The 144,179-nt window shown below is 36.2% G+C and overlaps 1 protein-coding gene across 3 annotated transcripts; it reads right to left on the reverse strand.

The window, feature by feature from the left end:
* Nucleotides 1-11,518: 11,518 nt before the first annotated feature.
* PCDH17 (protocadherin 17) lies at nt 11,519-97,020 on the reverse strand. Of its 3 annotated transcripts, XM_053455445.1 has the most exons (6): nt 96,569-97,020; nt 92,897-95,441; nt 63,097-63,155; nt 62,814-62,986; nt 52,412-52,474; nt 11,848-13,577 (listed from the first exon to the last, which is right to left on the reverse strand). In XM_053455445.1, the coding sequence occupies exons 2-6, from the start codon at nt 95,378-95,380 to the stop codon at nt 12,895-12,897; spliced, it is 3,462 nt and encodes a 1,153-aa protein (XP_053311420.1). In that variant the 5' UTR covers nt 95,381-95,441; nt 96,569-97,020; the 3' UTR covers nt 11,848-12,894. The 3 variants fall into 3 exon arrangements, with proteins under 3 accessions (XP_053311419.1, XP_053311421.1, XP_053311420.1); XM_053455444.1 differs by lacking the exons at nt 92,897-95,441; nt 96,569-97,020 and adding an exon at nt 83,908-87,649 and having other exon boundaries at nt 11,519-13,577; XM_053455446.1 differs by lacking the exons at nt 52,412-52,474; nt 92,897-95,441; nt 96,569-97,020 and adding an exon at nt 83,908-87,649 and having other exon boundaries at nt 11,519-13,577.
* Between the last annotated feature and the right edge of the window lie 47,159 nt (nt 97,021-144,179).

Genomic DNA, 144,179 nt, shown 5'->3' on the forward strand with positions numbered 1-144,179 from the left:
TGCTAGACTTCAGATATGCCTGGCACAGCTTTGATGTGTGTCTTCCTCACAACTGTAAGCAAGAAAGGATGGCATGCCTCCGCAAAATAGAGTGGTCAACGTATAGTTAATCTTATGTAAGTTTAGTTGTAGGTTTTACACACTTTGATGTTAGCCTCTCACGCTTTTCCCTACTGGGATAGGGCATCCATGGGTCTGCTGGACTTGAATTGTGGATACAGATGCTGTTATTGATATAAGCTTGATATACAGGTCTTCAAATGGTGTGGTCACTTTTGGTCTGCCTGGTCTTGCTTTGGGTGAATATGATTTGGTTTCAGAAAATATTTTCAGTGTTCATTTGACTTTTTGGTGCTCGTGAAATGTTTTAGCACTTAACTTCACTAAGCTCCTTTGACATGATTCAAAAAGGTATTTCAAGTAAAGCACTTACAGAACCACTAGTAGAAGCACTAGCAAGACTATACTTATAGATTTAAACTCAGGTGTTAATCATTAAAGGACAAATACAATGCATATGTGTGCAAGGTTGATACCCTTTGAATGAAACATATAGTTTCACAACAGTATAAAAAAACATATAAACAAATGCCATGTGATGCTGTGTGCAGGGTTGATACCCTTTGAACAGTGGCGGGACTACTGGGGTCGCAGGGGTCGTGACTGCGACCGGGCCCTGGAGTTCTGCCAGTCAGGGGGGCCCAAGGGGTGCCGAGCGGTTGCTGAAAACGACCGCTCGGCAACTCTTGGGCCCCCTGACAGAAATCCAGGATGCCTCCGCTCCCCGCCGCTGACGTCATATGCCGGCGCTCACCAGTGAAGCGCCGGCACCCGAGACAAACGCCTCACGCTCCCAACACTGCACTCTGGGCAGCGCTGAGGCAGGCGGCGGCAGCTGCGGCAAGGAGTTGACGGTAAGTGACCTACAAAGGGGGGGTAGGGAGGGAGTGGGTAGATCGTGAGAAGGGGGGGTAGGGAGGGAGTGGGTAGATCGTGAGAAGGGGGGTAGGGAGGGAGTGGGTAGATCGTGAGAAGGGGGGAATGGGTAGATCGTGAGAAGGGGGGAGTGGGTAGATCGTGAGAAGGGGGGTAGGGAGGGAGTGGGTAGATCGTGAGAAGGGGGGGTAGGGAGGGAGTGGGTAGATCGTGAGAAGGGGGGGTAGGGAGGGAGTGGGTAGATCGTGAGAAGGGGGGTAGGGAGGTTAGATCGTGAGAAGGAGGGGTAGGGAGGGTAGATCGTGAGAAGGGGGGTAGGGAGGGAGAGGGTAGATCGTGAGAAGGGGGGTAGGGAGGGAGAGGGTAGATAGTGAGAAAGGGGATAGATGGGTTGGGGGGCCCTTAACAGATTCTCGCACCGGGGCCCTGAGGTTTCGAGTTACACCCCTGCCTTTGAATGAAACATACAGTTTCACAACAGTATATAAAAAAACATATAAACAAATGCCATGTGATGCTGTGATGCAGATTTTAATATAAATGGCACAAGATTTAACAGAAGAGATAAGAACATTTTCCTTGGTTTTAACCACTATTACGCTCTAAAACATGCTCTACATTACAGAGGATGCAGCAGTGGGGATCAAAGTCCAAGGAACATCATAAGTGGTACCGTCCAGTTCCAAGAGCGATCCCTGAGCAATCTCCAGTAAAAAATAGGGAAACAATGTATCCTGCACAAAGGGTTAAGCTGACTCTGGATGATGGATAGTTAAATCAGCGCACTTAAAAAAAAAAAAAAAAAAAAGTATTAAATAAGTAATATGCCGGCCCAAATGGCCACTGTTATTGGAAAGCTTATCATTATAAACCCTTTTTGTAAACAACCTGCAAAACTAAACGTAAAACTAATTTTCTAACAGGTGTTAAGGTATTGTTGAAATGTTAAAATAAGATAATATATTTGGCCTTTAAATGGTGACACCAGTATGGTAAAGTGTCCATAATTTGCTTTGGAAGTATTAGAATATATTATCGAATATAATTGACAAAGATTTAAATATAGTCTTATTTTTCAGACACTGGAATGCTTAAGTGTTCAGGACTTGGAATCCAGCTCTAAATAATTAGAGGTAATTATGTCAATTTTTGCATACAATACCATTGCTGAACTATGATTGCTCAATTGTGAACGAATTGTTTCTTTGATGCAATACTGCATTCTATTTTCATATTTGTAGCATGCTGTAAAAAAGTCTAAATATCTACTGTTGTTTTTCTCAGTAAAATCATAATTTAAAGTTATTTTTATGCATTAACATAGTGTCAGGCCTAACGGCCGCAGCCTATTCACACGACGGGGGTGGCGTGGGTGCATGGCAGGGTGTCAATCCTCTCTGCGACGGTGTTCGTTGCAGTCTCCGTCGTCCAGTTCTCCACTCCTCGCGTCCAGGTCCCCCCCAGCTTTGGACAATGGTGACGGGACGGCGGGCACACCTGCATATTGGGTTCCTCCTCCATACAAACTACAGGTACCTCACCGTACCTGACACATAGCTGGCAACTATACGTTGGTAGTAATTATTTATGGCCTCTACAAGCACCATTTTTATGTTTGTGCTTAGATGTTCACTATAAAATAGTCCCCAACACTTGTCCAAAAGGCAACCCAGGCAAGAACACTATTCGATGCCCCACCCCATTTAGCAGCACCTGTCTGCTACTAATCATCTTAATTCCTATGGAAGCAGTAAGGGTGTACTTAGTTTTTCACACATGGCTTCTCAATTTTGGCTTTACATTTGTTGAATAAATCATGACACAGTGTAGTATCAAATGTGTTGTTGTTCATCTGAGGTTGTATAGACCTCATTTGTAGACCTGCTAAGGAAAAGATGATTGTTTCTGTGTCCTGATATGTAAAACCATAGAATCAATCAGATTTCTCCATTCATTAAGAAACTCTAAAATATTAATGTTCTATCATTTATACCCATCTAAGTTCTGCTTTTCTAAAAAAAAATATCTAGACCCATTTTGAAGGCAACCATTGTATGTGATTCTAGTCTCAGATGATGACGTTTTGATCTTTGTACATGTATATGAACAAGTCACTGGGGAGCTCTTTCTATTGCCCCTTCACAAATGTATACAATGTTATAATACGCCCTCCGAGATGTTGTTTTTCTACTGTATATAGATGCAACTTTTTTAGTCTATCTTTGTAACTAAAATCGTCCAAGCCCCTTTTTAATATTGTAGAACTTCTTTGTAACTTTTATAGTTCCATTAGATCTTTTTTAAAGACCAGTACCCAGAATTGCACTGCATATTCAAGGTGAGGTCTCACTATTAATTTGTGAAAGGCAAGATGATATCCTCGTCCTGTGAATTAATACCCCGTTTCATAAATGCCAATATGTTATTGGGCTTTGCAGCTGCTGTCTGACATTGCAAACTGGTCCTAAGTCTGTTGTTCATAACAATTCCTCAGTCCTTCTTCTTCTTCTTCTTCTTCTTCTTCTTCTTGTATGCAACATGGGAGGTCATTAATAAAGTAACAACTTTTGACTGTGGTTTAGTTGGTAAGCCTTACATACTTTTGAACTAAAACAATTGGGATAACAAATGTGTAATTGACCGACTTCTCTCTCCAATCCAAGAAGTGCAAGGGGATATCAGGATTTAAGGTGACACTAGGAAGGTGTGTTACATACTATTTATGCAACATTACCAAACACCAATGATTTCCGAGGGAATATATGATTATTTTAAAAGCTATTGTTATTCCACATTGATATATTTCATAGCTAGCTTATATCTCTAGAGCATTTGTATTCCTATAAACGTTCTCTCTGATTACCACATCTGTCAGTATCTATCATTTTTCTACAATCACTATTTTTGAGATGAAATTCACTCTCAAAGGACTCATTTAAGTAACTCTGCCAGTAGACATACTTAGCATTTTAATATATTTCTTATATACTCTAAGCACTTACCAATCTTCTTCTGTGTTTTAAAACTCCCAATCATGTCTGCTTAGGAAGTTTTTTCAATTTTATTTTAAAATAAACCATTAAAGTTACTTATATGGTGCTTGCTTACATTTAGCTGAGGATATATATACAAAATAAAGTGCATAATCCATAACGTGGCACACAGCAATGAACAGTCAGTTAAGAGCACCCCAAAGATATGATACACACCTGTGTAGTACCATTAAAAGTTTGATTAAGTTAAAGTTATCATTTGCAACATGTTTGTTTATTGAATGAACAAGGACCTCATATTTTAAAGTGTGATTCAGGGACAGGGGTTTTAGCTTACGCAAGAATATGGTCTCGATGGGCGTGACTTCTGCTTAACTGAAAAACTGACCACCATCCACTTTTTTAAGTCTTCCCCAACTCACTTGATGTAAACCTCTAATGCACATTTTTATAATGTGCTCCTTGTATTACTATCATATCATAGAAATATCAGTCAGTACTAAGTTGGGAGTTATATGAATATCCTACACGAAGTTGTGAGCAAGCTGTTTAAATTGATTTAATAAATATACCCTCTAAAAAGAAACACATGTATGAACATGCATTTCTAGAAGGCACGAAAATGATCCTCTCCCACTCTAGAGATCAGCTTGTATATTCTTTTTTTGACCTTAGCACAGCCCAATTGCTACACACAGTGTGCGGCCACCAGCTGTATATGACTGGCCCCACATGTAATGTAGTGAACAGTCTCTCATATCCAGCCTTTGGACACTTGTCATTGGTGGCCACCAGCCTTAAAGTGCCAGGGCTGCCTTGTTCTCCCTGGCAGTTACTCTGCCTGCCCAAGATCTTAGACAATTTGTATAGTGTATTTATTTTTTAGACTTGAGTTTTTCATTAATTTAGACTTGCATTGTAAACTTGTTTGCGTAAAAGAACGTGTAGAAAAAAAAAAAATAAATAACAGTCATAAGTAGCTATATTGATATGTATATGTTATGTTTCCAATTAAGAAATGTGTGGTAGTATACAAGAATCCACTACCTGCGTTACAAAATGCAATACAAAATGTAAACCTTTTATGGTTAGCCATTTCTGTCATTGATCAACTTACTTGCAAGTTCAAGACTGCTGAGGTTCTTGTGTATTCTTTCTTTTTAAAGGGGTACAAAACAATAAATAATAAGAGTCCAACACTCATGTTGCAAGCAACGATGGCGCTGGGAAAAAGGAAAAGTTGGGATCCATGCCTTTACAAAGAGTTTATACGTAGAATTAACCCCAGATTATGCAGGATGGCTATAAATGCTCTTCCAATGGTTTATACATTTTATTTATATTTTATCTCAATATGCACAGGATGGGGGGATGGGGGGAGGAACGGGATGGGCCCTCCCCATCGACCTGAGTAATAACTGGGCACCCTGTTTCATTGTTATGTATTTAGATGTATTTCATTACATTGTGGAGGTTATGCTTTAACAACATTATTGACCTCCAGGTGAGGACAAATGATTTTTGCTTGAAATGTGCAATTATTTCACTCATAAACTTGCATATTGGCGAACATAGTTAGCATGTGAGGTAATGTGAACTTAATTGAGTTAAGGTTAAACTTAAGGGTTAACCCCTTGACTTCCTAGTAAAAAGGCTGTAAAAGGCTTTCTAGTAAAAGTGTTTAGATCTCAGTAAAAAAACAAAACTAAGTTACAGAGTTAACTGTACTGCGTAATCATTTATAATTTACATATTAATTAAACTAAGCATTTCTGATTGCTATGAACATCATAAACTGGTGAAATATTTTCATCAGTGACATTCTCTTGCATTTGTGCACACAAAAGGAGCATCCCACAAAGCAGGCAGCTTCCATAGAGGCAATGAGACAGAGACACACCCTTATCACAGGAAGCACTCTGTTCACATTTGAGGCAGGAAGTGGAATAAAAGATGCAGCAGAGGTGGAATCTATTCTCCTTAGCCAGCGTATTGAAAGATAATCAGTGGGGAATTTACAACTATGTGACTGGCAATGTCTGCTCACTAAAGTGTTGTGCCTGCAAGTTATCATCAGTTTCCCAAATCACCAAAGCATTAGAACAAACTCTTAAAAAAAAAAAACAACAACTTGCATCCAGGAAATGGAGTATGACTTAACCATTTCAGTCCCCTAGGACGTACCTGTACATCCATAAAACCTGCACCAAGAAGCCCATTAGGATGTACTGGTACATCCTGCTGACACCCACCGGACGCCCACAATGAGGACTCCGCTGGGTTCTCTCATTGCTACATATTGCAATCAGCAATGCTGGGCCATGGAGCACTGATTGCTGATCACGACATAATCAGCACAGACAGATCAGGACACAGAGAAAAATAGTTTCTCCCATTTGAAAAAATAGGAAAAAAAGTTATGGAAAAAAAGAATAAAATAAATAAAATTTATAGGGAGCCCAGTTATGACATCAACATGTATGAGATGATCAAAATAATCTCAAGTCAAACTGCACTTGCAAAAGAAATTTAAAAAATGTAGTAGTATAGGTTTTTATTTAAATCTATTTTGTACTAATAATCATGTTTTATGTATTTCTTTGGTTTAAAAAGACCCTACTGAATATGCAAAAGGGGAACCAAGGTTTAACAAATATATAGTAAAAATGGCAAAAAATTGGTCCTTAGTTAATTAGAAAAAAAACGTGCCTGAAGGGGTTAAAAATAAGCAATACAGTTGCCTGTGACTGTAACATGTGAGTGGGTAATAAAGGGGTGCACCCTTCTTTGCACAATTGGTTAAGAGGGGTGCTTGGCATCCTGTTTTTTTTTTTACTTACATGTAAAATATCTACTTATATTCTGTTTAAAGCTTTTGGGGGCAAGTAATATCTGAAACTATATCATATACATAGAAATCATTTAGTAAAACATTGCAAATCATGCAAATCTACTTATCAGTTATTAAATCATGAATTCTGTCTGTGTCCTTCTAAAACCACATTGCAAGATATTCATATTAACCTTCCAGTCTTTCCAGGTGGCACTAATAGATTAAATATAGGTGATAAAATTAGCTACTTCCCGCTGTTAAAACTTTGTTTCCACTTGTGCTTTTGATTACATCCCTGCAGTTTTGAAAAAAAAGGCCAGATAAAATCATCTTACTTTCATTTAGTATTATCTATTACATGCAAAATTAAGGGGATATATGTGTATGTGTATATATATATATATATATATATATATATATATATATATACATATACTGTATGTTAGCATGGATGTGTACTTGTGTGTGTTTGTGTGTCAGTATGGATGTGTACTTGTCTGTGTGTGTGAGCATGGATGTGTATGAGTAAGTGTGTGTAATTTGTGTGTTTACATATGTTGTATGTTGGAACAGAGGGCAAGGGGCAATGATGGCACAGACTAGCTGTTGAAGTTGGGGGGTCTGGGGGGAATTTTGGCACCAGGGCCCTGTAGTTTCTAATTATGCCCCTGGAAACACTATGGGGTGTGGTGCTGCAGTTTTCTCATTTTACTGGGCGCAGTGTTTATTATTTATATGTTATCGTTAACATGAATTCTGATCCTGAAATGTTTTTACCCTGAGACCTTAAGACTGGTCCTTGGTATGTCTATGTGTGGTATGGATTTGATCACTCTATTATTATTGTCACTTGCTGAACACTTATAAGTTCACAGTTTGATCTGTAATGAGTTTGTCTTAGTAACGTTTTAAAGCAAAAAGTAGGCTTTTGAATTTCAAGAATTAATAAATTAATCTATGCTGCTTTGAATACCATGTTATTTAACATATGCTAAAGTGTTGTATTTAACCATTAACTATGACCTAGCTATTCATTAGAGTTAGCACACAGTTATTTATGGGTAGCCATGTGTCAAAAAGGCAAACAATCCTTAGATCTAATTAAAATGTTAGAGCAGATTGTAATGACAATGTGCAGTTAGTATATAAACCAGTTTATATGCACATATAGGGGTTTTCTACACTAAATCATTAGTAAACAGAAGCATAGGAGATGTGTGGTTCGGCTTCTTAACTACACATTATTAAGGGATGAGCCAGCGATTTTTCTGCAAGAAGTTCGGTCTGGTATAATGTAATGTTAAATGCAAGAGGTTTCTCCAAAGCCCCCCTATGCATTGAACAATGCATTGTACAGGGCCAGCTCATCCCTCATGAAGAAATCTATAAGTGTTGGCCTTTCATGACAGATAGCAAGGTAGAAACCACAACTCTTCACCAAACTCCCCTGCCCATTCTCTGCTTACTAAATAAATCTATCAATATGTATAGCTAGGAGGAAAGAAGAGAAAGAGAAGATGTGATAGGAAATTATACTGGAGGGAGGTTCTTTCAAAGGAGGAGACATGTTAGAATACAAGGTCATTCTCCAAAACTAGAGGTTCAGAGTAGGTTTGTGCATTTGTTTTTGTACAAACTTTATTTTTAATGAAAATTGCCTGTTTTATGCGTTCCTACGAATCAACCAAAACTAGGTGGATCTCCAACGAAACTAACAAAAACAACCTGCAAAAGTGACAAACATTTTACATGATTGGTCCATTCTCGCCACATGTAGCCGCCGCCATTACAAGCCGTTTTGGCACCATTACAAGCCAATGAGGTAAAGTTGGAAGGACTGTGTATAGGAGGGTACATATCAATAATTGATAGTTAGAAGTAGCCAAAACAAACAAAAAAAAAATCAGGGTGTGGTCTCTATTAGTAATGGCTGTGATTGATGGGTCCAACAACCTGTTAAAGTTTTTCCTTACTTGTTTCCACTCTGTCCAATGAGCATTTACAAGGGGAATGAACAAGCATTAGATCTAGAAATGTGCTGACACCTTTTTAACGTGTCCGTAGCAGCAGTTCTAGTGTGAGACGGTGACAGCTAAGCAGAGGATGAGATTGATGCTCGTTGCTCACCTAACATACTGCTAGTCAATTAAAAGTTTCTTTTGGTGCAGAAAGTTTACTGTTGTAGGGAGGATTGGAGAAGCTGTAGTGACTACTGTAGTGTTGACCTTTTCCCCTGTTCCTGAGTAGAGTTTAGTTTATTAAGAAAATTGCCTATTTATGCTACTAGCCAAACCTGTAATTTGTGGACAAGTAAATTTTTCTATCATATCATCTATTATTCTTTGTTGATGAATAAGTATTGGTGACAATATATTATGTATAACATATAATATTGGGAAATTAATGTTCCTATCATTTGCCCAGGCTCAGTGCAGCTCTACTACCTGTATTGCACCTCTTTTGACCATCTTAACTCTGGGGGAATCTATTAAAAAAAAAAAAACAATTCTATAGTGAAAGATGTTTCCAGAAGGTGTCAGGGACCTCCTCCTTTCCAATTCAAAAATTAATTTGCCCTAGGTGAATGGTCAGGAAACTAAATAACTAAATTCATTGGCCAAAAACTAACACAGCAAAAACAAAATGAACATTTTGTCTGAGGCCTGTGAAGCCTGTGTTTTACATCTTTAAAAACAATAAGTGGTTGTATATTTAAAGCATTTCTGCACCAGAATTTTAAATACGGTCTTATCTCCATGGCAACATATAGACTATGTCTATCAGGGCCGGCCCTATAATGGGGCAGACTGGGGCAATTGCCCCAGGCGGCACTTTAGAAGGGGCGGCACTTTGCCGCCCCAAGCGCTTTTTTTTGTTTTTTTTTTTGAAGCGGAGGAGAGAGAGAGGGGCACCGAGTGGTTTTCGCTTACCCGCTCGGCGCCCCTCTCTCTCTCTCCTCTGCGGCGAGTCTCCCTGTTCAGTCCCAGTGGCGGCTTGTAATGCAGAGCGCCGGAAGTGACGTCAATTTCCGGCGCTCAGCATTACAAGCCGGCACCGTGGCAGAGCAGGGAGACTCGCCGCAGGACTGTTTAAAGGTAAGTACCGGGGGGGGGGTCGTAGATTATGGCGTCGGCGAAGTTTAAAATGCCGCCGCCCCCCGGTGTCGGCGGGGGGGGCGGGGTTTTAAACTTCGCCCCAGGCGGCGTTAAGTCTTCGGCCGGCCCTGATGTCTATGATTGAACCATTTAGTTGGTAACAATAATGCTAAACTTACTTTGCCTCACAATTGCCGCTTATTTAGTACTTAGCTACTGTTTTCTAAAGTGAATCATATCTGCAACAATACTGAAACTCTGTATTGCATAACCATATAATTTAAATGTAGACCATTAGTATTATTTAATTCTTGAGTTTATCTCTTAATTTAACTGGCTAGAATGGATGAAGGAAAAAAGCCATCCGTTTAGCTACATCTTATAAGTGACAAAAATCCATTATATATAAAACATTTAATATGGTGTACTATCATTTAATCACAATGCCACTGATATAGGTGAACACAAATGTACTGTCTTTTTCATTGAAACTTATTTTAATAGATTCTTAATGTATGACTGTTAATAGAGTTATTTTACCCATTTTGCTATAGCCTTTGATGAGTAAAGCATTGTTAGACCCATTTGAAGCAAACCACAAAAGATTTCCAAAATACCATTACATTTTAGTTTTCAGTTGGATGAATAAGAAACATACATCATTAAAAAATACAAATATGGATTGTAAACATGAGTTTTGTTTCTTTCTTTTAACTGATAAAACTATGTGTTGACACATCTGATAACTTTAACCTCAACAGGTTTATATATATATATATATATGAACCAATGTTTCTGAGAGTTGTTGTCACTTTAAATTTCTTGATTGACTATCATTTCCTAATGAAAGAATTATGTTGAGGCAAAAAATGAATCCAGCTTTACTGTGGAATTTCAGCTATCAAGCAAAAATCAAGCTATGTCCTCCTGGCAAAAGGAACATTGCTGAACACAGACAAAACACATTTAGGTACATAAATTGTCCAAAATATGTAGAGCATGAAGAATTTTTACAGTCACTTGTTTATGGTATTTTTTTTTTGTACCCAGAAATTGAAATTAAAATAACAATGGAATTTGTCATTAGACAATTGACAAAGCCGAGCTGTCATAAAACATTTCCCAGACGAATGAAAAATGATGTCTCAACCATCCATGAGTACAGTGTCTGCACTTTAACCAGAACATAGATGTATTGGATGTTTGACTACGGTACCGTGAATGGGAAAATATGTATAATGTTTTTAGGAGGTAATACTAACACTGCAGTATCCTTGGGTAAGTCCTTTTTGTCCCTGGTTCAAAGAGACGTGGTAGAATCTAAATTAGTGGAATAGTATGGTGTTTTACACATATCTGTGTAAGTTATATATATTTTTTTTTATCAAGAGGTATTAAAAAAAGACAAAGGAACATTATATTGTTAACAATATAATTTTAGAAATGTTCTCTGGACATGACAATAAGAATTTGGTTTTACAGATATATGAAGAAATATTTTAAAGACATTGTATAATTTGGGTATGGATTTTCTTGGTAAAAGTTTTCCGCACAGCTACGTATAGTACTTCAGTGCTATGTAGATACTTTACTCTAGGTCATTTTATGAAATAAAAATAACAAATGTTTGATCTTATTTAAAAAAAAAAAAAAAAAAAAAAAAACTTTAGTTATAATGTTAAGGAATGTTACTAATACGAATGAAAAATATGTCTGTTGCTATGCTTGTTTTGTTAACAGAAGTGTTCGACAATGTCATGACAGAAGGATTGCTGTGTTTTGTACTCACTTTTGCTCTGAATTAAATCATGTAGACACATTTTGAACAGATTACGTACTACCGTAGCTTGTAGACCATACATTTAACACAGAGACTTTGCTCCGAGGCACTGCGTCCTGTACTCCACACAGAAAAGGAAGCAGGAAAAAAACTCATAGAGTTCGACAGCTACTGAGGCAACACTTGCCATTTACAATATAAGCCCAAATATTTTTTTGCAACACAACTATATATTAATTTAATAAAATACACAATATAGCTCTTATACACTCAACGATTTGGCTCATATGCACTAAAATTGCAAAAAAAGGAAAAAAAAATCATAAAAATGTCATTTTATGTAAACACATTTAAATTTTCTTACATTTGCACATTTAAATGGTGATGTGATCTTTGAATGAATAGGACATTTCACTTTCCTGAGCAATTTTAGTGTCCACAAAGCAATAAAAATAGATATTAATTATGTTATTTATACTTTTACCCTTAAATGGTAAATATCCTTTAGATCCACATTATAATTAAGGTTCAGAAATATATTTATAATTATCTATATATATGTAAATATCTGTGTATATATTTTTTTGTAGGACACTAAAATTCTTATTAGTCAACACTTTTTTCCATTTTACATGTGAATTAGCGAATGCATGTGCAAGACACAAGAAATTGACTATATAGTTTCATATATCACTATGTGTGGCATTGAAATGCACTTAATGACTGATATGTTTTATTGAAAATGTTTTGGAATGTTGTTCTTTTATGCAAAAAATGGATTCCACAAATGGGTGGCGAAGTTTGGTGCAGCTAGGACTACAGTAAAATTAGTTAGGATTTTAATTAGAAGCTAGCGATGCTTGCTTAAAATCCACACATGAATTAGTTAACCCTGTTAATCGATGTTTTTTTCTCTCCGGAAAACAAAGTCATCATCGACTACAGTAGGAAGTTGCAAAACTCCGTAAATGTTTATAGTCCTGTTCCCTTATATATCAGATTGTCATATTTCATGGTGTAGTTTCCTTGACTTTGTCCAACGGAAGGTTGTTGTATGTTTGATTTGTTTTTTGTCAAAATGAAGCCCATGTAATTGGAGACAAACAAAATTCACTGAAAAAGTTGAGGGGCACTTAAACTGTTCTCTTGTAGCCACAAAGCAGCCTCAGTCTATATAGCTCCCCAGCCAATGTGCTGTACCCAGGATAAAATGTATATTTTTACTGGGAAAAAGGCAAATATAACAGGTCCTTCCGCTTACTTTCTTACAGCCACTGCCTCATTTCCTCGACAGTCTTGCAAGAGCTTGTCAATTTCTCTAACAACTTCCTCCGCATCAACTGACTCTCGTCCAAGATCTCGATTTGAATGCTCCAACTGCTCCAAAACAGAGTCCATCTCATTTGAGTCTCGGCTCACTCTGGAATGCACATCTGCAAATACGCGAGCCATTGGATCTGATGCAATATATTGGGGATCTTTTGTCTGTTTACTAGGCGATAGGTATTGACTTTCAGAAGACATGTAATGGTTGGTTGTTTCTGCCAAGACTCCTGATTTAATTTCACAGCTATTCAATGGTCCCTTAGTAGAGGCACAAGGCTCAATGCATGTCTTGGTTGGGCTGCTTGATGCAGAGGGACCCTCTTGAAGCAAGGGACTCAGGGCACGCTTGGCTTTTAAATATGGTTTAACATTGGCAATGAGAATTGTGTGCTCTCTTTTGTCTTTTCCAAAAGTACAAAATGTCTTTTTTCCAGTGGGATTCACAGTTTCATAAGTCTCAGTTTCAACATGAGCTTCAACGGTCGGAACAAAGAGATTTGTGCGGTAATCAGCATTTTCTACCTGGTTTGCTGTTGGGAACTGAGGCATCCAACACCGGTCTGAGTGACCAAGCACTCTGCATTCCTCTGTGCAGTTAATACATTCTTCTTGCTCTGCAAAACAAAACATATTATTGTTACCCAACTAAATAAAGGACTATTGATGACAAAGCAACAATATATTTCAATTTATTTCTCAAGAACTAAATCTTGGAAATCTTTGGCATCATTATATTAATTTGTTTAAACTGTTTGTTGTTAACTCAGCAAAGTTGAGTTGAGTGACAGCTGCCAGCAAAGGCAAAATAAATTTTCCCATGTTAAGCTAGCCTCCCTTCCATTCAAATCCTGAGAACAGGAAGTTAAGATGGCTGTTCCCATGATATATAAGGCTAGTTTCTTATAAATATGTTATTTATTTTGCAAATCCAGTTTCATAAATGTGTTATGTACACTGAATTGTAACTTTGTGGCGTGTTTCAGAAATTCTTACATGAAATGAAAAAATTGAAGTGTCTTCTTCAAGCATGTAAAACAAAGGTATACATACATGAACAATGGACCTGAGCTTTTTTCACAGCTTACAGTCTAATGCAATAAAATGTTTAAATAAAAATATCATCTTTACCAAATTTAGTATCTTTCCACCCAAAGATATTAGGGTACAACATGGAATTTGATGCAGAGAGGAAACATTCAGCACATGCAATCTGACTATATTTCCTGCTGTACGGACTCAAGCCTTTTTCGGTCCTTGGTCTTGAATTGGATTTACATGTATATTTAAATTCCCTCACCATATTAACCTCTAATAATTTAGCTGTTATACTTTAACCGATTGCCCATATTTCACGTAGTTAATATGGGGATATAGTTTAAGCATTAGTCTACTGTTTATTTATTAACCTAATCAAAATAATATTGAAACACAAAGATTGATTTAAAGCTTATGTATAATAACAACGTGCTACAAATTAACCATTGATCTATAAACTTGTAATAGTTTTAATCAATCTTCCTTCACTTTTAAAACGTACATATATAAATACTTAAGGTACTGAATAATCCTTACATTACTCCATCAATCTTTACACTGCTAAACAATGTTTATGGCTGCCAGAACAGAGTAAAGTAATAAGTTAAGCGCAGTGACATGAGGAGACCAACAAACCTAGAAACTTATCCTGACATGGTTTAAATTTAATTTAAAGTACACATTCTCGTTTAAAGCACACACCTCTCAAATTACTTTTTAAAAAAAAAAAATAATTTCACATACTATTCAACTTGTTCGCATATTTCTAACTCGGACTTGTATAATATTATTATAAATATGCACTAGTGGTAATGACTTCCAGTTCTATGCAAACTTCTATTTGTATGAAAGTCTTGTATTCTTGTAAGGAAACTCTACATGAGATTTTGAAAATTCTCATATCTCTAGCTCCCTCACAATAACAATCAGCATCATTTCTTTTTAGTTTAGCTAAAGAATAGGAGGCTCTGATAAATACCACTTCAAACGCTGTTGAGAATGATCTAGTCCACTGGTCTCAGCAAAGAAATTTATACTATACTGAATATCTTCAGGTGGCACATACATGCAAAATTGTAAATAGGTAACTCTTTGTTATACATGAGTCTAACTTCAAACCACAAATCCACATTTCTGTTCATGAGCCACTTCCACTGTATTTATATGTTAGTCCTGTATTCTGGAATAGCATATAAAATACATACTGTTACAGTAAATTATTTCTTAATCGTACTTACTTACCCCCAAACATGACCACACCATGTTCACTCATTGTGTTTCATTTGGTTTCTATAGTGACTGTTGCTTATTGTTTTTATAAATATGGCTCAGCTTATTTAAGCATAAGGATTTAAACCTACATATTAAATCTCCACCCTTCCTCATTTAGTGAGTTTATTAGTGTATATGCTATCCCCGGGACTAAATCCCTTTAAAAAGGAAATGTGTTTCCCATCATTGTAACACAAAAATTGTGAACAACAGTGTCAGTGGCTTTGTTAGAATACAAAGGGCTCAGTACCGTTGCCCAGGTATAGATCAAAATTGTCCACTCAATGTGTCCATTTCCCCTCTGGTACTCAGTAGATTGTTATGAAACATAATCCTTATTTAATACTTTTTCTATTTTAAAGAAAAACTGGAAAGGGGTCACTGAAAGCTTTTAATTTAGCATGATAGCAAACAAACTCCTGTTACAAGCCTATGCCAACTCAAATATTTTCCCATTAATGCTCATCGGTAATGTCATTTGATGAGCCACATTGTAAATAAACCACTGCTGTATAATAACTCCATAGGAGCACCAGAATATGTGAGGATAATAGGATTTATGCATAACAAGCATGCAGGTTATCACTAGGTCACAGATGGCAGCAGAAACTTGAAAATGACAAGTTAAGCATTACTGAGTTGTATTACACCTCCTGTCTACTTTGTGATTCCATCACAAATAGCAGAACACACTTTAAATTTATAGAGGGCACATTTCATTAGTAGGAGGACAAAGTGTCACTGGTGGGTGCCTCACACATGACCTTATCAAGCGTATAATGTCATCTTTTTAACCAATAATCCACACAGCTTGCTAGGTGATATAACAGAAGAAAGAAGAAATTAGTTGCGTAATGTAAAAGGAAGCTAAAAATAACAATCGTTTAAAAAGGAAGTTAAACTAGATAGATGCTTCCTTCCACAATTACTGAAGCTTGTGGCCTATAGGTCTCACTTCATTATATCATATATTGAATGAAAGGTGTTTATTTAGTTTAAAGACCGTAAAATGTTTTGGTGATGCTATTTGCCCATCTATTGCCCATCTAAGTACATGACATATGTAGAAACAAATTAGAATGGAAGAGAGCTTGCATTTCATGATTGAATTATTCAATTTAAGTACAACAAAACTATGAAAAACAATTCAAATGTTCACACATAGCAAAGTAATATAAGAGTATATGTATTATTAGCATAAATCAGCATGGTTTTATGAATCATAGGTCATGTCAAACTAATTTAATTGCATTCTATGAAGAAGCAAGTAGAAGTGTAGATCAGGGTGTTGCAGTGGATGTAATCTACTTGGATTTTGCCAAGGCGTTTGACACGGTTCCACACAATAGGTTAGTATTCAAACTGAAAGAAATTGGTCTAAATTAAAATTCATGTTCTTGGGTAGAACATTGGCTTAGAGATAGAGAACAGAGAGTTGTTATAAATGGTAAATTTTCAAGCTGGTCAAAAGTGGTAAGTGGTGTCCCTCAGGGTTCTGTTCTGGGACCAATTTTATTCAACATATTTATAAATGACCTGGCAGGAGGCATTGAAAGTCATGTTTCTGTGTTTGCAGATGACACAAAACTAGGTAAAGTTATACAGGGCGAGCAGGATATTACTGTGCTGCAGAGGGATCTAGATAGACTGGGGGACTGGGCACTCAAATGGCAGATGAAATTCAATGTAGATAAATGTAAAGTTATGCACTTCGGGGTAGCGAATGCACAAGCAACCTACACCCTAAACGGTAGTGAATTAGGGGTAATGACAAATGAGAAGGATTTGGGAATTGTTATAGACAACAAACTAGGCAACAATGTGCAGTGTCAGTCTGCGGTTGCTAAGGCCAGTAAGGTATTGTTGTGTATAAAAAGGGGCATCAAGTCGCGGAATAAAGATATAATTTTGCCTCTGTATAAATCAATGGTAAGGCCGCACCTTGAGTATGCTGTGCAATTTTGGGCACCTTTTCTAAAGAAGGATATCATAGCACTAGAAAGGGTGCAGAGGCGGGCTACAAAATTAATAAAAGGAATGGAGCACTATAGTTATGAAGAAAGGTTAACTAATTTAAATCTGTTTAGTTTAGAAAAACGTCGCCTCAGAGGGGATATGATAACGTTATATAAATATATTCGGGGCCAATACAAACCATTGTGTGGAAATCTGTTCATAAACAGGACTATGCATAGGACACGTGGTCATGCATTTAGACTGGAAGAAAGGAGATTTAGACTAAAGCAGAGGAAAGGGTTTTTTTACAGTAAGGACAATAAGGATGTGGAATTCTCTGCCTGCAGAGGTAGTTTTATCAGAGTCTGTACAGACGTTTAAACTGCAACTGGATGGATACCTGGAAAAACATTCGGGGATATAATCTTTAATTATGGGGAAACAGCTTATTGATCCAAGGAGAAATCTGACTGCCATTTTGGGGTCAAGAAGGAATTTTTTTCCCTGGTTAGTGCAAAATTGGAAAGAGCGAAGCCGGGGTTTTTTGCCTTCTTTTGGATCAAATAGCAACAAATTAACAGATATAGGAAAGGCTGAACTTGATGGACGCATGTCTTTTTCAGCCAATGTAACTATGTAACTATGTAACTATGTGTAACAGTTGCCCAGGTCATTGTTTCTGGATTATCTCAGAAATGCCCTAGAAGAAAAAAGGAGCCGTAAGAAAACACTACAAAGGAAAAGGCTAGACGGCTAGATGTCCTATAGTAGGTTCCCACTTCATTTGTGCCATTTGAGAGATAATCCTGAATGTAAATGTCACAGGACCAAAACACGTAGATGGGCCATCAACACTAAAAAACGCGAATGGATGCTTCTTGTATGCATACTTTCATAATGCCTCCCATAGATTACAAATGTACACTGCAACAGTGAGAGTACACTAAACACCGTTTAAATACATTTCAAACAAGATTTGTTGATAGTATAACTTTTAAGTATTAAAAATTATTATTAGCCTTTATCAACTTTAATACAAAATGCTAAATCATGTAATATAAGACACTGTCTCTGCTATAGAAAGTATTTTTAACACAAGAAAGCCAATAAATGGGCTATGCAATTATTCACAAATGTTCATTAATTACTAGAAAATTGTACAACGTTGTGTGTTGCAACAATGGGCATTACTTTTCATGACTTAATGAGGACTACCATAAACTAATTATACAGCAAAACCCTCATTTGCAAATGTGATGTAAAGATGTGCTCCAGAAAATAAAGGAATGCTATTCAATGTTTTTTCAATAACAGAAACAAAAGTTTTTCAAATACAATGCATCAAAATGATCACTGAATAACTATATCTTCTCAAAAGAAAAATCCTAATAAAAATGAATATCGTATTTGCCAGGCAAACACAAGTGACTATATATGCAAATTATTGTGCATATGTCAATAGACATGTACGAGGGACATTCCAAAAAGTTTCCACACTTTTATATTTTCGTTGGAAATGGTGAAGGTGGTAGGAGTAGTAATTGTTCGTGTCTTAGCATGTCATGTAACTAGTTCTGTCTGGCAAGCCAGGTGCCCTTGCAGTTTAGTGTAAGAGTTTTCACCTTGGGGTGAAGATGATTGCAAAACTTTTAAATTGAGAAAAGAGAAATGGTGTTCTGTCACACACTTTTTGTGGGCAGAAGGTATACCGGGTGGACAAATTCATCTTGAGCTCAGTATGGGGATAAAGTTCTCTCTCAAAGAGTCATCTATGAGTGGATTGAAAAGTTTGAAAATGGCCGTACTGATGTGACATATACAGAGTGCTCCGGACGTCGAGCTACAGCATGACCACAAGAAATGAAGAAAGAACCCAAGCAAAATTTGCTTGATTATAAGACAAGGCTTTTTTCAGAGCAAATGCTTTGAAAAATAACCATCGTCTTATATTCAAGGTCGTCTTCTAATCAGACCTCAAATAGAGGTCTGACTACAAGACTAAGATCCAGATCCCCCGCAGTGCTGCAAGGAACCCGGATCCTCCTTTCTGGCAGCCGGTGGAGGTCGCAGACATCCTCCGCTGCTGCCGGCAATTCTATGACGGCGCGCCGGCGTCACATGACCTTCCGGTGCTCATTCATAGAAGCCCCGGCGGAAATGCCAGCAAGAGCAGCGGAAGTTTTCTGTATCGTGCAGACCTCCAACGGCTGCCCACACTACACACCAAGGAATCTGAAGCACGGGGAGAAGTCTAGGGAAGGGAGGCAGAGTGGCATATAGGGGGTTAAAAGGAATATAAGGGAGGCAGAGTGGCATATAGGGGGTTAAAAGGAATATCAATGAGGCAGAGTGGTATATAGGGGTATATAAGGCATATCTGGGGGCAGGTTGGCACATAGAGGGGTCATGAGGCATATCTGGGAGGCAGAGTGGCATATATGGGGTATGTGCATAACTGAGGGCAGGTTGGCAAATAAAAGGAAATAAAAACAAAAAATGCATTTTGCGCAATCATAGTTTTTATTAAATATGAATTGTTTACATGTGAATTAATATTTACTAGTAAAACTATTTTCTTATAAAGTAGATTTATATTCAGGTTTTTTCTTTTTTTCCTAAATTAACATTCACATATTGGGGGTCGTCTCATAATCAGGGTCGTCTTATAATCAAGCAAATACGGTAATAGTTGAAGAGGTTGCAGGAAAGCTGAATGTGAGTGTAAGGTAAAATAACCTTATAAATACCTGGCTATATTACTTTTAATTAAAATTAACATAAATTGCCCTCTTATGAATTTGCTTTCAGAACTGTAAGATGTCTCAGGATTTGTGCCACGTATAACCTTTTTATTGGCATTGGTAAATTTTAAGTCTTCTATATGTTTATTTTTTATGAGATAATGATATTCCAAGCAGTTTCACTGTTTTCCATATTGTTCCTGGTTGGATTACTCATTTTACTTTTTTCAATCTTTTGCAGAGCAGAGGCTGTAGACTCCTACAAGATGTACAGTTAGGTCCAAATAACAAAGTATTTTCTATTAAAGTAGTACCACCTCTTACTTGTTTACTGTGAATATGAAAATCCAGATACAGTATATCACTGTAAAATACAGCGGCACATTTTTGATAAGACATCTTCGTTTAACCTAACAATATGATAGTGCTAAATTGAGTTTCAATGACTGGAACCCTACATCTATAAAATCATGCTCTCATAGGTTTTTGGCTGGTACATATTCTTACATATTTTCAACTATACAGAACCTCTGGCAACCGTACGATGGAATACAATTCTCAGGAGCTAAAATTGTAGAAACAATTGGCTTAGCCAGATGGTATCACTGATAGAGTCATTATATTATTTTCTCTCTCTCCTAGACAAAGCTGACTCAATTTCAGAATGAATTACCATACACCTTGAAGTCCTTTTTAAAGTTTTAATTTAAGTGACTTTACCTGTGTATTGAATAGATTACTGTTGCGTAAACTACTGATACTTTAGCAGATTGATGGTTCTTTCTTTAGTGAATCTCAGCCCTACATCCTCTTTATGGTATCTGCTTCACGCTCACTGTCTATTCTAGCTTCAAACAGGCACAGGATTTAGATTCTCATTATAAGAAGAGGGCATGATTTACCAACCTTATTTATGTTTTCAAACTGGGTAATTGTGTATGTGCCACACATGAGGGAAATCCCTTCACCTCCAAGAACTAAACAAGCCAACACATCAGGAACCTACCTGCATTAGTCTTCTTTCTACTGGCAGGTTTATAAGGGGATGCTAGAGTAAAACAAGAGTTATTTGTTAATACCTATACCTCCTAAGCAATTATTGATTACTTGTTATATATCACAGCTGCAAACACTATCCTGAAGTGACAAGAAACTGATTCATATCCAGCTATTACGCTTAAACAAGTTGAATATGAACACTGAGCTTGTATTGATATTATTATGGCATGCTGAATATAACACAGGTTTTAAGATGGGTTATACCATTGTTTAAAGATGGCCCTATAAATATACATTTAAACTGATTAAACATATACTTGTGGCAGCTGAGATCCATTATTAGCTTTAGTGATCAGATTAACAAAACTCTTTCAATCCATTTCCTTACTCTATGCAACAACCAGGTCCCAACAAGGGCATGGGTTGTATAATAAGACGACCTAGAATTATGAAACATGTATCCTATATAATTGGGGGGGGGCATTTAAAAACCATAGCCTGTAAATACAAGTTATATGCAATAATTTAATATATGTTACTAAGAATTCCTTTGTCATTCTGTGTTTTTTATTACAAAAATGTTAACACAGCAGTAGATCCACATCCTTGACACAATGTTAATATCATTCATACATGCAAGATTTTTTTTTTTTTAGCAGTAAGGCGGTAACAGGTAGAAGTAGTAGAAAAGCAAGACCACTGGAAAGTACATGAGAAGAAATGATTGATTACCTGGGGAGTCACATTTACACAGCACGGTGGGGGTTGAAAATGGTAGATTTACAATGATGAAATACAATTTCAGTTCTATTTTTAAATTATATTCCCTGGTGTATGTATGAATGTATGTATGTGTGTGATACATACAGAGACACAGCCTTTGTTTAGTTATATATTATTTCTGTTTCTTCCATATAGGAAGGTTATTTTAATATACACTGATTAATAACCAATTAGAAACCAGTTAATCACGTGATGGGCTAGTGATTGCTCCTGTGCTAATGATAACAGGTCATGGCTATCTACTATGTGAGATGTTTTATATACAGTATATATTTATTTATGAGATATTTAATATAATTTGAAAATATTTCAAGTTATATGAAAGCTTTTTATTTTAATATTTATTTTTGTGTTAACATGAAACTAAGGAGCATTTCAATTCATCATCTTCTTCATCTACACCTTCATTAAACATTAAAACCCCAAAGTAACATGCAATGGTTTAGTTTTTAAATGTGTTAATATATGTCATAATGAATACATTTTGAAAAACCACAACCTATATTGTGACACATTGTGGTATTTCATAGAAAGACCATACCATCCTATAATATATTAACATTATTGAGACAATAGCACCTACAGAGTCCTTATATGCCCCTTGGACCACATATCTGGCCCGTAATGCAGCATCACTAGAAAGTATATTCAAGAACAGTGCAGATATGTAAATAAGCTTAAAAACAATAAACAATAAAAAAACATAAATAGTAAATGTATGACATATGGTAGTGGTGAAGAGTAAATATACCAAGTCAATCTGGTGATGGGCAAGAGTACATTCACCTCATGGTCTGATGGTCCTCTTTTTAATCTTAGACTAAAAGTAACAAGTATTGCATGGAGCAGGCTCTATAGCTTCCTGCTAACATGCCCTCAAAAATAAGATAAATAAAACAAAATGTGTGTCAATTGGATACCAGCTGATCTATTGCTAGAAAAGCTGGTTGGCACACTAAATTGTCATGAAGAGTATTAGACACTATACCACAGACAGCCACATCCCTGGCAAATCCTCCCCAATAAAAGAAGAAGAATAAGGGATAAGAATAATAAAAAAAAATAAGCCCACATTTTGTAAATATTATTTTTCTTTTTATAAATGATCTAATGGCTGACTGTGGACCACAACACATGTCACCCACAGCCAAGCTGACAAGTGATGGAGTTGTACGCCACAAAAAGTGGATGCAGCAGAAGAGTGAAAATGTGTCACTTTTTCTACACTGAGTTTTTTAGTATATTATTATTTAACCCTTTATTTTCTGCGCGCCTATCCTGTCCTTTGCTGTGTACTGTTGCACAGTGAGATGTGTATCTCATGTGTACATTTCAAGAACTGTACAATAACCTATGCATGTGGCACATTTATGTAATCTGGAGGGACAGCTAAATAAATTATGGTGAATAATATATTTTGAGGTATTATGGACAACTCAACTACCTTATCTACTTTATCAACAAAAGAAAGGCCTCTCTGTCCTTGAAAATGCGATGTATTATTGCGTTGGTACAATAAAAAGTAAAAAGGGGAATCTTGGCTAAACAAACATATTGCAAAACAACAAAAAACATATCGTTTTTGGCTATGTAGTACCCTCAGTAAAAATGGGTTAAAATATCTGTGCATCTTTTAGCTAAAGACTACCATACTTGACATTATGTTTTATCTGCTATAAACCATGAACCGGATATGCACATGACTACAGCTTTTGTTACTGCACTATATTTTTATTTGTTTGTGGGTTAAAGCCATTAACAAGTGTCAAACAACAAAACATGTGTGTGTCAGAACTGACTCTGGCACTAAGAAAACCTTTGTACCTTTTAGAGGACAATGAAAATTCTAACCTTCAATTTAATGTATTTTTCAAAAGTAAAAAATAAATTTACAGAAAATGACAGCTATCGGGAGTCAAGGTTATTAAATGCAACCATCTTACACAGGACTATGAATTCAAACAGCAGGTAACTCAACACTGAAAAATATTTGGCAGATGGATGTGAATAATGGACAAGGCCTTCTTTCATTATGAGAACACTTATGGGTAAATGCATTACAAATAGAATTAGGCTGGTCTATCTAATTTTACCATCACAGATATAGATAAATATATACCGGAAATGTGTGCTGCGTTGCTGTTATCTTTGACAAATTGAAACTAAAAATTGTGATAACTATATTAAAGACAAATGTTTAAATAGCCAACGATAGTGTCTTGGGAGCATGCAAATCGAAAACACTGTTTACTTTAACATATCAATATACTATAGATCCATGTTTTTTTTATAGTAATCGCACCCTCTGATGTATTCTTAAGGGCTTTAGACCACATTAAATCTACTTTAGGTTTACAATTGCAAGCTCTTGTGAGCACAGAATAATGTACATCCTTATGGTACAGTGGTCTGTTGGCGCTTTATAAATAAAAGAAAATGATATGGCAGTGAAAATATCGCACATCAGTGCTGTGGTTGGTTTAAAGTAATATGTTAGCACATCTTTGCCAGTGCATTGACTTTTTCCCACTTTGTTACCCATGGGCAGCATTCAATTTTTAATTTTAACTATCCCACAGATACTTGATTGGATTGATATCTGGAGATTTCAAAGCCAAGTCAACACATTGAACTCATTGTTGAGTTCCTAAAACCATTCCTGATCCATTTTTGCTTTACGGCAGGGGTCTTTATCCTTACGAAACAGGCCAATGTCATCGGAAAATACGGGTGTCCATGAAAGGGTCTCCATGGTCTGCAACAATACTTAGGTAGGTGGTACATGTCAAAGTAAAATCCACATGAAGCCAAGATTTCCCAGAAGAACATTGCCTAAAGCATCACACTGCTTCTGCCGGCTTTCCTTCTTCCCATATTGCATTCTGGTGCCATGTGTTCCCCAGGTAAGCAACTCACACAAACCAGCCATCCAGCACTGACTCATCTGCGTCTACACTCACCCATACACAACAAACTGCGAAGCACTGTGTGTTCCGACACCTTTCTATCAGAACCAGCATTAACTTTCTCAGCAATTTGACCTACAGTACCTTGTTGGATTTTCCAACACGGGCCAGCCTTTCTCCCTCCACGTGCATCAATGAGCTTTGGCCATCCACTGCCCTATCGGCGGTTCACCACTTTTTCTCCAGTTTTGGAGATGTTCTGACCCACTTATCTAGACATCACAATTTGACCCTCGTCAGAGTCACTCAGATCCTTAAGCTTGCCTATTTTTCCTGTTTCTAACAAATCAACTTTGTGGAAGAAATGTTCATTTGCTATATATATATATATATATATATATATATTATTTTTCTGGTGAATATTACTTACTAGTATGATTTGTTTTATTTTTTTTCTGGATAGCCACATTTCTTTCTCATTTCCCTCTTTCCCCTCTATAGTGGCTCCACTATAAACAGGAAGTGTATGTTTGCTAATAAAACGTTATTGTTCTGCTGGCAAATGCATGATTTGCTCCCACTACTCCATTTGATTTCAAGTACTGCTCATCTCCCTTTGCTATAGAACATGTGCAGGATACTTCATAATTTAAGCAGCTAGGGTAAGGAGGAAAATTAGATAGAAGTCTAATGTTCTAATGTCAACTCAATCCATGCACTGGTATGCATGCAGTAGAACAAGCTAGTATACAGTATACATCCAGTATACATTTTATGTGAAAATAAAGTGGTGCTTTTCAGTGCAATGTTGCCATTATTATTTACTTTAAAAAAAAACTCTAGAACTGAAGCCATGCCTAGTTTTAACTAGGAATTTCCTAAATGAGCTGACATTGAGACTCTTCAATTATTAACCATGTAATAGCTCTTCATATAGACTCTAATGTACTGAGAGAGAGATATTTTAAATTAAGTCATGTGTATTCGGGCAGACATTTTAACTGTTTCATCTCAATGGAAGAAGCAGCAATTAGGGCACGCACATATAGTTAAAATTATCTTTTAGTTATATATTGCTGACAATTTACATAGCATTTCTTACAATACATATTTTCAAGAGGTATGACAAAGCTAGAAATGACAGACTAGGAAAAACTAATACCGTAAGTGAAAAGGGCCTTGCTCTTTAATAAGCTGAGAAAATCAGCTTATTGTTTGCCCGTTCTCTACCATCCTGAAGCAAAATAGGCTTTGTTCATGAAGATGGGTAGAGTCTTCATGGCTCAATTAGGTGTCAGGGCAGGCCAATGGTAGAACTATAGTGCTTTAGCAGACTGAACCTTCCCACATTTTAAAATATCAGAAAGTCTTCTGTAGTCATATTGTAATCATAGTGAAAACCACATCAGAACGACGTCACCATTTTCTTCAGACTCACACAGACCATGAAACATTATTACAAGAGGTTGTTATTCTGTTCTGAACAAGAAAATTGTCTTAAATGAAAAATGTTCTATAGTGAATAGTGCATTTGTCAGTAGGTTTCAAATAAATAGAAAAAAAATAATGGGATTTGTGCCATGTTGTAAACGTTAGGGGTTATGTGACACTTCTGATGCGAACAATAAACTGAAGCGGTGCTTCTGATTGCAGCTACCTACTTAATTGCAATTGATTTGACATAAATAATCCAAAGTAAATAAATAGTTCTCTGCACTTGTTTGCAGTTATTAAACCGAGACATCTGCAATATTCACACTATTGGCTTGTCTATTTATTGTTTTTAATTCAGCTTGTCAATGCTTTAAATTGCTGGCATTAGCATAGTGATTGGCAGTAAAACAAAATGAACCTCTGCATTTGAAGACTTTGCGTAAGACACATTACATTTCTGAGCCAGTGTTGTAACCTACATTTTGAGAAAAACACCAAATGTTTGTTTCAGCAATGAGTTTGAAATGATTCTCTGTCCTGGGGCTGTCCAACTGGTGGTCAGCACCAGCATTAAATGACTCTGAAAGTCCATTGTTTAGGGTAGTGAACAAGTAGCTATTCAAAGTGTGCTCTCTACCTGATGAAGAGCTAATTGTTGTCAGGGCCATCTTTAATTTTCATGGTTATAAAATAACACATAACAAAAGGCACAAAACATGTTGTACTCACAGGAATGCTCTTATATACAGAAAATAGCAGGCGAAATGCATTAAGGGATATTTTGGTTATTTACAAATTAATATAATGAAGCAATCCTGGTTACTGTAACCATCTTGAATAGTAAATACATTATCATAAGAGATGTCATGCACAGAAATGAATTATATAGAAATAATATTCTGCCGTTGCTCATGCACCTGCATTTAACACAAAAAGTGGCATCATGCAAAGCAGAACATCTCTCTAGTGCCTCTGAGATACACCCTGCCACAGGGTGTACACAGGGGACCACTATGGTGGCTCTGCCATAACCTCGTTATTCTACCCAATTAGCGTTTTTGGGATTCTGGGGAAGTGACTTTGCAAGGGGCATAGATACTCATGCATCACCATAAAGCCTTAAGTGGGCTAGGAGTAGAAAGGGAAGTGGGCAGGGAGTGGATGTGACCCAACCACTCCATATCAAACACAGAGCGTTCACAGATATGACAACTAAGATCTGTCCAATGTCCTTAATACATAGCAAATATTTGAAACAGGAAAAACAAAACATAGAAATTAAAATAAAATATTCATAAAATTCAAGTGTACAAAAGCCCACCATGTAGAGCATTCAGCATTGTAAGATGTGCTCATTTTCCTTTCTGTCATTCTATAATTCTGCTACAATTTAAGGTACCATTTTTCAATTATTTTTGTAACATTGAATCTGAGCTGTAATGTTTGAATCTTCATACTGCAGATTCAAAGCACTGTATCCAATTTAAACAAAGAAATCCAGTGGACCAGCCTTTTTGTTCAGTATTGTTTTGCTTTTCTATGCAGCTCTGCAGGACGATAGATGCAAGACAGTTAATTTGTTGTTTCAGAGGGAAAATGTGAAACATAAAAAGATTTGTTCCCAAAAGCTTTACATTTTCTGACGCCGAGGGAACTAGGTGTATTTGTAAAACTAATGCCTTGGGTATGTTACCAGAGTTACTTCTGAATAAATATCTGCCTCTGTGTAAAACACACATAATTATTCTGGTGTGGTGATGAATCTCAGTGGTATATACATGAACAAAATAAAGAATAAGAAATCTTCATTACCGTTTTTGTTAGAAGGAAAAATAAAATTTGTGTATCTAACAAATAATACTGACATGAGCATAAAAATGATTTAGGAAAACAGCTATTGAAAATGGAAAATTAATATATCCCTCCCTGTAGACAGATAAATACAGGGTTTTCTTTGGGATATATGGTTATTCTTCCATATCGGGGAACAAGATTGCAGTTTCTTCTATATTATACTGTTCTATACTGGATGCATAACACTGGAAACAGTATCTATCTCTTTATCATCTATCTAGCTATCAATCTAAATTCTCCATTACTATAATCAACCATGTGATTTCACCAAATTATATGCTTATTATTATTCAAGCTCTTAAAAATCCATAAAGTCAGAGCTGGTCTGCCATATATATATGAGCTAGACAGCTATGTAGGACACTGAGCTGCTGCTATCATGTTCTCTCCTATGTTAGAAAATACCCTCAGGGAATTCTTCAATTGAGACATGGTTCACCTAGGGAGATAGAGATCAGCTCTGCATCAAGTTCATAAATATTTCCCATTGCTACTTGAAATGTTATGTTATCTTCATCACTTTTTAACAGCATCAGATTGCCCAAACATATATGAGATATCTACTACATAATATTTAATATAATACATGATTTATAACAAAACAGAAATATATGATTGAGAATAAGAAAGTATTCAGATTTATAAACTTGTAGATGACAACCACAAAGTACTTGGGATTTTTTTGTGAATGTGATTTGTGCACATAGTCTCTCTAACACCTCGCTAACATCATCATCCATGCCTAAGGAATTCTCATATTTGCAAAACCTTGAATAAATCTCCTGGAGACTGGTCTGTCAAACTGGATCTTTACATGGGGTGAAGAATATCCTTCATGCATGAAAAATCCAAGTAACATATGTCAGTATTATAGCTGGTGTTCCTTTCAAAAATGTACAGTTGTGTCCAGGTATATAATAGTTGAGAAACTAAAATTCTAGAAGAAAGTAAAAGTGGTTCAAAAAGTGTCTAGCTGTATTAGTAGCACAAGAGATACATTCTTGAAACATTTTAAAATTTACAGAACATTATTATTATTATAAAATTAAAGGATCATAAACACACAAGGGTTGTAAAAAGTAAGAGCCTAACTGGCATTTGGAAGGAAAAGTCAGAGTTATTAATGTTGAGGCATGGTTTTCATCTCAAATTTTTACTTAATTATAGTACCTGAAACCCCAGTGTTCATCATCAAATACATGACTGTCAATTCTGAATGTTCCATATAGAGCCAGGAAAAAAAGTGATTTTTTTTAAATGTCATCACCATAGGATAACAAACAGGTGTTAAAATACATATCACTCTTTAAATTACAGACTGCATCATTGTGAACATATGACTCCCTATCTTTCACTCTTGAAGGCAATACTATTCATGCTTCTGCTTGTGACACGTGACAGAACTCATTTGAAGCAAATTAATTGGTACTTACACACATTGTCCACCATGGAACTATTAAAAAAGCTTCTATATCAGTTAATTGGTTAAAACCATTACTTTCAAGTTAGGGATATAGGGTAACTAAATAGGGATGAAGGGATATATTTAATTGGGAAATCAACATTGCCTGCAAGCCACACTTTTTTTGAACTGTCTGGGTATGTCTGGTTACATGTATAGAAAGATTTGAGTGGGACATTTTCCATATCTTTGTTTGAGATCTGCTTGTCCAACTATGTCCGTACTTCCTTGAACTGTATCTTATTTTCTGAATATACTCTTATAGGATTCTAATACCACATGGTTACCATCTGGGTTTACGTTTGTCAGCATTACAAGGGAACTTACTAGAGTGCACTTACCTGAGGTCTGTCTTCAGTATCGACTACTTTAATGTATTAGGCCATCCTACTTACATCTACTTCTAATAGCTCTCTGAATAAGATTAACTACAAGTATAGCTATTAACCTCTTAATAACAAAGCCTGTACATGTACAGGCTCAAAATGCATTGTTTTCAATGGGTTTAGGGACCGCCCATTGTCCTTAAGAGGTTAATAACATTACAAGTCTGACATATTTTTATTATTTTAACTTTTAATTGTTTAAATAGATAAAAAAAATAAATGGACATCTGCTTTGTCACAGGTCTAATAAATGTCAGTGAGCAGCAGATAGGTGTACTTCTCTAGCACTTAGGGGGTTAAAGTTAGAGAAACTTATGGAATTTAATATCAAATTTGCAGCCATTACGGTGGAATTCTGATTGGATTAAAACGGTCTGTTACAAAGACAGGATAAACATCCTGATGTAACATGACTTCAGTTTGAGATATAATAAATTATATGAATGTATATTTATAACAATGCCGGATAAACTGAATGACTCACCATAGTAGCTACATATTTCCTTTAACAATACAGCAGAATATTTCCTCCACATATTTTTGGTATCCTTCTGGGAAGAAACTAAAATAACTCTAGAATAGTATTTGCACATAAATAAATGCACATAGTGATGTGTTGCCTGGGTACGTGAATGTAAGAGGTCTTTTATCAGCTGCTTCCTACAGTGATATATGGTTTATTCATTAAAAGGACTAGTGCATTCTAATAATAACAGTGGTATGGTATTATTTTCAATGTTCCTTCCTGTAAGAAGTTATTAAGACCAAGTGCATGACATTTCAGACAATGAGGAGGCTAACACAATATGTCTCCTTCATTTATTAATGTTAGTTAACAAGCAATGGACTAAAATTGCAGAAACATTTATTTTTATGTTGTCATTCTTGAGTACTGGGATTGTCAGTTTAGTTGTGTGCAGTTCAGTAGCACCTCACATGCATTTTATTTTATAAATTACCAGTTCTGACCAGAGGAATTTTTTGAAAGAATTTGAAGTACATGTTTTTGCTTATCAAAAACATCAAAATAACCATATGAGGTAATGGTCAACAAAAGTATCACTGACAAATTGTCACAAGAAAATGGTGACAGCCTAGTCGACTCAAAACGCTATTCACATTCAGGAATTCTGGTCCTTGGAGGTATTATATTTTGTTAGGTTGCCCGTGAGCCCAACTCAACTAATACACCTTTCAATGACCTTGGGGCCTAGCTCAGTTTTGTGTATGTTTGCTCCAGGTACCTCAACATACACAAATATAGCCACAGGTAGCATTATAGTCTGACAGTGCAGCAATGGGAACTTAATTTGGCACCGTCCTAGGGTCCAGTATCCACCTCTAATTCTACATTAAAATTTTACTGTGTTAAAAAACATGACCAAATGAAAAAAGCATATCATACTTTTTACTGGGCTTTTATTGAGTTTACTGAATTGGGGCTAAATCCATCCAAATGTTACTTTTGTTGCTATTTAGTTTACAGACCTTTTTGTATTTTACAAAAAAAAAAAAATCAAGGATGTATCTCACAAATAAAAACATTTGAAAATGGAATAAAGGTTGGAATGATTAAACCATATGATTCAGTTCTCAAACAACATAACTTAATTTATTTTATCAATGACACTGAAAAGTGCATTGAAAGCATTGTCTTCAACTTTTGCTGATGGGATAAAAATGTGTAAGGTAATAAAATGAGAAAGGATGTTTGTTCTCTGAAAAATTGATTTAGACTTTATGAGGGAATGTGCCAGTAAGTGGCAGTTTAGGTTCAACAAAGGTTAATGAGAGGTTGCACATTTGGAAACAGAACAAGAATTCATCAATAAATATTGTAATTAGTATTGCCTTGTTTTCAGTGCTTATTATTCCCTAGAATATTGACAGGATACGCATTACAATTTTAGTGATTATGGTATACCAGATATACTTCTGAGATTATCCAAAATAATTTAATATGAACAGTCTAACAAATATCTGAAATACTGTATCTTACACTTGCCTTCCCTATAGGTACTTGTAGTTTCTCATTAGGTGGACTTTGTGGTTATGCACTAATTGGAAGAGTTGAAAATAGCAAGGTATGTAGATTCTAATATGTTATCTTTTTTTTTTTTGTAAACCAGCGGCTTCCTCCGTGGTGTCCTGGTAGACTCATGTTAACCAGTTCCAAATACTCCTTCAAGCCTTTAATGTTACACTATGGTTCTTTTTTTGCCTCCCTGAGCATTATGCTTGGAGTCATCTTGGCTGGGCGTCCACTTCTAGAGAGAGTAGCCACATTACTCAATTGTATCTATTTCATAAACAATTTGCCTAACTGTATACATGTAAATTTATTATCTCTTTGAGATTACTTTGTAACCCTTTCCAGCTATACGCAAATCAACAATACTTGATTGTAGCTTTTTTCTGAGTTTTCATTTTTGTGAGGAGTGGTTCACATCAGATGCTTCTTGAGAATAGTATACTCAAAATGTTTTATGCCAAAGTAGCTTTAAAACATACATCCAATTCCGTTTTATTGATTGGACTCAAGGTTTGCTAACTCCTGACTTCAATTAGCTTTTGTTGAAGTGATGAGCCTAGGGGTTTACATACTGTGAATGTTTCAATGATGTATTCAATATGGACATAAACAATAATAAGAAGAACATATACAATAATGTGTCTTACATAAATGCTGGTAATTCCAAAGGGTTTGCATACTTTGTTTTGCAACTGTATGTTTAGATGTGCGTTTGTTTATATATAGTCTCTTACATTAAAAAATATATAGATTCATATTTAATTACTATTAACATTAAAATGATGAAGTGCATAAAGTTGACATAGATGTATGCAAGTGAATGGATTTACACTGAATTCAAATGAATTCTGAAACAGCTGGATGCTTAGATGTTATTCCAGCGATTCCAGCTATTTAATGCACCTGTGCACCTTCAGGGAATGTTTTGGTATCCAGCTGACACACTGCATAGAGGACTAATATTAAACACATAGTGAGAGAAAAAGATTGGCAACCAGCAGAATACCCTGTGAGTACAAAAAACCTAAAGAGAAATTGGGCAGAAAACTGTCTAAGAGAAAATTTGGCAAAAAAACAAAACCCGAAAAATAAAATTCAAATTTAAAATTATGTTCAGAGGCAAAGTGAAAAATTATTGTTATTATCATTATTATTTGTTTTAACCATTATCATTTAAAGGTAACTAAAATCGGTAAAAACTGTAACAGATTACATATAATCTACATGGTATGTGGTATGATTTGCAGTATATAATCTATACAATATATAAGTATATCAATCTATAAGATTACAACATATAGGGAACTGGAAACAGTTTTCTTACCTTGAATAACGTAAATAATTCAGTGTTGCCTTTTAACATATTATGTGTGTGTGTATATATATATATATATATATATATATATATATATATAGTATAGTAGATTCCATAGAGCTCTTACAGTGAAAATTAACAATAATATTAAAATTGACAATATATATGCAGAAGAAGAGGGCCCTAATATACTGTAAATATATATACATACATACATACATACATACATATTTACCCACACACAATGGACTGTGCCAGATGGGAACCTAGAAGGTAGTAAACATATCATACAAAATAAAGGATAAGTAGGATTAAAGTAAAAATAAATAGCCAAAATATCTGCATTGCAGTATCTTTGAAATGGCATTATTTATCTTTTTTATTATTATTGTTCTATATTTTTAGACAACGGCACAAACATACTTTAAGTAAAGATAACATTAGAAGTAATTTGTTGTTCCCCATTTATTACCCTTGAGTTTTCTCCTCTCCACAAATAATTTACTTGATAAAAGGAAAGAGTTGTTTATCTGCACAAAGTATTATATCATCTTCTTGCAGCCAGAAAGTAGACTCATACAGTGTCAGTTTTCTTTGGACTTACAGAATACAAAACAATTTTACCAGTTAAGTTACGACTGTATGGAAGCTTACATTTTCTTCTGTATTGTATTAATTCAATTATTATTTGTAACAGTTACAACTTTACTGTATATACTAATGTTTCCCATCTTCACTTATCTGATAAAAATGAAAACCATATTTCATCTTATGTTAGCCTTCATGAAAATGAGCACATCAGCATATGGTATCTATTCCGCTTTAACTTAAACAACGGAAAACAAGGACTGCATAAATTTAGGTAGAGATTTTATTCCTGGCTTTGACATAGCGTGGGACCTTAAGGGAGTAAAGAGGGAACTGAAAAGTTATAGGGTTGTCTATCATAATGAAATACCATTATAGTTATCTATCCCCACACTCCAACTGACATACAAAAGATTTTATAACTTATAACATTTCTGAATGCAGTGTGTATAAGCCAAGTCTTTCTGATCATCAATTGTGAGAATGCTTCATTTCAAGGCGCAAAATACGTTGTTAAACGTATAAATGCAGAAAACCCAAAAAACTATGACCATAATTAGGAACTCTGGGTTTCCAGGTCAGTTTCTATAACAAGAAGCACAACATTTTAAACGAGATCAATATAAGTACCTCAAAGATCGAGACCATAATTGGCATGTGTATACAGGACAAGCTAGTAGGTCTGATCCGATGCATAATAAATAATATTTTTTATTTTTATAAACCACGCTGGAAAAAAGTTAGTTTCTCCAGCAGGTATCTTGATACCAGTGACCCAGATTCAACCACTGCATCTGCTGTCTCATATGTGTCCTTTGAAGATATGCGTGTTAAATTACCCATGTTACATGTGCCAAGTGTAAAGTCCAATATTTCAGACAAACAACAAGGAAGCTCAAATAAAGGGCTCATGGAGGATATAGCAATCAATGCATCATTCACGACATAGAAAAAGCTTCCATTCCAGATAGAGGCAGTAGCCTCTTAGATAAATTAAACTATTTAGCTAAATGGATTTTCAACTACAAACTATAAAACCTAAAGAACTCAATTTTGAGTTTGATGTGCTGTGTTTTGTTTAATGAAGTATATTACAATATTGCATCAAATAAAAGAACATTACATGTAAGGTAACTGTAATGATGTCATTTATATTTATTTTTTATTAAATATAATAATTTATAATTAACAATAGAAATACAATTTACAGAAAATTATTGATATAATTTTAATGTTTAATAAAACTGCTTATTTAATTAAATGTATTTTTGCATGATGATGTGTTTATTTATGTGTTTACAGAGACATGGCACGACTCTTCCTGAAATAACATGTATTTAGGACAATGGTTACTAATATCTATTTAGGATATAATCTACAGTATGTATGCATAGTTGCTGCTTTATGGTGTGGTTTTACATTATTCCTTATGTCAAACTTTGTTATGTTATTCCTGTTGCTTTAATTGATATTGCACATGATTTTAGATTATTCTCTCCCTCTTTAGGTGTATATTTCTGACTTTTGCCAGGAAGCAGTTTTAGATGAATTGATGTTTTAATAAACAGATATTTTTTATGAGCTTATCCAGTGGAGTCGGTGTTCATACATACAAATAACTGAACATCACAGATCAGCACAGCAAATGTACTGACCTGATGGATTATAGGAGAAAATAAAAAGAGCATAAAATGTCCTGACCTGCAAAGTGAATAACAGTCAAAATAATTTGACTAGTGTCAAAAACTTGCAATGTATAAATACCTGGGAGATTCCCAAGGCTGGCAGCAAACAGGAAGGGTCGAAGCTGTAATAAGGGGTATGGCAAGCTGTGTATAGGGGCAGGGCTACCCTCAGTTTGACTCTGAAGGGGTGAAAAGTAGGAGGGAAGTAGGCAGAACCTGGACAGTGACGAGATATTTGCATACAAATTATATAGCATGGATTGACTCAATCCAGTTTACATACATTATTATCTAAATACTGTGTAAAACAATCTGCATGCATCAGCTAAATAATTTGACAAGCCTTCAATTCACGAATAGCACATTATTGAATGTAAAAAAGAAATATGTGGGAATCCATATTACATTTATAGTTTTCTAAGATGCACAGATTGATTTTGACTTTACTTCAAACAGAGTGTCAACAGAGTGTAACACCTCTACATGCTGTTCCTACCCAGACAACAAGCATAATTGGCGCCTGATAAATTATACTTATTCTGTAATTTGCCTGCTTTCCTAAATGATGCTTCCTATCATCAATGTTGTTATCAACAAAAGTATTTTAAATCACTATTTATTATTTAAAAAAATCTCACAAATGTTACCTTCTGAAGAATCAGCTTGAGCAGATGCTAAATTGTAAATGCATCTTGTAATATTTATTATAGCTTGGTACAAAATCATCCAATTTGCATGAAAAAGGAACATGCATTGGTTAACTTTGAAATAAATTTGATTTAGTTTGATTTGAAATAAATCTGCAAAAATATAAAAAGTGAAATGTCTTAAGTAGTGGTTTTGAAAAGGTAATGTTCGAGTGTATCTCTATACATCCTCAATTGTTCCATGTTTAGCTATATAAGCATATCCTCCATTTCAAGTGTCCGAATCTATACACTTATGTTGAGTATGTGGCCAGAGACGAGGAAGATCAGAAGATCTCCCTAACTTGCCCATGAAGGTACCGTTTGTAAATGCTTACATCAGTAACAGCATTCCTGGGAAGTTGCCTACTTTGAGCTCTCTCTCATCTGGGGGAGTGGCTTTGTGAAAGGATGGGGCTAGTTGTATGTGAAAAGTGTGACTAGCCATACTAGCCATGTTTGGGGAGCACACATTTGAAACTCTCAGGGAGCTCCCTTTTCTGCCTTCATATAGGGGCAGGACCAACCACATATAAGGGTAGAGCTAGCTGGAGCAGAGCTAGCCCTTAGTAGCCTTTTGTAGGAGTTAACCCCTTAAGGACAATGGGCGGTCCCTAAACCCATTGAAAACAATGCATTTTGAGCCCGTACATGTACGGGCTTTGTCATTAAGGGTTTAACTGGACTGGGAGCAGGGGAAAGTTAACAAGGAGTAGGCAGAACATGTGTTACATTTGGGCATAGCCACATGGCACTGCTCTGTCTGGAGAAAGAAGAAGCTGACCTGGACACAGGGAAGCCTGGCTTTACTTGTAAAATATGGCTACAACTAGAACAATAAACAATTGACCATGGCACTTTAAGGCCAAAGTATCTGCAATATCTACAATATACAGTTCAATTATTCATGAAAACACAGGAACTTGAGTGCCATCTCCTGTCCATCTTCCTTGCTTTCTAATTTTACAGCTTTTTAACTCTAATATGGCCCATGTGTAGTTCATATATATATATATATATATATATATATATATATATATATATATATATATATATGTGTGTATATTTTGTTATATACATTACAAGTGTATATAATTATAAAATATAATTTAACTATATTAGGAAAATATGTAATTCAAATAGTTTTTATGAATGAATGTGCCTCATGACCAATAAAGAAAATGATTTTGTTGTTTAACATATGATTTGTTAGCAAAAGCTATTTGTAGCAAATTAGGAAATGATAGTCTTATAATATAAAAATGATAAAGCACACAAAATGTTGAAAGGTTAAAATATTTATACATATTGCAATGGCTTTAGCTTTAAAATCCAATTATGCAAAGAAAAAAAAACTTATGGAACATATGAAAATGTCTACTTATTGGTATCAGTACAACTGCTTGGCTGCACATTTTATAGGTAAAGGTCACTGCATATTTTAGCCTCCAAAGGGTATTTTATTTTTATACACTTAGCACATGTAACATTACACATGCAAGCTGAGAGTGCTATATACAAGCTATTATCAAACAAGCAGCCTGTAATTAGCTGTTGTGATAATGGTAAAAACTATTCAGGAATTATAACAAGCCTTCTGCACTTACTGATTAGTACTGCTGGTTACACTTCTGAAAACTCTGATTACATTAGCTCTAGAGAAAGAGGAGAAACATCATAGATAGATAGATAGATAGATAGATAGATAGATAGATAGAAATTTTCCATGCTTTACAATGGCATACTTAAGGGGAGGGGAGTACTCATTAGGTGGGTACCACAATGGCACACAGGGCCAGTCCAAAATTGTTCACAAAGGGCCAGTCTGACCTGTACTTTGTGAATAATTCTGGACCGGACAGGGTTGGTTTTTACACATGGCTTCTCCATTTTGGCTTTATTTTTGTTGAATAAATCATGACACTGTGTAATATGTCATGTGTTGTTGTTGATTTGAGGTTGTATTTACCAAATTTTTAGACCTACCAAGGAAAATATGATTCTTTAGAATTCAAAGAGGGTGGACTTTCTTTTTCATACAACTGTAGTTACTGACTGTAGTAACTGGGTGACTGAGGAGTAAGAGGAAATGTTGGGGGATGTCCACAGTAGGTGTGAGGCTAGGAAAAATGAAGCAGAGGTAGCCAAGGAGTTAACATGTGAGAAGAGAGTCCTGATGATATAATTGTGTCTTAAGTGTTTTTTTTTTTTTTTTTTAAAGAACTGGAGGCAAAGGGAAATTTCCATATACCAAGGGAGGCATTCCAAAGGATACTTTATCCTAACACACAAAGGTTACTCTTCCTTCCTCCATTGTTGTTACTCTTTTTGAAAAGCTTGGGGTGTAAGGTTTGTATAAATGTCTCTAAAGGTCCTAAAAAGTGCATTTAAGCAGCTAAAATGTATGCATTAATTACATTGTAAATAAAATACATCCTTATTCTTGCAGATTTCTTGCTCAGTAGGATAGACTGTAACCAAAAGGTCACAAAGGCAATCAGTTAAGTAAAATTAGTCATTTTCACAAAAACAGAATTCGTTTGGCTATAGAAGATATTTGGCTGGGTTACTAATACTTAGCATGGGTAAAATTATATAGAATATATAAGTAAGGGAGGTATTTTAGGAACGAGTGTGCTTTTAATAGAAACCACAAAAGTCAATAGCTCAACAAAGAATTTGCAATTTACAGCCTTTTTTGGCTCCTTGGCTCCAAGGTTCTGTCTAGCCATGGCATTTGGTACAGGATGTTGTTGTGTGAGTAGACATTAATCTAGAGAGCTATGGACTGCTAAACTGCAGCAAACCTCTCATTAGTATTGTGACAGAAACCACATTTTCTTATGTCAATGATGTGGACTCTTAACACTGCATTTTACTTAGCAGCCATAAATTGTTGTTTTTGTGCACAGAACAGAGCTTTCACTTCTTTGAATGGAGACTTTTGTCTTATTATTTATTTGAGTGGGTATTTCTACTCATAGCAATTGAGAAAATGCAATGCAATTTTTGACTTGGCACATATTATTACATGCAAATGTTGTGCTTCTAAACATCAACATTTGTGCAGAATAATACATTGCTATCCTCCTCTGGTCAAAGGAAAACAGCAATGCTAACCAAGTATGTACAGAAAAAAATATATTAATATATATTAACCTCTAATCGGACATGGATGGCTAGCTGTCAGTGATAGGAGTTGCAGTCCAAACATAGTACAAATATGTTATTACTGAAATATATATATATATATATATATATATATATATATACACACACACACATTTGTGCCACGATACTGGTTGATTTGCTTAAGTGATTTTGCGGAATTTAAATATCTTTAGCCGTAGATATTAAAGGGCAGCTATTTTTTCAAATGTAACTTTAATAAAATGTTATTACTCAGTTTGAACCACCTTGAATAAATTCTAGCTTACTGGCCCTGAAATATTAATCAAGGCCGGTAAACCATAATATAAATTCTGCCTGCTTACTGCAACCAGTGGATCACACCTACTCACTGCATGAAGTGCAAATTGAAGCCGTATGTCATGATGATTGGTAATCACAGGAAAGCTCTCCCTGCCAGATTAAAGCTTCTTATAATTATGAAAAATAGTATTACCTTATGAAATAATTCTTCTTCTTTCACTTCCACTTGAGCGCATTTTAAAATAGTTTTTTATAGAAACAAAAATGCTCATAGTTCTCAGACTATGTCAGAGAAATTATACTATATTAACACCTAAGTTTCTCTCCGAACCGCTTATGTGAAAGTGTGTTGATGCTTAAATCAAGGCACTACTTTTTTATACTGTTTGTTTTAAAATAAAGAAAGAAAACCAGTACAAAGCAAAAGCACAGGCGTCGGCAGAGGTTTTTGTCGGGAAATTAAAAAGGATTCATCATGCCACTACTTAAATACCTTCCAACATTTTTACCACATGCTCCTTTCTTTTATTATTTTACACTTAGTTTACATTTTTATATTTGATGTAAACATTTCTTAATTTCTTTGGCACCTGGTTTTGGTTTCACATGTTTAAAAGCAAAAGGGTGAGAAAAAGACCCCTCTCTTGCCACAGACTAAAAGCTAAACATTATTATGAAATGTCAGGGCCTACATGATAGTAAGCGCTGCATAGAACTCCCAGTGGACAACCGAAAATAGCATGCCAATAAAGTGTAAACTCTTGTTGACTCACAAAGCAATGTTGAAATTCAATTATGTAAACAAAAAAGGCATTCATTTTTTTTAAAAAAAACAGTGCACAAAATACTAATAATATAAATTGTTGTGCATTTAAACCGTATCTGCAATTCATTTTTATAGTTATATACAAATCAGAATACTAATACGAATACGAATACTAATAGCATTACATATTGAGACAGGTTGTCTAGAAATCCATTTGATGACTTATCAAGAAGAAGACTATTGGTAGCCTGCACTAGTCAATTTGTAAATCCTAGTTATTAAAAGGGAAGGAACATATGTCAAATACAATATGAAACATTGTAGAAGAAGATTCATATGAACGGAATTATGCTACTCCCACCTCTAGACTTAATCTGTATTTGTTGTGTGTACTGTTACATTCATCTTAAAGAGGACCTGTCATGAAAAAATCTATATACTGAGTAAGTGAATTGCTTGCAAATACACACACAGTAGATACATAGATAAATATTCACTGAATAGATACAATTAACTATTATACTACATCCAAAATAAATGGACATCATATGGAAATTCATTTTCAGTACAGTAAAAGATCAATAGATTATTTCTTATGATCAAGTTTCAAACACTGCCTGGTGAACGATGGCCCTCAAAGGTATTCTGAAAGATACCACATTATTACCATAAGCAGAACCAATGTGTAGACTCCAGGCTAGAATATCTGTGGGATTTCTAATATAGAAAAGCATAATAAAATGCCACTCCCTTCATTTTCTTTCTCAAAGTATGGGGTGCAAGTATTGTTTTGTGGTGAGCTAGTAAGCGCCGCTCGCAAGTTATTGGAAACAGTGGTTTCTGCTTAACATTCTATTCATGTTAGCCTCAGTAGAAAAAAAAGTGTATTCTTGCTGTACTTTTGTAATGGAAGTTTCTGGCACAAATATGTGAGTGTAATCTTTTTTATGTAAATGTTCATGCAGCATATTCTTTTGTCCATACAAATATTTAACATTTTAATTACAGAAAAGCATAAAAGAGAGTTGCAAGATGAAGAAAATCGTAACTCTCCATTAGCTTCTTAGTATAAAGGACACAACTCCTGTGATCTTCTTCATTTGAAAAGTGTTCCAGAATCTATAGTTAAGACTCTAAAATTGAACGTTTCATCAATTAAACGAACAATGTCACAATATCTTTTTGTCGTCTTCACAGCATATAGTATTAACACTTGTAGCATACAACGGTAACAAGTGTAGCAGGGCCATAGAGTACCCACATTTGTAGAGTGGGTACTCTGACGGGAGAAATAGTTAGAGGTATGCTGCAACTTAGAACAATAAGTACTGGGAACATCACTGGCTATATAGTACTGGTGACCCAGCCGACACTTTTAGTTGACCTCATGATAATTTCAGGTTACACCAAAAGCTAGACAGTTGAACTTTGCCCACAGTTCTAGACTTTATAGTTTCAAAACACACACACATTATATATATATATATATATATATATATATATATATATATATATATATATATATATATATATACAGATAGATATATATAGATATCTATAAGGGTTATATATATATAGGGTTGCTTTCTTTTTAGTACATCTTGCATTGAATGTCAACAATACTGATTAAGCATAGGAATGAAAACAAAAAACCTTTTTATAGCCAATGTACGAATATTCAAAGCTCCTGCAGTTGTCTAACAATGAAACCTGCAATTGGCACATGTAGTTGCATACATTTATTCATCTTAAGGCATCGATCTTTAAATCTTTTCACAAAGACATAAAAAAAGGAAAGCGGAAACTGGAGGTAATCATTTATGTTTGATCATGCAATGATCATTTGTGCTTCTTTGCATAAGATTTCATCTTTCATGTCTTTTTTCATGTATAAAATAGCTCAGAAGCTGCTCTTCTCTCCATGAAGCAACATCAAGCATGGCATTAAATCAATCTCCACATGTCAAACAGGAAAACACAGAAATAATGTTTCTAGTCCATTGCACATTTCAAGGGAAAAAAGGAAAGGCAGATGTGAAGGTCTACACAGATAGACTGAAAATGCAAAATAATGTAACAGAATTTCATAAATGCATTAACCATATAAAAACCAGTATACAGCAGGCCTGCAGAACCACATAATGGGCCTGATTCAATGACCCATCTAAAATCTTAAAAAGATTTCATCAAGGTCAAAAATACATAGTTAGGTATTCAATGACTTGACTAACCTCAGGTTAGCACTTTTTAATATAAGACTGCAAGTGCTAAAATAGGCTACACAGAAATCAATTGACACATTCAAACCCTAGTAATTCAACGAGGTTTGCAATTTAAAAGAAAACCCTTGCAATGCTGACAGATCAAAAAGCAATTAAAAAGTATCCTTGCAATATTTTATTCCTTCTTAATGATCCTTTTTTCAGAAGCAGTTGTGTGCACGCACACGCGCACGCACACATTATATTACACGTCTTATTATTTCTTTACATACACATACTTTGTATGTACTACACATACATACAAAGTACTTTGCAAAAGTTTTAGGCAGATGTGAAAATGCTGTAAAGCAAGAATGTTTTCGTTAATAGACCTGTTAATGGTGTATTTTTTATATTTAACAAATGTAAAGTGAGTGAACAGAAGAAAAATCTAAATCAAATCAATGTGTCCACCCTTTGACTTCAAACCATCATTATTTATGTATGTTATGTGTCAATGAATCATAGAGGATCATCGAACAGGAATGTGAAAAATAAACCCCCCCAAATCTTATGATTATGTCACATTGATGTTAAGTAGAACTATCAGTGTTCAATTGTGGCAATGTGTATTTCTATGCTATCAACAGCATCTTAAAACGTGGTACATTAAGATCAAAGATGACAGCTTTTCTTACGTTAACTTTAAGACATGTCAATGTAAGTGTAAAGTGAAAACCCAACACTTCTGGTATGCCTTCATTAGTGTGCTGAGAACACATTTTTGGAGTAAACATTATTAAACCTCTTCATGACCAAAGGTAGTTCATACCCAAGAGAAAGAAGGTGCAAATTCTTATGATTTTTTTAACATTATAGATGCCACTGCTAATGAATGCCCACTTTACATTCAGCAACATCCGATGAGTACAGTGGCACCTTGCATACATAGGTTTTGTATAGTTAAGAGGGCGAAATCACTTACATACAACACTTTAATTCTTTAGATAATGCAAAGGGAAGCTTAGCATTAACCATTGACAAATAAAAAGACACTATACAAGTCTTAAAAATGTAAAGGGCAGAAAATTAAACTCATGACAGGTCAAGTGTTTTGTTCAATTGCTCATTTATGTCAGTATTAATTTGTATATCATTTGCAATGCTTTTGTTTGTGTTTTTATTGTTATTAATTTGTTTACTTTTAATTGTAATGTCATTGTTAAACTTCTATTTCCCCCTCATTGTAACGCCATTACACATTGTAATAATAATAATAATAATTTTAGATGTCATACAAATACGAATTCGTTTTGGTTATCTCTATACCTTCCTTTTTCATATCTTCAATACTTTAACTTTTTATAATTTAACAAAATTATTAAATATTATTTTTAAGCACAAGACAGATAATGATTATTACAAAACAATGAGCATTTTATGTTTGTGTGGTTGTTCTTAGTGCATGTGCAATGCATTGTGAGTCAACAAAATGTGACAGGTAAGGTTAGTGCAAAAAATAGAAACCAAATCCTCTGTTGAATTACATGTTTTTTCCCGTCCAACATCTGTTGTTGAAATATAATGCTCATATACTGGGGAAAAAATATTACCAGATAAACATTTGTTGCTCTACAGATATTTATTTCATTTATTTTGCCTTCATGTATAAGCTCCTAACATTTTTCTATAGTTTTGACTCGTATATAAGAAAGCCTTATGTACCTGTAGAAAATTATGGCACACTTTTATTGCAATTCATACAATATCATTACCAGAATAAACTGAAAATAAGCTATTATTTTGTCATTCCCTTTTGATGTGGAACAGCTTGTTCCATTATCCTTTTTAAATTACAAAAAAAAGCAGGTTGCAAAAGTCAGTTACTCAAAATAGCCTATAAATCAGTAAATGACAAAGGCAAAAATATATTGGGGGAAAAACCTGAAATTGCACTATTTTCAATTTGACCTACATGTTACATAATATAAACATTAATTTCAAAAGTACCTTTAAGATTTCTAAGGGATAGTAACGAAAAAAAACTAGTTACCCTCCCTGTAAAATGTATTGTATGCCCACTATGTCCTCTTTGATTCCCTTCTTAGTAGACTAGACCTTTTTAATGCAGGTGCTTATAAAAAAATGCATAATTCAGGTTACAATAAATGTGATCTTGACATACAGAAGCACTCTTCATTGGACAATGAGTACTATTACATTTCCTTTGTTCAGGTTTCTCTGTAGTATAAGGCTACCAGGAGTGTACCTAGAGTATTTGGCATCTGGGGTTGATCCTTTATGTGGCACCCTCCCACAAAAAAATAATGTTGGCAAGAATATTTATTTCACAAATTTGTAAACTGTATGTCAACTCGGAAAAATGAGAATTTTGAAAAAAATGAATTATTAACCTATTAATAAATTAAATAAGTTTAAATAAATAACTTCTACTGAACAGATATGGTACAGCATAATGCCGATCACTATATACTGAGCAAGACATTGATGGTGGTACAGCGTAACTCCCATCACTATACACTGAGACAGACATTGACAGTTGTGCAGCATAACCCCATCACTATATACTAAGCCAGACATTTATGTGGTAGGCATCTGCTCCTAAAACAGCCTGCCTGTGCCACCGCTGCCCCTAAAACAGCCTGCTTGGGCCACCACTGCCCGAGACAGCCTACATGTGCCACCGCTGCCCCAGAAGCAGCCTGCCTGTGCCACCTCTGCCCTTGAAGCACTTGGCTGTGCCACCTCTGCTCCCTTAACAGCCTGACTATGCCACCCCTGGCCCCCTAAACAGCCTGCCTATGCCACCGCTGCAACACCTAAATAGCCTTCTTCACCTATTCCCTGCAGAATTAACTGGTCCAGGGGCCAGCCAAGCATCACTGGGGCCGTGCAGATGTCTATGCAGCCCAACTGTGTGAGTAAACAGTCTTTTCCTGCCCAGGGGAAGCAGGATGCTTGGTTGGACCTCCAGCCCACCGGGCACCCTCGTGATGAGTGGTACCAAGGACAAACTGCCCCCCCCCTTAGGTATGCTACTGCTGTCAACTCAACTGTGACAGGGATGAGTGTGTGATTAACAGCATGTATTTTTTTAATTGGGGAATGACATTTGTTGCGTGGTGCCCGCATTCACTCACACTCACTCTCTCACATTCTCATTCATGTGTACTCTCTCATGCTCTCTGAATGCTTTCCTATAATTTTTCTGCTTCTGCCGGCCACTTCCGCATCTTCTTCATCTTCTCTCTTCCCTTCTGTCTTTAATCTGCTATCTATCCTTCTTCTATAACCTGGCGGGAACTTCCACCAAAATAGTGACACTTGAGAGGACATCTGTAAGTACCGTCATTTTGCCTTCACTTGCAGAGGCAAGCGCTGCTATTTTGTCGGAAATTTCCAGCAGGTTATGTCCCTGGAGATACTGACAAAGATAACAGATTGAAGATAGAAGAGAAGAGAGAAGATGAAGAAGATGTGAAAGTGGTCCGCAGAGAAGATAGGTAAACTTTTAGAGATTGTGAGAGAGAAAGTGAATGAGAATGAAAGTGTGAGAGAGCGAGTGAGCCCATGAATTTCAGACAAAAATTCTGAGCCTTTTGCTTTGTTTTTATCCGATTCATGGGGGTCAGTCCTCGTTTTCAGGGACGGGGTCGTACGAATATATGATTGGACCCATTGCGTGCCATCTGTGAGATAGGAAAATATCCCAGCAATTTGTGGGTATACGTAGTGTGGCTGGACATAACATATTTCACTATGTAAAAAAATGACATGATTATTCAATTAATAAAATATTGCAAACAAATTTTCTTTAAATGTATTTTCTTACAATCACAACAAGTACTCTAAGAGAGAAAGTAGAAAACATATACAGTAGGTGAAAATAACAAATGTAGGGCTACCAAAGGAATAAAATAGAATAAGATTTTAACATCTGACACAGATCAGTGTGTTACTTCTCTAGCCTTGATGTATGTCTAAAAAATTGGTTGACTTAGAACTTATCCTGCCAAGGCTATAAATTCCTGCAAGTATACTGAAACAAGCTCTGTGTAAGATGACAGCATCTTCAATTCCAGTGCATGTTATTTCATCACAGGCTGCAATAAATTCTGTATTGTGACATGTTAGTTGAATATATCTGACACATATGCACTGGTTCTTTGAACAAATAGTTAATGTGCTCTGCATGTAATACTGTAAATTATCCCCTGTGCATTAGGCTTTAAATAACCTCTTCCATGTAGCATATAAACATCTCAAGGTTCAATGTTTCCTTTTGGGAATGAACTGAAACTTAAACAGACCCTTCTTTGGGGATTACACACACTCTTAATTTAATTCTCTCTTGACACTTGACCAATTATATATTATGTTGATTTGAAGAGCGATGTATGACTAGACCATTTTTTTCATGTAATTCAATACAACTAATGTTAAGTGTTAATTCCTTAATTGACTTTTTTATGATTCTCCGTTACTTGTTTTATATAACCATAATAATAAATAATAATATTAAACTACATTAAACAAATTCTCAGGTTACAATTTTATTAAATTATAAATCATAAAATCAAGCATTGATAAGCATAAGATCAAGCATTGACAACCGCAACATATATATATATATATATATATATATATATACATACATACATACATACATACATAAACACACACATCATGTAGCCAAGTATGTTTGTTTCTTTACATATTCTTATTTACAATGCAAGAATTTTTTTTTCAAGGAAGAAGCTGTCACCTGGGAAATGACACTGTTAACTTTGATGCATTTGTTTCAAAGAGAATAAGTATACTTTTATTTCAGAAGAAACCCATCAAAGTGACGCTAATATAACATACAACATCGGTGCTTTCTGATTTCAAGTTTATTAACAAGTAAGCTCATTTTTGGCGATTTCTTTTATATCAATCACATTCAAGATAGTGATATGTAGCTAGAACATTACATTTTCTTTTAAAGATCTGCAGGGAACTCTTGTCAACATGTTCTAATTAGTTCATGTCACATGTTGTTGAAGTAATAGATCATAGAACTAAATATTTATTATTTGGATAAATCCCTGTTATTTTACTTAAAAAATCTAAGGGTCAAGTTAAATTTTAAAAATGGTTATTATTTGCATATCAGCCTGAGAATGTCATACTAGCATATGTTTATTTTTTGCAGTCATATCCTGTAACATGCAGTACCCCTTAAACAGGAAATCAGTTATTCACTTCAGCTGAATACAGTAAAAAAAAGGAGAAACGTATTTACCTTATAAGAAACGCAATTTAAATAAGTAATCAACATGTCACAGGACCAACAGAAACAATAGGAGGAAGTTCATTTCTATAGAAATAATGTGAACATTTTGGAGAGTCCCTTGTGCTATTGAAATGAACTTTTGAATGGCTTCAATAAACTTTTCATAGAGCAAGGTAGTCTTTCAACAGAAATGAGGCTGGTAATAGAAATTACAGTTGTGCCAAAAAGAACACATCCTCTTTGAATTCTGTGGCTTTACATATAGGTTATAACAACAATCAACTGTTCCTTAGCCAGTCTAAAAATTAGGTAAATACAACCTCACAAGATATTATACTGTATCATGATTTATTCAACAAAAATAAAGCCAACATGGAGAAGCCATGTGTGAAAAACTAAGTGCACCTTATGATTCAAGCTTCTCTTACAAATAAAATGTTAGGCCAACAATATTACAAATCTTAATATTTATTACATATATTTATACAGACTGTGTGTAAGGATGTAAGATATCAGAGCTAGAGTATTTTTAAAGAAAAAAATCTTTAGGCTTAAACACAAGACTTCAAAGAGCAGAAACATAGAAGAATAATCTGAAATCCTGACATTATCCCATGTAGCAAGAAGATAATCAGTGGTGTTTAATGCCCTTTGTGCAGAGCTTCTTATCCTGTATATGTGGCATATAAAAATATTTTTTGACTGTTTATACATGTCAGTTCCTGACAACAACACTGACTAACTTTACAAACTTCAGTTCCTGTAAACAAACATAGAATAACCTTTACCAGTTTAATTAGGTGGGAAACAATTTGTTTTGATAATTAGGATTCAACTGTGTTATGTGTAAATTCTGTATTATTCAGCTTGCTGTAAACGGAACTGCGATTTGATAATGGCTCACATAGCTTTAGGCACAGATTTAGAGTATTAAAGGATAATGGAGGACTTATTAGATTAGCCTATGCCATGATCATTTAGTGTCCTAGAAAATTATTAGTACTGATAGAATTTATCTCTGTCTGTCTTCACAGGATTTTACAAGAGCAACAGCCTCTTTATTAACTTGCATTGTTCAATAAAAATATTTAAAGTGAAGAAATAATTCTGCATTTTGCAGGATGCACAACAGCATATATTGTGTTCTTTTGAAAAAAATAGATACTTAGAATAGATTGACCATAATCAGACGGCACGCACTTCCTCCATCTTGATTTATAACAAACAGGCTCTGCAAAATGGATTAAATAGTTCATAAAAATATACTTCATGATATAACTCCAGATTATCTTTCTTCTATTGCTGCTTTACTAATATGCCTTCATTTTTTTTACATTAATGGTCTGAAATTATGACTTTAACCATTTGATTACTGACGTATCTTAAATAACTACAGGTGACTTTAAACATCAACTACAGCATTTGTGTTTTTATTATTTAGTTTGTACCGTTAATGACTTAAAGCATTGGTTTGCAATGTAAGGTTCTTTCTCTGGAATTATTTAGTTATCTTTAAATAATTTGAAAAAGAAAAAATAGGTCACATTGTCTTGAAATTCCCACTTACTAAGTAAAAAACACAATAAACTTGACCTAAGCACTGGTACATTTCATAGATGTACATAAACATACATTTAATACTAAACTGTAAGATATTATCATATTAAAACCATCCAGAACATTTAAGTATGGTAATTTCACAAGAAATAAAGCTCTGGTTAGAATTCATTTTATAAGATCACAGTAATGAATACTAGTTGATAATGTAAAAGACTGTGGAAATTTAAAAAAATGTAAAAAAAAAAAAAAAAAAAAAAAGCTACAAATGGAGTCTGACAAATTATAAAGAGCAAGTGAAAATATGTTGGTATAGTGTGGAAAGAATAGATACAGAAACTATTTTGTACTCAGGGGTCCTAATTAATTTTCAGCCTGGCCTCTGCCCCTTAACATTTATCTGGACAAGAGGTTTCAGTCATCAGGGTAGTTGTAAAATTCTGGTCTAAGGTTCTCCCTTCTACTGTACTTCTCCACTTTCATGTTGTTTTGGTTAATGAGTGCTCCTCATGACTTCACTGCTCATTGGATATTCTATATTCTGTAAACAGTTGTGTATAAACAACCATACATACAACACTCTTAAATTTATGGTTGCCATGGAAACAAGATATCCCTTGAGCGGTGCACAAGTTGTCTTATTACCAGGAAGCTTGCCTGAACCATTTTGCTATGTATAGATGCTCATAAACATTGCCTTATGGTTCTTTTTTTATAGTGTACTGAACTGTAAAATTGGGAACATTCCAGGCTTTCTTGAATGTGTCTACGTTTTCTATGAACAAGAAAGATACAAGGATATCAGAATATGGAAAGAACCACTAATGCTCAACAGCATATAATACATGCACACATTCTTACAATATGCCTGTTAAAATGTGTAAAATACAGCCACCTGTTTTGCAATTTTTGTGTTTAAATATATTTGTCAACTTCCCAAATTATCCCTGTCCTGTAATAGAAGCTTACATTCTCACTGCTTCAAATGTAAACATACCATAATTGTGTGTGTGATAAATTTAACAGGATTAAGTATATTATTTACCAGACAGCCTGCACTGTAAGACACACAGTAAGATAATTTATATAGAAACATGTAAGACTTGGCCCTTGATCATCTAGTTTTATCACATGCATGTTAAAATTCCGTTATTGTATTAGTCTTTACCACTTCTAATGCAAGGCTGTTCCATTTATTTACAAGCCTCTCAGCAAAGTAAAACTTCCTTACTATATGTCTAAAATGCTGACTATAACCTATTGTTCTAACATTTCTCCTCCTTTGAAAGAAACTTCCCTCCTGTTAAATCCTTTTATGCAGGGCCGGACTGGCCCACCAAGATACCGGGAAATTTCCCAGTGGGCTGGTCGCTCCGTGGGCCGGTCACGGGAGACAAACCTTCAAAACAGCTGCTGAGCGGCTGCGAGCGGTATTGAAAGCGGCACCCAGGCCGCCTCCTCCCACCGCCGGCGCCTAACGAAGTTAAGTTAATGGCAGTGCCTCAGCACTTTGTCCCACGTCTTAAAAGGGGTGGGACGAAGAGCTGAGGCACGACCATTGGGCGGTGCGGTGCGGTGCGTGGACACCGGCCCTTTTAACTTCATGAATGCCGGCCTCCACCCGCTACCCTCACCAGACACCAGAAGCAGTGGTAAGTCGGGGAGGAGGGGGTGTTATATGGGGGCTTATATGGGGTGCCCCATGATATGCCTTTTAACCCCCTTCATGCCACTCTGCCTCTAGAAATGCATTTTATCCCCCTATATGCCCCTCTGCCTCCAGAAATGCCTTTTAACCCCCTATATGCCACTCTGTCCCATGATATGCCACAATTTGTGTGAGGCTGCTGGGGAGATCAGTTCAGACATTACTACAGCAGGCTGATTCGCCTAACAGCCAAGTGAGTAGCCTCTCTAGTGTAGAAGGTGGCAGAGTGGCATATCTGCTCCCTGATATGCCACTCTGCCACCCAGACTGACCAATGCTTCCCCAGACTTGTCCCCTGTGCTTCAGACCCCCTTGGTGTCTAGTGGGGGCAGCCGGTGAACATCTGCGTGATGCACGTAGACAACCTCTGCTGGTACCAGGCATGTATCTCCATCCCACATGACTCCAGTATTAGACTTGTAGCAAGCAAAATCAATTTGGACAAAACATACATTTTGTTTTTGCAGAGTTTGTTTTCAAAATTTGTTACCCTGACCATTCGCTTTGGACCAAATTCGGAGCCCTTTCTTTGATTCTAAAGCAGAATTCAGGGGGTGTTCTAAAGGGTGAACTCTCTGTCACCATATGAACTCACCTTTGACTTAGAGCAGCAGCTTCTTAAGGTTTAGGAAGATCTCCAGTCCACCACCACCACCAGCAACAATAGCACTAAACCAATAGACACTTACATCCAGCAACATGCTATGTGACTATGTGGACCATTTTGATGAACTGATCCATCAGAATAAGGAAGCTGATAAAGCAGCAGCAGTAAGGCACTGGGAGGTAGAAACATCCAGCCCCATGGTACAGGACACTGAATTTCCCCCAAAATTAGAAAATTATACAGCATAAAAACATACGCTCAAAGATGCTAATAAACTCCGGATAAGTGAATATACTCCATGATCTAAAGTTATCAGTCAACAAGAAATATTTAATAAAGTGTGATACTGCAGAGCTTTAACTCGAGTGAAAAACATCCTCCTGTAGTTTAGCTTATCCCTCAATATGAGCAATCTTATGCTATATTTCTATAGAATAAAACACCAAGTGGTTATCATTTTATGGAAAGGAATATCATAACACCTACTTGGGTCTCAAGGATTATCAAGGATTATCCTAAATTGAAGTAGAGATTAACCTTGTTTAAAATACATACAGAAGTGTAAAATTCCTGTATAAGAATACGGTGGCCAGTAGCCATTTGCCATTACTTGCAGCTGCCATTTTTGTCCTTTGACGAGTACCCATTTTACAATTTTTCATATTACTGGAGTGAAACCTCTTATATTTAACCAAAATATTTTTATAATTTTCACTATGATAAAATGTTTTAAATTAAAATCCTTACCTGTCCATACAGTCTTGCACGCAGACTTTATAGAGCATCGATCCGCATTTTTACAGCAGGGATCTGTAGTGGTAGGTATATACCTTTTATTTACACAAATTTACAGACAATGTTTCCAGGCTATTCCCCAAGCCTCACCAGCAAGTTTGCAGCCTGACCTTAAATGACACTAAATTGGAGTAGCAATGACCGAAGGGATCAACTTCCCTGTGAATTATGAAGGGTCGATAATGACAAATTTCTCCCGCAAGAAGTTGGCACTGTATAATGCATAATTCAGTGAGGTCTCTTAAAAGAAATGATGTAGCAATACATTTAATAGAACTAAAGCTCTTCTTGCAGCAAAAAGGTGCTGTAGTGGACCTTCATAACTCATATAGAGGAAAGGGAGTTGAATTGCGACCCCTCCTGAAAACTCGTCTCCAAACTGCTGTAGTGAATACGCCCCTTAGGATTTAGTTTATACATTTTGTAGAGTAGTTAAAATATTTTAGCGTGCCAACTATACTGTACATTATGTATGGTTTACTTGTTGTATGCAGTAATGTAGGTTAGGAGTGACAAAAACATGGTTTTAACTAATTTTGTTCCAATAAACTTCCTTTAATATGCAGCCTTGGAGGCCGCCATTCTTGTACGGTGTGATATTTTCTGGTATTTCATGTTAAAAACAATACTGATCTGATTTTTTGGCATTAGTAAAGAGGTTCATCCATTCATAGACTTTAAATAGTCTGAGTACCCCATCAGAGTTTATCACTCGCAGTATGATAAGGAGTCAGTTTTTTAAAACGTATTTGCAATCTGGTAGTAGTCATAAAAAAAATGTTTTTTGGCTTGTGTATCTGTGACAAAGAATTCTGAGATTTTTATCTTGTGTTATGAATCGTAATGATCAGAAGGGTCAACATGGTTTCTTACCACCATTTACTTACTAACAAAACAAGCAAGAATGTTCAATAATACATATATTTGTTATTTAGTGCAATACAGATATTATACCTGCTACTTTAAGCTTTGAGTCAGCCAGTGTCATATCGATAAGCATATGTAATAATAACTGTAATTTTTTGCAGAGCAAAAAAGTGACAAAACACCGTGGTGGTATTATGTGAGTGTTTTATGCAAAGGAATAATGATAACAATGAAAGCAACTTTAACCTTCTGCATTTAATGGCAGTATTAGCTTAGCATTTAAAAGCAGCTCTAGTAAGTATGTTAATCATCCAGCACACTTCTACTCTATGGAAACAGACGATAAATACTAGTATGGGAAAATTATTTTTTCATGTTTCTAAGGGCCCACTTTATGTCAATCACTTCTCTGATGAGATAGTAAAACTTACACTATATTTTTGATGGTAACTGCCAAGAAGTATTATCATCAAAGTCCTTCTAATTTGGCTTGGTTTACATGTTAACCTTTTTACACCATAAACACCAGCATTTTGCTTTAACAATCCTATCGAATCAAATAACTCTTTAAAATGTATTTATATAAAATACAAAAATGGATACTGTCTTATAGGTTAAAGAATAGATGATACAAAATATTAATGATATCCACTGAAGCCTGTAGAGATATCTTCTTCAAATGATGATGTAATTGATTATATCTAAGTAGTATGCACTTTTTTTCCATACAAGAATTAGCACATTTACAAATATATTTGCCCTTGTTTACATGCCCATCAGCCCATCAAATTATTCTGTATGTGAAGTCATATATCATCCCTACCATCAGTACTGATGCATTGTTTTCATGGTAGAATGCCTTGGGAGTATGCCTGTGTGCTTTCAAATATATACACAATCCAGGTTCTCAAGAATTGTTGAATGAAAATTATAGGAATTCCTAATTTGCTATATTTTGCCAGGGACTGGGGATTACTACACCTGTAAAAAGTCCTTCTCGGACAGTAATCATGCACGTGGGAAAGGAAAGATTTCCAGTAACTGAGCTGCTCATTGTAATTCTTCACACCTTGCTGATGGCAGCTTATTAGTGTGTTTTGTTCTGAACACCCACAGAAAGGTAGCTAGGCTAATATACTAAGCAAATACAATAAAATGGGGAGATTCATTTATTTGCTTGAGGCTTTGTCCCAGAACTATATTTTTTTAAGAAAATACAAACTATTTAAATCTAGTAGCTAGTTTCATATGCTGCGAATTGTCTGTAACGTGGTGACAGAAAACGATGCCACATTATGGATTAATGATGTATGCAGCCTAAGAAATAATTTAAATGCACTCAATTTATTATTACCACTGGATGCCAATAATCTAAACAAAACCTACATATCTGCATTATATTCATGTTCTTTTTCACGTTTGACATAATTTATAGATTTCAGTTAGCCGTCTGGTTGCCAGAGGGATGAGACAACAATCTATGTAATTGAGTATTCTCGGTATAAGTGTCATTTTAAGTTAATAATGGTTATACATACATGATTCCCCAAAGGCCTGTGAGTAGCCTAGTAGGCAAGACAAATATGCAAATGTTTAACCAAATAATCAGCAACAAAAGTGTGTCCATACTTCTTTCATAATTGAGGGGAGCAATATATAAAATGTGTATGTGCCCTGAAAAAAAGGTACCCCTATGCATTTTAGCTATTGAACACCCAAGATAAATGACCTATTGTAGGGGGAAACAACTGTGGCTTTTCATGGAAACAATAAATACTAATGGTAAACATTACACAATGCATTTTACATATTCTTTTTAATTGCTTTCTTGCTGGACTGCTAATTTGATGGTCAATTAGAAGTATACCCTACTCTAGAATGAAAAGTCTAGAGACAAAACAGTTAAAAAGAATATGTAAAATGCATTGTGTAATGTTACCATTAGTATTTATTGTTACCATGAAAAGCTACAGCTTTTTTTTCCATATTAAGTCACTTATCTTAACTATTCAATAGTTGAAATGCATAGGGTGACATTTTTTCAGGGCACATATACATTTCATATATTGCTGCCTTGCATTATAAAGGAAGGTATGGAGACACAGAGAGGAAACTGTTCATCATCCCACATACTGCAGGGCAGAACGTTATATGTGCTGGGGGAACTCAAGTGGCCCGCACAGAGCCTTGCACTTAACCTCACTGAACCCATTTAGGATGTACTGGAACAGGCTCTCTTGTCCAACATCTGTGTCTGACAAATGCCCTTTTGGGCGAATGGGCACAGACTCCCACAGACACACTCCAATTTTTTTTGAAAAGCCTTCCCAGAAGAGTGGAAGCTGTTAGCACTGCAAAAGGTAGGACAATTACTGCCCATGGTTTTGGAATGGGATGTCCAACTAGCTCATATAGGTGTGATGGTAATGTGTCACCATACAATGTGGTCATATAGTGTAGCTGCTATTATCTATTAAGAAATATTCTACTGCATTGGCTTGGATAAAATTCAGGTATAGTTGTATTGTGTTAGCTATGTAAAGAAAATAAACAGATTTGGTAAAAGTGATACCCTTACCAAGGAGTGTGTGGGGTTCTCCAATATTATCTCTCATGGAATAATGAAGTGGTAGTCTTTTTGCCCCCTATTCTCCCTGACAATGAAATGGCTATGTTAGGCTAGTTTTAGCCAATAATTAGACACATAATAGGATGCTCCCTAATCTATAATTCTCTTTTTTGGTCCTTTAAGGTCCTAATGTTGTGGCTTAACCCTCAATGGGATTTTAGAACAGCACATTAAAACTTAAGCTTCAGTTATGTTAGGGTTCTTCCACAAAAATTACAGGTATCAGGAGAGCTGTTATCCTCAAAACTTTACCAAGAGAGTAAGTGTTAATAATCTGAGATACATCTTTGTTTGTGAACAATGTGATAATCCATTTATAAAACTTTAATTAGTAGTAAGTGAGCATTTTTATGATCTAAGTTTCTACAAGTTTAAAAATAAGACCAGATGGCTTTAACTGTAACATCATGAAGAGGAGTAATCCAAGTACTCAATTATCAAGAAGCAAAGCCCCAGTGCAGCTATAAGCAATGGTCACTGTCGTCCCCTCTTGGGGATGAAAATATTACAAGTAACAAAATGATGAACCAAGCACACATGGGTTAATAGCAAGTGTACAGCGACACTACATTTAATTAAATAAGTCAAGAGCAGAAGTGATAAGACCACAAACATTTTGGGCTAGTGTACCCCTTTATCAATGTGCAATGTCTCTGCCTAGCCTAAATTAGTATAACATGACAAGTTAATATTGGTATCCATGTTACCTCCATTCCAAATCAATGTCATAATGAATACTATATACTTCTACTGGAAGGAATGGAACTCCTAGGTGCCTGGCGATTATAGTACGCGGTTGTTTTCTAACTAGTCTTTCTGGGGCAAAACCGGAATGTTTCTGATTAACTGCACTTTCCAGAGACACATTCAATTACTGTTGTAACTTTGGTCATAGCAAAATTATCTTCATAAATGGGAAAACATATATGTGCAATTTTCTGTAGGTACTAGCTGGCCGTCGTAATAGAAGACTTGCCTGCAAAACATACTCAAGCAGTTCACCAAGTTAACTGTGTTTCTAATAATAACAGACATCCTAACCCATACTACTATAATGTCCATATGTACTGTACTGCAAAATTGTATTCTCTAAAGCACTTAGTGATAACAGTTTATTGTATTTCCGTGTACAATTTCCCAGTATTATTTCACTAAACTGATTACCGTATCACCAGACAGACAGAGTAGACAAAAATGAGGAGAAGGTATGTCCTTTTTTTTGGGGCACAATAAAAAAAATGACTTGCTGCTTTTAATGCTAATTAGTTCAATGTTTTTTCTTACGTGAATACTTACCGCCTGCAAATTAGACATGCATTTTATCGTATCGTATCGGCTTATATGTTCACAGTTCTACCAGAAATCAATACTTTGGCCCGTCATTGTTTCCTGTACATTGTTTTGCATATCATACTGATCTTTCTTTGTCAAGCATAACACAATCGATAAAAATAACAATTATATGGATGAGAAGATGAAAACACAACAAAACTGGCCTCTAACACCATTTAATTCACCGAAAGAACGGTTTACCGAATTTGAATTCTATGTTCTCCCTAGTTTCTAACGAATCATTCTTGTCATTATACCAATTTATTCTACAACAATGCAAAGCAAATGACAGGTACATAAACAGAATGCTCCCTTAGTCCCCAGGGGCTCAGCAGTTGTGTGTACAGCACTTCAGATTTTATCCTGCATCTGAAAGAAATGATCTTTCCCTGCCCTCTCTTTCATTTCAATTTAAAAGTAGCATCTGAAACGCCAACTGTTAGCCTTAGATAATGATGCTGACACAAACACTCTTTGACTTATTGAGCACCAGTCTCTCCCTGGCTTTTATTACAGCACTAAGGAACACCGCATTGCTATGCTAAACACCTGCACCTTAAAAGATTGTGAAGTGAAAACAAAGAGCAGTCAATAAGATGTGTGTTAAAAATTAGATTGACTTGCAGTAAACCTTTTAAATGGTACCCCGGTGTTCTCAATTATTGGCTGTTTTTTTCCCAATAAAATTAGGGACACTTGAAAAGGATGAACCAAGCTTTATTCTCTTAAACTTATTTCCACTGGGATTTTGGGGAATGCAATATAAAGTGGTTTTATGTTCACTCCATGGACAGAATTAAATGAGGTTTTTATGTGGTGTAAAGGTCACAAAGAAGGCGATATAACAGAATTATTAGATCTATTCTCAAACTACCATTAGACTAATTTTAGTAAAGGAATAATGTGTCCCATAGTTTAAAGAGCAAAATGTCTTTAAAATAACACATAATATGCCTTTACATAAACAAATCTCCCATCCTTCAGGTATGATTTCATTTGCATTTTAATAAAGAAATTAATAAAAATGGCTCGTTAATTCTCTTTTACGTCTCCCGGATGCAAACTATAGATATAGATGAATGATGTCAAAGTCGGTCCTTGGGGAGGTTATAATCCTTGCAAAGTTCTAGGATGTCTCTAATTAACATAAAACTAAACAATTAATGCTGCCAATGACAAAACAATATACTAAGTAGTTGTTGTTTCTGTGGCATCAAAGAGCTGGTGTTGGATTTCTGGATATAACCTGCAGTAGTCAATATCTTTGCTAGCAAAATAGATTCCTAGCAATTCATATACATACTGTATATACAAATTTAATTAGGTATGTTTCAGTTTATACCATTTTTGGCCTACTTCACTGGTGTCCATTTGGCAACAACATTTTGTTACACGTCACTTGTGTTTAAATAGTATCGGTCTAAGGTATACCTCAAATATCGCAAAAAGTCTTGCAACATAATCATGCTGGGATGTAACAAATAGGGCCCTGGTAGTTGCATGTGTAATGTGACCCATACTAGCCACCTGCTAGATACATACAACCATATACTGTAATTTCATATCAGCCTACAATCTTTAGTTATGTGTTTCCAGATGGTAGTGCTACACTTCACTTTATAATATGTAGATGTTAATAAGTTGACATTTTAAAGTGGATAAAAATTACCATGATTTTTTTTAATATCAGTTACTCTCTCCTCTAAGACCCCAATAATGTCTCCTATTAGTTGTGATTGGATCAGCAGTTTCAAGAATATTGTCTTACCAGGTTTTGCTTCTTTGATACAAAGTACAGTGTGTGACGCACACAAGTTATAGCCTGAAAAAAATGATTTGTACTGTAGTGCAAAATAGATTGCTAGCCATTGATACTAGGTACCAACTCATTGTGACATATTTTTAAACTTCATTTAACTATCCTCGTAGCATATGTTGTTGTATCAAATAACCATGCTTTATCAATGGACCACAATGTGAAACACCATTCCTGTGGTCTTCTTTACGGACTCTCAGTTAATTTCTAAACACACTTTTTTTTTTTAACTCTTTTGAGTAACCATAGCTAGTTTCCTATACAAAGTGTACTTTCATGAGCATATACATAATGAATAATGTTTCCTTTGTTACCTTTATGTGGTCTCCTTATGTTGAATAATAGTACTCAAAAGTATATCATACACTACTGGCAAGAGTTTTGCATTATTCAGAATCTGAATGGAAATCACATAGACCTCTTTTGCTGGCGATGAAATGTGCATGCAAAGAATGGCAATCCACAATAAATGAATACCATACAGGTACAAGAGGATAAAATCCCCAGGGATATTAATATATGTCTGATGAGATGTAATAATGTCAAAATAATTAAGGTTAGTATTTTAGTTTTTCATATACATTATTACTAATGTGAAGTAAACATCAAAAATGCATTTCAAGTAAGTGGTGCCCTGTCTCGTATTTTTTGATGAATCACCTCTTAATATCTATGTTCCTTTTATAGAGAAAACACATATCGTTGTTATCAACAAAAATATTAGAAGCAAAGTTCAAAATGAAGTGGTCAATGCACTAAACTCAGAGCAAAACTGCCACTAATGACTCTATCAGATGCTTTTAAAATGCTTAATTCCCCACTGAGAGGTACTACACATGATTACGGTCAAAAAGCACTTTTTTTTTATTCTGGGGTAGAGTAGAAAAATTATGATCAAGTGCTTTATTTATTTCTGTGGCAATAGTAATAGCAGTAATGTTCTGAATTCCATTTCAATGAGGAAAGCATTTGTAAAGAAGGTTTCATTTGTGTACGAAAGAAAAAGCCTGCTGCTTAGAATTAACTATAGCGTGAAATGTCTTCTATAAAAAAAAAGCCACAACATATTTATATGGATCAATGTCCAATTATACAGAAAACCACCATGGTAAAAGGTCAAAAAATAATAATCTTTTCTGGCATTTATGACTTGGAAAGCAAGGTCGTGTGCAAGGTCAACACTCAAAATATACAATCTAAGTTACAATGCAGTATTTTAATAATTCTGCCTAGTACAGTTCTGCAGATCTTAAAACAGAAAGAAAAGGCTAAACATAATATCATGCAGCATATGTGCAGTTAAGTGCGCTGCATTTTTGATGTGATACAGCATCTTAAAACTGAGTTCCACGTCTCTGCTTCATTTAATTGACCTAATCTGTTACAAAAAAAAGTCATTAGGAGGGGGGGAGTTTTTGATGAATGTAAACTTAAGAAAATATGAATGTAAAATCAAAGAAAAATATTGACCAGCCATGCGGAAAAGGCTAAGTAATTTCAAATCATAATACATTTGGATACATCACTTGGAGGTAGACATATAATTGCTAACAAATACTTCTAAGTACAACTCTTTTGACTGTCCTTCAAACGAATAGGCTTAGGTAGGAGTTTTAATTAAGCTATAGAGTAGAAGGTTCTCAGTTATGCGAGGGGGTGCAGGGTAACAAGAATATTTCTTTTTGGCATTGGAACTGGAGCAATCAAAAAAGTGGTGTCTGCCGCCAGTGTGCTATTATGTCACTTTTTTCTTCCCTTATAACATACACTCTCTCTCAATTCAAGAGACACTTAAGCTATGAAAAACACCTTGAGAATAGAAGTTCTAACTTTTCACCCTGAGGTTATGATGCCTTGGAGAGGTTGCTTCCCATTTAAGTGGGTAGATTACAGCATTACCTACCTAAGTACTAAAATACTCCTAAACAAGAAAAATTATACAACTTAAATGTTATGCAAAAAATAGGCACAATTTTCCAATAATGAAAGTCTTGGACAAAATTGCCCTTCCTCTTTACTGGACCATAGAGATTAAAAATGGTTAGTTTTCCATGCCTGCGATATGTAATGCAAGATTTACCTGTCCTATTAAATAGGAAAGACATAGAAGCATTACATATACATATGAACAAATTTATTTGGCAAAATCAAAGGCCAAGAGTGTCCCTCTGCCAACTCCAACAGCTAAGGATATTGGGTTGCCCGAATCTACCTGACATAGAGGAGACAATTTGGCAGCTAGACAGTGCTTTGTAATAGACTGTATATTAACAAAAAAGACCAATATACCACTACCTTTTGGAACATTGTTTGCTCACCTACCTTTAGTGTGCAGCCACATATTGTAAAAGTGTAGCATGTTGCCACATGCCTGTGATTTATCATACAATGAACTACACATTCCCATTCAGTAACATATAGAGGCATGCTGTTAGCCACACTATCAAACACCCCTGCTGATTACCCCACACACCTCAGATGGGGTGATCATAAGAGAGAGCTGCACTAGGCCCAGGCATACCTTAGGGGCCCAGGCATACCTTAGGGGCCTACAGCAGCATTCCTTTGTGCCCCCTAAACAGCCACCATAGTCTAGAGGTGAAGTCCACAGGTGCTTCCTCACAAAGGCCTGCACAGCATCTACTGTCAGAAAGCACCAGGATATGATATCATAGGTGGCACGCAGACTGAGGAGGTTCCAGTGGCACATCTTCCTCAAACTCAATTAAGATTGGGTTGGGTTGATAATAGGAGAGGCCTACCAAAAGTCCCATTATGTTTAAAGATGACCCTGCACACGCCTACTCACATCCACAATGAAAAACATACTAACTCACATCAAGATGCATAATACTACGCTCTTTAAAAAATAAAAAGTTTATAGTTAGACACGATAATGTTGAGACCATGAAAAACACAAAAGGCTGGAAATGGGTCATGATAAGCATGATCAGCATTAGACAATCCCAATTTCTTTGACCTAGTTGCTATTTTTACATCATATTTTTAATAATAAATAATATTTTTAATAATTAAAAAAACATGTGTGGTTACAGTTGCCTTTTTTGTGCGAACACATTATGTAGAGCATGTGCACTGTGGGTGCACATTGGGTGCAGAAGAGTTAACTCATGAAAAATACAAACAAAAGATACATTTACTGTTTTGACATTTGCATAACCAAATGATTGTGCGGGTGTTTTTAGCAAATGCTTCCCTTTCAGGAATATTCAAAACTTCTAAAAGCACAGAGCGGAGTCTTGGTCAGGAAAATACACAATAAATAAAAGCGTATCCAGTTTACTTTAGTTTCATAGTTGCCAACCTATACAGTGAAAACAAACATGGCTTAGAATCGATTACTGTGAGGAGCCCTGGAGGTGCAGTTGCTATGAGTCTATTAATACTTAAAAACAGTCCTGAGGTTATAGAATACTCTAGTGACATAATCAGGCCTAAACAATTCCTTGCTGATATTGATTTGTTTTATTTGATTTTACTTTTTTATTCCTTGGCCTGCACTGGAGGATTGAACATTTATTTCATGTTTATGCTAAAAAGATATTGAACATTTGCTGCTAGCCAATTGACGTGTGTATTTTTTTAAATGTATTAAGTAGCATCCCTGAAACGCAGCGCCTAAAAGGCAAACATAGGAATAATCTACTGTGATGCCTACTCATTTACTTCATATCCCAGATGTTGCTCACCTTGATCGAGTGACTGGCATTTAGCGGAAGTTGTTTTCATTTTAAGAGCTTCCCTTACAGACATATCACAGCAAGAACCTTTGTTGGTATCTTGATCACTATCGGCTTGATCACTATCTCCGTGGCCACTGTCCCTTAAGCTGGCTCGTTCTGGGTCCTTAAATGTTGAGCTACTGTTACAACAGGAAAGAAAAACAATTTAAGAGGCCATCTATTGGAAAATATGATCTGCTACTGCACAATATAGATGATAATGTATAAAATATTATTTAAAGCACCTTACCTTTGAACAAACTGCTGTCTACTGCCCATGTAATTGGGCTCAGTGGGGAAATTGTCTGTCTGCAAAAGAGAAAAAAATGTAATATATTACTGCTCACTGGACAAATATCCTACCGAGCAGTAAGAGTTCCTAATATATAAATGATTAATGATCCTGATATTCTATTCATCTGCAAATTTGTACATTTTAATTAAATTGAAAAATTCTGGAACACAGGCATACGTTTGGGACAATTAAATTACTCTACAGCACAAATTACCTGTTAAAATAAACATTAGGCCACTTTCCACCATTAGACATGGAAAACAAAAATGTCGTTGTTTATGTGTTTTCATTACTTGGTTATTATAATTGAATGTTTGAGTGAACAGAAAAACATTACCTGATTGCTGAATAACAAAGTCAATTATTTAATGTTGCACATTTTTATTAATATCAGTACATCATCTCCTAAGATTTTTGGCGCCGTTCTTGCTATCTCTCGTTATTATAATGTAAAATTGGGAAACAAACCAAATCAGTATAAAAAATTAAGGGATATTGTTTTACAATCTCTATTTTATGTTTTTTTGTTTATTATTTGAGCAAAAGCGATCCCTCCACATATGGATAATTTCATTTTCATAATAAAGTCTCATCCATATTAATAGGTGCTCCTGTGAAATACTGGTGCATGGAAACAATTATATTAATGATCATGGTTATAAAGTGCAAACAGTTATTTAGTAGTTGCTTTTATATTGGGAGTATACTTCCTAAAATAAAGTATGTTTACAAGTCTGCACATGATATATAGTCAGGATCCTGCCAATTAGAAGCGAAATCCCTTTGGTTTTAAGAGGCAAAATGCAGTTTAATTGCAGAAGGAAGAGAACCAGAACAAAAATACGCACTTGTGAGTGCCAAATGCTTTTGGAATAGATTGCAATACAACTTATTGCTCGACACTTTGGCATTTAAAGGGTGTGTTTTCTGCTGTAGTGCTGAAGCTATGACAGGGTACTCATGGTTCCATGCATCATTTCTTTTCACACCATGCTTTTTTTTTCCCCGTAAAACACTTAAGCGCCTCGGAGAGAGAGCACTTAATTAATGAAGCAGAAAGCCTAAGGTAATGTTTAATGTTGCAAGGCAAGTGTTTACATAAAAGGCTAATATAAAAAATTGCACTCCCCCCACCCTGTGTTAATTTTGCTGGTGGTCTTCTTTCATTGGAAAGGTGATCGGTAATAAACATGTAATTACTTTGTTTGTAAGGCATTAGGAGATTGGGAAGGGTAGATTCTTATATATTTTGCTTGATTGCCTTCACCCATCAACAGCTGAAACATTTCATTATGAACTTATCTGATGGACTCACTTATTTTCAAGTAAAACCAACATTTTCCCCTTTCATTTGCTCACTAAATGGAGGGAAGAAACAGATTTGGGATAGCTAAAATAAATGAGTTATGTTTATGTTTAAAGTAAATATCAATAGTAAATATCAATAGCAAATTATAGGTGTTGCTCTGATTTTGCAACAACCTATCAGTGTCTGTGCTTGCATCAAGTGACAATGAAGCCTTCTCTGACAATTTATAAATTTATAAATAAGGCAACATTTTACAGGATTAAATAATTATTTTAGGAAAGGGTTTGGGAATCTAAACAGTGATAAGAACAATAGTTCCAATGCAACTAATTGGACATTACAGAGACCAATCATGTTTGTGTAAGACAAAGATCTGCACCAAGGCATTATCTGAATATAACCAAAACTGGTGGATGTAGCAAATCAACGGACGTTGTATATGATTTTGGTAAAACTTCATCATATCTATGAATAGTATAACTTGTAGAAATATGATCAGGCCTGATGAGTGACAGCTAATATGAGGAAGCAATATTGCATTCCAGATTTACTTTTATTATACTATGACCTTTAGATTCTTATCGAAAACAGCACTGGAGAGGCAAAGTTTATAATTGCATTAACATCAATGTTTTGATCCTGTGACATTGGTGTCTGGACCATACACTAAATAAACATGGGAGATGTATATATATAAAAGTAACATTTCTCAGACAACTTTATATGGAGCCAGGCTAAATAAGGCCATACTATATCATGTCAGTTGCAGTGAGATGAGATGTTTCTTTAACCTAATAAATTGAACTTTGATGTACTGGCACTAGAAAGAAACAAGACAGAAGGTTTATGTATGGTGTATCCAGTCAGTGTTCTCATGCTGAAGGACCACATCTGCCTGATGTCACCCTAGGCCACCAGTGCACCTGGCATTTGCCCAGTTTACCACATGGCCAGTCCAGGCATGATCATAACCATTTCTCAGTTTAAGGGTCCATGTTTATGAGTGGTGCTTTTATAAAGATATTATATAGGTGAAGATTAACCAAACTTAAAGGATTTAAAGGAAAAGATTGCAGATCAGTTGAACATCATTGTAAACACTGCTCACCTAAAAAAAATAAGCCATGTTAATGTTTAATAAAATAGCTCACAAAAACATTCTATTGTTTGCATAGGTGTTTTTGTTCCAATAAAATGTATATGAAAGCCTGAAAATAAACTTTGGTGATGGAAAAACATATGCAAGCATTCATGTAAACTCCCAACCTAGTCCTTAAACAGCACTACATTGGTACAGTTTGCTAGTTTCTTTAATATATGTTCTTATTAATAATATCCTATAAGTAATTCAGAACAATGGTGTCTAATTGGCAACCAACTGAAGCCATCCAGGTGCTTTATCAAGGTATCTTGCCAGCGTGGTCCATAGGTGTTTTGGTCCTCACTATGGATTCTTACGGGTGCATTCACTGCAATCACCCAATAGGACTCCATGAATTAGCTTCTAGAAATAATAACTATGAAAAATAATAGAGTGTGGTGCACCATGTTACACAACACATATAACAATACAAAATCTTGTTACGTTGTTTTTTTTTTATATAACCTAATCGGTTTGATCAAATCTGAAAACGAGATTACAAGAATTTTAAGCTACTAGTCCAAAGCAACACTATTTAGCTGTTTGAGTTTCAGAAAACAAATCAGCATAGCATCAGTGAGAGTGCATTAAATCTCACTCACTTATCTCAACCCTGTAATTTAAAATGTCACACATTGGAAAAACACTTGGGGATTTGTCTGAGGAGTTCCACCTGTGTAAAAGAACATCTGCACTGAGCAAATATGGTTGGCTAGCAGACAAAATTTCTAAACTGATGATTGTTTTTATTTGGTTATTCACAAAGAAAACATTGTACGAGTATTTCCTAAAATGTATTGCTGTTTTGGTGTTTTAAAAGGGCTTCATACTTCCTTGTAGTTGAAAGAGTTATGATGAAAATGTAATTCTAGTTGTACGTGTTTTTCAATGTTAAAAATAATCCTAGCATGCTCGCTCTTACTTTTATGTGCGGCTTTATTATACGTGTGTACAATTTATCATTGATTATTATTAGAACTACTGAAATAAATATTTACTAAGCACCTATACTATCACTAATGGGACATAAAAACTTAGAAGAACTTGATTATCCAAATCTAAGAATGTTATAAAGTTATTTGTCAAATAAACTTCATTAGCAACTCTGTTAGAGTGTTTCACAGTGTTTAGAAAAGCTCTAATGACACCAAAAGGTCAATGAATTGAATCCTCAATTATATTTCCAGTGAGCAGATGGGTGCACTGAAACTCAATGATTAAATTTGAAACGCTTTAGTGCACCTTTTATCTTCATCCTCCACCCTGCTGGCATTACCTTAACACTACTAACCAGAGATCATGTTTACAAGAATTAGCCAACTGGAATGATATGTAATATCCTATTACACGTGGCTTATTAAATCACAAACAGGAACAAAAAACATAAAGCTGTTTTCTGAAGACCTGACAGAATGAGGACTATTTAATGGATTTGAGTTTTTTACAGTAAAAGGTTTTATACATAAAATCAGAGGTTATCTCTAAGACTATTTCACTTTTCAGTCTAGGGTACGTTATTACATGTATCCTTTATGTCTCTACAAGCATGCATATGTTAAAGGAACAGGCAAGCTTTTATTAAAATTGTACTATGTAATATTAATATTACACAGAGAAGATAAATGAGAAAATAAGGATGCCTTAAACCTGAACTTTAACTTAACATATTTTGGTGTTCAGCAGCAAGGAAGGCAGTGCAGAGGGGTTAGCTGGTGGCGCTGCCCTGGCGTAGGCCTAGCGTAGTGTCAAAGATAGATATTCCCCTCTCTGTCCCCACTAATCTCTACGTTTAGAAAGCAGGATGCGCACATTTTTTATTGGCTGTCTAAGAAAACAAAACGGCAAAAGGCAGAGTGGCCATATTGGTCACTTGTATAGATGAATCTAAATTAAATAAAAGGTAGATTCTGTCTCCAAATAAAATTGGTATAACTGATAAATCCGTTGCAGGTAAGACAAGCTCAGCTGCAGTTTTAGATGCTAATTAACTGAGGCAAGTTCAGACACAAAGGAAATAGAGAAAAGAAGGCCATTGGAAAAAAAAAAAGAAAAAAAAACTATATGGTGGTGTTAAGGGCATCAACAAAAAATGCAGGACACTGAAGTTTTGTTGTTTAATATGCAACTCTACCACTTTGTATTTTAGTGCAAAATGAATCCTATTTAGGATTGCGTAGAGTAAAATTGAGTTTGAGTGAGATATAAGTAATGACTTTGAAAGAAGATAATGTATTAATGTTAAGTGACAGTATTCATGGGAATTAACTGTGTATCACAGTCACACAAATGCAGCTTTCTAAGATGAGTCCATGAAATTTGTTAACTAATCTTGGAGTTTGCAGAAGATTTGATAGCTTAAAATCTCTGATTTCACTATGTATTATAAAGGACCAGCCCCTGTAAGCTGCTATTGCAAGAATACCGAAATTACCCTGTAGAGTACATTGTTAACTCGAAGAGTAGTCTTTTAAGAAATGCCCAACTCTTCTGCAAGTTTCCTGGTATGTTAATACTCCCTAAACTCCTTGTTTTTAATAGGACTGAAAAGTAAAACATGATCAAATATTTCAATATAATAATAATTAAATGCCATAACACTGTTGCTCTACTGCAAAAGAAAGATGTTTTTGGCAGAAGGTGTCAACATAGAAATAACATATCTCTTCAAGCAGGAAATATCTGAAAAGCTTATAACGGTACTGCTTTTATGAACAACTTGTGTCTTATCCTCAGAAACTTGTGTTCACGCTGTGCATAATCACATATTAAAAATTAAAAAGCTCTTTAACAGCATAAAAGGTTCACTCTTTGGTTTTAGTAGATGGTAAATGTAGCTTTCTCTGCTAAAAAAAAAAATCTAGTTTGTTTAACTACATATTTTATACAGTTTAAGAGCTTGGGAAAGTTATTCTTTGTCGATAAGCAGCACATCTAGTACAGCATGTCTGGTTGAATTGCTCACTGTAGCTTCTAAGCTTAGTGAATATTTTGTTGAATACTTTAAATGACAATCCATTTCATGTCATGCTATTTCTCATCAAGTAAATGATCCGCAACGATTATGATTTAAAACCCATTTGTTGAATCTAGTGTAAAAATAAATGCATGAACAATTAAAATGAATTTGGATCTGAAGTGCCATACCCTGATGTGATAAAATAGCTTCTATAAAATAAGGTATTAGCATGGTAGTTTGAGCAACAACAATGGACTGGTAAATATTACAAATATAACAGAAATATCAATACATCACAATTTAGCTTTAAAGGATTACTTTCCCTACCCCAGATCCATCATGCTATCCTACACTCATTTACATTCTATTTTCAGCCACCTTTCAATATTTTTCCCTTGACCTTATAACCCCTAACCATTCTTAATATTAATTTATAAACTCAGTATCAAAAAATCTACTTGCATTTCACTTACTGATCAATTTCCATTGATTTCAACTATTCATATCAACAGGCAACCATTCATATTCTAACACTGTAGATAAACAGCAAACATATAATTATAGCCTAAAACTAAAATCTGTCTTCTTTAATTTAAATGTGTAATGGGTGATAAATGAGAATTAAAAATAAATTCAAGAAACTGCTGAAATTACCAATTATATTTTTAATATAAAAAGCCATAGGTGGTTGACAGCTGATCTTTATGATGATGAATCAGTGGAATTCCCTCTACTGAACTGGTTGTCTTATTCACGCCAAAGGCATTATACTTAGATTGCTAAACTAACAGATTTTCATAAATTTGTATTTTCCCCCAGGTAAAGATTCACAACTTGAAAATCACTAATGTAATGCAAACTTTTTATATAATGTTCAAACTGATAGTTTATCAATATCGCCAATGCCTTGTACATTTGAACCCAGTGGCTCATCTCCCTCCTTCATGATGGCTTTGCTTGGTGTACTGGAATGCAAGCATTTAAAGAGACTCCAATTCCCATATGCATTTGCCCCCCACCTATTTTCCTTGTAGTTAAAATACATACCTCCAGTCAGCTCTGGCACTCAATATATATATATATATATATATATATATATATATATATATATATATATATATATATATATATATTTCAGTCATGAGAAAAAGAAAGTACACCATCTTTGAATTATATGGTTTTACATACATCAGGGCATAATAACAATTATCTGTTCCTTAGCAAGTCTAACAATTAAGTAAATACAACCTCAGGTAAACATGACAAATTACACATTGTCATGATTTATTCAACAAAAATAAAGCCAAAATGGAGAAGCCACATGTGAAAACCTTAGTACACCCTTACTCCTTCTATAGGAATTGAGATGCTAAGTAGCTAACATGTGATGCTAATCAAATGCCCTTAATTGATTGATCATAAGGAAGTGTGACTAACTCTATAAAAGCCACAGTTTTAGCAGTTTGTTGGGCTGGAGCATTCAGATGTGAAAACACAATGCCAAGGATGAAAGATATCAGCAATGATCTTAGAGAAGCAATTGCTGCTGACCATCAATCTGAGAAGGGAATAAGGACCTTTCCAAACAATTTAAAGTCCATCTACAATAAGAAAGTAGATTCCTAAGTGGAAAACATTCAAGACAGTTGCCAATCTTCCCAGGAGTGGACGTCCCAGCAAATTCACCCCAAGGTTAGACTGTGCAATGCCCAAAAGTTACATCTCAGGCCTGTTAGTATGTTAAATGCTATTAAATTCATTACAGTACAATTAGAAAAAGACTGAACAAGTATGGTTTGTTTAGAAGGAGTGCCAGGTGGAAGACCCTTCTCTCTAAAATGAACGTGGCAGCACAGCTTAGTTTTGCAAAGTTGCATCTGAACTTTCTTTTTCACACATCTGTATATATCAGAACACTCTGTCCAGAAGAGTGCAGTGCTAAGAACAGCTAAGATACTGTGCCAAACCCTCAAACTCCCAGTCCCCAAAGTTGAGGAAAAAGGGAATTATATATATATATACAGAAAGAGAGAGAGCATGATAGAGAGTGTGAGAGAGTGTAAATTAGTGGATAAGTGTGTGAGTGAGCATCCATAGCCATGCATGTATTTGGTGCTGCCACCAAACCTGGTGTTCGCACAACTCAAACATACTTAGCATCACAAGGAAGAGCAATGGATGCAAAGGGGGTCTGGTTATACAGCAGATTTAACCATTGCTCAGTCTGTTAGAGAAGGGGCTGAAGGGCTTATCTTCCCCATGTATACATTCAATGGGCCAACCTCACCAGGTGATCAGATGTCCTGTAGCTGTGGGTATAAATGTAGCTTATTCTAGTTCTTTTTTTCTGCAACTTGGTTTGACCATCGGCCTGCTGTTGACCTTGTTTTGGACTGCAACTTCTTGATCCTTAGTTACTCTGCTTTACATCCTTCTGACCTTTAGGCAAGTGTCCAACCCGTCGTGGATTCGGTTTTGGCTTTGTTACTTTTAATACCAAAGGTATAGACTGCTGGTATTCCCTACTGAACCTGCTTCCTTACTACTGATTTGCTGCTTGTGCTCCTGTTTCTCAGACTGTGAGCACTGGCACTCATCTTGGCTCCTAAATTGTATATTGACTGACCCTGCACCCAAGCTACACCCGCCCATAACGATTTTAAAATAATCAAAATATGTATAATTGTAGTTCCATGTGAATGATGACAAAGGTAATTTTCCAAATACTACTTGCATTTATAACTGTTTGGGGGAAAATTCAACAATATCTAATTAAAACATATGATACAGTTTATGCCGAACATACAAGTCAAAATGATTTTAAATCATTTATTACTGAATTTAAACAAAATTTGTAGTGTTTTTTTTTTTTAAATAACAATAGTAGAATATTATGAAGGTATTATTTCTTCAGGAACATAATTTCCTACATTATGGGTTTTGTCATTTCCTCAACTGTAATGATTAAGAGATGAGCAAAGAACACACAAGGTACTTTACTGCTGAAGCTATTTAATCTTGTTCATGATCATCAAAGCAGAATTGTCCTTATGATCATCAGATCTGCATATCAAATTACACAGAAGTTATGCAAAACTGCGTAGATGGTATCAAGTTTTCAGGCATTCGGATTATCTAAATACACTGGTATCCACTTTCCACTCTCAATACTGCCCTGTTTAAAACCTATTATTCATACAATGTATTCAGTAGCACTAAATAAATTAGTATAATTAAGTGCGTTAAAACAGTTCTTTATGTATTAAGATATGTGTTTGCCTACCACACACATCAGAAGTACAATGCTGTACACTGAAACAATATAAAAATCAATATGTGTATAACTGAGTTGTTATAAACACAAATAATGTACTTTACAAATACTTATAAACACACTTATAACACCATGTAATACAATTTGGAATAATTTAGTTCAATGATATTGAATAGTTCTTACAACAAATTGCATACATAAATGGTTGCTTAGCAATCGGCAATGATCTGGGTGGAAATATTTTATGAAAAGACATTGATTAAGTCTCTTGCTTAAATAACAATTACAATGAAGAATACAAGAAAAAAATAGGATGTTGTCCCAGCTGACGCATAGATTTTTTTTTTCTAGAAGGTACAATAATAATGGATTTCAAGAAGCGGTCATTATTTTTAAATAAACTTATATTTGAAAAAAAGGATAATATGTATAGAGCAGTGAAGTAGTTGGATGGAGCTTTGAAGACTTGTAATTGATGTTTAATGCACCAGCCTTGAAAACACTACAAAGGCTGTTTTAAGCAGATAAACAGAGTAAACAGTAACATGTATTTTAAATGCTCTTTTAATGTTTTTCCTTTTAATTAAAAAAATCAAATTAGGACACAATGGTTCATTCTTGTAAGTCATAAAGGTTTCTGATATGAAACAGTTTCTTGATGCATTATTCTACACTGGTCTAGTCTTGGCCATCTTTTTTACTCAGCTTAAGAAGGAAAAAAGAAAATCGGGAAGAACACAAGAGTTGAGTAACACAACATGGTTTAACATTGCTAAGAAGTGTAAAGTTGAGCTATAGCTCTTGGGAAACAGTTTTGTAGAGAGCAGTAACCATATTCTAAGTAACTACCCCAGTTTTGTTTGGTTCGATTTAGTAGCCATCATCAGACAGAATGTCTGAGGAAGACCTTCTAGGATATGATTATACCGTACAGACCCAGTTATATAATGTTTACTCCATGCAGGTGCACACACCCAGGTAACAAAGACACGTGATGCAATGTTACTTGGCCCCACAGTTGCAGATCAGCAGCTGGGGTGTAGTGTATGGTGTATGGAATATGTGTGCAATGTATAGCGTTAGAGTAAGTTTTCATGTAAGTATGTTTGTATGTTCATGTCTGTAAGTGTATTTTTTATGAGGACAGCAAGGAATACTGCACCCAGGCACCACCCACCCTAGGCTCATCCCCACAATGAGGACTATAAAGAGTAAATTCAAATTATATAATGGAATCCGTGGCACACCTTACTGCTCCCCTTAAGATAAATAATGGGCAAGTTTTACGAAGCTGAAGCTAAGAAAGAAGGAAAAACGTGGAAGGTGTGGGGAAAGCGACTAGTGAAACAAATAAAAGATGAGGAAGAAATAAGTCTGAGGAGAGTGAGAGGAAACATAAAAGAGACCAAACAGCTGTGCGTTAAGTAGGACAGAAGTGGACACAATAAAAGGCTGGGGAACTGAAGACAAAGGATATGATGACAGGTTGTGTAGACATATCAGGAAAAAGAAACAGGGAAGCGGAAGTAAGGACACAAAGTGACAGTGCAGAAGAAAAAAAAGATTAAAAGTACAGAGGGAGTTAAGAAAAGTAATTAGAGTTCAAAATAACAAATATTCCTGCAGTTGGTTATTTTTTATGCGTTTGTGTATGTTTGTTTAAGATACTTAAAATGTAATATCTACGTTCTTCTAACAAGTAAATTGTGTGTACAACTACGTTTTTATGACATTCATAATTTCTAATGAAACACAAACAGGGTACAAAAGAAACCAAAGAACAGTATACCCACCTCAGCAAACTAATATATTGAGCATTTAGTATTGCATTTATTAGAGGACTTTAAAAAGTCACGATGAGTAGTATTTAAATGATCTTAATGTATTCCCTTTCTCTAATCAAAACAAAAGCATATTTATGCAGATTAGTTACATCTAGGCCTAATTTATCCAACCGATATTAAACCTTTGATCACCAAGCTTGTTAACGTAAATGGTTCTTTATTGTTATGATTCCTTTTCTCATAATTGCACAGTTTAGCTGCCCACTTTTTTCCCAAATAAATATATGCTAACACACCAATCATATTCAGCAGAGATACACTTGAGGCTAAATGAACTGTAAGAGTATTTGAATGCAACAAAACAATGTGGAAATATTCCAAAAGTACTGCTATAAATATCAGTAACTACAGTATCAATTAGAATTAGTCACTGCACCATGCAAATGATATGCTCATTACATAGTATATCATACAGTAGATTTGTTATGGAGCACTTGAAAGCAAAGGTTACAATTAAAAGTCATTTCAATAACTGTACAGTAATCAGTCCAGCACTGAAGCAGTTAACAGCAAATTGAAGAAGAAAAAAAACATACTGGACCAATATGATGTTTACTTTTGAATTATTGGCCCCTAATTTTTGGTGTTCTGCATTCAGACAGTTCTGAAATCTTAATTTAGGATTTCCCGGAAAAATCAAATTGAACGTAGGATGCAAGTCAAATATTGGCTGGATGGCAACCTTTAATTCATCAGTTTGTTTCCATAATGTACAGCGACAAAAAGTACCTAATGTGATTGTGCAGTAATCAGATTGTTGTGCTTGTGGTGAGAACATCTAAGCAATCTGATCTGACACGTCGAGAGGAAGCTGAAATATACATGCTGAGTTCTGAAAATCTGCTGTCTGGACAGATCAATACAGACTGGTGATTTGGCCAGCCCACACACAAACCAATTTATGTACAATCTGATCTTTGTGTAACCCAACTGTTATCTAGAGAATAAATAAAAATAAAATCAGAACGTGAGAATACTGTGCACCTTCATATACAAAAGGTTTATAAAGAGCAGTAGACCCTTTCCCTAAAAACAGGGAAAAATTAGGCTCCCAGATACACTGCTGCTCAAGCAGTTACAACGAAAATATCTCTGATTTCCATACTTGGCCAATTTACAATATGAAGATGTTCTATTTTTCCATGATTCTATGTTTTATTACCATGCTGGTATGGCCTCCACAGTATACTATACCTGGCACCACCTATGAGAAGGAGAACCAGATTATGGCACTATATCACACCACTCAATAGAAAAGAAGGCAGACACTGTGGTCCTGGGAAATAGCCTCCCTAGTGTAGCTTCCAACTGTACTAAAACACTCTATATATATATATATATATATACCATAATATCATCTGTACAGGGGATTGACCTTTTTATGTTTACATGAGTTACATAAAGAATGTTACCATTCAGATTACACATAGAACACACAGTTCAAAATAATCTTCCAGCTAACTAGTATTCTATCTTTAAATGAAATTCATTCATTAGTAAACACATTGAGAAAGAATGGAGAAGATGAAGCAATTAAGCATAGTCAAATCTATATATATATATATATATATATATATATACACATACTAAACATAATCTTGTAATTAGATTTAAAAAAAGAGCAATTAAATAAGAGTTACAAATAACAATATAACATAGGTTAATTGCCTAGATTTCTAGAATGATTTCTACTTCTGTAATATTTATATTACCAATTTGCTTAAAGGCAAACTGGGTTGAAATGCTATAGCTCTCATTCTGATTTAATATATACATATATTATTTTTACAAAGTATAATGTATAAATTGTAGGCCATGAGAGTATAAAGACATGTATGTGAAACCAGAGGAAAGACATGTCTAACACAACAATAAAGTGAATCATTTTACCATATGCATATCTACAAATTCAGCTTCACCTATGCTTGTTTTTCATAAATAAATATTGCTAATTAAATGGTTACTATTTAGTACTAATGTGCTAAATTTAAATGCAAAATTTCTTCCCAGTCAGGCTCATAAGGCTCCTTCTGCTCCTGTGATTCATGGAGTACCACGTCTTAGGCGAAACCAAGAATACCTGATGCTTTTGGTCTTGGCACTGTTAACACTTGCCATAATAACTTTAGTAATTTATTAACAAGTATGTAGTTTGTTTCTGTTTAAAACTGGTATCTTGTGCTTATTTGAATGCAAGTATTTATTTCATGTGCCCAACCACATTTCAAGATGTAACTATTTAGATTCTTATGAAATACATCCATTGTACAGCACTGTGGATACAATGGTGACATACACAATAAGTAATAATATACATGGGGATATAGTCATCAGTGTAGACAGCAAGGGGCCCAATCTAGAACTAAATGTTGCATTTTCATATCTTAAATACCTGCTGGATGGAATTCACCATAGTATTTGATCACCTACGCCTACACCTACACCTACATAGTATTTGATCACAGTATAATGAGTACGGATTACAGCTGTAAATTCAAACTTACACTGCAATAGAACCTGAATACTAATCATTTGCATGAAAAAAAAACACTCAATATGGACTTTCAATGATAATGTCAATGATATTTCTTGAGGAATAATGCATATGCACCAGGGGTAGAACGTCAGATACTGGTGGACCTCAATTGCCATAAAGCTTTACATGTTGAGTAACCTACAGATGCTTATGTGAGTTATTGTTTAATAGCAGTTGAAGGGCCTTATTTGTTTCTCACCCTTAGTACAAAATACATTTACGGTTATATAAGAGAAATAACAGGTCACGGCATTAAAATCCACATATTCCATAAATGTATATATGCCATTTCATTGTTATAGAAATGTCATTGACAGAGACCATTTAACCTAGAAATGGTCATTGCTTTTTCATTAGCCCTTTCATTGGCCCTTAGTTACAATAAAGTTCGACAAGTATAACCTGGCAGAGCGACTAAAAAATAAAATGAAGAAGGTTTTTGCAGGATTGCGTTTGCTAGCTATAAGCAATACTCTTTGTGTCGATGGCTTATAGCCAATAATGTCCTCTGATTTTCTACCAACTTGGATATAAACTTAAACCGGTCAAATTGCTGAAAAGATAATGAATTAGTCAATATTTTGCAAACCACATTACATAATAGGAATAGCACTGTGCCACATTCAATTTGCAAATAAAAAAAGTACGTATCAATATCGGACAATCCATGTCACCTGCAATTAATTTTGTAGGAAAACTGATTCTTGTTTTGATAATGACTGTTTTCAAATACTTGGCATCTAGGCTCAAAAAGCCAATACATACACAATGTGTATTCATTATATAATTTGGTTATTAGGCTGTAGCTCTCACCATGCTCAATTTACAATTGCCCAGCCCTACACAGACCTACATTCTTATAATAATGTAACATATTGTGTAACATACAGTATATTTATTTTCATCATTGGATAATATGTATTGTGTTTAGGAAAGGACAAGCTGGGGGAGCAAAGGGCAATTGTGCCCTGGGCTGCTTTAATTTAAAGATGCTGGGCCACTTTGACAAATATTCTCCGTCAATACCTTGCCGTCAGAGTGGATCAAATCCACGTGGTTGTACAATTTATTTATGCAATGGGTAATGTTCATGATTAGGATTCAGTGAGCACTTCTTTTGCAATGGTATCATTGCTTTTTTCTAAAATGTTTAATTCTTTGTATGTATAATGTAGTTTTGGAATTGGATTTAGTAGAAAGGGCCAGAATCTAGTCTCGTTTAATGAGAAATATAACCTCAGAAAATAGATATTGTACATATGCGATTGCCCTAAGAATTTCTGAGCAAATTCTATTACCTGAATTGAAAATGATTGTTGCTTTTGATCTTCAGTTAAAGAATTTAGCAAATTGCGTTAAGGATCAACCTTGCATTTACACGCTGAAAGTAGTTAGTACTCTGTTAGTACTCTAGTTAGTACTCTGGTTGAATATTTTGTGTATTCTAATGTTTCATTACATTCTTAAAGTAAATTAAAACATCATTAATAACTTTTACACGGCATGAAAGATTGTCCTTAGCTATCAAGAGGTTTACCACGCCGTTGGTTCTCATATTCTACTAGACATGATCAGCCAACAGAACCCCCAACCCAATATTCTTGCATTTCATTATAACCTGCTTTTACCATAAGGAGACCCAGTAGATATTAACATGCTAGCCTCCACTAGAAGGACACTAGAAACTTTTGCTGGTGCTGTTCCACCTAGACTAAACAATAACTGAGCTCTCTGTTAAGAAAAACAGCTTAGCAGATCTGTCACTTTATTTTTTCCTCTGAAGGTTTAATCACATAGAAAATGCAGAATTATATGAGACTCCTCCAGTTTCTATGGTGATAGTCTATCAATGTATGCTTTTGCCACATGACAATTAGGCATTTCCTAGAAATTATGAATGAGACAAATTTAGGCATGGTTAAATCATTATTTTTGACATGAGTATGGGAATGCAACAGTACTAGAATACTGTTTATAATGCTGCATTTATTTATCAAGATTTTGGCACAATAATTAGTGTGCACTTAATTATCAAAATTCAGAGCAGTAGGTGGGACAGCACCTTTAAAAGCAAAAAGTAGATTTACTGCAAACCTAACTTTTGTCAATAGGACCCATACATTTATAATGCATGTGGAGTTAGCGATTCATTTTTGTTGCTAAACAGTAACTTCCTTAGCGTGCAACCTGATGGCATTTCTTACCCAACAGAGTCTCATATATCATGACATACAGGACTAAATAAATCAAGCAATTTGTCCACTTCAATCACTGGACTTTAGACATTAAACTAAAAGAAAAATGGCGAGTCATGTGGTTTACTGAGAAAATGTGGGATCTGACATCTTCTAATTAAGAATGATGGGTCCTTGGTTTTATTTTTTCATTAGTTTTTGGTTTATATATAATTCATTGTTAGCATTTGATAAGATGTGAAATACGGCAAATCATAAACTCTTTGATACAAGGGCTGCTACAACAGTATGTGGTTTATTTACGAATAGTCAGAAACTCAAGAAACGAAAGAGCTGTTTGTATTATGCAATATCCAGAAGCAAGTTGGGCAGAAACCACGGTCCGGTACCACAGTCCAATTCTGTAAAAAGTTGTGCGCTAAAATTACATACAGCAGACTCCCTTACTAATTCAGGGCAATAAAATATGAAAATCATAATTTAATTCAGAAATCATAGTCTTCATCCTGGCCCATACTATCTGCACCCTGGGATTTACAAGTGAACCTGTAAATTTGGGTACAGACTATGGAGTCCTAAATACTTTCCCTCTATAACACTCCCATATACTGTCACAGTATATACACCGAGTATAAACGTTAATAATACTTCATTTGGTAGACACAATCTGCACAATTAGAATTACTGAGCAAAATACAAAGATGTTCATCCAGAATGAGAGTTCATAAACCTAACAGAGTCACTTGTACGTTGAGAGGACTCTATATGTATATTTATAAGGACCTCTAAGCAGCCATTCTTTTAAAATACTATTTTTGTACAGTTACAAGGTTTATGATCATTACATAAGTTATGGTGGGTAAAAGGTGATGGAAACCCTTCCACTTAAATTTAAGGGGTAGTAGAAGTATTATTAAACACTCATCTACACACACCAGACAAGCCAGAAGGCTTGCTTTTCCCTCAGAAATCTCATGGTGCTTTCACAACCACAAGGGATTCTGGGTAGGCACATGCAAACAAGGTTAACAATTAAGGTTTATGATCAAAATATAGGTTGCATTGGTCTTTTATATATTGACAGATGGGTAAGAAATATTAGAATTTCTTATATTGAAGGATTCTGCAATTGTGTCCATTGCAACAAGTCAGTTCTATATAATGCGCCATTAAATGTGAGAGGACTTTTGGCAAATCTCACTAATTTAACTTCACATTATGAAGGACCAGTTGAGCCATTGTTGCAGAAGAAACTGATTGGGGTTGTCCTTTCATTATTTATAGGGTAGTTCCTGAGTTGGAGTGTTTTTTTCTGCAGAATTCTGCAGATTCCACTTTGGTGAATGTTTTTTTAGAGATTAATATAAAGAAATAATATAATAAATGAAACAAAGAACTGAGTCTCAAATGAAAATGTTGTAGGTCTGTACATCTTAATTATATTGTTTTAGAAACAAACATTCTATTATATCCCTTAATATAGAACAAAAATAACTATTGTTGCCACAGAACAACAAACTAGTATAGGAAATTGATATTCTTTCAGTGATATGTTTACCAATAAATCCTACAGAAAATAAGCTCCCTTTTTGTACTTTCCATTGATTTACATGCAGGTTCTAAGTTCTAACAAAGTATTACAAATAAATGAGTCTGTAGTTTTATAACCGTTTACGTATTATTGACATGCAAAAGGTTAATAGTGTGGTATCTGGGAAGGACTGCAATGATCCATTCAAATGCATCACAAATTACAATGATCATCAGACCCACTACAAACTTCAGGTTACTCAATATGTGGTCCTCAAGGGCCTCAACTGGATAAACGGTTGCCTTGTACGTGTAGTAAATAAGATTATTAAACGCCAAATGAAATAGCTATGGCACAAAAATACACATATGAATGGAATCTTATTACATATATAAGTGCTGAATACATACAATGAATAATCATTGTGTTCGAAGATTAACGTTGACGGCTGTACATGAAGAAGCCTGAAGCACAACTATGCATATAAACATTATACAAGCTTGGACAAACACAGGATGCACTTCTTTCCTGCCTACCAAAAAGCAAAATAAATACAAGTGCACGACTTCTATTTAAAATAAAGAGGTGGGGTCAATTTTTTTTACACAATATACTAAATACAATCACCAAATATTATCTATTAACACCAATAAATTGCTATTAAAGTATGTGTTTTTTTTTACTTAATATGTCTGTAAACTACCTTACCCTAAAGCTAATAGTAAAACGGTTCTATTTTTACACTGGTATGAATAATTCTTAATAAGAACATTAAATAAATGTTAAGCATAATATATATATATATATATATATATATATATATACACACACATACTGTATATATTTACAGTAATACAGTATATATGCCGTGTTTTGAAGGTGATATTAAAATATGTATAGCAATAATCTAGTAGTATGAAAAAATATAAGAAAATATGAATAAGAAAAATATGAATAGTATCTGATCATATAAACAAAAATCAATTATGAAGTGAAGCTAGTGATATATTATGTACAAATACAGGTATAGATATTTTGAAACTTGGAATCAGGTTTTGTCCATATGATATGAAAATCTAAAATGCAGTAGTAAAAAGTAGTAAAAAAGCAGACTTCCGGGTGTCTTTCGGGGCCAGCGGGGGACATCTACGCAATACGCGTATACAACGCGTATACAAGTTGTATTGCGTAGATGTCCCCCGCCGGCCCCGCAAGACACCCGGGAGTCTGCTCCGGTAAGTCCGGGGGGGGGCAGAGGACAACCTCCCATGCCGCCCCCCCCGTGGGAAGTGCTGGCAGGGGAGGCTGTCTGAGCGTATCGGGGAGTAGGATGCAGGTCCCCTGCACCGCTGCGGGGGATCTGTATCCTAACCCTGCTGCCTGCCCGGCGCCCGGGACTGCATGTCCCGGGCGTCGGGCGCTAGACCCCGAATATAGGCCGCACCCCCACTTTAAAGACTTAAAGTGGGGGAAAAAAGTGCGGCCTATATTCGAGCCAATACGGTAAATCTGGTTGAAGAAAGTTTGGTTAGAGAAATGTTAAGTTAAAGAAATGCTGTATGGAGTTTCATAAATATGGCCAAATGTGCCATGCTCGAGAGGTAGTTAAGAAGGAACTTTCTATTCCGTGGTTTGCACAGGTAACAAAAATATCATTCCTTGAGCTACGAAGTAGGTTTCACCTGTAGGAAATGGCCCATTACTGAAAGCAAAAATGTGGGATGTAATATAAAATGTTGACAGTTAATATCTTCAATGAATGGTTGTATAAATTTTCAGCATGAATGCTATCGTCGGTAGAATGCTCATACACAGAGAAATCAGATTGCTTTTTAGATACTCAGCAAAAGTGCTATGAGTTGTGTTTCTCTCAGTTCAGTTCTAGATCAATACAAGATCCAAAAACAACATTTATAATATTTTTCTTTATATATATATATATATATATATATATATATATATATATATATATATATAATTTTTTTTCTATATAACTCTACTGCAAATATACAACAGATACTTGAAAGGTATCTGCTCATCTTAAAAGTAATTTATTAAAGAATAAGGATCAAAGCACACGCTTGTCATAACAATTGCAAAGACTGTTCTTTTGGGCTGAGGAAATAATATGAGAATTTTAAACTGGCACAAGAAAAACCTTCTCATTATAAAATCATGTCATTTATGCACATGAAAAATAGATTACCGTTTTTGTTTTTTTTATTTTTTTTAATACAATTCCAGTCCAATAAATGAACAAATGTTTACATGTTGTCAACTACATTCTATGCCATAGTGTTTAAACATACATTGCGATGTTGAAGTTTGTATTCTTCCATTGGCTTTTCCTATCATCCTAAATACCGCCAATTTATAAGACGTTATTTAGTAAACGGACATCTTGGCCTTTTCACTTAAATCTACTGGGTGTTAATTGGTGAACTTTTGTTTTATGTAAACCTGGAATGTTTCTTTTTTTCTACTAAAGCATTAAACACTGTGTTACTGAGAAACCAAGTGACAGGTGTTTTACACATTCACTTAGATAATTCACCCTATGTACTGTAATATTACATTGTGATAACGCAACACTGACTTCAGATCAAGGACTGTTCAGATCCAACAATGTTCACTCTTATGCAATGGCGTATTTAATATATATGAATTTGGCACCTACGCAAAAATATAATCATAGTACTATTCTCCCTTTTGCTGAAATAAATATATGGGTCTCGCTAACAAATGCAGGTGGGTTTAACATTTTTAGAGAGAACTGTGTTTCTGTCAAGAGAAGCATATTGTGTTTTGATATGTTATACATCCTGTTTTTCATGTAAGGAAAAAGTTCGGATTAATTATGAACACTTCCTGGTAAATGACTGACGTTAACAACGGTAAGGTAGGTGTTTGATCTCACTACAGCAAGGAATGGGATGCCCCTGTGAAACAGTAACAGCAGCAGGACACGAAAATCAGCTACCGGATGCTTAAGTAAATGTATATTTAGGTAACTGTTCCTTCCTATTCAAATAATATATTGTTTTAATTATTTGGCTACGCAGACTCTGCGTTTTGTACAATGAGTAATTATGGACATTAAATAAGTTATTTACCTTTAATGCTTTATTTATTAAGCCTTTCGTTGTTTATTTCTTAAAATATTACAAAAATACAGTTTTGGCTTGACAGACTATTATTATTATTACATATTGATTTATATATTGCCGGTGTATTCCGCAGGGCTGTACAGCGGGATCCTTTATCTGACATTCTATATATGTACTCAATGCACATATTATTTACATGGCAATTACAGAATCACCTTATACCTCTTTATTCGCATCACTTCCATCTCTCCTGGGCGTGGGTTTGTGGCTTAAAATAATTACCTAAAGCAGATCATTTGTAAAGTAAGAGGAATTCTTCCATTTTCACTTAGACCATCATGTTATGTTTATCAGTTCACTCCAGTTAATTTCAGTTTCAGTAGCTGATATGTAAATCAGGAAGCTCATTAATAAATTCAAATCAGGGTGGGTTTTAGACATGTCCATACTGACATAAACATGTTTTGTTATACTGGACATACAGTATATATATATATATATATATATATATATATATATATATATATATATTTTTTTTTTTACACAGCTGTTTGTCACATGCTTTCAATACCACAACTATTTCAAGCTTCCATTCCACCCCCTGATTCTGATTGGCTACTCAACAGAGGTGGACTTAGCAAAAGGTCTTTAAAGACAGTAGGTAATTAGTAGCTGTGCCACCAATGCCAGGTAGCTCGAGGTTAAATTCTGTGTTTAAAAGAAATAAAATATGCAACACGGGTGCGTAGTACCATAAAGTAACCAAATGGAGATATCTCATTAATAATGCACATATAAACATTATTGTTAATCTTAAAGATTCGTTGTCACAATTGTTGTTAGGCATAAAATAATAAAAAAAGAAAACCCTACCTGCGATATTGATATCCGTGTTGAAGAATTTGCATCTTTATTTCTAACCGGTGCTGAAAAACTGGGACATCCAATAGTTTCTTGAGGAACAGTCATCATATTTGATGTAGGCTTCAAGTACACCACTTCAGTGTGGGAGGAACTTAGGGGCAAGCTGGTTTGACAATCGAAATACATTGGAGATATAGCAAGCGATGGGCCACTTACAACATTCATTGCATTCCTTTCCTCTACTTCGCTTTGCACCAGCATAATCTCATTTTTGTTTAGTTTTTTCTTTTTTACTTTCATAAACGGAGGCTCTATAAGTTTATTGTTATATGGTGTTAGTTCTTTGGTTTCCTTTTTACACAAAATAATTATTGATACTATTGCAGCAAGCAATACTATGGAAATTGTGATTAAAGTGACAGTAACCGGCAAATAAACATCCCAATCCTTGTGTTCTCCAGACAAACTTGTCTCTCCTTCCGGAAGACAAGCAGTGTTTATTTTGATAATTAGCTTTGCTATAGTTGAAAGTGATGGTTTACCATTATCTGTCACTTTGACAATGAGTTCTACAGGAGAAATATCTTCCCAATAAGGATTTCGAACTTTGATCTCGCCAGTCACCGTGTCCAGGTCAAAGAAGTGCTCTTCATTCCCTTGTAGAATTTCGTATGTTAGTCGGCCACTTTCGCCAAAATCAATGTCCATTGCTTTTATTGTGCTGACAAGGTATCCCATTCCTGCATTTCTAGGGACGTGGATCTCTGCTGTATCATTCTGCAAAGTTGGCAGTACAATGATGGGTGCATTATTGTTAACATCCAATATGGTCACTCTCACTGTAGTGTTACTTTCTAGAGGAGGGGAGCCTAAATCTTTTGCAAGCAATTTAAATTCAAAATATTTTGTCAATTCATAATAAAAAGTCCTTAGTGCATAAATTGCCCCATTTGCAGGGTGCACGGAGACATAAGTGTAGACTGAAACACCATCAATATACGATGGCAAGATTGAATAAGAAACAGTGCCATTTGGCCCTAAATCTGGATCATGGGCAACAACTGAGCCTAAATACTCCCCAGGAATATTGTTTGCAGACACCTGCAGCACATACAAAGATTTAAAGAAACGTGGTAGGTTATCATTTTCATCCATGATTTTCACAATAAAGGATTTTGTGGAATTTAAGGAAGGGCTGCCATTATCTTGGGCAATTATTGTCACATTGTATTCATCTTGCACTTCACGATCAAGAGGCCTGCTGGTTATAACAGTGTAGAAATTGTCATAATTATCTTCAAGTTTGAACGGCTCATTGCCAATGACCCGACAATGCAACTGACCATTCTTTCCGGAGTCCTTATCGGTAACCCTAACTAATGCAATAACTGTACCAGGAGGAGATGCCTCACTAATTTCACCTGGCCGTACCGATACAAAACTAATTGTTGGGGCATTGTCATTTTGGTCAGTAATTTTTACCGTTACTTTGCAATGCACAGGTATTGGGTTAGGTCCTTGATCTTCAGCCTGGACATCAATTTCAATGAGTCCATTTTCTTCATAATCTAAGTTACCTTTTACTTGTATTATACCACTTTTGGAATCAAGTGAGAAAAGTTCCCAGATGCGATCAGAAGCATAACCACTGAATGAATACAAAATATCCCCATTGGTGCCTTCATCTGCATCAGAGGCATTGAGGTCAATGACAATTTTACCTAATGGAGAGTTTTCTTCAATTTCAACAGTATAAGACTTGGATTCAAAAACAGGGCTATTGTCATTGGAATCAATAACTTTTACATTTATTAGCAGGGTAGCTGATCTAGGAGGATTACCACCATCAACAGCAACCAAAATGAGTCTGTGATGAGATTGCTCTTCTCTGTCCAGGGATTTCTCAATAACTAGCTCAGGAACCTTTGTACCATCACTCCTGGATTTTATATCCAAGGAAAACAAACGATGATCACCATGCATGATCATGTAAGTCTTCAAGTCATTATCTCCTAAATCTGGATCTTGTGCTGTTGTCAGAGGAAATCGTGTCCCAGGCAATGCATTTTCTGAAATCTCAATATCTATCTGCTCAGAGGGGAATTTGGGTGAGTTATCATTAATGTCCAGTATCTCTACTTTAACCATACATATTTCTTTATCATTGACAAAGACTTCTAGAGAAATCAAGCATTTGGGACTTTTCTTGCATAGCATTTCCCTGTCAATCCTCTGTTTTGTGAACAATAACCCACTATCCTGATCAACACCCAGTAATTGCGGGGCAGAATTCTCCAACAATCGAAAATTAGGCTTCTTTCCTTTTTCTGGCAACTCCAGATTACCATCATTATTAATATTGCCAAGGACAGCCCTTGCCCCTCTCTCTTCTAAAATTGAATAATTTAAAGTACGTAAAGAAAGGGCAAGACCCCAGAGGGAAAAGACGGAACAGATGAAGAGGAGCATCCCAGTGGCCATCTGTTTACACATGCTAACTTTATTGTCTTCCCTTTTATTTATGTCATGTCCCGGTTGAAAAAAATAACACAATATTAGATCAGTGGTTTCTGTTTCCTTGAAAATTTCATTTTCTCGATAACATTGTGAAAACAGATGGAAATTTTCCTTTGTCTTAGAAAAGTAGACAAGCCTTAGTCTACATGTTCAACTTGGAGGCAAAGTGTGAATCGTAAAAAAAAAAACAGGTCCATATATTAAACAATCAAGAATGTTAAGATTTTTGACTGTGTCCATAATTGAATTATGAAACATACAACGTTTTTAAAAGATTCAGAAGTGCCCATAACACATCATATTCTTTGAAAATAGCTTTTCAATATGAATGTCTAACATAGATTGTCTGCCAGCTGTCCTCCTAAAAGCTGTCAATTTTTATTTTCCTTCACATTATCTTTATTTGCAAGCAGGAATTCATGAATATTAAATAATGCAGGGATTTGCAAGCTATCTGGAGAAAATCCAAAATGCAAGCACCCATCAAAGTTGATGATCAATTGCAAAGTATTAAAATCACAGATTGGATTCAGTCATTTCACAGTTGGGCTTTCTCTCTCTTCCTCTCTTTCTGTAAGGCCAGTAGCCACATCAGCTTACAACTGACAATTGTATTCAGTTAAATTCCAGTTTTCAGTCTGCAGTCTGGAACAAATCAACGGGTAAACCATGGCTGGGCGCACAGATTATAAAATAGAAAAAAAAAGAATCACAGTTGAATAGAGAACAGTTGCTGCATTCATTGCTAGGTTTTGTCAACTGCTCCGTTTTCATTTTTCGATGAGCATTGCCTTCTTATCACTTCCTCCCTAAAGTCTTCAGCATTCAGCTGATCTATCCAACACAAACTTAAATCCAGAAAATCCACATTTTAATACATCTGTATAAATATACAATGATTGCTGCGCATGATGTGTACATGCAATCAATAGCTACAATGTCCCTACGGACTCCACATTAAAGCAGGATCAGCAGTGTTGTGTGCTTCTGAATGATTAGCTTGTAAATATATCTGGAATGTATATATATATTTTTTTTTCTGCTTATCTTCACAGGCAAAGCAATAGACGATACAAAGAATTGAAATCATTCAGCATCTGGTGAGCTTATAGTTAATAGGACATTTAACTTCAGGCATTGAAGATCATCAAATGCTTTGATGTAAACGTAACTAGTTGCTTGTGTTCTATATTCTCTCACAGTACAGATCCAAAACTATATCTAAATGTAAATATTTTTTTCCAGTTCTGGAGATACCAAGGATTGAATCAGTGTTACTTACACTAGCGTCCTTGCAAGAGAGATGCAGAGAAGCTACAAAGCACAGCAATCCAACCAGTCCTGAGCATTATTAATTCTCTTCAGCTTACGCATGTAAACGCCAGGGATCTTGTTTTGAAATAATAAATCACACGATGAGAAAACCACGGAAGAGATTCCAAAAAATCAATGGTGATGTGTTGTTTTCTCCCCCCTTCAGCTCTCTTTTTGTGTTTGTTAAAGTCCACAATGCAGTTAATTTTGCAATCTGCTGCAGCCTTTTGTATTTGCCTCTGCTGGTACTTCGGTCGTTCAGCCACAGCATTCAGGAAAATTTTGCACTACGGTACATTACATTTGTTATAAGGGAATTCAGCAAAAGCTTAGCAACATATTGTAAGTTGCTAAAATTCAACAGTTTAGAGGCGTCTTAAATCCTCTGATCCTCCATTTGCCATACGCCAACCTTCACTCTGTTCTTCTCTTTGACTGACTTAATTTCTTCTTTTTCTTTCTCTCTCTTTTTTTTTTCTTGAGAAAGCCCAAACATAAAGATCAGCTTATTACTGCCACCTACTGGTTTTCTCTTTACAATGTACTTGTTTGATAATAAACCTGGTTTTATCATCATACTATAGATATACCCCAAGTTATCGATTTGTAATCTATATATATATTTTTTTTACTTTAGCTGTGAGATTTGTGTTTTTATTTAATATTTAATATTCACTTTGCACTGAATCATTTACAATGCCAACACATCAGTCTGCTATGATAGAACATCCATGAGTTTTAACTAAAAAAAACTAATAATAATTTACATTTCATCCTTCCTTTGGTTTTGACTACCTCAGTAAGAGATCGTGCATGTGCCCAGAGCAAGGTTAGATCAATTTCAATTCCAAGGTGCATTAACTGTTTAACCTCTTTAAAGGTGCTAGGAGGGGGCAGGGTGTTATGATGCAGTGCAGATGAACACTCAGAAAGCCAATGTGACAGCGACGTTCGTGTTGGCTTGCACAAAAACCTGGCCTCATACAATGAGATTTGGCATCTGGGGTTATAAGAGCAAGCAATTAATTTCCCTCTTAAAGTTTAATGTGCCATGTCCAAATCAGATTCTCCTCCTATTCACTGTTATCAATGCAATGATTGTTTTAAACTGCACATGTCGCATTTCATAATGTGGCTCCGAAGATGTCCTATCAAACTCAGCCCTGGCTTGTTCTGGATTAATTTATATTCTGAAAACAAATCCAATCTACACACATATACACTTTATTATTGTGATCTCAACGTTTACTGGGTTTGGCGCAGCATTGAGTTCTAAAATAAACTAAATTTGTCTGGTAACTGCACATTCTGCCATATACATGCTATTTGCTGCATAGTGATTCATTGGCTAGTCTATGTGTTATAGGTTACTTGCAGTGAGATGGAACTGCTATACGCTCACATGATAGGTTTTTTTTCTACGAGATAAGCAATTCTTTTCCATCATTTATACAATTTATCTTTGAAAGTCTATTTCAAAGACTTTCCATTTATCTAGGAAATTCTATTACGGAAAACAAGGATGGAAAAGAAAAGATCACCAAAATGAAGTTAGAAGAATCTAATTGTGTTCTTACAAGAAGCCAATGTAGAAGAGCTTGTAATGGGACCAGTGTATGCATGTGTAGGCTGGCCCTTTGGTTTCTATCACCCTAAATCTGGTAGTTCCCCCCCCCTATATGCTTGATTACCAGTATAGTAGAATGCATTAGCTTGGTGGCCCCAAAGATTTCTTGGTCACCTATATTGTAGGGGTCACCCAACTATGCTCACAGTGTTAGTATACACATGCACAACAGGTGCCATTCGACAATTATTTATTGAACCTGTAATGGCACAATCCTACTGGACAGTTGTGTTTGGCTCAAAATGATAAAAACAGGGAGCTAAGCAAAGTTCACAGAAAAAAATGGAGGCAGAACTTTAGTAACATGTAGTTATTAAAATACAGGTATTAAAACCCAGCATAAGCACCAGTGTTTTGTTAATTAATTTGAGGTTGCGGTTGGTATATATCAAAACAATCACAAATAGACTCTAGAAAATGAAAATGATACAGCAACGTTGCAGCGTCAAATTGAAGTGAGTGTGCAAAAAAACACATCACACCGACAAATGACAAAAACCTCTTCTAAATAATTAAGGACCCTGTTGTATTTCCATTGTTAACATCTTAGGCTATTACAATGACCAGATGGCCCCTTTAACCAGGAAACTATAACAAAACACATCTTCCAAGGCGATGTGAACTAAAGTACAAAAGTGGTGTAAGTAATTTCCTATATGTATCCCCAGGAGATTTTATCGCCTAAGTAAGTTGTCAAATGTTATAACACGTATTGATAAACCACACAATTAAACAACCCCACTATAAAGGTCAAGCTTAGCCAATACCAGTATGAAATGCTCAAAATTGGACAGTTAAGGTTCCGATCTCTTAACTGTTGAAAAAAAAAATGCTGTTGGAAGGAATAACACTCATTGATTAATCTACTCACATTATCATAATATACTCCTGTCTTATTTACTCTACTATGACATGTACAAGGTACGTTTCACCAAAGAGCCTGCAAGATCACGAACAACAATGGGAAATGTAAACCTTACCGGGTTACATTGGAAATAAAGTAAAAGTTTAGTCAATGCACAAATAATTCCTATATTATCCCTGACTATAAAGAATTATTCACATGTGCACTCCCCAGTACTGAAAAATCAGAGGAACATAAAGCAAAAATCTAGTGAAATGTAAATACTTAAATCGGTAAATTGAAATGATCAGATTATGCTAAGAAAGTTGACAGTGAATATACATGTTATATTTGGTAGTTGTTATGTGTGTAATCTGATTTATTGGAAAATTATGTTTATGGCTAATCGACTGTAGTCAGATACGTGTTAGCCTGAAAAGTGTATATCATTAAAAAACGTTTTACAACTGTTGGATTACATTAGAAGCAATATCCCAAACCAATCAAGTAGCAAAAGGGGAACAACATCTCTGAATCCGACTGATTTTTTTCTTAGCCTATCTTTTTAATTTTTTTTTTCTGGCATACTCTATTTCAACCAACACAGTGGATTTTGAAAAATACATTGTTGCTGGGTAAGCAACAATAATCACAGTTAACCTTCTATGTGCCAAAGGGCTAGCTAATACATTGCAAATCATTGGTTATTTGTCTAATATATATATATATATATATATATATATATATACACACATATATCAGTGTCAGTAGATATATATATATATATATATATATATATATATACACACACACACAGTTACTGCTTGCACAAAAAAAATCAAAATGATCAGAGTAAGGCATAAACGTCACAGTCATAACTCATTGGAGAAAAATCAATATTTTCAATACGTGTCAAAGATTAAATTAATATCAGGTAAACAATTCACTGCCTCTGACACAAGTATTATGATTACTTTTATCCTCTAGTATGAATATCTTTTAAGAACCTAAATATTCAAAGCTGGGTTCTGCAACATATCGCACACTCCTTCAAGTGAGAAACCCTGAACATTACTGACCAGTGATGTGACCATATTCTATATTGATGTGTCTCTTACATGTATTTTTTTTAATTTAAAATATACATTTTTTTTTTCTCGATTCTTCAAGGTTGAGTAATGGAAAACTTCCAACATTTGAGATCAGGCTGTCTAGAAAATGTTCTACAACTGTGACTTTGACAAATTGTATTTAAAAAAAAAATACTCAAAAGATCCCATGTGTGGTATGCTATAAATGTTAGAAGAAGAATATTGAGCATCTAATCTGAAAGTTTAATATTATTATCATGTGAAAAAAAATATCATTAATAGTGACTAATTCTCCGGCGAAAGATAGCTATCTGGCATTTTAATTGAGATGTAAGATTATTTAATCTCTTAAGTATGCACGTTTTCAAATCGATGGCTCTTAAGAGGGAGAAGGGGGTGAGGAGGAGGGTTGGTGATATATTGTGCAGTGATTTACATTGCATTGTTAAGATATGCATATGTGCATGAGTACTTATGAGTTATGTTCTTCTTATCATATGTTTTCTGCTGCAGGACAAATGGAAGCCTTTCTAAGTGCGTGCAATATGAATTAGATATCCAAACACCCAGGGACAACCTATTGTGATTTGTCATTCCACGGGAAAGCAACAAAAATAATCTTAACAGAAAAATAGTTGCTTTACGCGAATACAAATAAAAACTATCCTTAGATGATTGTCTGCCAGCCAGACTGAAAGTGTTTTTGTTTTTCATGGTCATTAAGCAGAATTTATTATTTCAAGCCAAGAACACAACATCTCAGACATATATCACAGTTCTGAGGTTGAGAATTTGATTTAACAGCGCTGCTTTACATGCTCACTTTGACATTAAATGACACCCACCAGTTGCAGGATGAAAGACAAATTGTGAGGGGAAAAAAATGATTTTCATTGGGAAAAAAAAACCTAACCTACGCAACACATCATTTCTACTTTGCACAGGCTCAGATAATATGAAATGGATATTTTTTTCATGGAAATTACCAGGCAGTAGCCTATTTATTTAGAATGATGTATAAAAGTGGAGAGTGACCATATCACTGCTTTGTGGTTACCATGCCAGTGCTCAAGGAACCTGAAAGGTTCTCTTCTCCAGAAATGACTGCTCTTTGAGGCACCGGGGTTTTTAAGTTTCAGCATATCCATACACTAGAGAGGTTTTCTTTATGGCTATTTAAGTGTTCAGAGTGCATTTCCCCTAAAAAGCTGCAATAGCTGAAAATCTCTACGAAGAGTTTTATTACCCTTATATACAATTGGTGATTCATCATAAAGGCTACTAAGCAAGTTGCATTAAAAAATATACAGGTATATATATAAATATTAAAGACAGATAGCTAGATAGACATCTAATCGCCATCTTTATAATATATCTAATACATATAAAATCTTCCAAATATTTTTCAATTTTCACAGAAATCAAGTTGAGCAAACTGCCTGCATTGACATAAAGTAACAGACCCCCCCCCATATACATTAATAAATATTGCAGCATTAAGTACGCATCACAAAACATTAAAAAAAAATGCAGATCTATGTCTGTTTCAGCAACACAGTAATGCTCACACTTATACAAGACACTGCCCCTTTAAACTGGCCATACCTGAATTATAGACATCCGATTGGAAGGAGTCTCCGTTGCATTGCTCACTGGTCCAGTAAAACTGTTGTGGCAGCCAACATGGCCTTGAGGAACAGTCAGATTATTAGATGTAGGTTTCAGGTACATCACTTCTGAACGGGGAGAACTCAAGGGCAACCTGGTTTGATAATCAAAATACATTGGCGATGTGGCAAGTGATGGGCTACTTACAACATTCATGACATTCATTGCATTTCTCTCCTCTACTTCACTCTGTACCAGCATAATGTCATTCTTATTTATTTTTTTCTTCTTGCTTTTTCCTAATTGAGGGTGACTGTACTCTGCTATCCTGCAGTTGTATGTCCTGATTTCTTTATTTTCCCTTTTGCATTTGACAGCAATGGTGATCATGGCAGTCAGCAAAATTATGGAAATTGTGCTTAACGTAACAATAAGAGGCAAAGACATATCCCATTGGTGCTGTTTTCCGTTTACCCTGGGTTCTCCTTCAGGTAAAGATCCAGTAAAAGATTTGATGATGAGTTTTGCCACAGCTGAAAGCATTGGTTTACCATTGTCTGTAACCCTGATCACAAGCTCTACAACTGGTGAAACTTCTTCCCAGTATGGATTGAGTGTTTTGATGTCTCCTGTGACAGGATCTATTTCAAATAGGTGCTCTTCGTTGCCATATGCAATTTCATAGGTCAGTCTTCCACTTTCTCCAAAATCATTGTCCATTGCCTTGACCGTGCTCACCACATACCCCACACCTACATTCCTTGGTACATGAATCTCAGCGGTATCATTTTCCAAGATGGGTAAACAAATGACTGGTGCATTGTCATTAACATCCAATACAGTCACTCTCACTGTGGCATTGCTTTCTAAATGAGGCGACCCTGAATCTTTTGCAAGAACTTTAAACTCAAAATACTTTGTCTGTTCATAGTTGAAAGACCTAAGGGCATATATCGCACCATTAGTGGGGTTGACAGAGACGAATGTGTAGATGGATACATCCCCAACATGAGATGGCAGTATAGAATATGACACTGTGCCATTTTGTCCCAAATCTGGATCTTGGGCCAACACTGAACCCAAGTATTCCCCAGGAATGTTATTCTCAGATACCTGCAATACGTACATAGCTTTGGTGAAATGTGGAGGGTTGTCATTTTCGTCTAAGATTCTAACAGTGAAAGACTTTGAGGAGTTTAATGGGGGATTCCCATTATCCCTAGCAATTATTGTGACATTATATTCATCTTGTACTTCACGATCAAGAGGTCTGTCCGTTACTACAGTGTAGAAATTATCATAGTTCTCTTCCAGCTTGAAAGGGACATTGCCAAGAACACGGCACTGTAGCTGACCATTTTTCCCAGAGTCCTTGTCAGTGACTCGGACTAAGGCAATAACGGTTCCAGGGGGTGCAGCTTCACTAATTGCTCCCTGCCGAACAGATACAAAACTAATGGAAGGGGCATTGTCATTTCTGTCAATCACTTTTACAGTAACTTTACAATGTGCTGGGATTGGAGTAGGTCCTTGATCACGTGCTTGAACGTCAATTTCAATAAGTCCATTTTCCTCATAGTCCAGGTTACCCCTCACTTGTATCACACCTGTTTTAGCATCGATTGAAAAAAGCTCCCTGATTCTGTCTGGCGCATAGCCACTAAATGAGTATATGACTTCACCATTGGACCCTTCATCTGCATCTGTAGCATTCAGGTCAATTACAACTCTGCCTAATGGAGAGTTCTCTGGGATTTCTACCATATAAGATGGTGCTTCAAAAACAGGACTATTGTCGTTGGAATCAATAACTTTTACATTTATTTGCACTGTGGCGGACCTGGGAGGATTCCCTCCATCAATGGCTGTAAGAATTAGCTTATGATGACTTTGCTCTTCTCTGTCCAGTGGTTTCTGTATAACCAACTCGGGAAATTTGGTCCCATCGCCTCTAGATTTCACATCTAAGGAAAACAAACCATAGTCATCTCTGGTGATCTTGTAGGTCTTTAAGCCATTTTCCCCTGAATCTGGATCATGAGCACTAGTAAGTGGAAATCTGGTGCCAGGAGATGCATTTTCTGAGATATCAATATCAATTTGCTCAGAGGGAAAATTAGGAGCATTGTCGTTAATGTCTCGGATATCAACTTTTATCATGCATATTTCTTTGTCATTTGCAAACACCTCCAGAGACAACTGGCATTTTGCACTTCTTCGACAAAGTGTTTCACGATCAATGCGTTGTTTGGTATACAGCATCCCACTGTCCTGATCCACATCCAGTAAATGAGGTGCAGAATTTTCCAAAACTCGGAAGGTGGATTTTCTACCCCTTTCGGGGATCCCCAGCTTTGCATCTTTAGTGATATTGCCAATGACAGTTCCAGCTCCCTCCTCCTCTGGTACAGAATAATTTAAGTTTTTCAAAGTCAGGGCTGGTGCCCACAAAAAAAATAGCAATAAGATGGAATGGTACATCCCCAGATATTTTTGTAAAGATTGGGCTGTTGGCTTCACTCCTCTTCTCAGTCCTCTGAACCTGTTGATTGCAAAAACACCTGCAGTTAGATAGGCAGCAAATGGACCATAGCAAAAAGGCTGGCAGGGTTAAATCAGTGATTGTTTTCGGCTGCAAAGACAATTATTCACTGCTAGACAATCATTTTGCTAGAAGCTTTTTCTAAAATATTAATTGGAAAGCATAACTTAATTTAAAAGGCTTTTGAACATAACCACGGTGTTCAGTAATGCATGACATCAAGGTAGCAATACACTTTTTTCAACCATTCTCAAAATTTTTATCATTCAAATGTAAGCCTTTTTCCTCAATCTCTTATTAGACAAAACAAAATATTATAATTAGAACAAATGCTAGCAATTTATAGGATTCTGCTGAAGAATTACCTTGGCAGAATAGCAACTGCTGAAAAGAATTATTGCATGAGCGCATGAATAGTATGAATGGGGAATTGAAAATTAACTTATTTTGCATACATTTATACATATCTTAGTAAAATGACATACAAAAACATTATTTTTTTTTCACGAATCACATATTCACATGTTGATTGCCGGTATCTCATAAGGTATGTTATATATTTCTAGGCTTACAAGCTATATAGATGTTCTGCCCCTTTTCCATAAGGAAGAGCAAATCAACAGGCAAAGCATGGCTGGATGCACAAATGGAAAGGGGGGAAAAATACACTTTAGAGGAAAAAAAAATGCAGTAGCTGCATTCAAGGATATTCTTGAAATGTATTCACAAAACACCTAGCAAAATATGGAATAATAATAGATCCCTATATAAAGGACCCGGTAAACACACACCTAAAGCAGACATGGAAAAAGATGCATTTGTGTCTTTTTTCCCCCCAGAATTATAGCATTCAGTACTGAAAGTAATTACCAAGCAAACTGCATATTGGAAAATGCCTGCTTTCTTTTAACATATGAATGACACATACAGAATACAGATGCTTTAATAGCAGCATGAGTCAGAATGAGAGAGGAAGGGGAAAGAAACAACGATTACTATTTTTAAAAATAAGAACAACTTACATGCATGAACAAGGTGCTTACTGGGCAATGTTATATTATGTTATGATGTTTTTGCAACATGATCACTGCAGTACGTCTACGGGAGAAATAATAAACGAGGATTACCTTCTAATAGCACAAGGATCCTGGACCTAAGGAAGGAGGCTATACATGAGCTGGATGATCAGTGCTGATCCTTTACGTAGCTTGTGCCACCAACAGCAAATGTGCAAGCCAGAAAAACATCAGAATCCTCCAAGATGTGCAGCACCATGGGTAGCTCCAAATCACTCCCAAAGTGAGCCCTTCATCCCTCCTTTTTTAATTTCTTTAAACTATTAAAAGCATCTGTAAGATGGGTGACAGCCTTTGCAATTCCCTCTGCTGGCTCATGGTAGCTTAGAATTATTTTTGTTTCCAGAGTGTTCTTAAACTATAAAAAAAAAAAACAATAAACAATATATCCATTCGAAATGAGCAGCACTTTATACAATTCAACAATTGAGTCGTAGTCTTAATCCTTCATATCCTCCTGCATTGTCTTCTCGCCGACCGTAGTTCCGAATACCTCTTTTCAGACTGACTCTATTCACCTCACGCCGCTGCTTAAACATTGACACTGTTCTCTCGCCAGCCAGTCAGAGCTTGAGATGTAGACCCGCCCGTTGCACTGTCGTCCAATAACAGGCGAAGGGCTGGCTTGGCGGGCGTTCCTAGAACGGGAACGCTTTGTGTCATTGATTAGATCGGTTAGGTCTGAGACGGTAACGATGTGAGAAGGGCTGCTTGTAAAACGCTGCCTTTCATTTCCAGTGTCTCTTATAGCAGACTGACTGAGAGAAGGCACTTTATGACACTTATTGGGGGTGTATAGAAAATCGATACACCTAATACGTCACTGGGGACCTTATTTCATCTTAACCAAACTATATTAAAAACAAATTAAGGCGGTTTATTCATCGATGTAATAGAAATAATGCTAAAACGGGTTTTGCATCCATCCTGAAGACCTAACTTACTCCGATTTAACTATTTTTAAGCTTATGTGTTTCAGAAATGATACATACATTGTGGTTATGACGTCAGTAAATATTTTTTAAGAATGGTATGTTCATTGTATGTAGAGTTAAGCTGCAATAAAACAGGCATACATGTGACAGCTTGTGATATGCAATGTACCTGCTCTGTAACCCCATCACTGCCAAATGAGTTTGTTTATCTAGAAGAATAATGTTTTTGCAACAATTGTGTTTAAATAATGATCCTTTTCTTTTCTGTAGTTTTGTAGAGAAAAGCATCCAAAGAAACCATTTTCCAGAACAAGTTTTAATTAGGTGCTTGTCTCACGTGCATATTTGGTCATGTGACCAGCAAAGCGATTGGTATGCATAATATGTTATATTTCTTCAGCAATGCGGTGTATGTGACATGGCTATCTAAACATCACCTTGTCTACTTCTGTAGCAAATATTTGTATTTCTTCATGTATTTTCTTTCTTGGATCACGATACTAGAATACATTCTGGACATGTTGCTTGTATTTAAGAATTTACAATTGTCACCTATACAAAATTACAAATAGGATATTTAAACAATTGGATACAAATCTTTTTCTCTCTAGATCTGCGTGTTTTCTATAAATAGTAATAAAGATCCCAGAGGTGGTTGTTATAGGTTGCTATTTTATTTTAATGTGTGTATTTTCAGGATGCCCCACATATATACCATATTATAATTTAGTAAGATATATACGGTACATGGCAAACTAACATATCTGTACACCCAGATCAGGTCAGGAAATGTGGCAATCCAGTGTGTACAAGGTATGGTGGGCACTATGTATAAAATGTCAGGGCTGAACTGGGGGATAAGTGGGTGATCCTGGCACAGGCACATGTTTTGTTTTAACATTTACGCACTGTGCGACTGCACCTATTTAGTCGGAAGCCACATACTGGAGAACCTGATATGCTGCTGGAGGAGCAGTATGCGGCCTGATCAGCCATCTGTGTCACCTCGATCAATCAGCAAGAACTGTTAAAACTTTGTCCCAGAACCACTTTTTTTTTACATAAACGCCAGCGTCCAAAGTGGTAAGCAGAGATAACAATGGGTGAGGTTAAAGAAAATGTCAAGGTGCTCATAGATGGAGTCAAAATGTACCTTAAAAATGTATAAACACAGGGAATCAAGCCATGTATCAAGCAATGATCATAACCCTTCAATTCTGAGTTTGCTCCCATCTACAGATTCTGCAGATACCCATAACTCAAGAGCAAATACGAAAAGTTAGAACATCATTCAGGGTAAACAATTTCTTATAAGTCTCAGATACATTTAACTGAGACAACCAACATTACTTGAATTCTGAATTATCAAAAACTGGTACCATGCAATTATTTGATGCTGCTTCAGAGGATGATGGAGCTACCTGGTTATCATACGAAAGGGACATGAGCAAAGTATTTTACAACCCATGGTAATTATTCTTGTGAAATGTGTGTATAATGCTTAAGCTTAAAATCTGTTAAATGCACACTTTTATCCAGTGGTGATTTTCTACAAAAGTGTCTAGTTTTGGCATTGCACAGGCTTAGTTTACACTGACATCTTTCTACTGCAATCACTGCCAGGCTGTCCTTATTAATTGGGCTGTCAGGCAAAAATCTGGAGGAAAAACAATATTGTTGTTAAAAAAAAATAGTACAGCATGAAAATGTAATTAAGGATAAAAGTACAAGTCCATCAAGATCCACCTTGCTGTTGATCCTGAAGAAGGTAAAACCCAATTGTGCCTCAAAAAGAGGGGGAAAAAATCCTTCTTGGCACCAAAATGGCAATCTGATATCTCACTGGATCAACAAGCTATAGCTGATCCTGTCCTTAGAACAGTTTATAAGGACTGCATATTACACTCTACTTCTCTATAACTCATCCAGCTCATAGTTCAAGGCATCTATAGTATTCTACGATATCTGTGGGTGAGGAATTCCACATCTTTATTGTTCTTGCTGTAAAGAACCATTTTTTATGCATTATTTATTTGCATATTATTTATTTGCATATTGTGCCACAATAACATTAAGGAAGAAACACAAAAGTTTTCTATTTACTTGTGTTTTTTTTATCTTTGTACACATGCATCTTTAAACACTGTTTAAATGGCAATTTGAGTTGCATTAAACACTCTTTAGATGACAGATATCTTTTAAGATCTGTACTGAGGTATTAGGAGCTAAGGTCACAACTAAAGCCAATCCCAATCTAAACGCGAGTTCTTTAGGAGATTTATTTTAGGCAATGTCAATAATAAACTCAATATTCCCATTTATATTACACACAGAAACACTTATTACCAGGCTTCAAGAAACATTTCCAATAGATACATCATAATGACAGCGCTAAATGATTTGAGATTGAAGAAGTACTTCCAATGATAAATGCTTGAACATGCACCATTGGTGACACTTGGTTTTCCACCAGAAATAGGTGAATATTGAGGTGTCCCATTTTTTTGGTGCAAAACAAATGCATTTATTTTTTTTCAATAAAGATGCATTGGCAAATGGACAAAAATATAGACACAAAAATACAAATAATTAAAAAGATTAGGAACCAAATTAATTCAATTTAGGAATAAAAGTCAAGATCCAGGTGTGCTAGCCTTTGTGTATGGAAAATGTAAATTATATGTTTATGCATTTGTTTATATGATTGATATTCACCAGTTGTTGATAGTATAATTATTTGTATTTATACAGCCTAGGGCTTGACAAATCCCAAGGCTCAGACAGGCATGGTTGCTAAAAATACAATTGCAGATGCCTGTATTGAGCATTTTTTTATACAACTCAAAAAGTTGGTTCCTAAATATGGGACACCTAGATTTTATGTCAACAATTGGCACAGCCAAACCACAGCTAACATATCCTACAATTACAACAACAAAAAAAGAATTGATATGAACTGTGTCCATCTGCTTCCCCACGTGAGTTTGATTTCACTAAGTCTAAGAATTCTTAACACGCATAATACTTACCGAGCCTTGAATTCAATGGGGGTGATTTATAATGGTGTTCCAAGCCCAAATGTCTGCTAGTAACGGAAAATTTGCACCTTCATCAAGTTTTAACAAAATAACTGACATAATTAGCAGGTTAGCAACCTCAGTTATAAAAAAGTATCAGAAAATATGGATTTTTTGGATGCAAAAATAAACTGCCAATTCTCACCTTGCAAAACACCAATGCAGACACAATTGTAGAAAGACAGTATGCCTCCAGAGGGGAGGTGGGGGCTTCCTGTCATTTTTCACCTATAAACTAAGACCTACATATATTTTTTTTTAAAAAAAAAAGGTCTGCATAGGATATAATACAGGGCTAGGTTAATTGTAACCCTTCATTAGACAATGAGCCTCACATTTCACCATGGTGAAAGTGCCCCTGTTGATGACAGGTATCGCATAATAATACAGTTGACATGAAATTTCTTAGAAATACCATGAGAATATAATTTCAAAGGTATTATCTCATAGATCATGAGTAATACAATTTAGTCCATTGATTATTCTGTCAGTGCTCTTTGCAATTGTCTTGTGGTTTCTACAATACAATGATATCTGGTCCAGTAAAATAAATAAAAGTTGGTGGTTGTCGATGCAATCATTATTCATTTTATTACTTACAATACTGTCAGCATTATTGGGTTCTGGACGGGGAAAAGACAACTTTTGGGTCAACAATGTTGAGAGTCAGTTCCTTTTCATTTTGTTTAGTCATCCAGTTGCCACTGGTATGGCGAACACAGTGTATAGAAGATATAGTGTTGTCTCCTGCCCACCTTGTCAACTCATACTTGGTTAACAGGTCTATCTTATTCATGAAACCATTCAACAAATAACAATTCACTACGGTTCATAACGGATCAAACTTAATTGTGAAACCTAGCATTAGGTTGCAATAGCAACTTTATCTGACATTTTACTGCATGCATATCGGCTTGGGCATTCTTTAGTTATGGGAGTTATTGGAGACTTCTATATCATTCACCCCCTTCTTACACCTACCTTTACTGCAAGGAGTATGTTTCTTGCACATGATAATGACAAGCAGGGGCCAATCACATGTATGTCACCTGAACAGTGATGTTATGATACCATACATGCAATTGGCTGCTGATTTTAATGGTAGTGCCACTGACCATGTAAACGCTAATGTTTCACGGTTTCAGTCGAAGCAGCCAGAAGAAAGACTTACCGTATTTGCTCCATTATAAGACGACCCTGATTATAAGACGACCCCCCAAAATCTGAATATTAACTTAGGGAAAAAAAAGAAAAAGCCTGAATATAAGACGACCCCAAAGGAAAAAAGTTTTACCAGTAAATGTTAATTCATGTAAACAATTTTTTTTAATAAAAGCTACGATTGAGAAAAATATTTTTTTTGTTTTTATTTCTTGTATTTTCCAACCTGTCCCCCAGTTACGCACATCTGCCCCCAGGCTTGCCACTCCAATATGGCACTGTGGCCCATGATATGCCTTTTAACCCTCTATATGCCACTGTGCCCCATGGTATGCCTTTTGACCCCCTATGTGCCACTCTGCCTCCAGAAATGCCTTATACCCCTATATCCCATTCTGGCATTTAGGGGGTTAAAATGCATATTATGGGGCAGATTGGCATATAGGGAGGTATAAGGCATTTCAGGAGGCAGAGTGGCATTAAGGGAGTTAAAAGGCATTGTATAGAGCACTCTGCCTCCAGAAATGCCTTATACCCCTATATGCCACTCTGGCATTTAGGGGGTTAAAAGGCATATTATGGGGCAGAGTGCCATATAGGGAGGTATAAGGCATTTCAGGAGGCAGAGTTCTCTATTAAATGCCCCCTTAACGCCACTCCAGAAATGCCCTATGCCCCCATTTAACACACACACACCCTATACCCCCATTTAACTAACACACACACACACATACTCTCTCTCTCTCTCACCCCTCTCAGCCCTCTCTTACCGGTGCTTCCAGCCGGGGCAGCGGGTTGACGTCGCCTTCCGCGGCAGCCGGAAGGAGGTGGAGTTGGCAGCGGGGGTTTGTCTGCGTCCGTCGCGTATACTTTCCCGGGCTGTCAGAGATCAGAGTTCCCGGCACCGGTGCGGCACCAGTGCGGGGAGCTCTGATCTCTGACAGTCAGGGAAGGTCTACGCGACGGACGCAGACAACCCCCGCTGCTAGCCACACCTCCTTCCGGCTGCAGCGGACGTTGTCTACGCGAATCGCGTAGGCGTCAACCCGCTGCCCCGGCAACACAGCAGGAAGCACCGGTAAGTGTGTGTATGATGGGGGGGGGGTGAGACAGGAGGATCCAGGTCCCCTGCAGCGGTGCGGGGGATCTGGATCTTAGTCTCCTAATCAGACCTCTATTTGAGGTCTGATTAGAAGACGACCCCGATTAGAAGACGAGGGGTATTTTTCAGAGCATTTGCTCTGAAAAAAACCTCGTCTTATAATCGAGCAAATACGGTAAATAAGACAGAGGTCTACTTTTATAAGGCATTGGACTCCAATCAATTAAAATTTGTAGACTAAACTGTTCCTTAATGAAAACTGTTAAGCAAATCCTGCTTTCATAAGTGAGGTTGGCAAAATGATTCCCATAAGAGTTTGGTAGTAAAAAAAACCTCTTTACTTACCTGCTGATACTTATTTCTTTGGTCTTGCAAAAGCCGTTCACCAACAGTTTAGGAGAACCTTGTGATCTTCTAAACCTTTTGGGCACCTTAGAAAATCAGCATACGGGGTGTTTTTAGTTCTTGTTTTGACCCACAGTGTCAAATAATACAACCCAACTGTATTAAACCTGTGTACCGTTATATCTGAAGAACACAGATGATAATCCTCATACACAAATAACAGTTACCATTATGTGTTTGGTGCATAGTCACAATATGTCAAATTGTATACATTTGTTATATTCTGCAGCACTGTACAATGGGTAAATAGTACATAAAAACTAATGTATAACAACAATTTGACTTACAGAGGAAAGAACGGCCCTGCTTAAATGAGTATTTACACATTTTCATTTTGGCAGCGTTCCCCGTGACTGTGAAAATATTTTATATAAACCTTGCACTTGCCTCTTGACTTGGCTGCCATTTAAATGTTGTAAACACACATATTCATGTGTGAGATAATATTTAATGTGTTAAGGTTCTTCCAACGATGTAGTGTATATTGCAATTTAATATGCACATTAAATGTAATTTCAGTATTAAAAAAAAAATCCATTAATTGTAATTCAATTAATAAATGTAAATGTAACTACATTTAAATTGCTAGGTAATTATATGGTGGATTGAACAGATTCTATATAGACAAATATATATTTACAGAAGCACTACGGACCTCTTTCCCTGTCTTACTAACTTCAGCTTTCAAAGCAGTGGAGTAGCTTATGAACGTATGAATGAACTTGAGTTTGCTTGTCACTTCAGTCAGGTTAGTCCAGAGAGTGGAACACATATCCTTTTGGCTGAATGTCCAAACCAACATTTTGCCAGACTGGTTTTTCCAGCAGCTCCACTACCCATTACTACATGTGAGATGGACAAGGATGTAGCATGGGCAGGGCATGACGCTACACATCAGATGACACAATTAAAACAAAAGAAAGTCTGCAATAAATACCCCAAAAAGATATAACTGTGCAGCCACACACAATACATGTGAATGCAAAACATACCATGTGAGTGTTAAACCAAAAAAGAGAAAGGGTGGAGCACAAATCAAACGAAAACGTTAATAAAAAAACTTTTATGCAAAAAAGGAGGCTACATTTTCTTAATTTATGTTCTTCTCCTTCTTCTTATACTATCCATTTATTTCATAGCATAATAAGGTCCTTGGAGATAAAAAAGCAGAGAAATAATCAGACAATATCTTTAATGCACCAAATATTAAAGTGAAACAAAGACAGACACTTACTTTATTGTAGGAGCGTATAAATTACACTATAAACCACACATAAATGCCACCAACAGGGCTCTAGGTTTTCACTTTCGACGCTGTTGTGTGTTGGAGTCTTCTCCTTGCTTATAGGTACCTCTGCGATCTCGATTCCTACACTCATGGCACTGTGTTAGAAAGGGTTGTCCAGGAGTGAGACCCTTCAAGTGCAACACATCCCTTAACACTAACTCATTCACAAAATTAAAGGCTTCCTCAGCAGATACACTATATGGACAAAAGTATTGATCCCTGTTTTGCAGCCTCCTGAGAAGGCTTTACACAAGATTGTGGAGTGTTATGTGAGAATTTGTGCCCATTCATCCAGCAGAGGATGATTTGTGAGGTCAGCCACTGATGACTGAGAATGCCTGGCTTGCAATTTCTGTTCCAGTTCATCCCAAAGGTGTTCAATTGGGTTGAGGTCAGGGCTAACAGGAACTAAGATATAAAAAATCTCTGAAGACACAGTTGTCATAATTTACATATACACAGGCGTAACTACAGGGTCTGTGCCTCCGGGGGGGGGGCGGTGCAACCCCTTCTTTCTGTCTCCTTGTACTGGTTCAAAATTGTTTAGAAAGGGCCCATCCGACCTCGACCGCACCGATCCAGGTCGGAAGGGCCCTTTCTAAACTATTTTGAACCGGCACTGGGAGACAGGAAGATATCGGGGTCACCTTACGTCACTCGAGTCCGCAATGAAACCGATGCTGCTCGCACACTGTGCGCAAGCAGCCAGAGAGAAAGCTGCAGGAGCGGTGAGAGGTAAGCGGGGACAAGAGGTGGGACACATGTATATGTGTTTATATATATGTATGTACTTGTGTGTGTAAGAGCATGGATGTGTAATTGTGTGTGAGTATGGATGGATGTGTAATTGTGTGTGTGAGTATGGATGTGTAAGCGGGGTGAGAATGAGTGTGTGTTAGTGAGTATAAGTAAGTGTGTGTAATTGGTGTGTGTTGGAAGAGTGTGGCAAGGGGCAAAGAAGGCAAAGACCAGTTGTTTCGGGGCAATGATGGCACAGACTAGCTGTTGAAGTTTGGGGGCCCCGGGGCAATTTTCACACCAGAGCCCCGTGGTTACTGTATAATTTTTTATAACACAAATTCTGTTTGTATGTTACAATGGTTATGTGTTGTTTTTCCTGATTATGTGTATTTTTTAAAATGTGTTGGTTAATTTGCAGAATATTTCCTTAGTTTCAAATTGTTGTAAACGCATGTAGTATTTTTTAGTCCAAACTAAACATGTGCAATCAGATTCTGAATCTCCAAAATGAGCAAGAACCCCAATGAAAAGCAAAAACAAAGCAGAGAACTTTTTGTTGCTTGTCATACTCACTCTCTCTCAATGTCTCCGCTTCTTCTCTTGTTTTTCTGTCTTCTTTCTTCATCTGCTTCCACAAAAGGATGGGAGAGTGCTTCAAAAGCTCAGGTGCGCCAAGGCTCCGTTCACAACCTACACATTTTCTTTAGTTTTAAATCTAAGTCAATAAAATCCAATATACCTTAGTATTGTGGATGATGGCCCTTTTTTGCATTAACCAAGTAACTCAAATGTATGTATGTATATAGTATGTATAGTATTTATATATATATATATATGTATATATATATATATATATATATATATATATATACACACAGTATTGATATATATATCTATATACACACACACACACACACATATACATATATAGGGGAAAACATCATTTCACTGCAACTGACTATATACAATGAAGAAACCTACTGACGGGTTATTCTGGTACTCTGATAGTATAAATAAAAGTATGGCTATGTCTGGAAGGTTAAGGTTACCATGAACTGCAAAGAGCCTGTCTTTATAAAGTGCAGCCGTAACAAGGGAAATTAATGCACAATTAAGGACTATCCCTGGAAATTCAGAACACTTGGCAGGTACCACGAATAAAACAGTAAAGTCTTGAAAATAAAGTTAGATTATTACATCCACAATCTCTCTCCAGGGCAAAAGCTCATTTCATCAACATTTCTTCTCTAGGGTATAAGTTTATTCACATTGTCTTTTAAAAGCAACATATTACTTCATCTACATTGGTTCTCTCGGGCAGTGAGCTGCTTCACCAACATTGTCTCTCTAGAGCAGCCATGATTACTTCATCTATTTTACCTCTCTGGGGTAGTAGTTTTTCAGCCCCCCTTAGGGATTCCCCTATTCAATTCCCAGTGTAGATGAATTCATTTCAACCTTCTATTTCATCTCATTTATTTCCCCAGTGTAACACAAAGGTTCTCCTTGTCTCTGAACAAGTTCCTTATCTTCCCCTTCACAGTGTTACACAGATATATTCTGCACCTATCACTCAAAGGCAGCGCGTCTCCCTTCTTTAATTAAGAATCGCAAATCTCTACAAGTAAGCTATAGTCTGCAAACAGCCAATCATTGCTCGCCTCTCATACTGTCTTACCCTGGCGAGGACTAAGAGCTGGTTAGTGATTGGTCTTTTTTTGTCACATTCTAAGTATTGGCGATGAGGGCAAAGGGAGGGTATTAGATGCAGCAGGGAGCCAGGGACTCGTAGCGCGTGGAGCAGTCGAGTCGACTAGTCTGAGGGAAAATAGTGTGATTGTCCTTCCGAAAGGCTGCTCTATGAAGGCCAACAAGAGGAAGCTAATGTGGCAGGATGGTGGATATCAGCTCAGAAAAACTGGGCGAAAGGCTAATTACTGTATTAATATTTAATATGTACATAAATTATAAACTGGACACGAAGAGACTAATGGAATATTCTAATCGGTCTTCGTCCAACCAATGAAGGAATGTATAAAACAAGACTGGTCATTACTAATACTTTGATGGAAATATAAATTTTTGCTATTAAAATCGTTGCCATAGTGATATGACTACGTTTCAGACCGTTGCACCTACACATCACATTTTTTGCATAACCCCCATATTGTGTTAAAACGCTGTTTAGTGAATGCTGTAAAAAAATATATATATGTAGATATATATATATATATATATATATATATATATATATATACATAGCATTCAACAATAGCTTTTATGACACAGTGCAGATTATGCATAAAATGTCATTTTAGTGCAAAGCCTGAAACGTGGTCTTATCACTATGGCAACAGTTTGAATTGAATTTCTATAACCAGCATAGTATTAATAATATATAAAACTTTACTTATATTGTAAAATATAGTGCATGTATAAACAATTTAAAGTATTTTTATTTACATTGTAGGATAAAATATACATTATTTATGAAAACATTTTTGTCTTGACAATTTAGCAGATTTTACTTTAAAACTCTCAGGCACACCCAGAATATATAATACAGACATAAAACACTGCCTATTCATTTTTTTCTATCTGAAAGTCATTTCATTCATTGATTTTAATTTCAGGAAAAGCATAGCGATTGACTGTTACCAATTTAATGAACTATATAAGTGTCACTTAAATTAACAGTAGCGGACCAGCATCACTTAACCAAATTGATTTCAAATTTATCATTACAATTGTTTGGATTACACCTATGCCAACATGCAGATAACAGGTAAAAAGTTGTTTGTTTAGTGTTTAATCATATAACTCATGTAGGAAAGACCAGTTCCTACACGCAGCAAAAGAAACAAAATAGTTACATTTGTTTTATAAAAAAAATGGTCTTTACATCTCTGCCAACTATCGTCATAACTGTCCAGTCCTGGAGACATGACAAACTGAATGTTTAGGGAAATCTAAATTAAAGCCATCACACACACTTTAAAGAATATGATAGTTGAGAGGCCCCTTTAATTTGTGGTCGCTGGGATTTCTGTCTCTCCATGTGGTGTGTCATTCTTGTTCAGGTTCTTGGCACACCTGTGGCACATGCATTTATCAAAGGCCTTTGTAAACCAGGGTTGTTGCAAGCTTTCTTAGCTGGAGCCTTATTTCCTGTTCCCAATTGTTTCTGTATTTGTTGACATTGAATATCATCTTGATTTGACCTGGCCTTAGACTCAAACTATGATACTCTTTTTGCTAATTGGGATGATCTGGATTTTGATCTTTGGCCTCGACTTTGATTATTCTTTCTTGTTACCCTTCTGTAGGTCTTCTGGTTTCCTCCCGTGTATGAGCTTGGCTGGCCTGATCCCATCTCAGTCTCTCCCTGTCTCCTGCCATCAGCTAGACCCTGTCTCAGTATCCGATTTGCTCCCGGTCTTGCCTGTAGATGGTACCCTAAACATAAAAACAGAATAAAGGCTACAGCCATCTGCTATCAGGCGCACCTTAATCTGCCAGCCTCACACAAGGACCTGGATGAGTACCTGCCTGACCCAGCACCTGTAGATGTGGCATTATACCTTGCCCATGCCAGAGAACTGGCAGTGAAAAAATGCTTTATATAAATTCTGTCTAAATGGTTTATTGAATCTTCTGCTGGGTTGGGGGTTTTCTTCAGGAGGCTGATGGTCGCTGGGATTCCTGTCTTCCCATGTCCTCTGTCATCCATATTCAGGTTGCTAATGTACCTTTAGCTTACCCATTTATCAAAGGCCTTAATAAACAGGGGTTGCTCCCAGCTTTTTTTGCTAGAGCATTATTTCCGGTCCCTGACTGCTGTTCCAGTGTTTGTTGACATTGTATATCCTTTGCTTTAGGGCTGCAACAACTAATCGATAAAATCGATTAGTTGAATCGATTTTATCAATTATAAAATGATAATAGAGGTCGCATACTAACACTAAGATCCAGATCCCCCGCAGTGCTGCAGGGGCCCCGGATCCTCCTCTCTAACAGCCGGTGGGGGGTATCTGTGCGATGAAGTTCGAATCCGATTCTTCGGTTCATTCAATGTCACTTACAGCAGTTACTACTTCCCAGTCCCTCCCTGCAGTCATTCTGATGATTGGCCCCGCCCCTTTCTGCTTCCCAGTCCATCCCTGCAGTCACACTGACGATTGTTCCCACCCATTTCTGCTTCCCAGTCCCTCCCTGCAGTCGCACTGATTATTGGCCCCGCCCCTTTCCTTATAGAGCCCACACTGCTCAGCAACTCATCTAACGGTAAGTATAAGATTAATATTTGAGCTGCTGAAAGTTAGGGGAGGTGGGGGTTAATTTAGGGGCAGTTATGGTTAATGGGGTTTTTAGGATTAATTTAAAAGCAGTTATGGTTAATGGGGTCTTTAGGGTTAATTTAGGGGCAGTTATGGTTAATGGGGTGTTTAGGGTTAATTTAGGGGCAGTTATGGTTGATGGGGTGTTTAGGGTTAATTTAGGGGCAGTAATGGTTAATGGGATCTTCAGGGTCAATTTAGGAGCAGTTATGGTTAATGGGGTCTTCAGGGTTAATTTAGGGGCAGTTGTGGTAAATGGGGTCTTAAGGGTTAATTTAGGGGCAGTTATGGTTGATGGGGTCTTTAGGGTTAATTTAGGGGCAGTTATGGTTAATGGGGTATTCAGGGTTAATTTAAGGGCAGTTGTGGTTAATGGGGTCTTTAGGGTTACTTTAGGGGCAGTTATGGTTAATGAGGTCTTTATGATTAATGCCGAGGACTGAGGGTTAATTTAATTTATTCAATAAGGTTAGCTTAAGGTGCAGTTAGAGGTAAAGGGGGGGGGGAACTAAGGGGAATCTAATTCCTGGGGGCAGAGAAGATTAATCCTGTATATATGTATAAAAGTATTGTGTCAGTGTGTGGAGTCTGAATCTAAGAGTGCACTATAGCATATCTAGTGGGTATACGACATATCTGGGGAGGACGGAGTGACATATCTGGGGGTATATAAGGCATATGTGGGGAGGGGGCGGAGTGGCACATCAGGGGGTATACGGCATATCTGGGGAGGACAGAGTGACATATCTGGGGGTATATAAGGCATATGTGGGGAAGGTGGAGTGGCATATCTGGGATGCATGTGGCATATCTGGGGGTATGTGACATCTGGGAGGTAGTGTGGCAAGCCTGGGCTCAAATGTGCATAACTGGGGGGCAGGTTGGGAAATAAAAACAAGAAATGCATTTTTATCAAAGTTTTTTTATTCTGCTGTTTGTTTTTAACATCCTCTTTGTTTATTAAATTATTGTAAATAAATTACATGTTTTTTTAATCAGATTAATCGAAAAAATAATCGGCCAACTAATCGATTATGAAAATAATCGTTAGTTGCAGCCCTATCCGGGACATGAGGTACCAAAAACCCCTGGGATTGAAGGGGTTAACATCCTGTTTGTTTATTTAATTTTTTTAAATAAATGAAAAATTTACATTTATGTTTTTTATCCGATTAATCGAAAAAATAATCGGCCAACTAATCAATTATGAAAAAAATCCTTGGTTGCAGCCCTACTTTGGTTTTGAGCCCTGTTCTTAGACTCAGATTATGATACTGTTTTGCCTGTTAAAGCCCTACGCAAGGTGAGCAGGTGTCCCTGCACAGAGACTCCCGCCTGACCCAGTACCTGCAGATGCAACATTATTCTTTGCTCCTGGAAAAATATATAAATCCTGTCAAAAGAATTTCTCCAGGTGGTCTAAACAGCTCTTTAAGACCATGCATCAATTGTTGCTTAGATTAGATATTGTCTAATGAAAACATTTTAATTAGATGAGAAATAACGTTATATACCTACTGAAAATATTCCTTCTGAAGATGGAGATTACTCTGGAAATTCAATGCCATTTTCCCCAAACCATACTCAAAACTCAGCATATTGTGGCCTTTAATGAAGCTGATGAGTGTTCTTTCTTGAGTATGGTTTGGGCAAAGTTGTAGTAAACCGGTTTGGTGATCTCTTGGGTGTGCTATTATCTTTTGTCATTCTCATCCTGGTTTTTGACCTCAGCCTTTCTATTTATTTTCCAGAACATTTTTTTACATAGCTGTAGTAGATATAAGTTATTGAAGAATGGGACATGACACAAGTAGTGCTATTTTATGATAGATAGAGAGAGAGAAACTTTCAGATAACTGTTCTCAAATAGAGCTTTGTCCATCTGTTGCTTTGTGAACTGTGTTCTGACAATATGCAGAATGGCATATAGTGGGCAGGGCAGGAGTTGGTTGTGATTATTGGAAGAGATCCTGCGCCTCAATAGTGTGTGAACACTTGTTCTGTTTTGTGGCAATTATAGTGAGCCTGATCTAAGCTCACATTATCTATAGTAAAAATCAAGTGAAGCTGGTGAAGCGATGTCTGTAACTATCTCATAAAAGTCAGTGTTTGTACTGCTGTAACCAGGTCATGTTTATGTTCAGAATTGTGATTTTGTGAGTGGGTATTTTTTTCATTGCACCTACTATGTGTCATAAAAACAGAAAATGCTAGGTGTTTTTTCTCCTTATGTCAATCCTTTTATACTCATAGATTAACCATCATTGTAAGTGGTATATTATGGAAACCAGTGTATAATGAGTATCACCATTTTTTTCACAATACATCTGTTGCTTTGTGATTTGCACTATTTTGAGTGACTTCACTGATGATTTAACACTTCCTTGCTGTTGTAATTACTAATTTAACACTAATTTTGAAGCACCAAATAACACTTCAATATAACTATATACATATAAATATTTTATATGACCATTTAGAGATACTCAGTATATAATTTAATATTCTGGTTAAACAAATATACCTTCAATAACTAACTACAATGTATAGAAATTGTAATTCCCAGTTATTGTTCCTATAAAGTCTTCTAATATTCTAATTCTGAATTTGCTATATGTTCTTTTGACCATGCTAATTTTTAATAAATAGTTCAGTGAAGAGCTCTATAACCATTTGTCATTAAAGATGTTCTCGTAATTTAACGCTTACATAAGAATAAGGGCATTATACATATATACATAGTTCTGAAAATCAGTCATTAAAATGTACTTTAGTGGCTGAAGATACCTGTTTGGTTAATCCTTCCCACAGTAGCTGACTGGCATCCTTGTTGTGTTTCTGTATATGCAAGAATGTCTATGCGGCTACTTATACACCTTGGCCCTGGTTTAATGGCCCATTTAAACCCTAAGAGCTATTAACATTGCTAAAAGAACATGGTTTCTGATGCAATACCCCGAATAATCCACAAATAGAATATATGAATTATCTGCTTGCACATTGATGCAAGTGCATGTCACCGTAAATTTTGCAAGTTGTTCATTTGTGTTTTAAAATGCAAAAACTGCCAGATAAACAGATCTCTGCTTTTTATAATTGAATTCTGTATGTGGAAAAACAATTGTATTTTTTTTAATGTGCCAATGTACTGATTTCCTAGCTTGTCCATAAACAGAGATCAAAAATGAAATCCTGTTATGCTTATATATCATATGTATATTGTAAATGAGAATATCAGATTGGGGCCATTTAAATGGAGTGCAGGAGAAAAGGATTATTCAAAAGTTATTGAAGGCAATAGAAAACCTGTATTAGGCTTGTCAGTAAGAGCAAACTATTGAACAAACCACTGTGGTACTCTGCAGAAGTGGCCAGAATATTGAAAAACATTTAGTAAGTACAAAAAAAAGTGGGAAAGATGGTCAGATCTATTAGATTATCCCCCTCCGTACCTGGTACTTCCTGGTCACACGTCACCACCAGACCGGGACGTACCAGGTACGTCATCCCCAAAAAACGCCTCCACATCGCCACAATCGTGGTGATTGCGGGGGCGCCGTTGCTGCTGTCTGCCCAGAAAGGGAAGACCGAGCCAGCCCCGAGCCTGTGATTCTGTAGGCTGAAAACGAGATTGCGGGAAAACCAGCAATTGTGTTTTCAGCTGTCACAGGCAGCTTCAGGAAAGGGGGTTGAGTGTTGATTGGGTCCCCACACAAGTGTGGGGACCTGACACAACACCCCCCCCTGCTGCCTGATCGCTCCATGAGAGCGAAAGTGCAGCGTTAACCCCTTCAATGCCGCTATGTGTATGACACAATCGCGGCATTGCAGGGGTTAACATCTGTCCCCACAAGCTTGTAGGGACTAAATATCCGTCAATGCTGTGCTCCAATGGAGCATCAGCATTGAAAGAGTTAAAAAAAATAATAATAAAAAATAACAGCACTGACCTGAAAGTCCAGGGTGCTTCCAGGTAAAATGCTGTGAGTTTAGTAAGTCGGCTGATGATGATCAGATCACTCCTGGCCAATAGGAGTGATCTGATCATTATGGCAGCCCCTGGACGACCCTGCCTTAGAAAGAGAGAGGGGTCATCTAGGGTAATTGTGGAAAAAAATATTAATTAAAAAAAACCATAATTATTACCTGATCACTTGTCGGTGACATTTTAAGTCACTGATTATTGATCGGTCCCCCTGATGAATGTCAGTGGCCTAAACTTGTCACTAACAAGCCTAAAAACTGTCAAAATTATCCTAGTTGAACACCTTGACTTGTCTGCTGTTCATAAACATATACTTTTATGGGGTAATTTACAGTGGGGGTTTCCAAAATGTCCCAAGTGGGATATGGGCCCAGCAAAACAATTTCTGAAAATTTGCGCATGTTCCAGTTTTCGCCTCATGGCTTCCTCAAAAAATGCATGAACCATGCATGTGAGGCCTTGTTGGAATCAGGGGATGTTGGTGAACTGTTTTTTTTCTGCAGTTGCACATATTCTATACAAAATATAATATACAGAGGGTTGTAGTCATTGGAGTATATTCGGAGCAAGGTCTTGTTAGCAGTGGGGTACCTCAAGGATCTGTACTTGGACCCATTCTATTTAATATTTTCATTAGTGATATTGCAGAAGGTCTTGATGGTAAGGAATCGCCACAAATATTTGCAACAAGGTGGATGTTCCTGGAGAGATAAGCCAAATGACAAATGACTTAGTTAAACTGGAAAAATGGTCAGAGATTTGGCAACTGACATTTAATATGGACAAGTACAAGATAATACACCTGGGGCATAAAAACCCAAGGGCACAGTATAGAATATTTGATATCGTCCTAACCTCAACATCTGAGGAAAAGGGATTTAGGAGTAATTTTTTCAGATGACTTAAAGGTTGGTAGACAATGTAATAGAGCAGCAAGAAATACTAGCAGAATGCTTGGTTGCATAGGGAGAGGTATTAGCCGTACAAAGAGCGAAGTGCTCATGGCATTGTACAGAGCACTGGTGAGACCTCAATTGGAGTATATATATATTTTGTAGAAAGTTCAGAGAAGGGCTACTAAAATGGTTCATGAATTGCAGGATAAAAGTTACCAGGTTAGGTTAAAGGATCTTAACATATATAGCCTGGAAGAAAGGCCTGACAGCTATAACAGCCTCCACTCTTGATGTACCAAGACATTTCAGACTTTCCTATGTTTCCAACTTTTCTATTCCAGTATGTCTGTGCCACAGTGCATAAAGCAAGGTACCTAAAAATATGGATGGATGAGTTTTTGCAGTGGAAGAACTTGACTGGCCCACAAAGAGCCCTGACCTCAACCCAATTGAACACCTTTGGGATGAACTGGAACAGAGATTGCTTGCCTGGTCTTCTCGATCAACATCAGTACCTGACCTCACAAATGCTCTGCTGGATGAATGGGCAAAAATTCCAACAGAAACACTCCAAAGTCTGTGGGATTTTCTTTTCTTTGTGAAAGGGTGATAATATGTGGTTTTGTGTGTGCATTGTTACCAGGGTACATTTTAAACTCATTGTGCTTTTCTTACACTAATATAAAAGAAACATCAAAATAACAGTTCAGTTTCCATTCCTTTCAAATTATTCCTCAACACCTTTTGTTATTTTGCATCTGACTTTCTAGCCTTAATTATGCTTTTTTATAGTACAATGTAATCTATTATCGAATACCTAAAGGCTGGAGCAAAATGTACAATATTTTAAAGATAAAACTATTCTTTAAATATTGTAGTGCTGTAATTTCATGCTGATAGAATCATGGGAACCCTAACTTGTCTTGCCTTCAAGACTAAGAGGCTTACACTGTTCTGTCTCAACATAAATTGTTCTTGTATAAAAGAACATACAAAATAAATTTAAGATGGACAGCCACTTAATACAACGTGTCCCTGCTTGGAAACACATCAAGTTTTAGCTCTCTGGTGCAATTACAGAGAATAAAATTCTTCATCAGAAACCCTAGACAAACGTTTTGACATTTGTGGGCCTCATCAGTGGGATCCATTTGGTATCCCTCTAGGCACAAGTGTTCAAGGAGGCCCATGTCACCTTTACACTTGTTGTGGGCCACAAGAAATTCCTGAAGGTTGAAATGTTATACACAACAAATTTAAGATGCTCACCAAGAAGGGATTGCCACTTCATAGCCTGTCCTACCATGTGTCCCCACTTGGGAGTGAATCAAGTTTTAGCTTCCCTGTACCAGAACAGATGAAAATGTCCATAAATATATCAGTCTGATCCTGCCCCAAGGGCAGTCCAAAACTGGAAAAATTTGCCCTGCGTTTCCTCTGTTCTTCGTGGATCTTTTGGGGTCCACCCCACCCCAGATGTGGACTCTTGTGCCTTTTTGATCAGTTGTACCTAGAGGGATACCCATCAGAGCCCACTGAGAAGGCCAATAAAGGCCAAAATGTATGTCTGGGATTGTCGATTCCCTTGTGCAGGGGAAATGTGCCTCACATTTCAGTTCTGGGCTGCTTTTGGGGCAAAGGAACAGGAGAGCTAAAACTTGAGATGCTCCCAAGTGGGGAGACGGTAGAAAAAGCATCACAAATTTGAATTGTACGAGGGACATTTGAAAGTTTCTGCACGTTTATATTTTCGTTATAAACGGTGAAGGTGGGAGGAGTAGTAATTGGTCGTGTCTTAGCGTGTCACGTGATTAGTTCTGTCTGGCAAGCCAGCTGTCCTTGCAGTTTAGTATACGAGTTTTCACTCTTGGGTGGAGATGGCTTCGAAATGTATAAATTGCACAAAAGAGGAACAGTGTTCTGTCATATGCTTTTTGTGAGCACAAATTCATCTTCGCATGTGTGCTTAGTTGAAGAGGTTGCAGGAAAGCTGAATGTGAGTGTTGGATCTGCCTATGCCCTGATTCATGATAGCCTTAAGTTTAGTAAAGTGGATGCCTAAGCAGCTGACAGAGAAGCATAAGTGCAATAGCTTGCCCTTTTTTTCCGACACATGGCCCGTTATTGTGAAGAAGGTGATGATTTTCTGCAGAAAATAGCTACTGGTGATGAAACGTGGGTTCACCATTATGAGCCCTAAAGCAAACGGCAGAGTATGCTGTGGAAGCATCCATCATGATTATAAGGTGAAAGTAGTGGTGCATCAGTGGCTACGCATTCAACCAAAAACACTTTTTGCTGATTGCATTAAAAAGTTAGTACAACGTTGGGAAAATTGCAAATCACAAAGAAAGGTGACAATGTAAAAAAGTGATGTAATTTGTTTTGTTTTAAAATAAATAGTTCCTAAAGAGTATCAGTAGTAGTGGACATGGGTGTGCTAGTGACCAACCTCTTGCAAATGTGGGATGGAAATAGTGACTCATACAAGTTTGCTGCTACAAAGTTACATGATGTGCCAACGTTGATGCCACTGGCATCTTACTAAGTAGACTTAATTGAGTTTTTCCTATTACAGCAAGTCTAAACCACATCTAATACAATCAAAACAAACCTGTGCATCTAATAAGATCATAGTAGACAAATTAAGATTAATTAAATAAAATGTTTTTGTATCACTAAAGTGATACTTGGCAGGGTATGAGGGCAGAAGAAGCTAAAGTGCTCTCTTCCTTTTGTCATAAGTGTGAGCATGGGTTCGAGAAGCTGTGTTGACCCTAAGCACAAGGCCAAGTTGACTCTCCAGTGGTTACAACAGAAAAACGGTAATAGTTCTGGAGTGGCCATCACATTCTGTACTTAATGTCATCGAGCTGGGGAGATCTCAGGCATGTAGGACGACCAAAGACTTTGCATGGCCAGAGGGCATTTTGCCATGACGAATGGGCAGCTATACCACCTGCAAGAATTTGGGGCCTCATAGACAACTATTACAAAAGACTACATGCTGTCATTGATGCTAAAGAGGGCAATGCACAGTATTTTAAAGTAAGGGTATGTAGATTTTTTAATCAGGGGTCATTCATTTTATTCTTTGTTGCCATGTTTTGTTTTATGATTGGGCCATTCTGTTATAACCTGCAGTTGAATATAAATCCCATAAGAAATAAAAGAAATGTATTTTGCCTGCTCACACGTTTTCTTTAAAAATGGTACATATATTATTAATTCTCCAAGGGTATGCAAACTTTTTTGCAATATTTTTTCACCAAGAGTGTTTGCATCTACAGTTAGTTTTGTTATTTCACTTTGTGTGAGAATATGTGAAACTGTGTTTGAGATTTTATTTTGTTTTTGTTATTTTTTGCCAACTCCTAATTCTGTTTCAGGGTTCAGTGTATAATAACCTGGGAATTCTCATTTATATACTGCTCACAAGAGATAAGCTGGGGTTTCCTTTTCTGCTTTAAAGAATGGCATTGTTTTCTCAACCTTATGATGATTATACATGTTTGCTAATAGGCTTTTAATAAATCGCAACATCAGCACTATGGAGTAGGGAGTGAAATTCAGGATCGTCTCCATAAGGACACAATCATATCAAGAAATATTTAAAAAAAAATAAAAATTAAACATTGATAGTTTTAAATGAAGAAAAAGTCCAGCTGAGTATAAGTTGCATGTAGGTTTGATGGATAATTTGTGATTGGGTCTCTAGGCATCAATTACAACTACTTTTGTAAATGCTGATTGTATAGATTTAGAACTGAGTCTTCAGAGATGATCTCCCTGTTGAGCTGTGTAAGGAAGATTGTCCAACATTTTATTCAGTTACTAACTTTACAGTAGTTAATATTCATAATGTTTTTTAAAAATATGTTATTGTTGCACTAAAATGTTGTATAGCACATGAACAAATGGAATCATTTAAGTGGCACTAAATGTTTTTAATTCTTAAGAAAATGATTCAGCACTCCTTTATCTATATAGATTCCTATAGTAGCTCTTTTAACCCCTTTGTGACAATTGACGTGCCATCATACTCCACAGAGCTGTACAATGTGTATAGGTATATATTTACATACACGCTTGATTACCCATGTAATAAGTAAAACAAAATCTACCCTATCTTCATCTCCAACTCGAATCTACAACCTGCCGACAATTTAAGGGTTAAGTAATCTGTGATCTGCTTGTTTTTGCAACTGACACCAGCTTTACTTTCCTGGGGTCAAGTGTATGTGAGTAACATTTTTATTTCATCAACTGTAAATGTGAGATGGAAAAAGTGACTCTGAGAGTTCCCCAACTCATAGAAGTAAAAATATACAACCTAAATAGGTATTGTACAACCTAAAAAGCATAATTGGCACAAACATTCAGATTGGTGGGTTGCTGCTATAATGATAATGACCAATAAGTACACATAACAAATTAAGAATTCAGAGCATACCCATTGAATACCATTCAAGAAACACCTATCTAAGGTATAAGTATTAGGATTCCTTCACACTATATGGCCATATATTGCTTAGCCCACCACTATGTCAAATTAACCCAAGTTTGGGGTAATTCTTGGTTTGTTTTGTGTACTTCTTGGTCATTATTATTATTATTTATTGTTTTATATAGCGCCATCAAATTCAGTAGCGCTGTACCAGCAACCCGAGAATCTGAGTATGCTTTTTAGGCTGTGCGCTGCTCTAGTTTGTGTTTTTTGTGATGTGCATATTTGTAAGTTCTGGCCAAACTTTAGGGTTGAGCAGCCCCTCCTGCGTGTGAGTCTCATGGGTTAAAATGTAGTGCAATCTCATGGATTCAGCTCCTTGAAAAGCAATATAGCCAAGAAAAATTATATAGGACTCGCCAAACCTGGGGTACTTCGATGTAATGACGTGCTAAGCAATGTATGACCATATAGGGTGGCATAATTCGCAATATTTATGCCTTAAATAGGTGTTTTTTGAATGGTATTTGCTGGGTTCTTGCTTTGCTTTGTGAACTCATAAAAGTTTGCTGCTGCTACATGCTCTGCCAAATGTCACTTAATGAGTTTATTATTTACAGCAAGTCTAAACCACATCTAATAAGATCAAAGCAAACCTGTGCATCCAATAAGATCATAGTAATTGACAAATTAAGTTTCATTAAGTAAGTCAAAAATGTATTTGTACCACTAATTATCGTTTGCCCCTTCTTATGGTTAACTAATAAAGATTTTAATATTTCTGGGTTATTTTTAAATGATGATTAAATTTACTACCTCAAAGTTAGTAAAGTGACACACTTGCTACATATGTATCAAGTGTCATGGCAGAAGCACATGTTCTTTTTCTTTTAAAGTGGTTCTCCAACAGTTGAGGATATTTATTTGTCTGGACATCATGCCATAAAATGTATCCAATCTATATTATCTCTATCAAGGGGCAAACCAGAATTATTGATACAAACCTTCAAACAAACATTTAAAAATGTTCCATGTTTACATGTTATATTGCCCTTAACCCCTTAAGGACAATAGGGGTTATTACTCGTAGTATATTGTGGGACAATGGCTATTTTAACATTTTTCGGTGTTCCTGTTTAGCTGTGATTTTCTTCTTTCTCATTTCGTGCTCTCACACATATTATATATTGTTTTTTTCAGGACAAACAGGGCTTTCTTTAGATACCATTAATTTTATCATATCATCTAATTTACTATAAAAAAAAATGATAAAATATGGGGATTTTTTGTTAAAAAATTACTTTTTCTCACTTTTTAAACAAAAAACTTTTACTCATCTGCAAAAACGAATGAAAAAACCTGCTAAATAGATTCTACTATTTGTCCTGAGTTTAGAAATACCCAATGTTTTTATGTTTTTTTGCTTTTTTCTGCACGTTATGGGGCAATAAGTACAGGTAGCGTTTTGCTATTTCAAAACCTTTTTTTCCAAATCTGGTAATTCTTCCCCCCATGTGCCATTTCGGGTATCTTTGAAGCCGGCCAATGCAATTTACCCCATCAAGTCATATATTTTTAAAAACTAGACACCCCAAGGTATTTCACATGCTGGTAATTTAACCCTTTCCATGCACTAATTTTACCACCAGCCTTTTTGAAACTTTATGGTAGTAAATTTTTTTGTATTTTTTTCACACACGTTGTACTTCAGGTATAAATTTATCGCTCCTGGTATATGTCCCTGTCAAACAACACCCCAATATGTGTTCAGTAACATCTCCTGAGCGCAGTGATACCCCCCATGCATGGGTTTGTTGGGTTATTTGGGAGGTAAAAGGCCGCCTTTGTGAGGTGTGTATTTTTTGGCCATTTAGACATCTGATCCTACTGCCCCCATGTCCCATATTTGGGACACCTTTGAACCCGGCCAATTCAATTTATCCCATCCACTCATGCATTTTTTAATACGAGACACCCTATGGGCATTTGTAATGCCAATATTTTAACTCTTTCCATGCTGGAATTTTTGTAAAGATAAAGAATTTTAGGACTTGCTTATTAATTATTTTTTTTTTTTTTTGGTGACAGTGGGGATTTTTATATGTTACCATATTATTTTTATTTTTTTTAAACATTTTTTTAAATTGTTTTTTTTAAAAAAAAAATTTAATTTTTTTTTTTTTTTTACTAATCACTCATTAGTGAGCTGGGCTCCATTGACCTTGCATGGTTGGATGCAGTACCTGCATTCAACCTGCAGGAGGAGCTTGAGAGTTCACAAGAGGGTCTGGATAGACCCTCTATGAACTCATTTCTATTGTTGATGCCATCCTGTGAATGACGGCAACGTCATTTACAGGATGGCACTTGTGGTTGCTCTTCGGAGCAATCACAAGGCGATCGGGGGTCGGGGGGTAGTGTTGCTGATATGCCTCGATATCGAGGCATGTCAGTAACACCATTTATGCTTAGGAAGCGATTCAGATCGCTTCCTAAGCGGTTTTAGCCGGGCGCCATTTTTCTTCCGGGGAGGGCTGCCGAGGGCTGCCCTCCCCGGATCCACGGTCAGCCTCACTTGGGAGGCTTCCGTGGATGCTGCAAAGCCGCCGATCGCGGCGAAAACGCTGCGATCGCGGCGATGCAGCTATTTAACGGCAGCCCGTACATGTACGGGCATTGTCGTTAACCCGTTGCACGGCAACCCCGTACATGTACGTGGATTGTCGTTAAGGGGTTAAACTTGCCTGCACATGTGCCAGTGTGTAGAATTTCCTAATACTCTATATTCTCCTGCTTGAATGTTTTAAATAAAGTTTCCTTTTCACATCTTTGTAGCTTTTTTAGCGGTCGTAGTCTAGATTCAGCTACCTCCAGACCTGAATCACTAAACATGCATTTTCAAACACCATTAACACCAGTTAAGGTTTAGACCGCTTATAGAATTGAGCCCCTACATATCATGAAATATATGATGCCTCGACATCGAGACATTACAGCAACACCGTTTAAGAAAAGAAAGTGATCAAAGATCACTTTCTAAGCTTGTTTAATGAAATGACATGCCTGGCCCATCAATGGACATTAAGGGGTTAAGCAATGACAAAGTTCTTGTACTATAACGTATAAGTACATGTATTTATTAAAGGCTGTTAGAGATGGCATCAAATGCCTTAATTATTTCATTTTCTGTTTTTTTTCCCTTTGAAATGCTATTTCAATACATATTTCTGCATGTTTCTGCATTCTGTTATGTGAAATATTTAAATGTTTTACATTATTTGGAATATTTCTTACTTTTATACCCTGAATAAAATGCTGAAAATTCAGATTGTTCCCTGATGTATGTGACTATATCATTTAGCACATAGTTCATATAACAATGGATAATCCCCTAAGAAATGTGCACTTTTTGCTCAGTAGTCATCACATATGTCACAAAGAAAGTGTGAGGTTGTAGAGTTTGCTTCTAATTGAACCCTTGGCATGGCAACAAGATTCCCAAGAGTAATGTCACTGACATTCTATTTTAAATTTAAATTAAACCTCTACACCTGCAGCTAATTAAATGTTAATTGGTTTTTATTTTTTTTATTGTTTTTCCCCTTGTTAGGTGGCTTGCAAATATTTTATCCTGACACAATATAATAGTTCTGTGTCATCTAATTTAAATAAAATCATATACTCTACCACCTTGAAGTCTGTTCATTTATTAAGACAAAATAGTAATATTTCTTTGACTTCTTGAATAAGCCAAACTCTTTATTTGTATAAGGTTAACCCCTTCCGTCCCAGGGGTTTTTGATACCTCAAGCCCCAAAGCGATTTTGCCGTATAGATTTTGTACTAGTAAGAACAAAGAGAAATTTGTCAAGGCTGAGGTCCAAAAAACAGGGGCAAGCACCAGAGTCAGTTATGACCAGAAGAGAAGAGTTGTGGTTCCACTGTAATACGATAGATGTCTGGTGGAAAACGTAGATGGTTGAAAATAGATCTCAGTGTTCCTCTTACCTTTGTGCCTTGGGGTGAATGGCACAGGCAGGTAGGAAATGTCCAGTCTTGCCACAATACAGGCAAACATTTTGTGTACGATGACAAACCAGTTCTGTCTGTATGAGTTCCTCAAAAGAAATAGAAACTGGAAAACTGATAATGGAGCAGAAACAAGGTAGTTAATCCTATGTATCCACCCAGTGTTGAAGCCAAGGGTTAGACTATCAATTACTGTCAAATTAATCTCTAATTATGTTCTAGAAATAGATACATACGTAAAATACTAAATCACAGCTTCTTTATATGGTCCTCCAAATTCAAGGATTAAGCAGGTTTATTGTAAATAACCAAATCCAGCAGTAGTTCAAATTACAAAGATCTACTTCAAACTATCTCTTCTCTCCAATATATATACAGTGGATATAAAAAGTGTACACACCCCTATTAAAATGTCATGTTCTAGTGATTTTAAAGAATGAGACAAAGATAAATTGTATCAGAACTTTTTCCACCTTTAATGTGACCTATCACGTGCATCAAGCTGTGGTGGACAGATCTTCCTATTCCTACACTCTCCCCATTCCACCTCATCTCTATTTTCCCTCCCCATTTGATTCCTTTTGTTCCTCCTTTCCTGGAAGATGAGAAACACCAATGAACATGCATATTGGTATCTTCTTTCATTATAATTATTATAATGTCTGGATCCTAGAGTACTTACCTGTACTGCAAATTATATAAGTGCATGAATACAAGTAGATTTGACATGTATCACTGTAATACAATACTGTACCCATGTTTTGATGTCACTCAAGTGATGATCAATAAACTAAAAGTATTACAAATATACATGAAAATTGTGCTGTGTTCTTTTTAAAATAGTTCTAGTTTTTCCATATGAAAGAGAGGTCTATTCACTAAGCAGTGAGTGCTTGTATTTTTGCAGCAGCAAACTTCCCATTTAGGGAGTTGTTTTGCAAGTGTTCGCATGATAGGGCATGTGACTAGATCTGAGTCTGCTGTGTCGAGTTAATGCCTTAGTGAATAGACCCAATAGCAGGCAGTTGCATATTTGTATGTGTTCTAACTCTGTTATCTTATCCCAATTGATGAGACAAACTCCCTGACTTATTACCATACTACCTGTAGTCTTCATCACCCCACAGGACACTTGATGGAGCCCTGTTGGGGCTGTATATAGAATTGTGAGTGAAATACAAAATAATAAAGAGAAAGTGTTTTAGAATCATCATATTTCACCAACCAAAGGAGTGTTGCCGCCCTTTACACTGACAAACCATCTGCAGTTCATCAGTAGATTAATAATTACTTTAATGTAAATAGTTTTCTTTATATAAACAGAAAAAAGATGTTAGTGTCACAAGATAAGCCCTCCATTCACACATATTGATTACAACTAAAATGCCTGATTTACATTAACTCAAACAACATTTTTTTCTAATTTGCAAACAGCTGGTTCATGACCAGTAGTAAAGATATTCAGATATTAATCGATGTTTCACATCATTAACTTTGCTCTATGAGCTTCTCTAATAAGAAACATTTAGCATCATTGTCTTTTATATTTTCAACAGAAAATTTTAAAAGCCTTGAAATATTGATTTAAATTATATACCTCATAGCATCTATTTTGAATTTGATATATAAAGTATAATTAGTAATGAGTACCAATTGCGGTGTCTTTGCAGGATCCCAACCTTAAAGCGATATCCCATTGTTATTTAATTGGTACCGCTGTGGAGTCTTCCTTAGCGTAATTTTAAGGCAGCAAAGTGGCAGTTTTGATGACATACGGCACTCCAAACTGGGTTGTTTTTTTGTTTTTTTTACTGCACCTCTTAGCAAGTTTTGTCTAAAGGCTGTCTTGTACAGCGGGCAATTACTTTCAAGGATTCCATGTATAAAGTGGATATAGAGGCAAAAGGTGATGATTGTTGACCTTATTTGCATGTGCCTACCCGGAATCCATTGTGGTTGTGGCAGCACCATGAGATTTCTTAGGGAAAAAAACAAGCCTTCTGGCTTGTCTGGTGTCTGTAGATGAGTGTTTAATAATGCTTCTACTACCCCCTTAATTTTAAGACGAAGGGTTTTCCATCACCTTTACCCACCACAACTTTTGTTGTTTTATTTTTAAAGCTCTAAAGTTCTTCACTTTGCTGTATGGCACTCCTACTTTCTTTCCTTCACCATCCCTTCATTAATCCTAGGAGATTTCAATATACATAGTGATGAACCATCTTCACCTGCTGACTCTAAACTACTTTCGCTCTCCTCCTCTCTCTGACTGTCACAATAGACCACCCCCCCATGCACTGTGACAGTCATCAAATCAACCTAGTGTTCTCTTACCTTTGTTCTACATCTCACTTCTGCAACTTTCCTTTCTGTATGTCTGACCAAAGCCTGCTAACATTTAACCTTGACACCACTCCCACACCTCCTATACCCAAGACACCACCACAAACCTAACAAAACCTCCTTTTCCTCAACACTCTACAGCTTACAGATACACTCCAGCCACTTCTCTCTAGTATCTCCTCCTGTCCTAATGCAGCTACAACTCATTATAACCATACACTAGTCCTAGATATGGTTGCTACTATAACTGCACCATCCCCCATGATGTCCACCTCAGCCATGGCATTCCACACAGACCTGTCTCCAAAGGTGTTCATGTACCACGGAGCATCTGTGGTGGAAGTCTTGTTCACCTGAAGACTTCACTCATTACATTTCATGCTCTGTTCATATATGTTGGCCCTCCAGCTCTCCAAACACTTCATTAATCTCTTCCCTTTCCTATAACCCTAAATGTCTATTTTCCATCTTTAACACACTTCTCTGTCCCACAGCACCCCCTCCAACTGTCCCACAGCACCCCCTCCAACTTCTTCACCCAAGAGTTTGCCACCTACTTTAAGAACAAAATTGACACCATCAGCGATAACATCCTCCTCCATGGCTTTAATTATATGGTACCTCCACCTCCCTCCTCACCACAACCTACCCTGCTTTAGTCCAGTCACACCAACTGAAGTTTCTGAGGTGCTCTCGTCCTCCCACCTCACCACCTGTCCCCTCGACCCAGTACCTTCAAACATCCAACCATCTCTCTCTAGTGTCTGTATGAGAAGCGTACATTCTCTTTTTCCTGATACTCTCAGCCATCATCCTAATAAAGCCATCTGAACGATCAACAACTTCAACAGATCACCTGGACCATATCAATTCAGCCCCATCCAAGCAGTCCTCTCCTATTGTTTCATTTCCCCCTCAACCACCAACTAGATTGTAAGCTCACAAGAGCAGGTCCCTTTTCTCCTTTGGCACCAGTTTGTTATTTGTCTTTTGTCAAATTTCTTCTTGTACTTTATTTTTGTTTCACTTTCCCTGCTTATGTTAAAGCTCAGTCTTCACGTTCCCAAGGTATATATATATCTATATTTCATTTATTTCATTATATAAATGGTACCACCTCACAGGTCACACTGTGACCATACCCACTGTATTTTTAGCAAAAAATATCTTTAACTCCCAGGCCTACGTAGTTCTAACCAACAAGCTGGTCTATAGCTTTAGTAGGACTAGGACTTCTGTGATTCTAAAGCAATCCTTTGGTCAGCCAAAGGCTTTCAGCGGGCATAAAAACTGCTGTCTAAAAACAGCTGCAGAAAAACCAATTGGCTACCACTACCACTGACATGTCTTTTTCACATTTGTAATAGTCCATAAAAAGAAATACATGGGAGTACTTATAATATTTGGAGGTCTGCAAGGTATAACAGCACAGAGCGTGGCGTTATAGGCAAATGTGGCACATACAGTGCAGATAATACACTTCCTGAGCATGAGGGAATCAGAGCTTGCAAATGAAGATACAATGTAAATCATTAAAGGTAGAGAATCATGGAGAACTAGCAGACAGGGGACATGGGCATAAGTGAATATAAAGACACTAACAATGAACAGAAGCTCGGTGTACAAATACAATCGCACATAGGAATAACGATAAATGTTCATGCAATATGTATTGCTGTGGAGTGACTGCCTACACCAGGGGTGTCCAAGTTTTTTCTCCAGCGGGCCTCTTCATCAGAAATGTATGTGTGCGCGGGCTGTACACATTTTTCACTGAGAGAAAATATGGCCTTTTAGCTTTATAATGCATATTAATACAGGGTTAATTTGGCAATAATGAAAAAAGCAGTGGACAAACAGTTTTTTGAGCAACCTTTAAATGTCATTCTATCAATACTAAATTACTTAAACAGTAAAACAAAGTCAGTCCACAAACCATTTAAAACAAGTTTAGCCAAATAAAACTGCACAAGGGTGGAGCACACTTTGGGTACACGGTGGTTTTAAGCTGATTGACGCACACTGGAGGCCGGGCCGGATTAAGAGCATCATGGGCCTGGTGCTGAGGATTTTGGTGGAAATAAATAAAATAGACAGAATATTAACTCCTAGGCATCGATGTGTAAACAAACCCACCGAAAGTAATCATCCGCAGGGGCCCTGCCGCTTCCCTCTGTGTTGCTCAGCAGTGTCTCTTGCTCCGTCGAGGGGACGCGGGAACCCAGCGGAATCACGTGAATGCGGGTCACCTCACTTTACTGCGCTCCGTTCCTGTTCCCCTGGGCAGGTCAAGAGAAGTTCAAATAGACTGCGAGCAACTGTCACATATTTTATGATAGAAAACATGTATTCCATATATTCTGTATTTTACATGAACACAAAATGGAGTCAGAGCCATTTTATTTTACTTAATTATGTAGTGATTATTTATTTTTGTCCTTGTTCCCTCTATAATTGAGAACAAAGGAGTATTCATGTATAATGATGTTTCAGCGTATATATGATACAATTAATGTTATCTTCCATGAGAAAGTTAAGGAGTAGACACTGCATATCCTTAGGAATGTAAATTGGAATGGGGGATACATGGTAAGACTACCAAGACCTGAGTTATTATCTAGGAAGTAACACCTGGCGATAAGGGTGACCAAGGATAAATTCCAAACACATATGTAATGGTTTTAAGTTAATTCTTAGACCAGAGCGTCTCTCACAGGTAAATTAAGAAATTACAACGGTGTAAATATGAGTAGAAATCCTAATTATAATGGGTAAAACCCACCGTTATGATTGGAGAATTCCAATCAAGAGGTGGAGGCTTTGATAATAAGCCCTGTCTTTAAAAGCTTATGTCTTGAATAAAAAAAAAAAAAAAGACCTTAAGATCGCACCCTGAAATGGACAGACCCTGACGGACTTATTCACCAAATTTACCCCAGAGAATTGGAATCTTAAGATTCTGGCACCATATTTCACTCTTGGAGTTACTTTGAGTTCTAACCTATATAACTGGTAGAAAGTTATATTCTTTTCCACTTAATTTCTTGCCAATGAACCTGGATTAATTTCTACAAGGATCGGTGGGACAACACCAACAAGTGGTGGTAATTATAATTGTTTTATTATTCTGAATAGAGATGAATTTTGTCTTCTTCGTATAGAATTCCCTGTTTCTGGGAAGTACTATATTGCATTATTGTATATGACGGCTTGTGAGACTGCAGCTTATAAGCCGTGATAATAACAATAATGAAAAGGTATTTTTACCTATAGATGAAGTTTGACATTATTTGTATCTATTAGGAATTTCACTAATACTCTTAGACACAATTAAATTATTTTTAATTTGTTATATTAGTTGAACTAATATTAGAGAGATAGTGATATCTTTATTACTGCCCTGATTATTATCAATTTTTGGTTGCTAAGTGGGATGGAAATTAATTGTGTGTTAGACTCATAAAGTAGTAACTCATACTGATAACTATCGATAATATACTGTATTTGAATTGATTCATTTTTGACATGTTTTAAGAACTTTGTGTTTTATATTATGCACTGTTTGACTCATATATAGATTTTATAAATTGTATTTACAATAAATAATATTTTTGATTGACTATCTTGGTGATATATATCTGATTTGAATTATAATTTTCGGCGATCTGAAAGGATTTAGGATCGGAGATAAAATATAGGGTATCTCCTAAAATTAATATTGTGGATGTGGTACTACAATATTTGATAGCGTCGTTATTTTGCGTATGTGATAAAATATCGGTTTTGCCTATTTTGTCTCATTAATATCCCTAACACAACACAGAGAGAGACAGTGCCCCTGCGTAAGTCTGCGAGCAGCACCGGAAGATCTGCAGTTCATATGAATGAGTAAACGTGAATGAGGGAATTCATGTTTGTGATGAATGAATGGGCATGTGATAGCATGGATATTCCAGGTTTTGTGCATGTATTGGCTGCTTGCGTATGATAGGAGTGTCAATGCTGTATTAAATATATATGATTACTAACAGCAATCACACTCCTATCATGCCCAGCTCTGTTTCCTTTATAAGGTGTGCCCCACCCGTTATGTTTGTCTCAGTCTGCAGTCTACAGGTATGTCTCTCTGATATGTGTTTAGATTTCATGTTTAGTTTGTTTAGTACCTCTGTAGACAGGGTTTAGTGCTAGGACCCACCATATATTGGAGTACTTTGGCATAGTGGTGGGCTAAGCATACTATGGCCATATGATGTGACGGAATCTCCAATTGTTATCTAGTCCTGTTTGGTCTGATCTGTGTAGTCTTGTGATGTGTAGCCTGGTCAGTCTTGTCAGCCTTGTACTTTGTTGTCCTGTTTGCCCCAGTAGAGGGGTGTCCTGCACCATGTATGTATTGTCTGGTTATGTTTCTTGCTTGGTCTCCCTGTCCCTTGGTCGGTCTGTCCCCCTTGCTTGCTATGTTTCAGCTGTTACTCTGCTTAGCTTCCATACTGCCAGCATCCTGCACATGATTCTACTGCTATGTCTCATGCCTGCTCCAGGGTGCCTGCAGGATATCTCCAAGTTCTGCTCTGTTCTGACATCATCCGCTGCTATATGGTATATGACTGCACAACCCTAGGTGCTCATCACCCGGGTGAGTGCAGTCGCCCTGCACCAGGTCCTGTCCAACTCTGCTACTGCACAATAACTCCTGAACTCCATCTTTGGGTGCTCTGGGTCATTTCAGTCATCTGTATGGACCCAGTTCCTGACAATCTTCCTGTGCTCCACCATAGAAGCCCTGGCGGAAGTACTGGCAAGCAGCAGCAGAGGTTGTCTAGGCGCATCGCGCAGACGTTCACCGGCTGCCAGAGACGGTGAACGTCTGCACGATGTGCGCAGACAACCTCCGCTGCTACCCGACACTTCAGCCGTGGGCTTCTATGATGGACATGATCTTCTGGTGCACAGTCACTTGACACGAGGGAGTCTGGTGCAAAGGGAAAAAGTCTAGGGATGCATCAGCAAGTCGGGGGGGGGCATATAGGGGTATAAGGCATATCAGGGGGGCAGATTGGCAACAAGGGGGTAATAAGGCATATCAGGGACGCAGAGTGGCAAATAGGGAGGATAAGGTATGGGTATGTTACTGAAAGTGTGTGTATGTTCATGTACAAACACATGTTTTTGTCTGGGTATGTTATGGTGTGTTTCAGGTTGTGTTAGTTTGTGTAGGTGAATATTTAGAAAAATAGTGACAGCGCTCAAGGTGCAAAATGCAGAAAAAAGTAAATGACCCTTACACTTTTTAGGGCACTCACTGGCCCTTTTGTGATTCGTTTTCGGCAATGCGGCATTTATTATCCCCGCCAATATGAATGACCTTGCCAATGCGAATGGAATTAGCTCTCTCCAAAAGATTACAAGGCAGATACCAGGAGGTTTAAAATGCATAAGTATCTTTAACCAACAAATAAAATATTCCAGCTTACATTAAAAAAGGTGTCCCATTGACCATCACTCTTTCTATTAAATCTGCTACAGTTCCAACTTTGTGTATTGTGTGTAGTGGATTTCTGGGTATACTATTCCTCCCATCCAGTTGTCGTCAATATGCACAACGTGTCTCACTCCAATTGCTTCCTCTTAACAGTATCTTAACAAAAACATTTAAGCAATATTACTTAAACGACATTATTACTTTATGTGGAGAGGTTATCACTGTATATATTGTCATCCACCTATTGTGCCCTGGTCTCTGATCTAGATGGCAATCTCTCTAGATTTGCATGACTCTTCAACCTGGTCACTGAACTTGAATGGTCAAGAATGTTTCAAGCACAGCACTTTACAGTACAATACAGGAAAGTTCCTATGGTTTTAATACAATGTTTAATCAGACTGCACCTTTAATCTGCTTGGCAAATTTTTCAGCCTAAATGGTAAAATTGAAAGGTGGTGCCTGTCAGGAAATTATTTAGTTAAACCTATTAAACTATAAAACAGTGACATAAATTAGCACCAGATGTAGGCTGGTACTTTTCACCTAGCCTATTTTGATTTTTAGAATTTTGGGTATTCAATATCCACTTCTACATTGGGCCATAGGTAGTATTAGTAGATCTGCATTTCATGTAACTTTTAGCTAATGCAAGTAGCATTTGTTCAGAGCTCAAATTAAGTTTAGCTAATTCATTGTTTAATAAAATACAAATGATTGAATATGCTAGTTATTTTTTAACAAATCATGACATTACTGTTAGTGCTTAAAACTAAATGTCTCCAAACAATATTCAAATTTTACTGAGAGTATATTTATGTAGCATGTAATATGACAGTTTAATTACTGTCAAATGGTTATGTAAGAAAGGTTATATGTTAATCATCAGAACTGTAAGTAAAAGGAATTAGTCCAAAGGTCTCCAAATAAAATTACATTTTCAATAATGAGAAGCTACACATTATGAATACAAAGCGATTCGAAATGGCAGCAAAAAATGGGAGATACTGATATTATTTATGCAAAGATTGTGGGTAGATTACAGGAGAGCCAGGGGGCCAGGTAAAGCCACATTTCTTTAACTGCCCCTTGTCTCTCTGTTAACTAACATACGCACTCTCGCACTTACGGTTACACAAACACTCACACTAGTAGACACACTCATAGTAACACACATTCTAACACACACATACTCTCACACTAACACCGATTCGAGCACACCCACACATTCATGCCAACACACCCTTAAACATACATACTTATGCTAACAAACACACTTACACATACACATTCATTCTAACATGCATACATTCATGCATACACATCTCATCTCTATCTCCCACACTTTTCATCTTTCTTACTCCCTGGTGCTGCATTTATTCACACCCAATTAACAGTTTCAATATACATTTGTAACCTCTGTAAAGAATCAAATGCATGTCCATCGCATAATAAATATGAACATTGTTATGCACAGAAGTGGCAGCCTCTACATGCATTGCATTTGTTTGTATACTGTAGTATACAACACTCTCATTAGACATACATTACACACTAAGACATGATTGCCAGCAAGAAAAGAAGGAAAATCGTTGTTTGATTCTCACACAGATATAGTGATATTGTGCATAGTACTGCACAAGAACTATTCTTCCATCTATGTTGGCTTGAAGACAAACTTGAAACATCCTGAAAGGATTTTTTTAGCCTGAAGAAGAGAGTGAAGTGTTTTTTGAAGCCTCTCATCTAATAACATCATACAGTCAATAAAAGTATCATCTTTACACAGCCATTTATTGGTTTTCTCTTGACAAATTGCATTTTCAGCTGGCTAACATGGTACTCCTCCACTGCTTATTAGATCAGTATTGTAAGAACACATATCATTTTGGTGTGAGTTAAAAGGATCCCTGAAAAAAATCAATCTGGTTATGCAGGGTGCTTTTAAAAATAAAATACTTTTCAAGAAGAAGAATATATATATATATATATATATATATATATATATATATATATATATATATATATATATATATATATATATATATATACATTGCACTCTGTTACCCAACATTCTATTTTATGACAAGTACTGCATGTATACATTACATACAATTTGATTTATGCTTCTACATCTTCATGCTGTTTACATTATACTCATGAAGTTGTATGTATCAATGTTATTGGACTCACATTTACAATTTGGATCCTGGAAGAAAAACAGTGTGGTCTATTTATAAACCCTTGTTTTGCAGTCTTAGGTGGATCAACACAACCTTAGTCTTCAAAGGCTACAAACAGGGCAAGAATTCAGTCTATCCTTGCCTAATAAAAGTAGTTGCCATAATGGATTGGAGTTTTGGGTTCCTGGTCTTAGGGTTAGGTAGACAAAACCATCCAAGCACCTATGCATTATATTGTTAGAATAAATTTTAGATTGTTTTTCAGACTTAGAATATTTGCCAGCTTGAAATGTAATCGTATTGTCCATAAATGGAGTGTAAGCTTGCAAAAACAGGATCCACTTATCTTTCTGTACCATTATGTCTCATGTGCGTTCATGTTATTGCTAATTTAACATTTTCCACTTTTGTAGAAGTCCTTGGAAAAATCTACTAAGAGTCATGGCTCTTACTTATAGCTTGATAATTAAGATTCCAGTTGAATTAAATGTCTGTTAACATATCTTGCCATTTGTATGTGCCGAATTTAAAATTTGTAAATAGCAGGTTTTGAACTAGCTAATTTATGTATGGTTGTGAATCCAACTGAAGGGGTGTTGTACAAAACATTGGTTAAAGAAGAGAAAAACAAACAAACTGTGGATTATTTACTTGTATAGTCCTTGTAAAATAACTAAAGGAAAAACTAAAATTAAAGTGAAACAAAAAAAAAGAACACTCAAATTGCACAGATGTTAGGAAACCTACATTAGAGATTAATTCCCAATAGTGTATTGGCTGCAGCGCTACTTTTTAGGGTGCAACTAGGACCAAGCTGGCATGGCAACTGCCAACTCTCCCAATATGTGCAGGTGAGACTGCCCCCTTTCTTTACTGTCATCTGGAACATTTCCCTCAATGTACCAGTGTATTATTGTTGCTTATGACATATTATTTTGGTATAAGAAGCATTGGGAATAAACTACCAAAGCTAAACTCCTTTTACTGATTTAAAATGAGAACAATTCTCTTTCTGTTAGAAATGATGAAGTGATATTTGGTGTATTAGACCACAGCCCCTGTGGCAGACAGACTGGATCTTCAAACCTCTGCACTGTGTTATATCAGAGGCTCTCATTTCTGTGTTTTGGTGGCATGACAGATTGATGCCTTTAGAAGTGAGTTTCTTGCAGGAACATTGTGACAGACGCTCTTTCCATACGGCTGGCATACCTCCAGTTTGTGCGACTGTGAATGTGGCTTAGTGTATTATTTATGAATTAAAGTTTTGGTTCCTCTTAATTAGGGGACATTGGATTTCTAATTATAAACATCAATTCTGCTCTCATCTTTTTATATATTATGTATTATTTTGAAAATGTGTCTAATTTACATATCAGGCAATTTCTAAATACTCTTTTACACTACACATTAAAGTGTGCAGTTCAGCTTTGTACCTTTAAATTAAAAACTACTGTTAAATAAAGGAAAAAAAGGAAGAATTTGGCACAAACCCAAATACAAAAAAATAAGGCATACATATTGGGGATTCCGTTACAGACCAAACCTTAGGGTTAAGCAGCCCCTCCTGCCAGGCAGGTTTCTCATTAATGCTGTCCAGAGAAGGCTTTAATTTGCTTGAGAGTCTCATTTGGGTTAAAATGCAGTGCAGTCCCAGCTTCTTGGTAAGCAATATAGCCATGAAAAATGATATAGGGCTTGCCAAACTTTGGGTACTTTGACTTAGTGGTGGGCTAAGCAACATATAGCCATGTAGTGTGATGGAATCCTCAATACATATGCCTCAGATAGGTGTTTTTAGCATTCACTGGTTATGCACTGAATTCTTACTTTGTTTTGAATATTTATTGGTCATTATGATTCTAGCAGCCTCCCAGGAATTTGAATGTGTATGCCTTTTATGCCTTTTAAGTTGTGCACTCAACTTTCTGCATATTTTTTTTTTTTACTGTTAAATAAAGGATATCATTATTCATGTTGAATTAAACTGATCACATGCACATATTGCTGCTAGAAGATGTTTAATGTTATCTACAGTAGAGAAGCCCTTCTCTATGTATCCCAAAACAGCTGTAGTGAAAAGCAGACAGCTTATCCTGTAATTAGAGTCACAAATTTTCTTCACTGCTGAAAAATAGCAAATTGAATCATAATTCTTCACATTCTGCGTGGTAAAAAAAAAGGGAGAATTCCGCTGTTGAAAATCTGACTACAATAGTTGCTAACCTAAAAAGACATTTGTATCAATACCACCTGTTTCAATTAAAACATGAAAAATATATAGAGAGAGTTCATGCTTATTACTTCTGCCCGTGAACAATGATATGTTTTGCATAGGTATATGGATCTCTGTATAGCCCTGAATCCACCCACATATGGATCTACAGTAAATTCATCAGGACAAGTGTTTTGACTTTATCCTTTTATAAATTAGTGTTTTACAGTCACATATTAGTATTTATTTGTAATTGCATTTTTTTTCCATTGAAAACATAACGGCATTAGATTATTTATAATTCATGTCTAGGTGGTAAGTGAGTTTTAAATACATCCAATTGTATGGCAACTCATATCACACTCAGCCAATAAACTGGAGTTCAACAATTTTTCAGTATTTTTCCAAATCCAGAGATTGATTCCAGAGCTGCATGCAGAAGAATCCACCTTTTCTTTATTTAATCAGATTCCGTATAATACATACAATCTTATCATATTGTATTATTATAAAAATGCAAAATATGAATACAAGTGCTTATTTCTTATTTAAGAATATTGATCATCATTATTGGCGATTATTGATGATCATCGGACAACCAGCGGTATAACACTGATTACAGAATCCCAATATAACATTGTGTACTACATAATGTTAACATTGCAGATGCAAAATATTTTCACTAGGTGTCACCTGCTCCATGTCTACATTTGCAACAATTTAACGTCTCTAGCTAACAAATTGGGATATTTCTAAACAATTTGAAATTGCAGCCACTTATGATAGCAAAACAGCAAATGATTCTCATGCAGTATAAAATTACAACAATTTATGATTGAACCTTAAGCTTAAATGTGCTTTATATCAGAAATTTAATAAGTCCCGTAATTATTAACTCTCGTTTCTAAATACATTGTGCCGTATAGCAAATCAATGATCACTCCGCACAGCTCATAAAGTGGATATTATTATTTAAAAAGTCATATTTCTCCCATCATGTTATATCAGTAGATTTTCAATTATACATGAATTTCACTGATTTTCCATGTAAGCCCAGTGCAGTCAAAATCATACTATAAAAATCTATATAGATTGAAATTGTGCTGTAACCAGTGTATTTTTTTTAAGTATAAAAGATTGATAAAAAAAAGAATGTGTGCAAACATATTTGTCTCAAAAGAAAATGACTTATTTATGTATTCAGTGGAATCCGAATCTGACACATCAGTACAAATCTGACACATAATGGGTTTCACAGCTGTAAATGGCCATGTAACAGAACAAACAAATGCTTTTGCAAGATGTTAGTCTGTTAAAATACATCTGGATAATAACATGCTTAAATAGAAACACAAGATCCTTTACATTTTAGGAGGCACAGTTTCAGGCAATGTTACCAATAATTACCTATTGCAGATATAGGATAACAGGTGGCATGTAGGTTAATCATATCATAGATACAGATGTTTATTTGAATACTTGAAAGCTTTCTCCCATCTAAAAGGGAGCCAAGAGGGTGCTGACGCATGGCTGTGATCAACTAGAAATGGGCATTTATCCTCATCAAGAGATCAGATTGACCAAGAGGCTTAACTTTAAGCCACCATACCTGGAGCCTTTGGGACATATCTAGCAGTTTACAGTATATGATTATTGATTATTTAAGTTTTGCTCGAAATAGCCATCCACAGCCTGAAGCATTGTGCATTTCTTTGGAGAAGAAAATGTCTAATACTTGTCTATACTGAAGTCACTATGAGGAACTAGGCTGGGTCTTTCTATCCATAGCCCCTGAGCAAAGTAGAATAATAAATGAGAGAGTTTTAGGAGTAATGAAATTCTAAGTTATTCGTTTTACATAATGTATGGCAATTAAACATATTGCAGCATGTAACTTATCACATTTCCATGAAAATCTCTGAAGAATGTAATTCTTGAATATGGGATTGCCTGTGGAGTTCGTTCGCTTAATTATAATTAAGCATACTATGTAACATAAAGAACCAAAATCAGAGATATTTTCTTGCAAGTAAGGGTGAGTTGGCCTTACATTATTCATTGTTAAAATAGTGATATTAGTTAAAGATAAACTCACCATTTTAACTATGTAATTAAAATCCTGCCCTTTTTGCAGATTGCTCTCCACATACAATGAGGGTGCATTTAATTTTTTTAGATCACTTCAATGAATCTACAAAATCAATTCTAACCTGATGTAATTTGTGGAACACAACATGTACGCAAATACATGAAATAATAGTATAAAGAAAACCTTTGGTTTATAAAACGAGGTTAAACAGAACAGTTGCTGACACAGCTAATAGCATAATAACAACACACCTCAAAATAAGGGAACAATATACTACCCCAATCAGCCTCACCATACATGTAAGTATTTTAATATTCCTCTGTCATTTTTTTAAGCAATAGCCACTTACCCTCTGAAGATGTATACCCCCCTAGAACTCTAACACAAAGTAAGTTACCACGCACGTGCATTGCTGAGCAGGAGATGCGTTCAGTAAAATGCATCTCCTACAAGGCAAATAGCTAAGGGCAGTGGAACAGATTGAATGCTCAGACAGGATTCTGACAAATTCCTCTAATGAAAGGACATAGAAAGTAGAAGAGTGGGAGAGAAGACAGTAATTGATAGTGTGTGATACGATTTAACAAGCCTTGTGGTGACATGGAATAGTAATAATATAGCTTGATAGAAAAGTTCCCAAAAGCCATGGTGATGTTCCAAACATAATCAGTGCATCCTTTGGGTAATGAACAAATGATAAAACTCCGGTTCACTAAAGGTAACTGAGCAATCTGATGACAGTAAATAAATTTGCTTAAATGACTAAACTATCATTAATTTGACAACGCTAGAAACCCGAGTGAGTGTCCTGTGCCTTCATTGACTTTGTAATTTGTAAAGTTGTTCAAGGCAAGCAAAATCGATTCCGAATTTTCGTTTGGTTTTTGCTGCAATTATTTTTTGGGTGACAAATTTAGTTTCCTGGCCATTTGGCTTTGATGAAATTCGGGGACATTTCTTGATTTGGGAATGAGATTTGGGGGGTGTTATCAAAGAGAGAGGTCCCTGATACCTTCTAGACTTTCTTTCACATACAGCACTTTCAACTCAAGGTTAAGGAAAAGATCCACCACCAGCAACAGCAGACTGCACCGATTGATACACATATCCAGCAGCATGCTATGGGACTCAATTTCTCCAAAACTGAAACAGTTTGAATAACTGATCCCTTAGAGTAAGGAAGGTGACCTGGTAGGAGTAGCAGGGCACTGGTAGTGGATAGACACTGGCACAGGACACTGAATTTCCCCCAAAATTAGAAAATATTTTTTCGAGTAAGGAAGAAAACTGAGCTGTAGCAGCAAAGCAGGGCACAGAGCAGGCACTGGCAGACAGACTGACACCTAATATTAGAAAAAAGAACAAGAATTGATCCACCAGAGTAAGAAGGGGAGTAAAGACACAGAGCAGGGCACATAGCAGGTCTGGTCAAGCACTGGTAGACAGTCACATCCAGACCCAGCAAGACCGACTCCCCCTCCATATTACAAAAAAAAGAATTGAACTCACAGTGTAAGGAAGGGCATTGAGGCACTGGGCAAAGCTTGGCAGAGAGACACATCCAGCCACAAGACTGCCCGCACCACACACCATATTAGAAAAAATAAGAACTGATTCCCCAGGGTAAGGAAGGGCATTGAGGTGGAGGGGCAGGGAATAGGACAGGGCTACTGATCAGCTTCTCTGCCGCCACATGTGCAGGTAGTCAGCTGGTGGCTGTTGTGGGTTTGCTGTTGTGGCCAATGCCTTCATTCTCCCTCTGAAGCAAACCTGCACTGTGTTGTGTACGTGGGTATTGATACACCCCAGAATTGGTGAAATGTCCTTTTAGCTTACCCCTGCTCAGTACCTTGCGACACAACTTGCACCTTGCACTGCACCCATCTCCCACAGTCTCAAAATGCTCCCAGATTTTACTACAATTTACTATTAGCATTTTTTTCTATAAAATTCTATTTGCAATGGTTGTGATGGTGGTAGTGCTCTCAGTACATGTTGGGGAACCAGTGGCATAGGTATACTCATTTGCACAATTACAGGGGTCACAACCACTTACTTCTGTCTCCCTGTGCTGTTTCATAATTGTTAAAAAAAGGCCCTTTCTAAATAATTTTTAACCAGCACAGGGGGGACAGGAACACAATGGGGTCATGTTACCTTATGTCATGTGAACCCACAGTGAAACTGAGGATGCTTGCACAGTGTGGGAGCAGTGGACCCCAAGCTGTAGGAGTAGAGGTGCAGGTGGGAGGGGACATCTATGTTTGTATCTATGTGAGCATTTATGTGAGTATTAATGTGGATGTGAGCTTGTGTAAGTGTATGTGAGCATCCATCCATCTTGAGTGTAGCACTGCTACTTCTGAGGCTGCAGACAGCCACTATAGTACGTAAGAGCTGGAGAAAGAGGACCCGTTGGAGGAGCCAGCTGCAGGAGGATGCCTTGCGCTGCATGGGGCAGTGGACCAAGGATGTCCCCGATAGCAGAGAGGACCCCCCAGTACATACAAGTGGTCTAACCTGCAGGTGCACCCATAGATTTGTAACAAAAGACACTAAATTCCAATCTCATGAAGCAAGTGCATGGCTTAGACTGTGAATGGTTGTTTAATAGATGATAGGTGATAGATTAGTTTTAATATGTCAGAGTATTAACTGAAGCTAGATGATTCCAAAAATAGCCTATTCCACCTTGTTTAAATGAAGCTTGCAAGGTCGCAATCCTTATTTGATGGAAATGTGTTTGTTTCCTATTGTCAAGCGAGAAATACAGTTTAAATGCTGCCTATTGGTCATAAAACATTTTTTGTTCAATGCCACTTATTGATAGAGGCAAAAGAAATAAGAGCACACAATGAATATCAGAAACAGAAAATAACTAAAATACTAGTTTATTTGAGGTCGCTAATCACAATGTAAAAATATAGGACTAATGCTCTTGCAAACATATGTAATTAAAGAGCCACTTAAGTTTTCAAACTGTAAGATTGTCCAAATCATTATGGATTGCAGTTAGCATTGAAGGAGGGAGAATTAACCTTTAAGTAAATGTACCACCTCTTAGACCTCATACGTTCAATGGAGATGGCCAGCATCTACATCTTATTCAGACACATAATATGTCCACCTGGACCAAACACTTTCAAACAGATGAAATGTGTCCCACGAACGATCTCCTCATATAACCTGTTAATGCTCAAGACCTTGTTCTGGTGAGGAAGGGGATGGATTCTTCCACTTTCTGGCTATACAAGTCAAGGCTGCCTGAAAATCACTATATGGACACCTAGTATCCTAAATATTGGGACACCTGACCATTACATCAACAGGGACTTTTATGACATCCCTTCTAGGCTTTCCACAGGATTTTTGGAGTATTTCTGTACAGTGGTATAAATAGAGAGGTCACAGAGGTCGCAATTGCGACGGCGCTCACCTCTCTAGGTGGCCCAGGCAAACCCTATAATCACTTGTTCCTGTCTCTCCATATTATTTAAAAATTGTTCAGAAAGGTCCCTTTCCGACGATGTCTATGCGTCTATGCGTATGTGAGCATGGATGTCCATGTATAAGTATATGTGAGCACATACTTTAGCATACGCATACATAGATCACCCTCTAGCCATATCTCGTTGCTCAGCACCAGTGGCGTACATAGGAAGAGGGAGAATGAAAATAGCTGCTCATAGAGCATAAAAAAAGCTAAACATTTAATTTCATGCTAATAACTTTAGGATTATGCTGTATAGTGTATATATTGTATACATTTCTAGCAGTTGTATACTAATTATACAAATAAGTATCTGAATATTTAATATTAATTAGAGATGAATTCCCTATGTTTTCATATAAAATATGGCGGTGAATAGAATTGCATCTCTGTCCCAAGCTCTATTTAAGGGCTCTCTAGTACGGAACACATTTGCTCCAAAGGGTCTATGTATAAGGTGCATAAATGACCCCTACTTTTGTCCCTATCTCTTCATGTGCACCCAAGTATGATTGTTGGAGATGCCACTGATAATTTGAAGCTCAAGTTAGTGAGTTTCTATTACAAATGTGTAACTGCAGTAACTTTGTGAAATCCGAAAGGTTGACTGAAAGGCCATGGGGCTTGTCTACATTGATTTTTTTTATCAGGCAGTTCTTGAAATCTGAGATCTGAAAATAAATGATAACAGAACTTTGTTGGCATAAGCAGCCACTTTGTAGTGCGTGGATAAAACCTGCACTCCCAAGATGTGAACATTGAGACAAATAAGTTGGAGCAGGGGTTCCAATAAGATGGCAAATAGCAGAGGAGACAATGGGGCATGGCAAATTGCAGATATGCGGTTCTATAAGGGACAAGAAATTCAAGTGCTTAAGTGTTAACCACAAGAAGCACCATTTGATTCTGTCAAATGCCTTCGCTGCATCTCAAAAAGAGAAGGTGTCAAGGTGAAAGAAGCAGTCCAAAGCAGGTCTCCATATCACCTTACATTGTCTAGAGCCTGTCTGCGGAGAATACAGCCAAAATGGTCAAAGTATTTTGTATAATGAAGACATAGACTGTTTTGGTGTACTACAGAGACCGCAGTTAGTTTTCAATTAGAAAACACTATTGGTGACCTTTTGTTATGCTAGGATGCCATCATTTTGCAGGCAGTGTGGTCAATATGGACAAAACAAAGAGAATTGTATAGATTTTATTTGTAACTGTTGTGAAAGTCATGAACGCACAACAAAAAAGAGTAAAAAAAAAATCAATGCAGACTATGCCTAAAGATTTGTCACATCTATGCTGTTCTTCCCTATAAAGCCAGATCAAAATCAACCTAACCTCATGAAGTGACTGAGCCCCAACAAAACACCCAACTTCAACCAAACAAGAAGATAATCAAAATAATGCAAATATCTGCTCCTCAGAATAAGAGGTATCAGAAGGGCACGGGATAGAATCTACATCTTCAGAACTATATCAGCTACAGACAGTATTTATAATGTGGAAAACCAATGCAAAACAAAAACAGAGACAAGAGAAACTTAACATTGTGGAGGAACAGCCCCCCTTAGAACAAAGCTTCAGATATACAGGTGGAGACAGAGAACAAAGAGATGATAGCACCCCCTTTTGATTCTAGTAAAATGGGAAATCTGGATGAGACAGGAAAAAAAATCAATAAGCCGAAGACTACAACATCAGAGTGAGACCTTAATGCCATTAAAATTGCAAAAATATCAGCTTTTCTAGAGGTGGTCACACTTGCCGATGATCAATTAATCAAGGGCATTTGATTAGCAGAATCTACCTGCTACTTAGCATCTTAATTCCTATAGAAGCAGTAAGTGTGTACTTTTTTCACACATGGCTTCCACATTTTGGCTTTGTTTTTGTTGAATAAATCATGACACAGTGTAATATGTCATGTGTTGTTGTTCATCTGAGGTTGTGTTTACCTAATTTTAGACCTGCTAATGAACAGATGATTGCTATTATGTCCTGATATGTAAAACAATTGAATATACTTTCTTTTTCACATAACTGTATATCACTCTATTTTTACGGCTTCATTAATGCTATGTGCTAATCTTTTAAAATATGAGGTGGATGGCACTCTCGAGACTGGTAAAATCTTCATTATTTTTTCTATGCTTCATTGTATTTTCAATATGTCATAGGTCATATGTGCAATGCTTCACAGTACAGTATTAACAAATTACATAGAGGTTTTAATGCATACTAAGAAAACATAGGAGGAATTGAACATTTACTCAAACATGTACAGTGAGCACTGAGAGTTTCCTTGATGTCTTCTTACACTAAGCTTACGATTTACCAACCATGGCAGAAGGTAAAATAAGAGACACAAATTGATGGGTGGATTTAATCACAGAGCTCTCTAAGGCATGAAACATGGACTCTGATACTCTTATAAAAGACAAATAAAATGAAATATTATATGAGCAGACACACTTTTAGAAAGCAAGGAAGGCTGTTGGATCTGAGAAACATAGCCATGTTCACCAAATCCCAAGAACAAAAAGATAGTGTAATTTTACTTGATTAAAAGGAGGAAAATAGTTCAGTGTCTTACATTTTGTCTTACAGATTTGCCCTAGAGGTGAGTATTGATAAAAGCCGTAAATGTTCATTCATTTAATAAAGCGAGAACAATGTCACTGTTACACAGAAGGTGCTTTGTTTGTTAAACTTGCCTTGCTTCATGACAGCAATGTCCTAGCTTTGCTAATGGTTAGCAGTCCTTTTACTTTAGTCTACTGACCTGATAGCTACATTTGTAACCGCTAAAACATCATATAGTAAGGGAAATTTTTGCTTTTCCTGGTTAAGTGCAAGAATTGTTATTTTAAACCATTGTTTTTGTCATTGCATATGACACTAAAATATGTTTTTGTTATTGCGTGTGACACTAAGTTAATTAGGTTTCAGTGAACACAAAATTCTGTCTCTCTGCTGTGCATGTAAACGCTAGATTAGGCTCTGTAAAAAAAATGGAAGTATCCTAACCTCTGTTGATCAACTCCAAATTTTATGAGTAGTAACCTACACATTTTCCAGTGATTGCATCTTTTATTAGGTGCAAGGTTTTACATTTTCTGTTTCTATGTCTGTGTTTTTATTTTAATATAAAATATAGAATGAAAAGGATGCCTGGCTCTTCTATGTGTATCCTGCTCAAACCTGGATAACATGATTGACTTGTTCATCTATGTTAAGTTTGTCATTGATTGTGGATAAATTGTACTTGCTGTTCTATCATATGCAAGGTAAATAAAATAAATTATTAGCAACACAGTAATTAACATGTACCTTGATTATTAATGATGATGTCCTTGGGATGTGGTGGAATGGGAGATTTGCATCATGGATGTGCAGCCGACAAATCTGCAGCAACTGCGTGATGCCATCATGTCCATATAGACCAAAATCGCTGAGGAAG

Source organism: Spea bombifrons, chromosome 2, assembly GCF_027358695.1.
Source record: "Spea bombifrons isolate aSpeBom1 chromosome 2, aSpeBom1.2.pri, whole genome shotgun sequence".
Lineage (NCBI taxonomy): Eukaryota > Metazoa > Chordata > Amphibia > Anura > Pelobatidae > Spea > Spea bombifrons.

Bases quoted from the DNA above. Each gene is read 5' to 3' on its own strand.
- PCDH17 (XM_053455444.1), bottom strand. From the start codon at position 86,391: ATGTGTAAACAGATGGCCACTGGGATGCTCCTCTTCATCTGTTCCGTC. The intron at 52,475-62,813 runs GTGAGCAACATC...CTACCACTACAG, and splicing joins ATGCCAGTCACTCGATCAAG to ATCCCTGCTGTAAAAATGCG. The intron at 13,578-52,411 runs GTAAGGATTTTA...TTTGTTTTGCAG, and splicing joins GTGCAAGACTGTATGGACAG to AGCAAGAAGAATGTATTAAC.